The 121,896-nt window shown below is 39.9% G+C and overlaps 1 protein-coding gene across 1 annotated transcript; it reads left to right on the top strand.

Moving 5' to 3' along the window:
• Positions 1-429: 429 nt before the first annotated feature.
• On the top strand, positions 430-75,205 carry tusc3 (tumor suppressor candidate 3). Its single transcript, XM_006630117.3, has 10 exons — positions 430-558; positions 27,510-27,679; positions 31,156-31,273; positions 32,666-32,806; positions 35,661-35,801; positions 36,564-36,653; positions 64,312-64,375; positions 71,034-71,108; positions 74,623-74,713; positions 74,928-75,205. The coding sequence occupies exons 1-10, from the start codon at positions 457-459 to the stop codon at positions 74,941-74,943; spliced, it is 1,008 nt and encodes a 335-aa protein (XP_006630180.2). The 5' UTR covers positions 430-456; the 3' UTR covers positions 74,944-75,205.
• The last annotated feature ends 46,691 nt before the right edge of the window (positions 75,206-121,896 follow it).

The following is a 121,896-nucleotide window of genomic DNA, read 5'->3' as shown; positions in this document are numbered from 1 at the left end:
TTTATTCCCTGCTGAATAGAGAATAGAGAAAATACAACATTTAGTCTGGGAAGGTTTCATAGGCAAAACGTTGAATTTTCTCTCTTCTTATATACTGTAGTATATGTATGTTCTACATACAGTATATGAATTCATACAGTTATACAGTATATAAAAATCATTTTCTCAGGAGCTGCTGTATTTGCCGGTACTTTGTTAAATTTGTTCCCGTCAAAAGGAGTGCATGCCCCCAGTACATACAGTAGTTCTGATAATTATACAGTATATGCCTTGACATCCACCCATTTTCTAACCGCTTCATCCAATACAGATGTCCTGACATGCAACCAAAGCATGGCTCATTTTAGCTGACCTTTATAAACTACAATACCCACAATTCTCCAACAGACGCAACTTATTGGACGATACTGTAACCAGTCAGGAGCAAGGGATGTGTGTACATGAGCATCTTTAAACATGGCGTCTGCAAAGCAAGGATATTGTGTTCACCTGCTAATAACATGCCTCTTTTTCTTGATACTATGTGTTCATTTAGGAGGAGGACAGAAGAAGAAAGAGGTACAGACAGATGTTTTGTTTTTCCGTATGTTTTAAAAATAATAAAAGGGAATAGCAAATAGCACCACCCTTATTCATTGTGATACTGATGCTGAGTGATATGCAATGACGGTGTTTTATTTTATTTCACTCCTTTATCGCCATTAATATGTCCACTGTTCTTCCACAGAATTGTTCGCTTCTGTTTCATTTTTAAATCTCCGTGACACAAGTACTGCATTTTGTAGGCCTGTGCTCTATCTTTACACAGCAGTTGTGTTCGGAAAAACTAAAGATAGATCCACGAGCTTTGTTACAAAACAAAGCCCTGTTTAAAGCATTGCATTAAATCTTTGGGTGGCAAAAAAAATATTAATCTCTAAGCATAACCAAAGCCTGAGCCCATGCTGATAAAATATTCATTTGCTGACTGCTAGACCTTGTGGGTTAACTTACTGTAAATATGGACGCTTTCCTAGTTTGCATTGAAATAAAAATCATAATTCCTGTGTATGCTAAGAAAAGAGAAATGAAGAATCTCACAGTGATGCTGCAATCTAAGGTGTTGACAGCTTTTGTCAACATTTTGCTGGTGTACTGAAGTTTGAAGTTGGTTGTTTTTCAAGGATATTCGTGGTTGTGCTGTATGTAAAATGCTCCCTATTAACCATTTAATTAGAGAATGCTTTGCATGAAGCACTGTGCTTTTTTATGCTCTTATCCTTAGCAAAGGTCCTGATATTTCCAAATTTGTGTCCTCTTGCATTGTGGTCAAACCTGAAAGCTGGTGTATTCTACAGCCTTTAGTGTCAGCTGAACGTGGGGGAAACGAATTACAATTGCAAGGACAAAACAAAAGACAATGATACGTTTACTGCATGTATGTTGAACATTCATTTTTTTAAGAAGGCAAATAAGATAAATAAATCCATCCTTTTTTAAAAAAAAAAGTATACAAACATAAACATAAATTATGGCTGTTATACTCATCTTAACATCCACAGGTAATGTGTGCAGTTACCGTTTTATGTGATAAAGAAAACTGAATAGGGTGCATATCTTGTGTATTTTGTATTGTTGTCATTCTGTAAAGTGCTTTGAGAAGCCACCTTTAAAGGCACTATATAAAGTAAAGTTTATTATTATTATAATTGCATAGTTTTATCCATAAAAGCCTAATATACCGTAGCCCATATCACCAGTTAGGGATTTTAAAATGCACAGATGTTACTGTATTTCAGATCATCAGAAGGTGCTTTTTCTAGTTATCTGTGACTGATTCTGAAAACAAGGGGACTGGGAAGATAAGGGAGAAGGAAGAGATTTTTATCTTGAAATGTTGTGCATTTTAACAGGTTCATCCGCATGCTTCGAGCGATGCTTGACAGTCCCAGTTCAGAATAGTTATTTCCATATGGAACATAACATCCTATTGCACTGCTTTCACCTGCTCCATCTTCTCATCTCTGCTACAGATGCTCCATGCTGAGAGCAGGCTTAGTGTTTAGACACCTGATATATTCTGTCTGGCAGTTAAATACTGTCTTGAAAACACCTCCATGATTGATGTTTTAATTTAGAGCTTTTCCATGTGTAGTATGGTAAGCAGCAATTGAGGGAATGCAATAAATTTATTATTATGCTTTCCACTGAAGCAGTGGGGGTCTTGCAGAGGGAGTGATGAACCTTAATGAAAATTATTTGCGGCAGGTCTGTTTCCTTACGCTTTCAACAGCTTTTTACTCAGTTCTCAAGACTCAAGTTGCAGTATTCTTTCTGAAATAAGTAGAAATAACATGTGAAAGGCGTAAGACTAATAAAAAATAATTTGAAGGGCAAATAGCATTCATCTGATATCATTTGATACAGTATTTTCTTTCCATTTGGCATTCTTAGTAGCACAGTTTCTCCTTGTCAAGAGATGTTTTTGGTTTGTCTGCTCACTGAAGCCACGTATGCCTAAGCATATAAACTTTGTTTTGTCTTTTAGAATGCACTTTGTCATAGGCAGAGGGCTGCCTGAGTTCACTTTAATCATTTTTCCAATGGGAAAAAAAAATCCAACAACCCACTCTTTCCACACCATGTTCTCTGTGTCTTGAGATATGTAAATTAGGACACAAGGTAAAAAAAGACTACTGAACATCAGGGACTGAAAGGACAGTTCAATATCTGCTTCCAAGAAAATATAATCTTTTAGTGACCTCTGTAGATGCCCCAAGTCTCTGCGGGGAAGTGGAGGGGCAGGATATTGAATTGAAATGTGATAAAGCAGTGAAGCAGCACTTTAAATTTTGCTTCCCCTTGGTTGCCATCACCTTTGTGAGTTCCCAATACTCATAACTGGAGAGTCCTGGGACCTGCAGGATGAGAGACAGTCTCTTTGCATTCGAATGTTTTTGCTGTTTTCCATAAAAGGCGGTGTCAGCGATGGAGTAAAGTGCTTTTCATGGTGGGAAAAAATCATTTAGGCACCTTTAATTCTAGGCTTTTTAAAAAGTCAAGACAGTTGTGTGCCTGATTTGTATTAAAAAAAAAAAGTTCCAGTAATTTACCAGGAAACTTTTATAATTATGTAATATAATAATAATGTTTCCTTATTAGCCTTATACAATTTCTTGCATTAGGAATTTGTCTTTTCACATACTCCAGCTTTTCTCCATGAAGACACAGACACACAGACAGGGAGAGAAGCTTAGGGTCAGAGTGCAGGGTCAGCCATTGTACGGCACCCCTGGAGCAGTTGGGGTTAAGGGCCTTGCTCAGGGGCCCAATGGAGTAGGATCCCTCTGCCAGCTGCGGGATTTGAACCGGCAACCTTCCAGTCACAGGCGCAGATCCTGAGCCACAGAGCCACCTCTCCACCCAAGATGCAGCTTGTCGTTTACTCAAAAGAAGAATTTCTAATTATAGATAATATAATTATAGATAATAAGTTATCTTGTCCCTGTTATGAAGTTTTACTTTTTTAATCCACAACACTCGCCCCTTCTGTTAGTTTCAGAGACGGGTGATTGTGGTTTGAGTGAGTGGCAAGTGGTTTTATTTTGGTGCAGCAGACCCAAATTTAAGAACATAATACGTGAAGATATTGTCGCTGGTATACTTCAATTGATTATTCTGACTTTCATACTATTGCTATATAAATGTACAATAATTAATATTTCCTACTTTGATATCCCTAATTAATGTTGTGCTGCTACACCTTTGAGAACATTTAAAGGTGTTAATTAATGTGTTGATCCCAAAGGAACTTACTTCATGTTGTGTTGTTTCAGAAAGGCACCAAACGTCAGGATTAACATGCCTGCTTGTCTTGGACGTTGTTCATTGTAATGTACACCTTTGGTCTGTAGGGGAACTTTATTATTTCCAGTTCAGTAGTTTTCCCTCAGTAATAGCAGGTAAGTGTAGCTTTGGTAAGGCATACTGATATCTTAGATTTCAGGTTTAAAATGCATGTTTAAGTGGGGCTGACTGTATGATGAAGTCATCTGACCTTGAGGCTTGTTCGGTTTTCACCAGTGGACCGCCCGTGACAGCAAAAAGACTAAAAGCTTAGTTGGTGTCTGCAAAATGGAATTAAAGACAGATTGTTCTGATCTGAGTTTCTTTGTTTCCTGTAAATGGGATTTGTATTACTTGCAGTGCAGTTCCTTGTATAAAAGCAATTAATTTAGTTCGGAAAATTGATGAATGCAATCTTTTCATCTGTATGGTCAAAAAAAGAACTCAAGAGTGTTTAAAAGAATTATAAGGTTGAAGATTCTAGTGAGCTGTCAAGCTTTATTTTACATGTACTGTAGAGTTTTGTTAGGCTATGAGCAACATTCTTACAAAAACAGTGATGCAGTGATGGTCTAAAATGCTGCTGATGAAATATAACCAGATTATGAGACATTACGATTTTCAGTGTCTGTGGGTTGCCAAAGCTGATAGACTTTACTGCTTTATTAAAGGTGCTTCTCTTTCCTGTGTGAACAGTAAAAAGAGAGAATGTTAAAGCATTTGCAAGCTGTTTTAATGTTTAATAGTTTCAGGTCTGGTTCTGGCTAAATCTATAAAGTTTTTATACAGCAAACAGAAAGCAGTAATTAGGAGGTAAACGAGAAGAGTTTTTTTATGCTTTCCTTTTCTCTCGATTAATGGTTTTTATAATGGTAAAGTTAAAAAAAAGGTCAAAGGTCAACAGTTTTCTGAATTACTGCTTTTTTGCCGTTTTAATGTGTCAGATGATAGACTCATGGAATTCTTATTTAGAGAGCTTAAGTCTTGTCTTTATTCTCATCCAACCTGCAGAAGCTTGCAAACCAATTTTTGTTACCCAGTAAAGTAAATGAAAACTTTATATGGAGTGATAAGTCTTGGCATTTAATTTGTTGGGAATTTGCTCACTCATTTACAGCAGCATACTAAACACCCACCAAATGTCTGTTTGGTCTTGTTAGACAAGCAAACAGATTGAAATAGTTTTGTAATCTGGGGTTCTGGATCTGTTTTTGTGCATAGTAGCCTTTGACCAGTGGCATTCACCTTAAAGAATTTGCTGTACTTCTCTGTGCTCATCACTATTTCAGGTGACTTGTAATCAAAACGTAAAACCATGAATAGGTTGAAGTGTGCCATTAATTCATGGGATGTGAGCTGATGTGCATTTTCCTTGCTCTGACACATTAGCTGTAATCATTAATGATTTTTTTTAGTTCAGGTAAGCTGTTATGATTGTAGTTTTTAAAGGATTTGGTCTGTGCATTCTGTGCTTTAAATTCAAGGTTTTTAATTATAGAATTATCACCCCTTATTTTTTTACATCCAATTCATCTACACATTATATCAACATTATAGTTCTGTTTCTGATGAAGAAAAACAAGAGTTGTGAACACATTGCTCACATTCACTAGGTCTTTAAATATACATCCTTTCTTTATCATGTTTTTATTTAGTATAAGACTTATCCTTATGAATGATATGAGTTCTTAAAATGAAGTAGCTGTTTGTTTCATTTAGAAACTGGCATTGTTATGTTCTTCCTGCTAATTAACATGAAGGTGACTTGTCGCCATCGAGTTCTTCTCTGAGATTGTATTTGATTGCTTTGTGATGGTACATTGTGTTGGGGGCGTTTCAGACAAAATGTAACGGATGAAATCTCTGCTTAAAAGTATTTGTTCAAAGGAGATAAAATTGCTTGCAGATAGTGAAATCTTTCTCTTTTGCCAAAAATGACTGTAACTTGCCTGTTTTTTACCACTTTGATCTTGACTTTAGCTTGCAAAATCAATGTGTTTTAGGAATCCATCTGCGTTATTGTGCAAATATTTCCATGAAAGTAAAGATGTGTACAGAGCAGAAAATAGAAAAGTGTGCTCTACCACCCAATGTGACTTATAAAACTACTTTTTCATCGAGATTGAAAATAACACAGGCACAGGGTTTTGATTAAGAAAATAATGTGGTATGTTGAAGTTTCCACCTTCTGGCCTGGTCAAGTCACGTCTCAGCAGCTAAGTAAAAAACTGGTGTTTGTAGACCTGCTTGTGATGCTCTTCCTTCTAGATCACTGTTTCTGTGATCTGTACGCTTCCACCCTGAGGTTCTTATAGATCCCCCTGGTACTGTTTGGAAGAGTCGCCGTGTGAACCCCGGTCATCTGCTCCGCTGTTTTGGCCCTGCAATCAACACTCTGGCCTTCATAACGATGAAAAGTTTCCATTTATCAATCTGGCCTTAATTAAGTGGCCCCAACATTGAATTTATTGGGGAGACCTGCACTCCTCTAACGTACCTCCTGGTGCAGAATGGCTGCTGTGTGTCTCCTAAGTGGGGCTGTACTTCAGTGTTGGATGACATTGGTCCCCTCCTGTGTGTGCAGCTCCTGAGATCTTTTTGGATGCAGGGTGTAATTAAAAAAAATCATACAGGTGGACAGATGTAATTAAAATAGGAAAGAAAAAATGCTCAGCTAAGTATAAATACTGCTCTAATAAACATCAATCATCTGAAGATGGCATCTGGAAAAATAGCTGATTTGACAATCTGGAGAAATTACTTTAATTAAAACTGTGATTGTGGATTAATTATTATTTAACACATCATCTCAAGGCACTCTACAGTAAAACAAATTGCAAGCAAAAAAAATAATTATATATATATATTTTAAGCAAAAGTTTGAAGGGAGGATGTGAACGCGCTCACTGACTTGAAGATCAGGTGTGAGCTGGGAGACTGCTCCACAGCCCTGAGGGGGCAGCGTCAGGGAAGGACAGCACTGACAGCCTTGTCAACACAAGGCCATGCTCTTAATGCAGCTGTGGTGTGAAGGCAGCGATTCCTCCAGTCTCCTCCATAGTGCATTCATGTTCACCAGTACGTGCTTTTATGAAGCAAGTATTTCTTTGCTCCTTTTCTGCCAGATATTTGCGTGTTAATGAGCTCTTTATGCCAGCTGTAGCTGGTTTGCCACTTTGGTTGAAAAGTCCCCCCCCCCCCCTTCATTAATCCTAATGAGACATAAGGTAGAACTAAGATTTAACGGTGTTTTCAATGTCTTTAAAGCTTTTTTCAGTTCCTGTACCACGAATGAGTACAATTTAAATTACCCTTCCTGTAAACAGATTATTCAAAATATCAAAACAGCTGCATTTGTTTGAAAGCATGAATTTGTTACTGCACGATAATTACGATTTTTTCCAGGCTCTCATTTATTGCTTATTATTTTTATATGCGGTGCTGTGGCCTGCAGTATACCACATAACTTTTACTGCTAAACTGATCTTGCTTTAGATAAACTTAGGGCCCCCTTGGGATTTTATTAAACTTGTAGGATATATACCATCTGTCACACATGCATTGCAGAGTCCTGAACTGTGTGGGTAATAGATTTCTCACTGTCCAATTTAATTAGATAGAGAGCAATTCCTTCCACGGCTCTCCTGTTTCTGAAATTCCTGAATTTAGATCAGTTCGAGTGCTGGTTTACTGCATACATTGTCTACACTGTTTGGAGATGTGGTCTAATGGAATAAAAAACAAGATCGAGATTTTCTCCTTATAACTTTGCAAGTTTATTTTTTGCAAGACAATAACCTAAGGAATGTTTGCTTCATAGAAATACAAAATAGTAATCCTATAATAGTATAGGATATGGGAGGAGTGGTGGCACTGTGGCTCAGGATCTGTGTCTGTGGCTGGAAGGTTGCCGGTTCAAATCCCGCACCCAGCAGAGGAATCCTACTCCGTTGGGCCCCTGAGCAAGGCCCTTAGCCTCAGATGCTCCAGGGGTGCTGTATAAATGGCTGACCCGGTGCTCTGACCCCAAGCTTCTCTCTCCTCATCTGTGTGCCTGTGTGTCTCATGGAGAGCAAGCTGGGGTATGCGAAAAGACAAATTCCTAATGCAAGAAATTGTATATGGCCAGTGAAGTGATCTTATAGCGCTTTTTTGGACACTCCATTTAAAGCGCTTTACAGGAAATGGGGATCCCCTCCACCCCCAGTGTGCAGCCCCACCTGGATGATGCACCAGTACACTCCCCACACACCAGCTCTCAGTGGGGAGGAGAGCAGAGTGATGAAGCCAGGTCAGAGATGGGGATTATAAAAAGGCCAGGACACCGGGATAACACCCTACTCTTTCCAAGAAATGCCCATAAATATTGGGACCTACAGTTCCGAACACAGAAAGACGATTCGTACCCTATGATTACCAGATGTGATGATGAACAAAGTACTATTTGAGAATATTCTTTGGTATGATATTGCTGTTTCTGAAACAAAGCATCTCTTGGTTAAACTGCCAAATTGAGGTGTTCAAAATATGTTAATATTAAATATGTTAAATATGTTTGGGGAATATCGGGCCTAATCCGTTTCCTAAACAGCGGCCAGAATGGCGATTGTAGCTAAATCGTCCATTATCATTTTTAAAAGAACATGTAACTGTAGAAGATGTTACTTCGATGCTCTCCAGGAACGGTAGGCTCCTACGCTGGGCTTTGAGTGCAGTACAGTTACAGCACCTCAGCTGGCAGTGCAACCCCGAGGCTGGGAGTGATTAGCTCGCAGATTGAAGGGCCAATTAGCTTCTCATTCTGTTACATCTAATCTTCAGTTCCAAGAAAGGAGATAAAGAATAGCGATTGTGTGTAGTAACTCTAATTACTCTTGTCACAGAACAGTATTGTTTGGGGGGAAATGTTAAGAAAGCCCAGCGCTTTGCATAACCGGACACACAGGGCTGTCAGCAGGGGAGAAAAGAAATCACGTGGGTGCACCACCGAAGGAAAGAGCAAAAGGGATTGGATCGGAAAGGGAAAAGAAGTATCTGGCGGAGAAGACAGACTGACTGTTTGGGAAGTTCGTGCTTAATCTGGCACCCAGGTCGACGCAGTTTCCACTCCACCTCACCTGGTCAGAGGAAGGAATTAAGAGCCGTCTTTGAGAAAGCAGCATGACTAGCTCATTGCTGTGAAAAGGAGAAGCCCTCAGACTCCTCACAGCCAATAACTGGACATGAGGTGCTGTGTCTCAGCGGCATCTAAACTTTCCAGTGGTCTTGTGAAAGGCTGGGGTTGTCATCTTTGAGTTAGTGATGTACTGTACTGTAGGCGCTAAAGAAAGTGGTGTGCTTGAAGAAAGGTGGGGTTTTATTATTTTCAACAAAGAAGAAATCCAGAATTATCCAGCTGCTGCCGAAATAATTTTGACCTCTCCAAGAGCAGCTGCTTGGAAGCGCTGCACGATTGAGAGCCGTGAAACGAAAAAGCGTCTGTTCTCACTGCGGCACGTCACGCGGCGATTGCTAGCAACAACACTTTCTAAAGCAAGAGGTGTTGTCTCTTCCACTCATTCTTTCGCTCTATTTTAGAGCCATACAAGGGTTGCAAATGCATCCAATTTATTGGTCGTGTAGTGAAGAAAACAAAACAAGAGTATCACCAGTGGCATGGTAAAACCAGAAGTGTTACCTCTGAACAGGAGTTCCCTCCTATCTGTATAATGAAGTGCTTTGGGATCCCCTGGGATGAGCACTACTACACAAATCCAAGGAAATACTAGTACCTTATTGACATCTAGGGCAAATCAGGCGTTAAACATGCAGTGCATTTCTACACAGTATTTATAAGGGTGCTCCGTGCTTTCATCACTTGGATGTCCTTAAACACGCTGTGCTGAGTCTTTGCAAACACATTCTGTGATCTCCCAGGTTTTGCCAGTGGGGAAGAGACACTTGTTCTTCATCCACCTGTTGTGCCCAGTGGATGACGGAGCACATGGCAGGGCTGGGAGCACACAGCTGTTCCCTCGCGGGACAGGCGCGTTCTGTCCCCTTCTGTCTAACAGCTGTCACATTTCCCCTTTTAAGATGTTTCTCCAAAAATAATACGTGTCTTCTGATTAATTAAGTAACTGCTCAGTTCCTTGAGAGGGCTATCTTGGAAGAGCTGCAGACTCATTGTTCACCTTGTGTTGACAGTATGGATTTAGCACAGTGTAAAAGAATGTGTAAAAGGTTCTGCAAGATGTTGTCTGATAAGTGCAATGGGTTCACTGACCAGAAATGGGATTCTATTATGTTGTAGGATATACAAAGACTCTCTTGGCACTTAAAAATGAGCATATGTCGATCTGATGGAAGAAAACCGGTACAGACTAAGTGATGCATCCAGTAATGCAGAAATATAATAAAGTATGTCTGGATTTTGTGGGTTCGTGAATAGCAGGTTTGTTGTTCTTTTTTAAATTAAGAATTTTCCATAATGCTCTTTAAAATATTCAGTGCGCATACAGTAAGTGATAATTGCACACTGATTTTTAGTTAGTCTTTAGATGGACAGCTTTTCATAATAGGCAAGAATAAGATTTTAAAAAAGGATGTTTGATGTGCAGTACTGCATATACTAAATACTATATGCTACATGCCATACTGTATTATGATATTCAGTATAACAATAATCTTAAATAATACAAGAGAGCATTGTTTGTACAGAAAGCAAACAGTACTTTTAGTTTTATTCATAAAACAAGTGTTTGCTTTTTTTCCTTTGAAGCCTGGTTGAATTTGTAATAAGTAATAACTGTAGTAATGATTTGTAATAACATTTTGATAGATTTTTGAGTATGAGACATTATTATATATTTAGCCATGTGGACACAGCTGGAGCAGAACGATCAGTTATGCAGTGAGTAATTCTGCCAATGGCACTCCATGAAGATTTCCCAATGAAGTGAACTGTCTTTGACAGAATGGTGTTATATAACCTGTTTCTTTTATCCTGTCACACTATTTTGTTATTCCGGAGATATTTATTTGACATTGCCTGAAAGTAATAACTTCACTTTCGATTACAGGGATTTGTGGGAAAAACACACTCTTCATTAGCGAGTTAATGGATTAATTTATTTTTGGCATAATTTCAGAGGCAACGAGAAAACCTTTGACTCAATGCAGCACAGAATATAAAAAGCAAATAGTTCATTTTCGCTTTAATTATCCCATCTAATGATGGGACGGTTTTGATTTTGGCGTCTCTACTTATAGTGGCTGTTTCATAAGCAAACACAGCTCAGTGTGGCTGGAAAAAGGTTAAACCCCTTGTTCACGTTTCTTTAGTAATATGTATTTGTTATGTTAATTTGTGAAGAGACTGGGATGGAATTCCCTACAGTAACAGCTTCTTTGTGACACAGGCAGAGATTCTGAAGAGATGTTCAGTGTGGGGGTGGGTGTACAGCACAACTGTGCACAGTAATAGTCACTTAGTCACTAGTTAAATGGTCTCCAAATGAAAAGGTGAGCCTTGCTTTCAACATGAATGATGTTTAATGTAGACAAGTGCAGGGTATTGCATGGAGGTAGTGAAAACACAAGTTATAAATACTAAATGGGAGCTGGGAGAGGCTGCTCATCGAAAAGGCTTTTATGTTGTTGTTGTATGTTGTTTGTGAGGTTGACACATCTACATCTTCTAGACAATGAACGGAAGTGATTAAAACGGTGAACAAAACACAGGGATACATCGGTAAAAGCACAGGATTGAATCCAGTTATGTTAAAATTGTATAATTGTCTAACAAACTGGTAAGGCATCATCTGCTGTATAATTATTGTGTACAGTTTTGGTCAGCGCATTGAAGAAGAGACATCGCTGCTCTGGAATCGTTTCAGAGAAGAGCAACCGGCTCTTGTTGCTCCTGAGCGCAAGGATCCATCCCGCACTCGCAGTGCTGAAGGAACCGAGTTTGTTTTTAGTTTTGAACAGAAAAGACTTAAAAGTATTCAGAAGCCTCACGGGCACTGACAGCGTGCCTCCCCGCCGGTGGGCTTCTTCCAAAAAAAAACAGTGAAACACGAACCACAAGGGGCACAGGTGGAAAATACGTTTTAAAGTTAAGAACAGGAGGCACTTCTTTACCCAAAGAGTAGTGGGAGTGTGGAACAAGGTACCCAGTCATCTTGTTGAAGCTGGTTTCTTATACGAAATGGTTGGATGAAGTCCTTGGGTCCATTGAATACTACTGTAACAACCAAATGGGCCAGATAGGCTGTGTGGGTCCTCTCGAGTGTAACCTTTCTCATGTTCTTTTGTTTTTATTTATGTGCCTTGCGATTGCATCTGAATTCCATTTCTCGCAAATGGAGACTTGTGATCACTCGGTGGCCACTTGCCACTTGATTTGTTTTAGCGGTATGAGAAGAAATTGTTTCATGCTGATAAAGTAAAAATTCTCCATCAATTCATCGACCATTCATATAACCACATGAGCTCATAGTGCTCCCTGGATCCGATGCCAGACGTGAATGCAGATATACATCCTGAAATGCCTTTATTAAATGGATCTTTTCCTTTTTTTCTTGTATGCTGTGTGCCGAAATATTTTCTTTAGTCTTGCAGTATGAAAACCTACAGTAAATGCTGTCCTTAAGAGTTTTTTACGAGATAATAATGTAATTCATGGATGTGAAGGTAAGTTCTGATTGCTTAATTAGATTTGCATTATTGATGCACAGGCTTCTTTGAAAAAGTAATTTGTATAAGGTATAAATCAGTACATTTGAAGGGTCTGCATTGCTTTAATCAGAGTTAATTATCTCATCATCAATGTCAAAGCAGACATTATTTCATTCCATATTCTCATGCTCAATTGTTAATTCCTCTGTTAACCCATCCAGTTAATGCAAAGGCTAACTATTACATAAGATATCTGAGTTTATTGTGACTAAATATAGATTAAATAGATGCCGTGATTTGCATAAGATTATGAGAGTAGATTCTTGGAAGACGAGCGCACTACATTCAGTTCTAGCCTTCATTGTGGAAGTAAACATTGGGTTTGATGTAAAGATCAATAAAAACAACACAAAATTGTCTCTATTCTTACAACACTGAGCTCCACACTGAGCTTTTCTGTGTGACCTAGTTGATAATATTGCTGTACAGTTTTCATGTAATGAGTTGTAGCCCTGCACTTCCTTGGGCTGAAAACCCACAGGAAAAGCAGAAATTGACAAGGGTGCAGCTGGATTGTGAGAGAACATGTTGAAAAGTGTTTTTGTCTGCAGAACAGATCAATTCCACTCTGGTTTTCACCCTGTTCTCTGTTGAACCTGAGCTGTTTGTTGAATTATTGAAAATGATCTGGGTGGTTACTCCCCCCCCCCAGAGAGATACAGTATTATTCCCTTGTGCTTCATTTTTCAGATGTGGTGGTGTTTACTAGCTGTGTTATTGATGGTTCTTTATAATACATGCAAATGCTGTTGTCCTTAGGTAGGGACCTTAGCAATGACTAAGAAAAAGCAAAACAAAAGGCACCTGATGAAATCCGTCACTGCTGGAGATATTCTGTGCGTTGGACGGAGATGGGCGATGGTGGAGACGTCCTGTGCCGTGCCGGGCTTTTATAGCAACCCTGTCCTGCAGGGGCAGAGTGAGGAGGCCGCCCCCGACAGGCGCGAGTAGGGGAGCTCCTGCTGTGGGCAGGGGTGTCCCTCAGAGGAGCTCCGGGCTCCCATGTTTTGCATCAGTGTCTTTACTGTAGTAGTGTGGACTGGAGTCTCTTGCTTAAGGGGGCAAAAGCACTGTCCCACCTGGGGTTTGAACCCTCAGCCCCCCTGTCCCAGGTCCAGAGCCCAGAGCCCCCCAAGTCTTTGCTCCACTGCAGGCAAGACCTAAGCAGCGCTGTGCGCTCGGAGGTGGATAAAGGAATCGCCCTTGTGCACGTAAAGCTTTTGGGATTCTCTGAGTTTTTTTTAAGAGGAATACAATGAATTAGAATTTATGGGCTGTTTCAGATGCAGCTTCCCAACAACAGTAACAATACCAGTTGTAACAGCAATATCAAACACAGTCGTAAACGTGCCTTTGTATGCACCCATCACAAAGCGCTGTCCAGAAGAGCCTGTAAAAACAATCATTTGAAAAATAAAAAAATAATAATGTGTATGCAAACTTGAGTCATGTCTGCTTTATGTGCTATGGAGAGCCATCAGTAGCCTAAAGCAAGCCGATATACTTTTTTGTATTCAAAATGCATGTGTGGAGTGAAAAAGACATTACATGGCAAATTGCTTTTTTATTGCTCATGTGTGCAGACTCCGTTTGGTTTTTAATTGCAGTGCAGCAGATTTGAGACATTTTTTAGAGCGTTCTTGTCAGAGCGCCTTACTTTCTAAAGATTTTCAGCTGCTGTGAATTAGAGTTCTTTTGACATGAGGAGCAAAAGACCTCAAATAAATTCACCATAGTTCTGTAGATTTCCCCGAGAAAGGCAATAATTCTGTGTTTGTGAAAGAAAGTGATATATTTAGCAACAGGCAACTGTTGTTTGTAATAAAAAGAACACGGTGATCGAGTTATCATATTGTACTGTCTCTGAATATCAAAACGTTTAACCATCCATAAGTAAGTACAGTTACCACAGGTAGTATGACCTTACAAATAAAAAAAACATATTGCAAGTGCTCATTCAGGCCACAGGTTACTGCATCACTATCGGATCTGAATTGTCTTCCCATAATACACAGTTCAAAATAGTTTTGTTTTTCAGATTTCAGACTGATGCCTTCCTTTTTCTTATCAGAGTTGTTCAAAAACATAATGTAAAATATTAGTTACATCTGAGAGATGATTCAAACACTAATTACCGTAGAAAATAGAACAAACACATTAAATATTGCGTCTGATGTCTGAGAGATTGGCTCACAGAATATTCTCAGGTCTCAACTCAGATTATTACAGAGGTTTCAACTAGCATGAAAGGAATTAAAGATTGTGGCTAACATGGTTTCATATTGAACTTGAGAGCTTCATTTTTCTTCTGTGTGTCTCAGTATTTGTCTTTCTGTATTAATCATCTTTAAAATGTTAGTTACAGTGACTAAACTGTCTGCTTGCTTCTATCTGGAGCCCCGATCTTTCTGGGCTGTTGTAATGAACTGAAGAATGCTCAGTGAGCGTGATGTGTCAGAGTTCATCAGTACAAGTGCTTGTCCTTCTCGCTGATTGGCAGCGTGGCAGGACAGAGAGATCTTGAAGTGTAGGGTTATTATGCAGCGACCTCGTATGTTCAGCAATGCTGTGTGGTGCAAATTATTTCATACAGAGGAGCAAGTTATGGAGTTATGCTTAACTTTATGCTGAAAAACAGAATGAAGAGACACAACATTTCATCTGTTGAGCAAGTTGTAGCTTCCCACTTGAAAGTCATTCAGTGATTGGTTTTTTTATTGTTTTCGACTAACTTTCCCTTCTTATATTTTTTGATTGCTGAGTATTAGCCTGAGAGATTAAGATTAAGATGCGTGTCTTTCTTATTCGTTCTTGGTCATCCTGTCTGAAAATGATCTCAGAAAGATGGATTTGTTGTTGTGAGATCAAGTTAACTCCAGTCAGTTTTAAATGTCCAACCATTAGGAACTCTAAAGCCAATCATTTTTAATATTCTTGCAGGCCAGTTTGGATCACTCCTGTTACATTAGCAACACAAAAACAGCAGGGTGCACTGTTGTGTGATGTGACTAATGTCACATAAAGGACCATTTAAAGTGCCTTCCAAACCAGCACACTAAAAATGATAATATTTTTTAAGGTAATTCTTACCAGTGACAGCTTGATGCATTTTAGTAATGAATTTAGGATTTGTTTAAAATTTAAAAAAGGAAGTCTCTTATGATTTTTAAGTCCCACAGTTCTGGACTAGGAAGATATCCTATTGGATAAGTTTCACAGTCAAGTATTTGGACATGACATAGCCAGGTGATTCCCCTGCTGTTGTTTCTGGCACTGAAAAAATATGGAACCAGGTAATGGCATTCCAGACACAACGTAGCAATCCTGCAGACATTCATTCAATCGAAAGAGGTTTATTAACAGTGTGAGCTTTCCCAGTATATCGCCGGGTCTGCGTTTTACATTTTACATGAAATCAGACGTACTTAATTGGACTTTGATCTTTCATTTTCAGAGAGTGATGGTGTCATGGTTGAAACACTTCTACGTCTACTTGAGTTTGTCATATAAATTTGTGCGTGCATCTTAATCAGGGTTAGAAGCTTTATACAATAGGCTTGCCTGACTAGTGATAAACTGAAAGCTCCATCATAACACCTGGCAGCTTACATTTAATTGCATTCTCAGAACGCAATCAACTGAGCAAATGTAAATCCCACATAATCTGGTGTGTATCCCATTGTGCTTTTTTCTCAACAATAATAATTTCGCCTGAGGGAGTTTTTGAAACGCTTCTAAAACGAAACGTAGTGTTTGATTTATTTCTGGAGAGAAGTTCTGGAGCCTAAGTTTGAAGACTGCCCGCTGTGTTTTTAACAGAACTAGTAGTTTTCATTTTCTTTTTCTGGTTTTGTGTTCGTGCCGTCTCAAAATTTGCCCTTTCCACTTTTGCAACAGCTTTTCTCCTTTCTTGGTAAAACTGTGCTTTATTATAGAGTTATTTCAGATAGCCAACCTTGTAGTGTAAGATGTGATGGAATATTCTGCTGAGTACAATTACTGTACTTTTGAGCCCAAAGCAGGAGAGGTGTAATAATTAATTTAATTCCTTACACTTATGTAGTGCTTTTTTGGACTTCCCACTCAAAGCGCTTTACAGGTAATGGGGATCCCCTCCACTACCACCAATGTGCAGCCCCAACTGGATGATGTGACAGCAGCCACAGTGCACCAGTATGCTCCCCACACACCAGCTCTCAGTGGGGAGGAGAGCAGAGTGATGAAGCCAGTTCAGACATGGGGATTATTAGGAGGCCATGATTGGTAAAGGTCAGGAGGAAATTTAGCCAGGATGCCGGGGTAACAACCCTACTCTTTTCGATAAACACCCTTGGATTTTTAGTGACCACAGCGAGTCAGGACCTCGATTTTACATCTCATCCGCAGCACGGTGACTTTTTTAAAGCATAGTGTCCCCGTCACTATACTGGGCCATTACATTTGTGAGTTGCATGATGTGATATGGCTGCTGGTTTTCATAAATGCACATTGTAGCATTATTAAACGCAAAACAGGCAGAAGGGCTACAACACATTTAACTGCTAACTACAGATTTAAGAGGAGCAGTCTGGTCGTTTTAAAGATAAGTCTTCAATTATTTAAATTCCAGAGAGCTGCCGTGATGTTCATCACAGAACCATGATTCATCATGGCCGTGGACTAGGCTCCACTGCCAGTGAGGCCTCCGACCAGGTCTCTCAGTGCACTGACACCACAAAAGTGTTGCTCCCCTTGCCAAGCGGAGCCTATTGTTTTCTTCATGTGTTTTTCTTTGTTGATTTTCACCAGGTTTGACACTCAGGTTAAATCGGATCATCCCCTGCGTCCCGTTAACTCTGTCGCCAGTGAGGTTGATTGAGCGCTTATGACAAAGTCACTTCACTGTTTCACTGTCTTGAATGATCAGGTAATCAGAATAATGCCAAAAAACTCAGTGCCATATGCGGTATTATTCTAAAAACATAGATGTATAATTACAGTGATAAGACTGGCAAGCAGACATTTATCAGCACAGGTTGTTCAGAGTAATGAGGCGATAATGGCGTTATGTCGATTTATTAATGGTGCTTGTGCAGTGTTTTCACAGGTGTCTGTTAGACTGTCTTGATGGCTTTGTTGGGAGTAATTGGAGCTCTTATCACATTCGTCTGCCATTTGTTTCTCACCTCCTCTTATGCATGCTGCTTGGATTGGATTGGCTTTTTTATATGGATTGACACAGGCTGCATCATTACCGTGGTGATTCAGAATAGGGACAAATGGTTCTGTTGACCTTGGTCCTGGCCACACCTGGATCACAGATTCAGCAAAACACTCGTGAGATTCACTGTGCCTTTCATGTCTCTGAAACTGTAACAAGAAAGTATTTCTGTGGATTTATTTCCCACTGTGTTTTAATATTAAAGCAAAACCATACAGTACATTTCATGTAAGATCTATTAAAATGATATTAGATAATGCAGAGATAATAGCCTTAAGTTAGTGGTGGAGTACAGTAAGCGTAATCCATTTTTGATGGGAAAATCTGTTATTCATTGTGACAGATTTGAAATGAAGTGAGATGTTTGTTTTTTTTTCTACATTTGTAGCTATAGTGAAAATGTGGAGCCTGTGTACATCGCTTCTGAGACAACATCTTCGGCCCTGGTGTTTGTTTCCGGGGAACTGAACTCACACCCTGATTGCGAGTTGTAATTTTTTCTTCTTCAGTGTAGGGCTTTAAAAGGAAATCAGTTTATACAAGCACACTTCAGTCGGCTCATGAATACTATTGGTAGCCTCAGGTGAGATTGAGACAGCACAGTGGCGGACAAAAATGATTTAGGCTGTTCTGAGTCATTTCCAGAGTTCTTCAAGAGGCTTGATGTAATCTTGGTAGTAGAGTATTTGCTGATTCTTGCTTTTTCATCCTGGAAAGGGACATAGTTTAAAATTTCCATTTGCGAGGTACTGTACCTTCAGTAGTCAGCTTATTTAAACCTGAGTGAGAACTGTACTCTGACTGTGTTCACCATCTTAGAAATTAATCCATGCATTTGCAAAGACACTTTTGTAAGTTTTGTTTGGAATGCACAGGTGTCCTTTTGTCTTGTGCATAAATATACATATCTTAACATCCGAGATGTCTGATCGCTCCAGATTAATTCTTCAATGTTTGCTTTCAATGAATCTTTCAGGTCTGCGGACTCGGGTGTTTCTCCCGTTATATTAATAAAACACAAAGACTAGAGCCTTTGCTCTCAAGCATGTGACACATTCGTGATGCATTTATGAAGCACAGTTTGGACTGACCATGTGGTGATCATAATGTAATTCTGTCAGCATGTGTGTCATATGTCAGCTCATTGCTGTGGGCATTGTCGTGTTACCATTCTCTGGGTTAGTGATCCGTGAGAGCTAAAGATCTATTTTTTTGGTTGAACTAATGTAAAGAATTATAAGATACAAACTGATGTACATCCTTTTATAAATCAAACAACATCTTTGTGATCTAGAAAACCCCTTTTAGTGTCTGGATTGCCTCTAATATATACTTCTTAGACGTGTAACATGATAACCTTAAAGGACAGGATTGGACGCCTCAGACCTGCTCAAAATCTTAGTTCTGAACTTTGGTTCCTAGTGAATATTTTGTGCAGTAGGAAACAATAGGTCACTCTTACACTCTTGAGTATGAGACATTGGTGCTTATTTCAGATACTGCTGTTTAATTCTGATTTAAAAAAAAATAATAGAGATTTTCTGGGCACTCCGCGCTTACGCGCTTTACAGGTGATGGGGATCCCCTCCACCACCACCAGTGTGTCCCCCCTTCTGGATGATATGCCAGCAGCCAGAGTGCACCACTGCGCTCCCCACACACCAGCTCTCAGTGAGGAGGAGAGCAGAGGTGGTGGTGATGGGTAATGTATCTATTGGGTTTTTACCACAACCCAAATGTATTAGAATTCTGTTGCGTTAAGTTCAATTAGCTGGCACGAAGAATGTTTAAGGACACATAGATAATGCAAATGCTCTTCAGTGTAAAAAAACAGATCCATCTTTGTTTTCAGTCCTCTGTCAAGAGAGGGGCTCACAGTTTTTCCCATGTTTCAGTAGGTCACCAGTCCCACTAGGCCTCAAGGTTAGAAAGTCTGCAGGATTTCTGCTGGAGCTCTCTCTACAAATGCCAGAAATGTAAAAAGAATCTGTAAAAAAGACCTGAGGAAAGGGGTTAAACTGGTTGGGTGAACATTTATTCAACCATTCTCCTCTTAAGTTTATGGTGATTTGAAGAGACCAGGAAAACCTGGTAGATGGTGGTGCTGGAAGACTGGGGCTGCAGCCTTCTGTCTTTTACCATTAACAGTGCAATGTGTTTCGTCTTGTGGCTATGTGCATTGACTTTTGTACAGGGAGTTAATTAATAGTGCCTCTGTTGAACTTTGTTTTCCTCTGCAGGGTCAAGGAGGAATTACACCATGTAACTTCCAGTTAGTACAATACAATTGAAGTTGCTCGCAAATCTTTTCAGATCATTTTCCCTTTAAATTACTAATCGGAGCAAAAAAATGACCACATGAATTAACCGGTATATAAAAAAAATAATTAGTGTTTTCAGAGTAGGGTGAGTTTGATACTTAAAGCTATTGCTGTGTATGATTAGGATTCAATTTACTAAATGATCAATAGAAAATTTACATTTTAATGAAAGCTTCCTAGTGTTCTTTTTAATAAAAAGCTTAGTGTGCTAAATTGCAAATGGAGGCCCTAGTTTATTGCATATAATTAGTGTGTTTCACATTGCTTCATTAGGTAGAAATGAACAGTGTTTAATCTGTTAGTGGGCAGTAATAAAGTCAAAATTCGTACAATAAGTAGAAAGATTGTACATTGATTTATCCTTATTGCAGAAGATTTAGAGATATAAGCTTAACTTATTATTGCACAGAAAAAAATATTGTACTGAGTTAATATTTTCTGTTGGTCCTTTTTGTTTTATTGTATCTGCAAGGAGGTATAACTGATCCAACAGAGTGTTGTGTTGAGAGTAATTGTGTTTGGGTGTTTGTGAAGGATCTGCATTTCATTTCTCACATCATTTACCTGCTCTGTTCTGTTATAAGAAGGACTGTCATGGTACTGTATATAGAAGCAGAAAACTAAAGTAACCCTGACAAGAACGTTTCACTGGGAATTGAGGCATAAATGATCACCTGAGGCTTAACGTATCTTAGGCATGCATGCTCATCCAAAATGTATACAGAGTCCAAAGCAAATGTGAGTTTTCAGCTGTGAAGTATACTGCTGCTCTCGTAGCTGAAATATCTACATATAATTAAGAATAAAACAATTAGAGAGAACTACAAACAAATCTTGCAATTTGTTGCAGTCCATATGTGAGTTTGGATCATGAAAGTCACATGATGGTTTGAAAGTAACTGAAATTGCCTTTTGTTTTGCAAGTGAAAATGACAGTATCTTGAACTTAAAGAGGACCTGCTGTTAGTCACCTTGGCTTATTCTTGGTTTTAAAAACAAAGTCAAAAGTCTGGCTTGGACTCTTTAAAGCAGGCATTGTAAAACGTCTGTCCTAGTGTACTTACATAAAGAACAGTTATAATATTGTAAAACCATGTGAATGTCTTAAAATAAATCTGGTCCTTTCTGTCAGCCCAGCTCCTTAGACCCAGAGTGTTTGTGTCCACTTCTGTACTCTAGTGTGGTTTATTGCAGATGTGCCGACATGCACAGCTGGGGGACAGATTGTGTGTCCATTTGCGTTTTGTTTTGTTTATATATGTGTTTCTTTCTCTATGTGGAAATTTCTTGTGTCACCTTAATATGTTCACCCACATTTCATTGTTTGCTGTGGAGAGTACTGTTACAAATATTGGGGGTTAAGAAAATAGAGGATTACAGAAAATAGAAAATACCAAAACACCAAGCGTGATAATCAGTACTTACAAAAATTGTAACCCCACAATTGTCAAGATATGTGAGGAAAATCTTTGGTATAGCAGTTGGTATAGTTAGAGGCACTTGATTTCTTTGTTCTCTGGCACAGCTTTGGTGAAAGAGTAATAAATTACAGCTAAATTGGGATAAACACATTTATTAACAACGAAGGTACTGTAATACTCACTAAGTAACAGATAATTACAAAGTAATTCAAAGTATTAACAAATACAAACACAGAGACATTAGTCCTGAGCAACCACAAAAACCCAGACTGCTAAGACATTTTACAGTATATAATGCCTACAAGCAATGAACCTGACTTCTAAATAAACAGAATGGGACCTAAATCTCTCATCTTGTAGATACAGATCATCTAAAGTTACTGGGACCCTATCTCCCTACTCTAAAAATGTATCCACTAACCAGGGGATAATGTGTTGAACGCAGGGATTCTTTATAAAGGAAATCTGAGTGTCCTTGAACACCAGAATGACAAGCTCTCTTAACAAGGTTCACATAGTGAACTCGAATCGGGTCTTTAAGGTTGATCTGAACAAGGTGCTCTCGCCTGGCTCACGCTTTCTCCTCTCTCCTTGTTGTTCCTCTCTCTTTTTTGTCCCTTTCTGTCTCCTCCTGTGGCTCTGCCTGCCTGTCCTTTTATCCGGTGTTTCTGACTGTGTTGTTGACTCTTAGTGGTTTATCGAGAACATAATTAGAGTCACAGTAAAGCGGAAGATTCTTTTTGATCATCGTGTCCCACACCCCCTACAGATCACCAAACACCTTGTCTTCCACACACTGTTTTTACCCCCTTTGAAGCCCCGACAAGTGCAAATGTGGACACAAGGTAGATGTTTACCATTGTCTCTAGATCCTGAGACGCCTCAATAGCTGTAGCAGTGCGCTCGCTGTTCGCATGTGCGTTATGTTAACAGTGATGTGGGGAGTTTCTATACCACTTGCTTTCCCAGCGGAAGCATTCTGGCTCGTCGGCTTGAGAGTCATTTCTTAGAGGAGGAGTTCAAGTGGGCAGCCGTGCCAGTGTGCGTTGGCTGAACACGTATTAATAAGTAAGTTTAAGTCCACTTGAAGAAGCTCAACAGCTGAAATGTTGCTTTTCCTCTCTCTACTTTTCAGTGTGGAATTAACCTTTGCCTGTTTCTTACAGTAGACTGCTTCTCACAGCTGTTTTAGTGCCTCACTAAAATAATAAGCTTGGCTGCAGCAAAATAAACTGAAAGATTTATGTTTTGTTATGGATTCCGGCTGTTTTGTATTCCTTATGTAAGGCATGCTTCTCGCAGAAAGATGCAGAGAATGTGAAGAAAGGAGAGGTTTGATCCAGCTTGCAACATCCAGTTAATATTGATGCCCCGGGGGCGCATCAGGATCTTTTCTTTAAGACCTCCACCATCCTTCCATCTTCAAAACTGGAGCCTCACCCTATAGGTAATGGGCAGAAGGCAGGAAACGCCCAGTGAGGGACAGCGGGCTATTGAGAAGCTTGCTCTTATACGCACACTGAGGCCCGTATTTCCTGTAGAGATGCCATTTAACCGAGACAACATGTCTTAGAAGTGTTGCCAGAAACCACAGCAGCAGATGGCCCCCTATGTGGGAGTCGAACCCGGGATTCGAGAGCTATGAAGCAGCAGTACTAACTGCCATGCCGGTGTACTGCAAAGCTCTCACCGTCCCCTCCTCTATTAAAAGTTCAGAATGGTTTCCATCAGCTCCTCGGGAGAAATTCATTAATTTCATTTTTGCATAATTCATCAAATATTCATAAGATTAAAATCATCAGACATTAATAGTTTCATTTCAGGATCTGTTCATGCATTTTTCATGAAAACCCATGAAATCTTCATAAGCATTTGAGTTTCATGACATATATATAATTCACAACAAATAGTTCATGTCATTGATATGTTCATAATGATTTTGTTTACATAATGTCCTTATACATGATGTCTTACTGAAGGGGCATTGCACAGTACAAATAAAGACGTTTTCATTATATGCAAAATGTATATGCTTTATAATTATGAATTTATTTTAAATTTAGAATAAGAAAGTGCTCTAACCATTTCCGAAAGAACAAAATCACAGACTTTAAAAGATAAAATGAAACGACTATATTACAAAAATTACCATATTCAAATGAGTTCACTATTGTGTTAATCTGTCTGTGTTAATCTGGCTTTTATATATAATATTTTATATATAATATTTCAGAGTTATATTTAGACTGATGCGTTTTCCCAATTGTAATTGTACAACACTGAAGGATGCGTTATTTGGTCTGATCTAGAAGAAGGATATCAGAGTCCAATTTTAGGAAAACACTGGCTGCTCAATCACAACTGTGTGTAATCTGTGAATCAAATATCCCACTCGTTGTGTTTCTTTTCTTCTCATTTCAGCAGGAATAAACCTTTACTTGTTCCTCTATCAAAGTTTTTGCTGATGTGAATACAATAGAATATGGAAAACAACAACTGACTGTGTATGATTTTAAATAAATATCGTATACATCTTTCATAAATGACAGTGAAAAAGTCCATTAAGTTCAGCTTGTGGTAGATTCAGTTTATTGTATAGGCTGTAACGTGTTCAGTTTTCTTCCTTTTAGTTTGGATCTTGTTTGGTAATTTGTGGCCTAGCATACAGTATATGGTGTCAACCGACATGAAATTATTTTGCAATTGTAGCAATTTGGTGTTGTCAGTATTCATAAATGCTGTGGATATTGAAATTTGAAAAATATTGTAGAAAACATTCTCATCTGAATAATAAGAAATGACAGTAACATAGTAGTTGTGTCCACCTCAAATCACACTGTCAGTTTGTTTGGTCTCACTCTCATGCTAAGACATCCTACCCCATGAGACCCCGTGAGACAAACTGCTGACAGAATGGCACAGTGGATCTCAATCTGCTTGTGTACATATTGTATGCTGTCAGTCAACTGCACGTTTTATTGTAGCTGTTGTAACACTGTTTCCCAACCCACCTTTGAACAAACCATGGTACCATCCTTTCTTCCCAGCAAAGGATACAGTGCAGGTACATTCCCATTGAGATGGTTCTATGAAGGCTTAAAAATAAAACAAGAAAATGGATTGGCACCAGTTTTAAAACTGTGAATTCCCTGTTTTCATTGGAAGATAAAGGCAATCTGCATGCATGACTATATTCTGTATGGATAACCTTTACTGTATGTACGTATCATGTTTTTAATATTTGCACACACACACTTACTTTGATGCACTAAAGTCTGGAAAAAGATCGGTAACAGCACCATGTGTCTTTGATGGAAAACTAGCTGATACTGTCAATAGAATATGAAAGCAGAAAAGAGGGACAGATTCAGTCAGGATCCATACTTAAAAAATTAAATTAATCCAACAATGTAATGATCCTAATACTGCATGCAGCACTGCAAGATTAGAAGTGACTACTGCATGTAGTTTTAAATACATGAGTCTACAAACTGCTCGGAAAGGTTTTGCTGCACAATGAGATTTACCTTGCTCTGTGTGAGCCTATTAATACTGCTTTCTGCATGTTCCTGCATTTGTTTTGCAATAACGTAAAGTGACAGGAGGCCTTCTGAAATACAGATTCTAGATGTATTCTAGAAATTGAAAAATAGGTGTAAACACCTCAGACAATTAGGCATATGCTAGATGGAGCTGCTGAAGTAAATGGGAAAGTTCATAGGTGTTTGTGTTTCATTATAAAGGGTGTTATTTTTGTGTCCAACATTCTGTGCTATTAATGAACAAAATGACGGCACTTCATCATATTTTGCAGATCTGACCGCTTCATTTGTTTGTGGCTTGTTCCCTTAGAGCTGTTTTCTGGCACTATTTAAACCCTGTATACAGGTAGTCGGGTATCCTGCTAGATCTATTGCCAGTGAATTGCTGCAAAAATATATTCTGCCTGTACTTTATTAGGATGAATAGGAAAGAGCACAGCATAGAAGTAAAGCATAACATTAAATTGCTTTTCATTCACAGACATACAGAAAAAAGGATTTATGCAGTATTTGTAAAGGTTTACTGTCTTTTTTTGGTTCAGAAAATGGCTTGTTTTCTCAGCACGAGAGGTTGGCAGAAGACCTGCCCAGTCTGGTTTGCAGCTCAGCGCCGTGAGAGCACTGAATAATGAAAGAGACTCTTTTGGCAAACGTTTTAAGCCACATTATTGAATTAACAAAATGTGCTGCGGTGATTCACTACAGAGCAGACCTTTTTAACTGTGATTTCTGGAAAGCCACTGATAATGCCTTCAGTAGGTGCCCTTGAACACATGAGCAGCCACTGTGAATGAAACTGGCCAGCTGGTTTCATTTGGCAGTATTAGAGCTGTAGTGTGGCATTGCTGAATGTTGATCTTACTTTCCATATGATATGGTGTGTACATAACTCAAAATAAAGACAAAAATTAGTACAGTGTTACTGTGCAGTGTCAGTCATTTATTTAATTGGGCCAACTGTATAACTGTCATTCGCTCTCTCTTCTTACACCAGATTACAAGAGGAGATGCATCCAGTTCTGAGTATATGTATTTATCCTGTTATTATGTTTTTAACTGCTTTTCTTCCAAAAACCTATCCAGTTAAGTCAACATAAGCTGTCGAGGAAAGAAATCAGGTCTCTTCACACAGCTACACAGTGGGAGAGTGTGCATGCAGTTTAAAAGTATCTAAATATACTGTGTACCAGTACATGTTTTACTTATTTGAAAACGTTAAAATTTCAGGTACTGATGTCCCATGTGTTAATTTAAATGCACACTGAGTATTTCAAGTATACCTTAATTGCAATTAATTGTTTTTTAATGTATGTGAGATGCTGACGACCAGTGAGAAGTGAGAAGTACCGAGGCCTGTGGAAGCAGGTGAAAAGGCAGCTGAGATTGTGGACAGAAAGTCAGAGCAAGAACTGTGCTGACAAAGCTGTTGTATAGTTATTAGTTTGCTTAACAGTGGTTTCACGGCTGTTCTCTGTTCCATTCTTTTAATATCTCGTCATTGTTTTTTGACTTTCTATTAAAGACAAACAGAAGGATAGTTTTATTATCACAGCGCTAGCCCCAGACATTTTCTAGTGCAAAATGCAAAATGAGGTAGCAATAATGATGCACATTACTAAAGATTGTACTTAGAATATTGTTTAAAAGCTGTATAATGACATTTGATATGAACATTAAAAAAATATAGCCGTGTATGTAAATTTGTATGGGTAAAGTTGTATATAGATGATTACATGAACTCGAGTCGAGTCTGAAAAGAAATTGGAAGAAAATTAGCATGAAGTACAAAATGATACCATATTGAGAGGCTGCTCTAAGTAGAGATATTTTGCATCATTTTCCAGTTGGAATTTAGTGTTCAGCTTTCTCTAGATTGCTCATGGCTTTTTTTGCCCATTTCAAGCATTACATACTACAATACCTGACTGTTATGATCTATTTATAAAGTGCTATCAGCAAATAACTTGAGACCCCTCCCTTCCATGTGACTCTTACTCAGGCATGAAAGTGCCTTTTGTTTCTAAACAATTCTGTATTCTTGGTAACTGGTTTATCACTTTGAGGAACGTTATCCAAAACCAGTTAAAAGGTGTTTAATATCGGTAATATTGAGTCATTTATTTCCACGACCTGAGAATGCAGATACATACTTCCTGTTACGCAAAAACAATTAAACCAAAAAAAAATAATCCAATGCATGCTTTGGCATTTATGGGGCAAAGTGGGTCTGTCTCCATTTGTTTTTGCACTCGATCATTAAATGTAACAGCCCAGATGAGTTAAAACTGTGCTAAAATGGACTCGAGGCTCTGCTAAGCAGGTGTTTCTGTCTTGCTTTGGAAACCCATCGAGGCGGTTGATAAGCATGCAAGTGCAGTGTGTGCTCATGGACCCATCGCAAGGCAAAGTCAGCGTTTATCGTTTCTAGATTTTCGCCGGAGGCCTTACAGTTGCTCTTTTTTTCCCATCTCGCGGACAGAACATGCTGGCTGAGAAGGTGGAGCAGCTGATGGAGTGGAGCTCCAGGCGCTCCGTGGTTCGCATGAATGGAGACAAGTTCAGGAGATTCGTGAAGGCGCCGCCCCGCAACTACTCCGTGGTCGTGATGTTCACCGCCCTCCAGCCTCAGAGGCAGTGCTCAGTGTGCAGGTACAGAGCTTCCGCATTCGCACTGTGCTTTATAATACTGTGTTCAAGGCTAGAAGTTTGTTTGTTATTCTACATATAATAATGCTTCTTATGTCATGAGATTAATGGCAACAGCAGTAGTCCAGTGCAATGGAAGAGAGCTAACACAGATGCAGGTTTTTTTTTTCCCCACATAGAATGTTCTACTGCATTGCTTCTTACAAATCACTGTCTTCCTACTGTGCTGTTGCACGCTGTTCAGTTGCTCTGAAAGTTTTACTTGGTTTAATGAAGTTGGCTTTTTTAATTCCATTTAAAGTAGCCTTGCTAACACATATTCACACGCTGATGTGAAGTCTGAAGTCACTAGGTTCTTGACTGTGAGGGTGGCATTCCAGATAATGTGCTGTCTTGGTTAACCTACAGCAGGTCTGTTCAATGGAAGGATTCAAGCTTGATCATTTAAAGAGGAAAAAAAAAGTCCCGTGGCTCTTACACATTGTCTGGCAATAGAAAAGAAGATGGACATTTTTTCAAATACAAAATATTTGGTTTGGTAGCTGTTTATCAAATCCGGAAACTTGAAGTCTCTCTTTTTGAAAATGTTGTTCATTTCATCTGTTTAATGTTATTCACGCAGACCACCAAGTCTTAGATTTCATATTTGACCTTCATCCGTAAACCGTAGAAGCACTGTATTGAAACTAAGGATGTTATAGGCAAAATTTATCGTGTGTTTAAATGTGCATGTTTTATTGGATAATTAACTGTAAATTCTGGAGAAATGACACTTCGTCATTTATAAAAAAGCTTTTTAAATGGGTCATCATTTGTGAAGAGGAATGTATTTGCTTTTACGGTATTATGAATATTTAATTATTAGTAACAAAGATTTAATTTGCCTTTGATGTTCTACAGTACCTCACATGACAGTAAAGACGTAAAGATCTTTACAGCTTGAGCACATTAAAAGCTCACTCTGAAATACTGCACATTAGTTAATGCCAAGGAATTCTGCGGTGAAATTCATTTATTTGCCTAAGTTATACGATTATGTTGTTAGCAATCAGGTGAGATGGATGTTGTGCCATGACCCAGGGTGGCAGGCACACTGGTGTTGTAAATCATGTTGTCTGTTTGGAGGTCTTTGGCTGTTATTAAAATGTGAAGTGTTCCGCTGACAGTTAAGAATTGTCTTTTAAAGGATAAGAGTGGTCCTGAATGTGTTTCTTGTGAGTCCTCATTCAAACACTATCTTCTGCACAAAAGCAGCAAATCATGAAACAAAGCAACTTGTCTAATCTTTATAATGGTCGACACACTCTGTCAGCAATCTTTATTACTCTCTAATAAGGCCTGAAAAGAGATCGTTAGAATATCCATTCCATCATAAAAAAAATATGCTCATAACAGGATGATCAAACAATGCTTTTGCATTTTCATTTATAGATGAATACATAAAGATGATGTTCTGCAGAGATTCAGGAACTCCCGGCACAATGTCATCTAGTTGTAATTTACCTGTACACAGCTGCAGTTCCTAAAGGATGTCATCCAAATTTTGTAGGACCTACCCTAGGTGTTGGTAGGTGGTATACAGTATGTTACAGTTGTGAGGCGAGGAAATATATTTAAAATAATGGCCAATGCAGTATTGATGGTTTCCAGAATCTGAGAAAATCATAAGGTTTTATGTCAAAGCTAATTGGATAAATGGATAACATGATTATTTTAATTGTCCTTGACTGACTGTAGAGGCCTGTTGGTTTTGTTTTTTGTTTTCTGAAAATACATTCATTTCTTATCATTTGATTCAAACTTTAGATTAAGATGTAAAAACAAGGGTGTATAAAAACCTTGGAGGCTTTATTAACTTTCTAAACAAATCATCTAGAAAATTGATCATTAATTAATATGTATTAAGCAGTCATTTATGTAAAACGTTACCATTAATCATATACGTTTCTACTGCAATTGTGTTTTTGTGTGCTTCTTGTAGGTACTGCACTTGTACAGTGCTCTGTTTCTAATGCATGTCCTGTCATCTTAAGTAATTTCTGAATGAATTTTCCTGTGCTCATAATAAACAATACCTTATTAATGCAGAACCACCTGACAAAGAACTTGTTACCATCTGGAAAGGGAGATAAATTTAGAGCCGTAAAACTTCACGAGCAGCTTGTTAACTGTGTTTACAAGTGATTTGAGTGGTATTATTCCTGTGCTATTATTAGCTCTTCCTCTTTCATTGTTCTGCCTAAAGCAAACTCTGCCTTTCATCTTCTCTGTCCTAATAACAAGTCATGCTTTAAAATCATCGTCATCTTAATATTTTTTATGCCTTTCGTATTAACACTTACGATTTGGGGACCAGAATTGGGTTCAGAAGCAAATACTGTGTAGTGTCAGCTTACAGCTACTGTAACTTTATTAAATACTTAATGATTTTGAAGGAATTTCAGAAATTGTGCACATAGGAATTATTTTGATTTTTTTTCATGATAACTCTTCTGATTAACAAAAACGGGGGCAAATGCGATAGGATATTTCATCTTATACACTCCAGTGTTGTGCATTATTTTGTGTTTGTGTTAACTTCAGTGCGGAGGTTTGTGTGAAGTGCACTGACACTTTCCATTAAGAGAAAGCTCTGAAAATGTGTGGTCCTCTGTCTTCTGTGTTGATGCTTTCCTTTTGCAGGGAGTGTTGCCCTTGGGACACAGTTCAGTATCTCCCCACTTCATTTGGTGGGTGAATTTGTTGATTCGTTTTTTTTTAAGTTCTTCATACATAAAAAAAACTCACACACGATGATATGGAAGATGTGCTGCATGGACTGATCAACACTCTACCAGAGATTGAGGCTATTGGCTTTATCTCTCCTGCCTGTTATATTATCTCATTGTCATTGGCATTGCACCTACCTCTCCTAGTGTGGTTAACTGGGCATCATGCAAGCATACAGTGACCTTGACAGGACATGTGCCGTACTCAAGTCAGTAAATATGGGGATACTAGCTTTGTATGGAATTCCTTTTCAGGCACACACTATACTGATATGAAAGCCTGGTCTTTGTTCCTACATGTTAATAGCTGTAATATTATTCTTTACGAGTGCTTTAGGCATAACTAAGTGACCCTAGAGTGCACTTTGGGCAATGTAGAATACTGCTACTACTACTTCATGAACAAAAATGAAAATGCAAGCAGTTCTGAAGGATACAGTGACTGTAGACTGTGTGACTGTAGGCAGACAAATGTGATATTAACATATTATGTGTCGCAAATAGTTCAGGATATCATCTGCTTAATTGGTTGTTTTTCAGTCTGCCATTGGTTTCTGTGAGAAGAGTCTCTAAAAGCTGGCTGCCTTCTTATTATTTCTGAAAGTTGAGTGGTATACAAGCCACCCTTCTTCCCCTGCACTGCTCTGTTACCAACTCTGAATACTGATGATCTTTTCTATCTCTTTCGTTTTGCTGCTTTCTTTAAAACAGACAGGCTAATGAAGAATACCAGGTGCTCGCTAACTCCTGGCGCTATTCGTCCGCCTTTTCTAACAAACTCTTCTTCACTGTGGTGGACTACGATGAGGGGGCGGATGTGTTCCAGCAGGTAATTCAGTCTGTCACTCCACACACGGGCTTTCCTCTGGGCTAATTAACATGTCCAGGGGCTCTGTCAAATGACGGCTTCCCTGAAAGAACAGATGCTAAAAGCACAGGCGTTGTTTGTGATCTGTTTTTGTCGCTTGTTACGAAACACCCATTTCACTTGTCTGCGTTTAGTTTTCAGCTCCCGCACAGACAGTTTCCTGGTGAATTAGCACAGTGAGGGTTTTATTCTGAGGACACCTATTAGCAGATTGCATAGAGTTTCAAGGATCCATGCATGGTCGTTCTGTTACACTGTGCTTCTTAAGTACTTAGAGCAGAATCATACAGAATATAACACCCTTAAATAGCGTAATTCAGGTTTTAATAAGCTGCACAGATCTCTGTACAAAAGCACTAGGAGAAAGGGAATTCAGTTCCAGTACAGACTGCTTGCCAGAGGCAAGTTTGTTCAATTTCTCAGCCTTAGACTATGCAGATGTTAAAGATAGTGTAAGTCATTGTCTCTGTAAATCAGAGAAATTGTAGGCTGAACTATCCTTCATAAACAATGGATTTAGAATAGTTGGGAAGCTTGTGCTAACATTATTGTAAGATCACTGACATTATTGACTATTTTGCTTTAAAATATTTTTTATTACTGAAGGAGACAGGTTAAGACACCATAAACAAATGTTTCATAGTGACATTAAAGGTTTACTGACTTACGATCAAGTGTTCTAGTTGTGTGTGTGTTGATTTTGAAACCAAAGACCAGTTGTCATCTTGTTTTTTTTTTCTGCTAAAACAAATTAAATTTTCTGGACCTGCTTGAAAGGTTTGAAAAGCTTGAAAGTCTGTGCCAAGTATTTGAAAATAAACAGATGGGCCTCTGAACTTTTTCATTTTTAACAGGTTTTCTAAATGCCAGTCAGCTAAACATTAGTTTTACTTAACAGGTAATTTCTAATACATGGAAAATTATATTGTCAGGTCAGCTTTGTGGTTTTTGTTTTCTTATGATATGATATAGTTTATTGAAATGTAATCTCTTTTTTAAATAGATAAGTTCTCTGACAACATAAGAGATATGTTTTCTTGTGTTGAAGTAAAGATTACGCTGTTGCAAGAAAAAGAGATGTAGTTAACTGACAAGTGACAGTGCTTGTACAGTAAGTAACGTGCAGTGAAGATGTATTTTAGTCTTATTAGTTACAGCAAATAATTGTTGTAATTATTACTTGGAAAACTGTCGCAATTAAATCTGTGGCATGCCGTTAGCGAGTCCTTTTGACAAAATCCCCGTCACCACATGCAAGAAACTGCCGAAACAAAGAAACCAGCAGCTGTTTGGTATGCACGCTGTTGACTTGACTTAATTAACATTTAACGGCACCATTTCTCTCCTTTGCAGCTTAACATGAACTCAGCCCCCACCTTCATGCATTTCCCTCCGAAAGGGAAGCCCAAGAGAGCTGACACGTTCGACCTCCAGCGAATCGGCTTCGCAGCAGAGCAGCTTGCTAAGTGGATAGCTGACAGGACCGATGTGCAAGTAAGTGACTCAAACATTTCTCCTGCTTTTTTTATTAAGGGGGTGGGGGGGGTGTTTTTAAAACTCTTGGCTCATTTAGTGTTCTGAGTGGAGCTGCATCACGCTCTTCCAATTGCTAGAACTTTAAACTTCTCTGTTTTGGTTTCATTCAAACTCCAAATGAAGAGTGGTCCTGTACTGCCTCACAAAGAGAGTTCTTGAGCACATTTGTCCCCGCTATAACACTTATGATTTGACATTTTGCTTTCATTTAACTTTCATTGAAAACTAAACTGCAATGAATACATCATATTTCAAAACAGACATGGCCTTGATACTGTACATTGCACGTGCTTTAGTTGACCTTTTCGCACAGCTGTGTCTGGGAAAACTCGGACAGCATTAGAATTACCTATCTAGAATGTTTTGGAGGCAATGATGATGCTGTGGAACCCTGTTATAAACACAACAGCATAACAAAAAAGTTCATTCAAGATGAGTAGAGCAACACCAAGCTGATACAGTGAGGCAGTAGCACAAGTGAGTGTCTGTTGACACCGAAAACCAATAGTAGGAAACTCATGGCTTCTGGAGACAATCTTTATAGATGGGACCTTGAAGAAAGACAAGAAAAGAAGTAACTCTCAAGGTGATTGACTCTGCCTGGATAACAAAAGTTTTTTTTTTGTCTACAGATGGTTTTCCTAGCACATGTGCTACTGCTCCTACTGCGTTTACTGCCAGATTAATGACGGCAATAAATGCTCTTTCAATAAAGTGAAATCAAAATATTTATTAAATGTCTTTTCATTGCAGTAAATCCTTTGTGCAAACTGTATGTGCGCGTGTGCTAAAAATGGTTTGCATTATTCTTTAAGGAATGTTTTTAGAAACCCTCATTAGTCCAATACAGGGATTGCAGTGAGACAGAGCCTAACCGGGCAGACAATGGGCACAGAGCAGGATACCAATCCAACACAGGGCAAACACATGCAGGCACTTATTACATCACACACGTCTATACAGAAGGCAACGTAGGCATGCCAGGTCACCTAGGCAGCATTTCTCTGGACTAGAAAGCAAACTGGAGAACCTGGAGGAAACCCACTCGAAACCCACTCACAGACACACAGACACACAGACACACAGACACACAGACACACAGACACACAGACACACAGACACACAGACACACAGACACACAGACACACAGACACACAGACACACAGACACACACAGGGACCAGGCAGAGTGGATAGCACACACACACACACACAGGGACCAGGCAGTGTGGGTAGCACACACACACACACACAGGGACCAGGCAGTGTGGGTAGCACACACACACACAGGGACCAGGCAGTGTGGGTAGCACACACACACACACAGGGACCAGGCAGAGTGGGTAGCACACACACACAGGCAGAGTGGGTAGCACACACACAGGTATCAGGCAGAGTGGGTAGCACACACAAACAGGTATCAGGCAGAGTGGGTAGCACACACACACAGGGACCAGGCAGAGTGGGTAGCACACACACACCAACACACACACACACAGGGACCAGGCAGAGTGGGTAGCACACACACACAGGTATCAGGCAGAGTGGGTAGCACACACACAAACAGGTATCAGGCAGAGTGGGTAGCACACACACACACAGGGACCAGGCAGAGTGGGTAACACACACACACACCAACACACACACACACAGGGACCAGGCAGAGTGGGTAGCACACACACACAGGTATCAGGCAGAGTGGGTAGCACACACAAACAGGTATCAGGCAGAGTGGGTAGCAACACACACACACACACACACACACACAGGGACCAGGCAGTGTGGGTAGCACACACACACACAGGTATCAGGCAGAGTGGGTAGCACACACACACACACAGGGACCAGGCAGTGTGGGTAGCACACACACACACACAGGGACCAGGCAGTGTGGGTAGCACACACACACACACAGGGACCAGGCAGTGTGGGTAGCACACACACACACAGGGACCAGGCAGTGTGGGTAGCACACACACACACACAGGGACCAGGCAGTGTGGGTAGCACACACACACAGGGACCAGGCAGTGTGGGTAGCACACACACACACACACACAGGGACCAGGCAGTGTGGGTAGCACACACACACACAGGGACCAGGCAGTGTGGGTAGCACACACACACACAGGGACCAGGCAGTGTGGGTAGCACACACACACACACAGGTATCAGGCAGAGTGGGTAGCACACACAAACAGGTATCAGGCAGAGTGGGTAGCAAACACACACACAGGGACCAGGCAGAGTGGGTAGCACACACACACATACAGCACAACGCAGCAGGGTTCTCAGCCAGGCACCAGGTAGACGAGCAGAAGTACAGGGAAACACAGCCTGGAGGAGTAAACCAAAGCCCTCGAAGGTGCATAGCTGGGGAACAGCCATACTAGGCACCGAGGGCGCTCCAAGAAACAAAGTCAAGACGAAGCAGGGTGGAGGATCAAAAGCAAGCACCATGCAGGGAACTAGGGAACGAGAGGACTTGAGACTTTCACAGAGCCTGACGCTATACCAGAGCCCTGATACAAATATGGTAAAATGTTCACACATGCTCTTTTTTTCCCCTGTGCAATTTTAAGGTAGGCAGCACATGGACAGATAATCATGCATGTATACTGTATGCACTCTGGGAGACGATCTGACTAAATTAATAATTTGGGACATGGTGCCTGGTGTGTTTGCTGTTAGAAAGGATGGTTGGAACATTTGAAGTAGCCTGTTTGCTCTGTATTTCCACAGTCGTCCTCGGATTGGGTGTTCTGCCCTGAGAAGAGTAGTGCCATGATTACTTCTGTTTTCCCTCTTTTCAGATCCGGGTTTTTAGGCCCCCAAATTATTCGGGGACTATTGCACTGGCTCTTCTGGTGTCTCTGGTGGGAGGTTTGCTTTACTTGAGGAGAAATAACTTGGAGTTTATCTATAACAAGACGGGATGGGCCATGGCTGCTCTGGTAAGTAGGTGCTGTCCGTCACACTCCAAACAAAGCCAGGACTGAGCACAGGCAGAAAACCACTGTGAAAGCCATCCAGACATAACATCACACAACATCACTTTATTGGCCCTATACAATTTCTTGCATTAGGAATTTGTCTTTTCGCAGACCCCAACTTGCTCTCTATGAGACACACAGACAGGGAGAGAAGCCTGGGGTCAGAGCACAGGGTCAGCCGTTTATACGGCGCACCTGGAGAAGTTGGGGTTAAGGGCCTTGCTCAGGGGCCCAACGGTGTAGGATTCCTCTGCTGGCTGCGGGATTTGCACCAGCAGCCTTCCAGCCACAGGCGCAGATCCTGGGCCACAGAGCCACCGGTCCTGTCACCGCTTCAGTGTCTCCAGAAATTAGGAATGTGGATCGGGTTAACTTCCAATATCGAGTTTTCATCTGGAAGCTGACCACACTCCTTCTGAGCTGAACCTCTTGAATGACTTCCTGGTTCAATTCAATGAAGGGGAAACAGGGTTCAGCTCAGTGTTGAGAGCTGAGGACCTCAGCCATTCCTCAGTTCTGTGCACTCACAAGTTTCTGAATAGGTGGAAAAATAAGCGAGAAACTTAAACGCTACTCTGAATTTTTATTGTGAAATTGACAACAAGAAGTTTTCTTGCAGCATTTAGAACATAAGAAATAAGCAAATGAAAGAACAAACACCTGCTGTAGGAACCAGGTGGAATGTGTTGGTGAGTCACTGTTTCTTCGGTCTTTTTTTCCCAGTGTGTGGTTTTTGCTATGACATCTGGGCAGATGTGGAATCATATTCGTGGCCCGCCCTATGCACACAAGAACCCACAGAATGGACAAGTGGTGAGCGCGTTTGTCTTCCTTTCTCCGTTGTGTTTCTCTCTGTGGGAGCAACAGCTTTCAGTGTTGGCTTAAGGAAATATTTGGCTGTTTGCATACTGTTGTCATTTGTAAAACACATTTATTCATGGATAAATCTTTTTTAATCAGCTCTGGGATGATTTTTTTAAAAACGAATGAAATTATGTGCTGTCTAAAAAGCTGTATCCATTTTAAATCAGTTAATCTGTATAATTACTAAGGAATATGTTCACAGCAATACTTCAACCGTTAAATGATTTTTTTCACAAAGCAGTGCAACCCCTGCCTTCCTTAAATGAGGTCTAGGTATAATAATTAATAAAAATAATGCAATTCCCCTTCTCCTGTTAAACCTATTCTAGGTACTTCGAGGTTAGGTCTTCTTAAAGTAGAATCATGTTAAATTTATAACACAATGCCAACTGGAGTTTGAGAAATACCACTGCCCAGAAGCACAGAAGATAGACATTCTGTTACTATTATGATCCGGCTGTTTTAGGAAGGTTTTGGATGGATCAAGACATTCACCGACCAAAGAAACAGCTGTATCTATTAAAAGTTACCCTATGCTGGAGAAGAACAAGGATGAATGAAAACAATTTATCAAAAGATTAATGCCAGCGTTTTCTGACATGTTTAAGAAACAATAATGCAGATTTCAAATTTAGATACTGAAACAGGATGAGGCTTTTGCAGTTTTCGGAGGAGGGACACAAGAAGATAGAGTTGCATATGCAGAGGAAATTTGGCCCGTTTGACTAATTTGGTTGCTTGTAACTTGTTCTCTAAGGATCTTGTTCTAGCTGTTTTTGCGGGATCAGAGAGAATCATCTTCAGCAAGATGGGTAGTTTGTTCCAGACACCCACAACCCTTTGTGTAAAGAATACACAAACTGTGTCCCCCCAGGTGCTTGTTATACTGTCGCCCCTGAAGTGGCCGTCTGAGTTGACTTTATCCCTTATCTGTCAGGATTTCTCTCTCTAGTGTCAAGTCTCCTTGCGATGTTCTCTGCTCAGAAGATTCATTTCCTTTCGTCTGTCTGTCTACGACATTCATTTAAGGCCAGGGATTAACCCAGCTGATCCTCTTTGAGCTGGATCCAGAGCAGCACTGTGGAAGCATAATAGATTTCCTCAGTGTGTGAAGAACTTGTATTCATTGGCATTTACTCTGTTGCAAGTTGGTTTAAATATAGATCATTAACCACTTTATGATTTTTATTAAAGCACTTAGGGTGATTTGCAAGGTGAATGTAATTTCAGAGGAGAGGAATTTGGCTTACAGTGTTTACCTTAAAGTCCCTATCTGCTGGCCTGATTAATTTTAAACTTGCAGTTGTAAATTAAACTAAGGTTCTTTCTTCTGAATGATCTCTGGTTTTAAACCTCTCCATGCAAGGTGGGAAAGCAATCGAGCGCCTGTTCTTCCTAATCAGTATAAAACGGTGAGTTGTAATTATACAATCCCAGGCAAGGAATAAAGAAAAGGCGCTCCATCCCAGCAACCCTCCTCTGCCTTTATTCAAAGAGACATGGTCACACAGACAGGCACTGGAGATGTATCTGTTTTTGTTTGTAGCTGCCATATGGTGCATAGTGTCTTGACTGATGTCCAAGTTAAAATTATTTAGCTTACTCAGGGCAATTATCTTGTATTAGTTAATGGGATTCTGCAATGTGCCCCTTCCCCACAGTGCATATCCGTGGATTGCTCTGTTCTGCACTGAAAATGGCTGATGAGATTTTAAATTTCTTATCTCTACATTTTATGTCTTACAAAAGTCACAGTCGCATTTTGCAGCTGCAGTGAAATTAATTAATTATCTCTGTGCGTTTTGGAGATTACATATAATTCTTCTGCTAATGGACAGACCTTTAGTTCTGTACTGTGCACACTAATAAGCTAACAGTCTGTAGCTGTCACCAGGCAGTGGCGTCCAGAAATAATTATACAAAAAGAAGAAACGGCTGCAAAATATTGTCACAGTTTAGATTAAAACCACAGGAATATGACCCTATCAGGCATCGGTATGACAGTAAATAACCATCACATCTTTGTTAAAATAAAACACTCGATCAGCTGTAAAAGACTAAATTGTCTTTATTGTGTCTTTGAATAGACATTGTGCTTGTCGTATCTGTCATATTACATATATTGTACTTCTCAATATTGTGTAATATTGCTATATAATATTAATACATTCATAGATCTGACATTTTGGATGTCTTTCATTACAAAATTTGATTGTATTACCACCTCGCTTTACCTAACTGTATCTAACTACATCTTTTTGTTTTCTGTACTTCATATAGTGAGGCTCTGAACTGTCAAAGACGTGTGATTTGTAGAAGGTTTTCGTTGGGCTACAGCTATTTGTGGCTTTTGACATGACTCTTTCGACTCGGCCTCATTCATTTCATAACCTCAGTACAGTGTGTGGTGGTTTCGTTTCTGTTCTGTCTTTTATTTCCTTTCTGTTCTCTTCCTTTCAAGTTTCTTGAAAGCCTCGTTTCAGTCTTGTAGCACAGAGTGTCAAAGCTGTTAACTTTCTTTCATGAGAACTGTTGAAAACGAGAGGAGGCCATTTGACCTGTCTTACCCTTTTGGTAGTTAGTAGTTAATTGATCACAAGATCTTATACAGCGGTTTCTTGAAAGACACCAGGATATCTGCTTCAACATCATGGCGTGATAGCTTGTTCCACACTCCTACAACCCTTTGGGTAAACAAGAGCCTTTGCTCTCAGCTTTAAATGCACTTCCACATGTTTCACATTGCCTGTCGGGGGGGGTCGTGTGTCTAGGCCAACATCCTCTTCTGAATGCCACTTGCTAGGCAGTCTTGTGAGAAGCCAACCAATCAGCTCCCATGCCTGGCACAAGAAAAGCCCCGAGGATAGAGTACTCCTGCAGGAACATCTGTGCCATTCAGGGCCAGCTTCCCAGCCTGCTGGTGGCTGCTCTGTGGCTGAGCTCTAGGATTCTGCTGCTCGTATGCTCTTCCCAGCCTTGTGCATCATAGAGCAGCCGGCCTTCCCCAAGACTTGTTCAGCAGGCGATAGCGTTATCGTCCAAAATCCCCTCTGTCTGGAACGGAGACTGAGCGGTCATCTAAAAGGATGGGAAGGAGAAGGACGCCCAGAATCTATTTTAAACAGAATTTATGAAACCAAGTAGTAGTAGTTAAACACCCCCGCTCAACGCCAACCACACTGTCCCTCGGTCCGCGCCCTGCAGGGAATGAAAGTGCTCCTGAATTAGTCAAGCTCAGAAGTCAGTCTTCAAGCTGAACAGTTTCTTGAATCCAAGATCGATGGCAATGTCTGTCTTGCGTGAAGTGGCGTAGGCTGTGCTAAAATTGTTATGTGCCCTAAATCGTTTGCATTGCGTAAGGCAAGCGAGTGGGGCAAAGATGTCAAGTTATTATATAATGTGGCAGCTGTCTGGAAATGGTCCTCTTCTATAGCATTTTGTTAAAGTCCTTGTGTGCCTTAGAAAAGAGTTAAGGATACAGTGGTCTAGGTCAATAATTAATTAACACAGAATTGTTATACAAGACTGTATTGTTTTGGTTAAATATGTAAATTAAGTTGCACTTTCAGTGTGAGTGTAACACTAAAAGTATGAAGGCCCAAAGTAGCTTCTTAAATGCATACCCCTGTCTACCACTGGGCATTGTTTCTAAAGCAGTTTAAGCTAAGTGCCTTTGCTGGAACCCACAGCCTTCTAGTTATAACTGCAGGGACCTTAATCACTACATCACACAGCTACCCAGCAATGGCTTATTTCTTCATTTACTCCCAGAGTTGTTACATGAGCTCTAAAACATGTCAGACTTTTAATACATCCTGCATTCAGCATTTCCCTATCTCTCTATGGCTGTCGAGTTGGTTACATTGTACTTCAGACTGATGTACTCCTTCACTTGTTTTTCATTATTTATCTCGTTTCCTGAGATGCTGCAGATGCTGAGAGGTACGTCTTAAGGCTTTAACTCAGCAGGACAAATGTTTCTGTGAGCCAGTGTCTCAAAATGTGGTGAAATGCACACATTCACCTTACTTGCCTTGAATCTTTCAAAGCATCGCTGAAAAGTGCCTTAACAGAGTTATACAAAACAGTAGGGGTGCAGGGAAGTGGGACCTTCCTAAAAGCCTATTTTGTCTAAACTATCATGCATTATGGTTTTATGATAATTTATGTCGGGAAATAATTCCATAAACAAAGACCCAGGCATCTTCTTTACATCTTCATTGTGCCTTAAGATACAGTATCTTGCCAAACTCTACCAGCAGCAGTGCTGGCTGTGTTGTGTGCTCAAGTAATAAGTGGTGGAGAAAAAGTCACTTATGTTAACAAGGTCTTCAAATAATCTGGATTTCATCTTTGGCAAGCTGTGCATTTGAACTAGAGTGTGCCTAATATAATATTAGTCCTCTCTGCTGTTCTCTCACACTAATTATATAGTGCCCTAGCATTGTGTGCTGGAAGAAAAGCTATTTTCAATTATGAGTATAAGATAAAAATCAGAGGGACATCCAAGACGTGAGCCGTTACGCTCTAAAGATTCCCTCCCCCCCTAAAAAAAATACTAGCAAACCTGCTAATTGTAACTGTGACAGCGTCTCCTTGATGAAATATTTTACTGCAGTAAATTTTCAGGTAAACTGTAATGAAAACAAAATGATATTATGAGCTATGAATACCTGTCATTTTAACACACCTTTGGAAATCTTTTTTTGGTAACTTGTACGGGAGTTTACTTTGTCATGATCACTGTTCACTGTTGCTGATGCACAGTAAGAATTCTACAGAGACATACAGTAGTAACACCCGTCACCGGTCTATTGCCGAATGGGCGCAGGTCTCGAATCCGGACCTGTTCTTTCTTCATCTCTCTGTTGGTTTCCCCTGTTTTCCCTTTGCCTCCTCTGCAGCTGAACACCTCGTGGTGCCTTTGGCTTCCTTTCCCTCTTCCTGCACCTCACTTTCCGAACCTCTTAAAGATCCTCATTTCCTCTCAGCTCCTGGCCCAGCCCCTTGTCCTTGCTAGGCTCGAATGTCCACCTCTGTCCTCACAGTCCTTCCTGTGTCTGCCCCCTGTCCTCTGCAGCTCACCTAGAACTGACCCATGGTTTTTAGTACACAAAATGACGTAACACAATTCCTGTAGCTACACAGTGAGTTTAATTGGTTCTATGTGCAATAGTAGAGGTTCTCATGATTTCAGACTAAAAACACCCGTCTCTGCAAGTGTTTTTCATCGGGTAGTGAATTCCAAGCACTTAGCAATGAAGACTAAGGAACATTCAAAACAAGTCAGAGATAAAAGTAATTGAAAAGCACTGATTAGCATTTGAAGTCTCTGAATGTCCCTGTGAGCATAGTCTACTCCATTATCAAGACATGGATAATTGTACACCTAGACATTGGAGATCCAGAGGTCCATGGCCGAGACGGGATAAAATGTGCATCAGCCAACAATATTCACAGCACAGAGCTAGCTTGTGGAAGGAAGACATTGCTACAAATACTATATAAAGACATCTTAAAACCTGAGTAGAGTTTGCAGAGAAGCACCTGAGTGATCCTGTGAAAATGTGGCATGCCAAAGTCACCTGGGTCCCAACTGGAACTATAGGAACTAAATGTCAAGCTTTAAATTTGTCACAGACCCAACACAGTTAAAACCATCCCTACAAGCAAGCATAGTGGTGGCAGCATCAACTATCCCTAAAAGCAAGCATAGTGGTGGCAGCATCAACCATCCCTACAAGCAAGCATAGTGGTGGCAGCATCATGCCATGGAGACAGTTCTTCTGAGCAGGGACTGGAACTGAAGGGGAAATGGGCAGAGCAAAGTACAGGTCCAAACTCGAAGGTTTCAGTCTGTCAACGAGAAAACGGGGGACTTTTCAGCAGGACACCGACCCAAAGCTACACTGGCGTGGTTTGAGAATAAAAATGGGAAAGTCCTTGATTGGCCCTTTTGTGAATCTTTTTCAAAGACAACTGTACAGAGTTTGAGCAAATCTGCAAATCAAGAAGAACGGACAAAAACTGTACCACCTCACAGTGTGCCAAGGTAGTGGAGGCTTCCCCAGCCAGTCTTGCAGCTGTTGTTGTTGACATGAAACAGATGCTTCCACCAAGTATTGAGTTAACCAGACTGAATACTCTCGCATTTAACATATTTCAGTTTTTCATCTTTAGTTTTTGTTGACATTTCCTGTGACTACAGTACGTTATGCTTAGTAAATGTCTGTAGTAAGGCACATTTGGCAAGTTTTAATATTTATTTTTATAATTTCACTACATTTGACACCATAGGAAGGATCTGTCTGTTTGCAAGGCACAGCATTTAGTTTTCACACTATATGTTTTACAGTAGATGTTTTTTTTTACATTTATTTTATTTATGGATTCTTACTGATGGCAACAAAATCAAAATCGCCCTAAAAGCACAGCATGTTACATGGGAAGGATTCCTCTTCATTATTTATCTTTGTGCATTCATCCATGAAATTGAAAAACATAACCTTGATTTCTAAACTAAAAAATACATTTGCTTGGGCTGATATTTCTCTTGTCAGTGTAAAAAAATGCTCTTTCAGCATTTTTCTCCCTTGTTCATTTGAATAACTTAGCAATGTTTTTATAATTAAAGCAGCTGGAGGTAGAACACCTTGCGTGATAATTTGATAAGATGGAACGCGAGGAGTCAGGACAACAATTGCATTCTGCAGAAATACAACGATAAACTTGCTTTCATTTTCCCCAATGACATAATAGGCGTACTCTTTTGTCCCTCAGTTTTTCTTTCTGTGCATTTTGATTATTTAGAAGAATTTCCACATTAGGCTGTGTTTTAGAAACTGCAGAAAGGGAACTTGGAAAAGACAGTGACGGTGAACAGGATTATCATGCTTGGCCTTCAGTGGGGATTGCTGGTGGCAGGTTTTAATCTGAGACCTGCGTGAAGGTGCATTGTAAAGCCCTCCTATACCATTTTTGACAATTGCAAACATTGACCTTCAAAACTCTTTCTCTTCAACTTTCTACCCCTTATCAACCATGCAAATGCGACAGCTGAAACTTAAATCTTTAATGAAGAACAGTACCTTAGCGAGGTCTTATTTTCCATATCAGAGCAGATAACACGGCTCAATCAAGACTTTGGTATTTCAGCACATTTCTAATTAAGGAACGCTGGCCTTTTTGCCTCTTATAAAATTATATTATAGAGATAGATTGGTATTGCATTTGAACTTATTCTGTTTTATTTCAGTCCCCCGAGAAGAAAAATGAAACTTATTTTTTTCAGTGGGAAAACAAAGAAAAAAAACATTTCAACATTTCTTTCTCAATAAAACAGGAACAGTTTTTTTAGTGATTGGTTTTTGGTGATGGTTTTTAAACGCTTTGTTTTCATCTGTGTGACACTGCTTTGTTTTTTTGGCATTCACTGATTCACAATGTGACAAACTATATTTTTCTCAATACTTTCGTTTCTTTAGCCAAAGGGATGTGAGAGTGTGTAACATGCTACTCAGCTATGTTTTTGGAGTCGATGCCCTGGCTTCTTACAGAAAATGGATTAATGAGATCCTGGGATCAATTAGCCACTAATTACTTAATGGGCCAGAGGAGCTGAATGCTGCCTCATGTTTGTAACCATTCGTATGTCTTTATACTGCATGTATCGTACATACTTTCATGTTTCCAGTATGGCCTTTTTTCCTGGTGCAAGTCTACAGATGTACTCTGGTCCATTAAGACCTGGGGCCCTCAGCTGGTTTAAAATTCACACAGCTCATGTTAAATGTCAGCTTTTGATCCACGTTGTTGGATAAGTATGTAACAATGCGCTTTGAAACATGACTTCGAGACATTTGCACCACAGTTGATAGCAGTAAGCCTGTTCTCTTGTGTAACGCAATCTGCTGTCCCATTGTCTTTTGTCTTGTCACCAGATATCTGATTCTGAGACAGCTGACATCGGTGAAGGTGTTCCGCGATATCCTGTGACATTTGTGCTTCAGTGCCCAGTACAACATCACACTTTGTTGTATTGTTAAGTGTTGACATTAAAAATCACACACTGAAGCTGTCTGAAGTGACACTCCTAGTGGTGCCTTCACCTTTGACTGTAATATATTAATACACAATCTACTACTGGAGTGTGTAGTAATACAACATACTGTGCTTTGGCCTAGTTTAAGTATTTAAAAATGGGGATTTGTTTAACCAAGTTAGGTATGGAAATATAGCATGTCATTAATTCTAGGTCAAGGTACTGTGCTTTCTAATAATATAAAAAGTGAAATATACATTCATCAGCAAACACTGAACTAGAACTAGAATGGAACTAATTCAGGAGTGTTATTATATGGCTATAGAGTTTGACAATACATTAGGGTCTAAGAAAGTATTTCTGACATGAGAAATTGGGATTGCAAAACATTTGTTTACTGGAAGCTCCATACATATCCTGTATTACAAGTAAACTTATCACCAGCATCATCTTTCTCAGGCATGATTTAAACAAAAACAAACAAGAACAAAAACACAGCTATTAACAAACCAATTTATTCTGCTGGGTTCAGAAATTCTGTTACATTGCGTTATGTGCTACACTATGTTTGGAATAAGTCCTTGCAGAACATTGCCTTTTTAAATTTATACATTTTTTTCATTTTTTTTTTGCATGTGCTCAAAACTTGTGGAATGATTCTTTGAAGGAAAAGCCTGCTGTGAAGTGTTACATCATAACGTTTCCGTGCAGAGAAGAGCCGTGATTTATTATGCGCTGCTTGCTTAGCTCGACGTTCGCAGTAAGACACTGCAGCTGATCTGTACGTTGCAAGAGGCAGCTCCCCATGTGGCCCAGCCAGTAAACCCTTGGAGAACTTTGAAGAATGGCACATCGATAGGGGTGGGATCAGCCTACCGGACTTTCTGAATAAAAATGCATGTTTTGCACACCTGAACTAGCAGGAGAGATTGCCTTTCTGTTTTTGAAGCAAATCGGTTCAGGGTATACAGTGTGCAGCAGAGCAGACCTCTAAAGGAAGATGTGGTTGCAAGCTTTAAATGGTTTTGGCAGACCAGGGTTTTGGCTCTGCCTTCTAATGGTGAGGTGACCAGGACCACTGTGCTGCAGGATGTGCTGTTCTCCAGGAGAGATGCTGAGCCAAGGTCCTGACAACTTGGTCGTTAAATAACACAGCTCACGTGCTGAAAGAGCAGGGAAGTCCACCCTGGTGTCCTGGCTGAGCTCCACTCTGGGCTTGAGGTCAGTCCCCTCCTGCGAGTGAAGGCCTTTAAGATCTTTAGGGGTGAAAAGTACTTTGTATGTGCAGTCAACAATTATTATCAATAAAAGAACATTCAACTTCAGTGTGAACTGCATTGATTTCCATGCAAATGCTGTGTGTCCCGGCATTTTGTCATCAACAAGCTTATTCTTTATGTCAGACAAGGATAATCTCTAGAGCTCCTGCAGATGCAGAAGGAATTTTATTGTCTGCCTACAGTATATTGTAAGTCAGAGAGAAGATTTAAATTGCAAGCACTCATATAACTAATATAATAGTCTTTTGTTGCTCTTTAGTTTGACAGTGTCATCACACAGCCCAACCCAGTGCTTTGTTTCTGCTGTAATGCATCGTACCCTTCCTTGATTTTTCTCAGTTTCCTTTGATGCCGGTTCAACATGATTCTTTGTATTTTAAAACGAATGCATATTTTTTCATGTACCGTGCATGTTTCTGTATGTGACAAAACAAATACGTATGTTCTAACTGCTTCAAACACAATCTGGGAAAATGTAATATCCACAGGGGTGGCATAGCTAGGAACATAGGAAAGTTTTCGAATATGAGGAGGTCCTTCAGTCCATCCAGCTCATTTGGTTACATTTAGCTTCCGTTTTCTGTCCATAGTTGCTTTTTCTGACGATTCAGCACGGGGAGACTCCCAGAGGACAGTGAAAGATCCACCCCAGAATGGGGCCAGTTGCAGCAGTAGCCCCAGAGGAGGATTCTGCAGTACAGCCTGTTTTAGGGGAAAGACAGATCGGTGTCTGAGCAAGAGGCAGTCTCGTTGGGAGACTTCTGTTGATTGTCTGCTCAGACCTGGGAGACATTTGTTTGGTGTTTCAGAGTAGAGCTCGGTCTCACACGGGACTATCGGTGGAAGGCTCAAGGTTCATCAGGGTTTCAGGGCGGGTGGTCTAGGAGTCGCCGGACTCCTTAATGGACATGGATCGAGACAAGGGAAAATTCTCATGGAATAGCAACCTTGGTCGTTTCCTGCTACAGAGAAGATAGGAAGAGTGAAGACCGGCCAAATAGAAATGGCCAAGCAGAAGATATGAAGACTTGCACTTGTCAAAATAAATTCAGGTCAGAAAGGTAATCAAGTAACAGCATTGCTCCTGTCACAGCCTGAACCGTTAAACAAAGGGGGATAACGTGCGCAGGTACCATGCTCAGGTACTTCCAACTGGGAACTGTCACATCATCTTAACAAGTGTCAGAATTTCAGGGCTTGGAAAAGTATGCCTAAATTACCCTTGTTTGGCAAACAGGCATATTTACCCAATAATACTAACAGGCAGATGGCATTGGGCTTGGACGGGTACGATATTTAATGTATCACTCAATGCAGCTGGGCTACTGGGTGTTGCTGTGCCCTCGCCATTCCTGACAGGCGTCTGGGGCACAGATGAGCATGCACTTCCACTGTGCGAATGATATCGGATGTCACGAGCCTCTGATCAAGCCGTCCTCGAGTTAGATGTGCCCAGTGCAGCTGGTGCCACCCTCTCCCTGCAAGGCGGCGGACTCCTCCATGGTGCCGCTGCGCGGGCACATGGTCACCTCGCTCCCCGGCATCGCTCCTTCTCCGCGCCACGCTTGGCTCATGGTCCCTTCCGCCTCCTTCTTCAGGAGGATCGCGCTCCACCCCAGAGTCCCTCCCTCCGCCCTGGGCTCTGACCCGTTTCCCCAGATCTGCTGCAGTTGCTGAGGCCATGTGGAGTGGAGCTGGAATGACATTACTAGACCCCGCTGCCCCCCCCCTAGGAGGCAGACAGCTGGGGTGTGTGCAGTAAAACACAGCTACTAAGCACAACAGAGCATTCTCTCCTGAACTAGCTCACCCTCTGATGAGCTGCCTCCCATCCTCCTCAAGGGCAGCCTTGTATTGTCAGTCCACTAAATCCACTTCTTCGCCGTCTGCAGTAGCTTCTTACATTAAACAGTGCATGTAGGGGCTATTGTCGCAGGAGCCTCTTGCCTTTTGGGTGTCTTTTAGTCACCTTGTAGAAAAATACACATATATTTTGGGTTTTAATGTGGGTTATACCACATTACTGAAATGCAAAACCGTGTAAGCAATAGGTTATTTTTGATCATGCAAACACGATCTGTGCAAACTGCAAACGGTTGTGCACGCTATGCATTAAGCTACATTTTCACGCAGTAAAGTCAGTTTGGTTTAACTTGAATATACAGTATTCCCTTAAAGGAATGTAAGCCCTTCACAGGAGATTTAATTAAATTAAGTTTCCGGATGCCGAACATATTTTTGGAGTTTGTCATATTCTTCATTCTGATCCGGGGCCGACGGATTTTGTAACTCAAAGTTATTGACACATTCAGTTACCCTTAGGGAGGGAATGTTCCATTTAGAAAATTAGTTTTTTGTGTCTGTTCTGCTAAATATTCATGATCACATATTTCAGCCTAAAAATATTTGTACTCAGACTGCTGAGTGGAGAACAGCCTTCAGCATTGTCTTTCAAGCTGGATGATCTTGCCACATCGGCTTAGAAAGGGTGAGCACTTAATTGTGGGGAAACCCGTTATCTTTTCATTATTGAAAATAGATTTGTCAGCGGTGGAGGGCTCTAATTGTTGTAGCAAGGGTTGGTGTTATTTTGGTTTAGTCAGAATTTAGTCAGTGATATAAGACTTTCAGCTGGAAAAGTTTAGATGCACACAAAAAACAACTTGGTACATGGCTTGTGTTAGATGAGCAAATCGGCTGCTGGTCGGAGATTCGATTTCGGGGCGCTTCGTGGCGGAAGAGGTCAGGAAGTCTTGTGTGACTCATTCACCATGGCCGACAGCAAGGCTTCCTTCAGCTGTCGGCAGACGACTAATAATAAACCACCTATTGGTTCTCTTCTAGCAGAATCGAACAGCAATAACCACACGTGACCTTTTCCCATGACTGGGGACAGGCACCTGACATGTTTGATCATTGTGAGAACAAAGTTACTGGGGCTTTGCGTGATTTTCAGCTTCATCTTTTAATCTCATAAATATCAAGTTGTGAGGGTCCGCAGTCTGGGGCTGTGGGAGTTTCAGTGACATTGTTGGAGGAGATGGTGCACACGAATGCTGCCGACAACACCTAAATGTTTAAGTTCTGCTCATGGGTGTTACCCCAGGAGTAACCAGCAGCCATATCACTCTGCAACTCACCACTGAAAGCCTACTGAAGCTCAGCAGGTGTGAGGCTGGTCAGTACCTGGAGGGGAGGCCTCCTGGGAAGAACTAAGACTGCTACTGGAAGAGGCATTAGTGGGGCCAGCAGGGGGCGCTCACCCTGCGGTCTGTGTGGGTCCTAATGCCCAAGTATAGTGACAGGGAGACTATACTGTAAACAGGCGCCGTCCTTCGGATGAGACATAAACCGAGGTCCTGACTCTCTGTGGTCATTAAAATCCCAGGGTGTTTCTCGAAAAGAGTAGGGGTGTAACCCCGGCATCCTGGCCAAATTTCCCTTTGGGCCTTACCCATCACGGCCTCCTAACAATCCCCCTCTGTGAATTGGCTACATTACTCTGCTCTCCTCCCCACTGATAGCTGATGTGTGGTGAGCATTCTGGTGCACTATGGCTGCCGCCACATCATCCAGGTGGATGCTGCACATTAGTGGTGGTGGAGGGGAGTCTCCATGACCTGTAAAGCGCTTTGTGTGGAGTGTCCAGAAAGACGCTATATACGTGTAAGCTATTATTATTATTATTATTATTATTATTATAACCAATTCACTTCAGGCTTCTTTCTGCTGCTTTGTTGTCATCGAAATGGTCAAAATACAGGGTCGTAGAGGAGGGTCAGTGCTTCAGGCTTCCCCAGCCTGAGTCCCCCAGCTTCTTTCCTCACTGTCTGCACTCGAGTCAGCAGCTTTTCTGGCTCGTCTGGGAGAAGAGGTGAACCATTTCAGTAAAGGTTAACAGGACCCATTTTCTCTTTTTCACAGAACTTTTAACTGAAGAGCTGTTGACAAATTAAAGTCTGAAGGATTTCAGACCCTGGTGCCAGGAGTTGGGGGACCCTGGTTCTAAACCTCTTTTTATGTGGGAATGAATAACATTTCAGTTTAATGAGAATGCTGTTAAAATCGAACATGCTGCTCTTGACGTGCTTGTGAAGAAACCACTTAAATAATGACAAATGAATATGGTTTTTCTAGCGATAAATATGGAAATGTCCTTGTGTAGACAACTTCAGAGCCCTCCTGTCATAATCAAAGGGCCTCCTACAGTACTTCAGCATAATATAGGAATTAATGTTAATATTAATTCTCAGCCATTAATCTTAATAACTCTGCAAAAGTGTCTTCAGTGACGGAATCTATATGTCATCACAAACCCAAATTTGACATGCTGTGTACGATCTTTTTACAGCAAGTTGTAAGGTACAAAAAACGTTTGCAGAAGGTCTCTAACATGAAACCACTTTAACAGTTAACCTTTTACTGTGCAAATGCCACATATAAAATAAAAATGCAAACAAAATGTTGGGGGAATGAATGAGTGTTGGATTGTAGCTTGGCTGCAATGAAGGGCTGGAAAGGCTATCATTCCAGGCCATCAGTGCCAATGTCAGTGTGTGATTTTGAGGTGTAGATAAAGTGGACTTTAACAGTGAATCCGATTAGACGTTTCATACCAGAGTGGTGGGTAAGGTGGAACAGTACATGCTCCAAATTCAGAAAAAGAACAAGTCTCATAGCTGCCTGCAGGCCTTGTAAGTTACTGTTTTGCCCGTGGGAAAGGCTACAACAGGATGACTGTAGATGGAGAGGTGCCTGAGAGTGCACAATGACAAAAAGCACCTCTCTACGGAAGGGGCTGTAATTAGACAGCAATGAACATGGAAAACTTCATGAAAATCTCCGGGTAATAAAGCAGAAAACAAGGAAGGCCAAACAGCACTTACAAACTAAAGTTTCCCACTACTCTGTGTAATTAAATGCCCCCCGGTCTCCTGTTTAACTGTGTTTCACATTGCTTCCTCTTGTTCTCTGATTCATGTTCCACTATCGATTCTGAAGAATCCCATTGGGTTCCTGATGTCGGGTTCGTCAACACAAGTGTTTGCTGAAAATTGCCAATGTTTTTGTTTTAGCCGAGAAAGACATTGAATACTAAAATCAGGTCCCCCCCCCCTATAGTTACAGTTTCTCTGCTAAAGACTATCATGATTCAGGTCTTTTAATTTAATCAGTAGAAGAGTAGGACATTCTTTTAATATCCTGGTGCTCTTCTTTGGAGAGATTCCAGAGCAGCAAGACGTTTTTTTTTGCAATGCAGTGACCAACAATGTGCGCAGTATTCTAAATGAGGTCTTGCTAATGCATTGTGCATTTTTAACCCATGTCCCTTGATTTATGTTTTTGACTTCCAACTATATAGCCTAACATTCTTTTGGCCCTTGTTAGGTTGTATAGTTAAATACTTTGGATTTGTATAGCTGGTGCGTAACCCGTGATATACAGAGTTAGTGATACATGAAAGGACGTTTTTAAGTGGCACACAAGGCTTAAGTAAGTAATGAAAAAAAACCATTTGATTCGGGGTGAAAGAAAGAAATGTCACTGCAGTCATGATACGGTTCCCTTCAGTTCTCTGTTGTCTTTGGAAGGCAGTCTGTGGGTGAGGGCTTTGGTTTTCAGAGCGATGAACACACTGCCGGATTAAACCTAATTACTGAAATGAAAAAGAAAAGCAACGGCCCCAGAAACTGATGTGATGGTCATGCCAGGCTTGCAGTATGCCCTCGACCCCCTGAAATTTTGTAGGGTGCCTTTGACAGGAGAGAGAAAGTAAAGGCTCTAACCACCATAAATGTGTTCTTGGAGATTATTACAACTGAATAGGCAGCAATAAATGACACTGGGTATTCAGAGTCCCTCTTTGTGGGACAGGATGCCAGAGTGTATACAGACGCTTGATATTAAAAAGACTGTGCCCTTTCAGGAGAAAGGACTGAGCTGAAAGGGTATATAAAATATGTCCGTCTTGGCATTTCCTGTGGCTGTTTCTAAAATAAACTCAATAACTTATTTCACGTGGTCTTAGTTGTATTGCGATAAGTTGTATTGCAATGTTTTTTGGTTTTGTTCTGTTTGGCTCCGACTAGGAATACCAGGGTCGCTTCAGTCCTTGGAATCACCAAGTCAGCCACAATATTTTTCTTTTTGAGTCTGAGGCTTTGACGTTCCAAATAAAACATTTCCTCTTGGTGTTACCGAATTTATGATTGAAATGCAGGGGTAGTCTCCAGAGTTCTTTGTGTCAGGTTTTTAAAGTTTTATGCTCTGACGTTTTCAGCACCTGACGCAGGAGCATAGCTTAACACTTTCATTTCCCGTTAAAGTGCAATCATTCTTGCATCTCTCCGGTTCAGAAATAAATGACTCTTATTATCAGCTGTAGCTGCAGTGACACAAGAAAATGAAGTAATAGCAATAAAAAGAGAGTTTAATGGGAGTGCTGTTATTTCATTCAGCTCTTCCTGCACTATAACATCCACCTCCGGTGCCTGTTATTGACATAGGTAGTTTATTCCAAAAGTAGAGTCAAAATCTGTGCAAATGAGTCTTATATTAAACACCAAGTGTGATTGTGTTTATTCTGCACACACACCTGCCTGTAAGCGTACTAAGCAGTATGATATTGCTTATTCCAGATTCAGGCATCCTCACAAGCCCTCCAGCTAATGAACAGGACCGGATCCAGAATGCTAAGTGACAAACATAACAATTTCAATATAGCCTCAGGCCCCTAGGTTATGAAATTTAATATCAACTGTGATATTTATATTTTGTTAGAATATTCCAATTACCCTGGTTTATTTCACTTTATTAGTTTTTTTTTTCTTTGACTTTGACCAAGTAAGATTCATTATCCATTTGAAGGTTGTGGCAATAGACCGGTATCTCCACTATGAACTGTTCTGTATGTGACATATGTAAAACATATCAAAACATTTAAAGAATATGTAATTACATTTTAATTGCTGATTGTGAAAGAACAGTCAATAGTAGAAGCATGTTTTCTAATGTTGCAATTCTTTAGTAGTTCTAACTCTCAAAACCTACTTTACGTGTCCTTTGAATAACTTTGAACAATGGTAACAACTGCATTAAGAAAAGCTTCTCTGAGGTGGTTGCTGGGGACTTTATTGCTGAAAGGAAACAAACCTGGTGTTAAAGAACCTGGAAAAAGTGAGTCCCATTTCCCTGACAGAGGCAGTGGCTCTTTTCAGGCCTGTACAGTGTTAATTAGGGTTAACATGAATTTGCTTCTCCTGTGTGAAGTTTCTTGCCTTCAGCATGGAAATGTTGGTCACAGAAGAGCCATTGAGTTGCTGTCTCCAAACAGGCATCACACCCAAAACTAGAACATGCTGCACAATAGCTTTTTGTCAACCAAGAGAAGGTAAACTGTCCACCCTGAAGAAGCTTGGCATTCTGACATTTCAATAGTGTTTTAGAAACCCCAGGGCTATATGCCAATATGGCAGTATAGCAAAGTAGCACATACAGTACACTACAATTACTGGGTTTGATCTCTGGAAAACATCTGAAGGACTGTATTACTGATTCACACATGCTACCAACCAAATGTAGTGCTTGTAAGGGACCACCCAGTGTCTTGAGATTCATTTGGCTTTCCAGACATTATTTAAAGGGGATTCCTTCCTCTCTTTTTACTGTATTAGCCCTTTTGCACTGTGCTGCAAAATCCCAACGCACACTTTTAAATGAAATGATGTTTGACACTACATTTATTCTCTTTTGTCGTGAACCATGTTGTATTCTACACAGCATACCTGTATTCCCAACATGTACGAGAGACACACATTCCCCATGCAGTCCTTTCTTTCTATTCATGTTGTAACAGAACTCCAGTGGGAGTGTACTGATCGGTGTGCTGATAAAACTTTAAACACAAAAGGAAAATGCTGTGCTGGAAGAGGCTACTTATGAAAAACACTTAGGTGTTTATGTTGACACATCATTTACATCTTCCAGACAATGAGAAGAAGCAATAAAAAAAGACAAACAAAATCTAGCAGGTACAGTTAATAGTGTAGAATTTAAATCAAGGGATGTTGTGTTAAAGTTGTTCAATGCACTAGTAAGGCCTCGTTTAGAAAATTATGTATAATTTTGGTCACCAGTTTTGGAAACCCGGTAGATTTCTTCCAAACGAGCAGTGTAACATAAACCAATGGGCAGGAAGGCATGTCTTTACCCAGAGGGTGGTTTGTGTAGGCAACAAGCTGCCCAACCCTGTTTCTTCTCTGGAGCGAATAGGCGGATGGAGATTCTCTGTTCCCAGTATCCCTACTGTATATATAGTAACAGCTCGCTGTTCATGAAATCGCAACCTGGTCCTCCTCTGTTCCCCAAATCACGATCTGTTTCACAGACCACAATATACCTCACTGGTATCATGACATTTCTTCCCTGTAGGGTCATTCTGAAGCATCGACCTCTAGCCACCTGAACCTTGGGTGTATTTCTGCACTGACAGGCGGGATCATTAAGGATGCTGCCCATTAGTCCAGTGTAGCCCTGAGTAAAGAAATCTCACTTAGCCTTTTCGCCCATGTGACAAGACGGATAATCGTCTGGGATGCCTTATGCATGCTGGCTGAATTCCGGTTCCAGCAGCACTTGGTTTGCTGTTGTTCATGCGGTTCAATGGCTATCCATCACACATCCTTCCTGGCGCGTCTGCAGCCCAAGGCGGGCTCTAATGGCCCATTCCTGCTCTAGAAGAGGCGTTTGTGCTATAAAATAAATGAAAACCTTAATAAAAACATGGTCTATTATTTGTGGCAATTGGAGATGGTATTGTGGAGAAGCTGAAGTACAGTCCGCATTTCTCTTAAAACATATTAGGGCCTGTTCTTAATGGTGTACTTACAAGATGTTATGTTAATGACAAACGAACGGGCTTACAAGCAGAAATGGAGAAATAAAATGTAAGTTAATCTCACACTAGAGCTAAATATTTATGTTCCTTTTACATTTGTAGAAGTCCACTGAAACCTTGGGGATGTATAGTACTGTATTAAAAGAGGCCTGTGTTCTGCACTGTGCTTTGGAGAATTCTGGTATTTTAATGCATCAGGTACTATCACATGGTGTTTAAGCACTCAGTAAAATAAACAGTAAAATAAAGTGACGTTGTCTTGGACATAACTGCTTTCCATTACTGGTCAAATACATAGTCCTTTTCAGACCATGTGCTTTGAGGTATAAGAAAGCACAGTGCAATTTAAAAAATGAACAAACTGGAAAATAGGCAAACTGAAAAGTAACATGTGGTCACTCAAAGCATCAAGGGTATTCCTTTTAGTGTATATATATAGTTTATTTGTCTACAAGACAAGATGTTAACTAGCTAACCACTCATTTTTATTTTCTCTGTTTTATCTTTATATATTTTCCTTCTTTATCAGAATATGATTTAAGAGTTATGTGAGAATCCTAGCATAGAGATGGTTGAGTTTTGTGTTTGATTTAGTTTTTATTTGCATTTGCAGACTTGCTAAGGGGATTCTGCAGTTCTCTAGCCAGAATAGCAGGCCATGCGTAGCTAAGAATTGCGATGTTACTATTAAAAAAAGTCTGATGGACACCCCCCAGATTCAATTCTTAGTCCCATTATTCCCATTATTAGAGAGCTGTTTGTTTCTGTGAAGGGCTACAGCAACCTGGATCCTATTCTGGAAGCAATGGCACAGGGCGGGACTGCACCCTGGATGGGACACCGTAGCAGAGAGCACACACACACGAATACACAAGCTCATAGTGACAGTTTGGACACCTGGAGTGAACCTGCACGTCCCACACCTTTCTGGAAGAGAACTCAGAACCCAAGGGCTGTGAGGCTGTCGCTCTACCTGTCCTGTTGGCATGTTGTCCTGTTTGTAGCCGTTTTGCTGCCTTAAAGGTGAAAAGCAGGTGTTGCAGCTCTTAAAGAAATGTTGTGCTTGGTACGATAACACTGAAATCGGCTGTTCCTTTGCAGCGTTTGCATGGAGTGTCAAGTGGCTGTCAGGAACTTATTTTAAGATAAGATCACTTTATTGGCCATATACAATTTCTTGCATTAGGAATTAGTTTTTTTTGCATACCCTAACTTGCTCTCCATGAGACACAGACAGAGAGAGAAGCTTGAGGTCAGAGCGCAGGGTCAGCCATTTATACAGCGCCCCTGGAGCAGCTGGGGTTAAGAGCCTTGCTCAAGATCCCAACGGAGTAGGATTCCTCTGCTGGCCACTGGATTTGAACCGGGAACCTTCCTACCACAGGCGCAGATCCTGAGCCACAGAGCCACCACTCGTCCTTATGTATCTAGCTTACGTAAGGACAAAAGAATCGTTCCAAATGGGAGAGGGCCATTTAGCATCATGTATCCCCTTTGGTGGTGAGTTGTTAATTTTTGTGAGTACATCATCCAGCTGTTCTTGAAAGGTGACGGCTTCTTCAGCATGGCTGGGTAGCTCGTTCCAGACTCCCGCAACTCTCTGGGTAAAGAAATGCCTTGGGTTCTCCGTTCTAAATGCACTTCCAGGTAGTTTTTTCACCTGTGTCCCCACCTGTTTCGTGTTTCAGAATTTCAACAACATTACATTATGGTTAAAACGGAGTCCACAGGTTAAAAATAAAAACAATTACAGTGCCATTCTTCAGTCCCTGTTGAGTTTTTTCATGTGTGGCAAATGTCACTGTAAACAAAATAGCGTTTCTGCAACAGCTACAATGTCACCAACGTGACAGGAAGTTGACTTTTTGCTCATGATGTGGGAAGCACTCTCATTTGAATATGCCTTTCCTGTACTACAGGTTGGTGTAAATGCCAGCTCCTGATAGGCTTTGGGTCTTGTGGTCAGGATCAGTAAGGATTCTGAGCACTACATGCGTTGCGGTACTGTAATAGAATATGCATATGAGTGCATTATGCAGATGAGAGAAAAAGTGCAGAAAAATTATGTTCATTGTATCCTCAAGGTATTTGTTAATTAAATATACTCTAGACGAATAATATGTTCTTTTTTGGCAAATATGTAAAATAGCTGTAATACAAAATGTTTCACACATGCCATTATTCCTTATGTGAGAGACCTGCTAATAGTACAGCCTTAAAAATGTCATTGCAATGCACTGTTGTTATGGGCCAGTTATGTACATCATTTGTAAAATAATGAGCTATAATTTGCAATAAATATTCAGGACACTCATTTATTGAACAAAATGCTCAATGGACATGTTCTGTCCTTTCTTTCTTCAAATGACAATAATGAGAACTACATTTTGGGCAGCAGTGCTCAGTAAGATCTTTAACAAATGGAGTTTTAATGAAGGGAGTGTTTGCCATTCAAGTATGACAAGGCCTATAAAGATCACTTAATTCCCAAACCCATTTGAGGGGGAAAATGCATTCTTCTGCTAGATACATTTGCAATTTGTTTTTCTAATTGTAATTTTCTAATAAAAGGAAAACTACATTTTCTTTCAGTAACATACTGTACAGTATATTACCAGAACCTCGGGGATGCAGACAGCACTGTTTTCCACTCACATCAGATGAGGTTTGTTTTGAAACGGACGTTTCAGCATAATGAGTTAGTATGAGGGTGTAATGACATTAATAATCCTATTAATATTCTTAATCCCTTTGAGCACCCAAAAGGAACCTGCAGGCACCCGCAGCTACTGTCTGCACCTGGTGGTTCGTGAGCAGATTGCGTCAAATGCTTTAATTTGGGCTTCGTAAAATCTTGGAACGTCTGTGGAATGAAAGTCTGGATTATTGGGCTTGAGAGGTCAGGGCTGCAGCTCTCTTGTGCTATTTAAATTCTCTTTCTATTAACTTCAAATTTTATATAAGCTGCAGGGGGGTTTTTGTTTGGATTTTTTTTCCTCAAGAAATAGATTAGGCTCAACAACTGTCGGTAATAAGAAATAAAAAAATATATATCCCAGCCTTTACCATTTAATTTGGCCTTATAAACTTTGCCGGAGTGACAGTAAGAAGAATTATGCCAAGTTTCATAACACATAGCATAACTTTCTTCATAATTTTTTACAGACTTGGAACATCTTTGAGGAGAAGCAACTAAGTTCATAATCAATGTAGAAAGTTATAGAACACCTGTTTCTTTTTTATGGGCGGAATGCACCACCATGCAGTTCAGAAGCAGAGATTTTGGAGGTTTTTAAAATAACATTTAAAAGGTGTTGTTTTAATTATCAAGTTTTTAAATTACATTATGGGTTTGATGAACGCAATTTCACATTTTTGTAGTTGCTATATAAATGTAAATATGTGTTATTCTGTGCAGTTAGAATCCAGAACTGAATGTCCTGTAATATATTTAAGTAAAGAACACTTGATTTATATATTCACTATTAGATCCTTTTTGGGATGTACTTGTGGCTGTTTGCAGGAACAGATATACCACGTTTAAAATTTAATGTGGGCTGTTCTTGAAGTTAATTGAATTGCCTCTAGTGCTGGAAAATAACTCACAGAGACATTGTTCCCAATTACTGCAGTCCCAAATCACTTATATGGAATTTAACAGGAAAAGGAATGACTACAAGCTTCATTTAATGTAGGTGTCACAATCTTCTAGAACAACAATCAGTTCAGAGATCGCAGATACAGACAGCATGGGGCAATACAATAATAACGTTCTCATAAATTCATGGAGCTGGAGCTGAATGCACATACTGTAGCTATTTTATTTTTATATTTTAGCATAGAGTTGAGCTATTTAAAGTAGCTGGCGAGGAGCAGTTATCAGTAGCCATAGTTTCTCATACAAAGGAACATTAAACAACCTGTGCGCTCTAAAAACGGAGTATTTTAATTTTGCTTACAAGACACAATTACCTGACCCCTGCTACGGTTAAGTATTCTTCCTGATAAGTCTAATTTATTATGATTGCAAACAAGGAAAACGAAAAACTCTTTCACTATTTTTGTCAGTGTGCCTGTGTGCCAGTTATGACCCACCAAAACACCTTATGTTGTAGTGCAATGTACTCAGTGCGTTAGAAATGTACGTAGTGTTTTTGGTATAGCGGTATTGGACAGTTGAATTTGGTGTTGTTTCTACTCTTTGGAGACCAGTTTCTTTAAAATCAAAATACATTGCTTGTCCCTAAATGATCAAGGCAAAACTTAATATAGTACCAGTGTTTCATTTGTGTCGTGACAATTTCAACTATAGTGTGCAGTTCATTATTCCAACTGTACCATCACATTGCAAAACATGCTTTTGGTGATTTATTAACTAATAACTGCTGTTTGACAACATTGTTTGTTGTGCTTGCTTCAGCTGTGTTAAATTAACACAGACTAAAAAAATATCAACTACAGGTATTGAATGTGCTGAGAATCCTCTGAGACTCTGCAGGTACCATTGTTCATCTGGTTGTGTCTTATTGCTTAATTATAACCTCACTGTCTGCCAGAAGTGTGTATCAGTTAACTGTCGTGGGTGTCCCTTCTCGTTTTAGATACGCCTGTTCAAAGTCACCAATTTTCGTTTATTTTTCTGATGGGATAATGTTAAACAATGATGTTTTTAATTTCATTTTAATCGTCTGTTTTTCCAGGCTGAGTGTTGAGTATTTGTGATAAAAAAACAAATGGCCACACGTTACTAACTGATACACCTGCTCCTGATGTGCTATGTTTTAAATGTACTTAAATCATCCATATACTGTATAGAAAATCCATAGACTTGTGATCCATTGTTATTTATTAAATAACTTTATTGTATTACATTGCAGACAAAAATAGATATATTTCTGCCTCTCCTTATGGGCATATATGGTATCTGCCTCTCCTTATGGGCCTATACATATACAGTATGTCTGAGAATGTAGCTGAGGTATTTTTCCTTTCTGCTTAAGGTGACTAAAAAATGGAATAGGAATCAGATTATACTGATATTTCAAGGTAAGTGTGTGTACTAGTCAGTATGTGTCTGGATCACGAAATATGATCTTTGACACTGAAATTGAATGATCTGATTGAGACACCTGCCAATAGTTGTAGGTCCTTTCATGACATCTCTGGAACAAACCCCTTTTACCTCACCGTGATCACGCGCCACACTGCCAGTGGTGCTGCCTGCTGTTTCCAGGCAGGGCTGCTTGCTGTCTGTTGAAAAAGCTTTAAAATGAACATGTAAGGAATATGCAGTATACTGTAACACTGTAGGTATTATATGCAATTTTACGTTCTATTTAAAGCCCTTTAATTGTATTCCATTTAATCATTTTTTTTAAATATGGTATATTTTAAAGGCAGTGTTTCAGGTTTTTTTCCTGCTTCAATTTCCCTATCATGGTAGTTTAAAATAAGAAGAGGGATTTCTACCCTCATACCCCTGACCTGCTAAATGTCTAGGGGCCCCTCCAAAGAGAAATGTCCCTCATTGTGTCTAAAAAGCATTCCAGCGGAAGCCCTTCTAGAGCCTTATAATTTTGCTGTGCATTTTTATTCATAAATTCATTGAGTGTGAAGGAGATTTGCACGCAACATTGCATAAATTACTTCAGAAGCCTGAAAAATGGAAGACAGTGCACTTACAAGCTTTTGAAAAACAGTTATGATATAATGAGCAGTATAATATTTATAGCAAGTTGAATATTCAATAATGAGAATTGTTTGATTGGACATATCAGAATAGAACTTGTTGGCAGAAGATACTGTTGCATGCCTCTACTTTTCTGCCATTTTGAGAAGCACATTCTCCACAGTATACTTTTATTTTTCTGAAGAGGTAAAATATTTGAACAAACTTTCCTCTTCCTTTGCTCAAGGCCATCACGAATCCGCCTGCCTACTCGTGGAAACAGATACACACCCCCACAGGTACCAAAACACAGCATCCACCCATACATATTCGGTACCTGGCAGCAAGAAACAGTTTGACAAGACAATCCCTCATAATTAAATGCTGTAATTGGTATTTTAATCAGCATTGTAGCCAGGAAGATGGTGTGCTTAACAAATACATGTATAATATACACAGACATTGTCACAATTCTTAGCCAAAGTGATGAAAGGCTATCTTTAAATTGGAACCCGGCTGTACTGTTAAAAAATGACTTTATGAAGTTCTCTCCACAGTGATACAAGTGAAAGTAATATGCAATAAAGTCGGTAACAAAACATCTGTTTTGGTTTGAAATGCTTTGCACATGGAAAACTTCGGAACAGAAGGTGTTTCATGCTGAAGATAATTCTTAAAGACAATATTAACAAAAACGGGATATATAACACAGGTGGGTGAGATGACAAAATTATGACATCAGCATAGTTGCAAGAGGAATACTTTTGTCACACTAAAATATATTTGATCAGCGCTTTTCAACTGAAATCACTTAACATAATATTAACAAAAACATTTCCATGCATTTATATAGAGATTTTCATCCCAGAAGACTCCAAAGCTGGTTGCATTTAGGAGAGGTCCTGCTTCATATGACTCTGAAGTGCTGCCGATGATATCTGGGCTGAGGTTAAGAACTGGATGCCTCAAGTCCTTGAGATAGCCGATAGTCCACTGAGATAACTGTTCAGTGCCTCACGTGCCGGGCGAATATTAACGTCCACTTCAGCAGCCAGGGAGACAGCCGTGCAGTTAACATGCTGTAGGATTACTGTAGGTTATATATCGATGCCGGATAGTTTTAATTTACACACAAGATGCAGAGCCCGTGACACACTGAAGCCAGGGCGCTGTAGACACTTCAGTAAGGCCGCGCAGCAGCCTGGTCTTCATTACATAAAGCCATGTGTCCGTTTCTGTATCAGCAGAGCAAGGAGTGTGACCTGGAAATGGCATGTTGATGAGAAAACATACCCTTGGGGTGCTTCTGCAGGGGGCTTTGAATGACCCCTGAGGGCTGAAAGCAACCGCAAGGTTTCGAACTCCGGTACTGCCAGCCTCAAGAAGCTGTTTTTAGGAGTGTGTGAGCCGTTATCCTCAGTCTTGTCCCGAGTTTAACTCGAGAAAAACCTGTCAAATCTACATTGTAACAGTGCTTGGAGGAGCACGGTGAATAATGCGTGTGAAAATAATGCCCATTTCTAAAATGTTATCAACAAGCCGCTGTTAGGCGTGGAACACAATGTGTTTTTGTTGGGGACATCAGCATTTTCCCTTGATTTTAAAGGTGTCTTACATTTGCTTTTGTGTCTGAGGCTCATTTCCAAACATGAAGTTTCCATGGGTAGAGTCTGTGGCAGCTATTCTGCAGGTGTGTTCCACTTTACTTTTAGGAAATGTTAGAATTAAATACTGTCAGAATGTTTCAGTATGTTTCCAAATATGTCTGTGCTCTGGGTGAAATATTGAAATACTGTATCTCTCTTGAAGCAAGGCCGTGTTAAAAATGTGCAGTGCAATTAAGCAGTCATTAGCAGGGAGAATTTTTAGGCTCCTCTGCCTCAGCTGTTGGTTTAAGGTTTGTTAATGTGGTGTGTTTTCTAAAGGAAGTGGTAAAGTCATTGCAAGAACAAATTAAAAATAATTAATAATGTGCACATGCCTTTTAGATACTGAAATATGCAATGTATGAAAAATAATTGGAAGTAATGTCAGTAATCTACTTAGAGTAACAATCAAGCTGTCTGGTATGCGTCGTTACCTTAGCAACGCAAATAATCTGAATACTCTGCTACAATTATTGTGGAACTGTACAGCATTTTCCTTTAATGTGTTTGGAATTACAATTAACTTGTTTTTTTAATATACTTTGATAATAACCTCAGTTTTACGTGAACCCAGTATTCTGCGGCTTGGTTATGAGAGATGGGGAAATGGCGAAGAGAGAGAAGCATCCTGATGAGGCCCACGATCCACAGTTATCCAGTTATCTCCAGGCAATGCTGGCTTGAGAAGGGAGGCCCCTACTGCTTTAAAGGGATTTGGGAATATTTGACCCTTTAAATACATTTTAAACCACCAGAAATCAATTAACAAGGGAGAAACCTGTAAAAAAAATAATTGCAAGAAAAGATCCCTGATTTAATTCCTTCATTACAGCCCCATGGGGTTTTTATGCGTTATTGCTGATTGGAAAAGTGCATTTTAGTTATGCAAGAAATTGAGTGATCATCCATTTTACAACCTTTTCATTAGGAAAAGCCTTTTTCCTTGGTTTGAAAAGTGTCTTACATTTGTGTTCGTGTCTGAGGCTGGACTCCAAACGTGCAGCTTCTGTAGGTGCATCCGAGTTTCACGACTGTGAGATTGTCTGAAACAGGGACTTCGCAAATCAGTTTGTAATCTGTCTTCTTTTAGTTAGCATTATCCCTCAGCATTTAAGCTGCGATTGTCTTCTGTCAGCTCACAGTCTCCGTTTTCTGCAGCTGGCTCAAAGTCACTTTCCCCCTGGAGTCTGGGGCCTTGTTTCTCCTGCTTTTTATGTTGGGATTGTGTTGGCACCTCCTGTCCCGAGGCCTACATAGCATGCTTTGGTACAGTTGACACTCAGTCCATCTCTCCAGCCATCCATTCTCTAACCCCTTTATCCGGTACAGGGGCACGGGGGAGCTGGAGCCTATCCGGGCAAGCAACAGGCGCAAGGCAGGATACACCCTGGATGGGACACCAGGCCAACACAGGGCAGACATAGACACAGATGTGCACACACTCACACCACTGCCACTTTTCAAAGAAGCCAATTACTCTACCAGCAAGTCTTTGGACAGTGGGAGGAAACCAGAGCACCTGGAGGAAACATACACACTCCAGGCAGACGCCACCCCAGGTCCAGACTTGAACCCAGAGCCCCAGCGCTGCGAGGCAGCAGTCCTGAATGTTGGACGATCGTGCTGCCCACATGCAGCCCAGTTGATGGCAATTCAGTATCCTTGTTTCCAGGATGAGACGTTATGCTGTTACTGTAAGCGATGGCTTTCAAACAGTGCTATAGTCATTTACATTTATCCAAAGTGACAGGTAATTAATTTGAAAAAAAATCACAGTACTGAAATAGGATTAATACATTACCATGTGGATAATTAAAATTGACCACGGTGTAGCTCTGTACACAGATGCAAGCTTTTGCAGAACCGATTGAAAAATGGGCAATTTAGCCGTAGAGCAGTTGAGGTACAGTATCGGATCACCTGCAAAGAATATGCATGCTTGCACACTCTCAGACACAGGCATGGTCATTTCCTCTGCTCAACTAAAATCACTTTACATTAAATTACACTTAAGGAGATGTGGAATTGGTTGTTGTGTTTAATTTCTATAATTTCATTTCTCTCTCTCTCTGACAGAGCTACATTCATGGAAGCAGCCAAGCACAGTTTGTCGCTGAATCTCACATCATTCTTCTGCTGAGTATCCTTTTCATAAACACATCTCAAGGCCATAGACCTATACAGTGAAATAACTGTAGCTAATTAAAGAAGGTAAGTCTCTGTACTTTCACAGCAATAAAATAGGACTTTATTGCTTAAACAAGTAGCATACTGTAATAATAACTCGACAACATTGACAAACCACTTAGACACTTTTACCTAAACTATAATATATAATATATAGTTTAGGCAAATTAAACATTATTCATTGGTGACTTGAGATAATCTGTTCCTTATATTTAAGAACAAACACTTATTTTAGCAGATAATTGTAGATCTCAGGTTAGTTTTGCATCTACCTGTTGATGTTGATGTGTATGTATTAAAGTTTATTAAGTAGAAAAGTGCTCTGAGAAAAATCTGAGATTTAAAGTTTTGGAGAGCAATGATGCATCTCTCAACTCAGTTTTATTAAAGTGTTTGTGGAATAATACATAGCATATTTAGAAGTGAAGTTCTATTCATTTTGTGACTGATTTCAGGAGTGTTCTGTTCCGGAGATACCTAGAAGTAATAAAAACAGCATTAAACTGCAAACACAAACACGCGGAATAAACAGTTTTGTCATGGATGAGATCCTAAAGGATGTAAAATGCCTAAGGGTTTAAAAGGTAATTTATGTTAATAATGATTTTCTGTTTGCATTGAATGAGTTCAGTTTTAGGAAATTCCACATTAATGAAAAGAAGGTATCTTAGCTCAGGTTTTGTGTCAAGCTTTGGAATGAAATCATATTTAAGAGCCTACTTCAGATCTGCAGTATGAATTGGCTGGGTTTACAACAATAATAATAATAATAATAATATCAGCAATAATAACTATCAGTTACACTGTTTTCACCTGTTTACATTTGATGTGTGACCTGTTGCCCCATAGAAAACTTTTTACTTGAGTGGAAAATATACTGTTGATAAGAAAGCATATAAAGTCAAATTACTAAAATTCTCCAGGTCTGCTGCATGTGGCTTTTTTTGTTCAGTGTTCAGTATGAAGGTGTGTAAAAATCCATCCAAACACATGGAAATATCTCTGACCCACACCGGTACACCACAAACTTGTCATGACCTCCTCAATCAATTTTAATTCTGTGTGAAATACAGTACACTTTAATGAAAAGCGTAATGCTGTTTCTTGAGGACCAACAATACCCAACAGGAAAATGCATTAAGGACGCTTATGGAGACGTCAGGTTTAAGAATCTTTGGGTTGACCCACTGGCTGAGATTCAGCCTCCTGGCCAGAGGACGAGGAAGTCAGGACCCCAGCTGAGGCATATTAACCGTGGGCAGCTGCACAGGTGGAGAAGGGGTGTGGGAGAAGAGAGGAAGGCTTGCTATGGTATTTACATCTTTCTGGCAAGCACCATCAGAGAGTATTATAAGTCCGAGCACCGGAGGGGAAGGCGAGCTCGGCTGCTTGCGTTGCTCACGTCAAACATTTCGTTGAAAAAGCTCCCTTCAGTATCCTTGCTGTCATTAACTTTATTGGCGCCTGTTTCTGCTGGAGCTCGTCCGCTCAGACAGCGAGGACTGTGGGGAGACCAACGCAGAGGGGCTCCACGGGGCAGCAGGTCCGCCGGGCAGGAATGAGGCACCTGCTGCCTTTGTGCACGGAGCTTTACGCTCTGCTGACTGCTGGTCGCTGGGCACTTCGCTCAAGCACGGAGGAGGAGTATGAGAGCAGCATCGTGCCGTCCGTCTTGTTTCAGTGATGCTATCCCGATTAACGCTGTATCTGAATTCTTGGGGTCCCGCGGTCAATGTGTAGACGCGGTCAATCAATGTAGACACGTCTACCCACAGCAGGTGGTTTCCGGCCTCTACTCACTTTCATTTTCCAGCTGCGTCTCAAATCCAGCCCATCTGCAAAGTCAGGTTTCTCCAAAGCGACTTACTGTGCTTATTCGCACCCAATTATACATTTGTCTGGGTTTTTTTGCCTGAATGGATTCAGGTGAAGTAACAACAGTGCCGTGTCTCGCCTGGGATCTGAACCCAAAACATTCTAGTTACAAGTCCAGAGCCCTGATGCTCCAACAAGATTTATCGTAAGTGTGCCCGGTGCCGTACCGTCAGTCACGGGCACAGTTCATAATGCCTTCACACTATGTGAGGGTAGACAGGCTTTGTGCAGAATATTCCTTGCCTTTTATGTCCTTTAGTGCTAGAAAATGCCTCAATGCTTAAGACGTTTGTGCCAGGTGTACCTATGCTCAGCACAAAACCCATGATTTTCCATCAATTCGTGCAACTTTGAACCATGAAAATATTATTATCTGGTAGACCAGCCCTTATACAGTATGTGTCATTTGCAAGTGGTGCTTTGTAGTCCCTTTACAGTGGTGAGAGAGGCAGGAGTTTATCTCGTGTATGTAGACAAAAACACATGCTCAGTGTATGCGATGGGTTGCTAGACTGAAGTGTAGTTTATCTAGCAAGAATAATGCTTATGGGTGTGCTCCTTTTAAATAGTATTTAAATTATATTTTGTGTCATGGGGATTATAAGATTTAGCAATAGAATATATGTGTTGTTACATTGAACATTCAGCTTCACAGAGTTAAGATACATTAATTATTCTTAATGTCCCAAGGAATTATTTTGTCAGGAGATTAAGTTATAATATATGCAAAATATAGATTACTAACAACTTAATTAGCTGCATCTTATCTATTACAACTGTGATTACTCTACAACAATACATGTAATTAAAGAGACAGGCACTCAGAGAGAGAGAAGGGTAACAAAAATAAAGGGAATTTGTGAGGCAATGGATTCTGAAAGAGAAAAAACTTGGAAACATTGTGAATTTTAGCATTTCTCATCTTCAGAACAGCAGTAGTAATTTATCAGTGTACACACCTTACCTTAAAAGCAGTTCCTGAGCTCCAACAAAAACATTGCAAAAAGTGCATTTGTTAGAGAAATGTGTTGGATGCAATCTTATCTTACCTCTTAAACATTTTTATTTTAAATACGTTTTTAAATTCATAATCTAAGCCGTGCTAGTTTCAACATTTTTTTGTGTTATTTTGAATAGAAAAGGGTATTCGCTACGTAATAATACCCCCCATACACTTCTTGCTTCTTGCTACAGTTTTACTCAAAAAGTCAATTAACACTTTGGCTATCAATGAACTCCGATCAATAAAGCGGGTTAAGTGAATATGAGTTAATTAGCAAAGTAGTTATCCTCACTGCCAAAGCTGCCTGAAGGCATATGTCACTTGTTAAGTTGCACAGAGATATGCTAGAGAGGAAAAAATAGTCTTACAGTGACAGCAAGTATTTTAGACACAAGCCGCTGACATACATGCAGCCACCTATGGCGGCAGTATCGGGTATTGCTTTATTAAATAATAATAAAGCCCAATATTCAGTACAATTAAGTCTTGCACTTTATTAAAAGTGATCAAATAAACCAAATATTCAAAGAAGGCAGAGGCAGTTAACAGAAAAATGGAAACACCGATGTAAAGTCACTAAAGGAGTTGAGCCACCACGTGGAGCCTGTATGCGCCGTGGCCAGGCTCTGGAATGTGACACAGTTCTTCCACAGGAAGAGTAAGACGTTGAGAAACCGGTCAGTTCGCCCCCGGATGATGGAGGTGGAAAATCGGTGACCGAGATGGCCGTGACATACAGATAACATCAACGTCACGCTCATCCCCCACAACACATGCCCCGTGGAAGGGGGGGGGGGCACAGTCCTTCTAGAACACACCCCTCCCAGCGGGGGAGAAACGACTGATTCCGGAATTGGAGAACTGTGGATCGAAGATGATCGCTCGGAAACCGCAGATTGCGGGCAGCATTGACCCTGGTCTCCGAAGGGAAGCGAGCGCGCCCAGTCCGCGCCAGGGAAGTGCCACGACTCTACAGAACCACCACAGCCGCTCGCTGCAGGACCCGGGCGCTCGGGGCCACGGAGGTCTTCAGGCTGGTGCCACCCTTGCACCCATCCGTCTGTGGAGAACACGGTGCAGGACGATTCATCTGGCCAGATGGCATCTCTCCGCTGCTCGCTAGTCCACAGTCTGTGCTCTGTGTACCACCGAACTCACAGGCGTGCGCTGCCAGGTGTGACGATGGCCTGTTGTGGCCCACGCAGCCTTGGTATCCTGCTCTGTGGAGTCCTCAGCATGAAACTGGCAGCACACAGCCGGGGTAGAAATTGGCAGCCTGTTTATCTGAAGTTGCTTGCCTGTCTTGCTCTTCAGATCAGTGTGTAAATATCCCAATCCTCAATTCTAAACTTCTGTCCACTGTTGCCCTTTGCGGAACGTCTCTGTCATCCGGATCCTCACCGTGCAGGATGTATTAATTAAGGAAATAACATGAGCCACACCCACGAGAAGCTCCTTTCTTTCAATGTTCCTGCCGTCCCTGATTTGTCTTCAGTAAAGTGGGTCTTCATTTCTTCGTGATCGTGATGTGTTTTCTTTAATCTTTACAAGAAGATGCAGTGTGACTGTTTGATTTAATGTTACAAGACACTAACCAGTTGAAAAACACAGGGGATAATTAATATGTGGTGTGCTGTCTACCTGAATTAGGAACAGAAGAATTCATACAAAAAAAAACCCTTGGGACATTAAGATTGTAAAAACCCTCAGCTCCTCAACACGTCACTCACTGAGCTGCTCACCGTGTGTCCCAGAGGAACTCTGCGAAATGGCATCCCTTATTTTGGAGCTCTGGGACAATTACGGGATCAGATTACGAAACAAGACAGAAAAGTAACACTACTATCTCTGCTTCATAGCACTGCAGACTTGATCCCTTGGTGACTTCACTGTGCTTAGACGTCTTTCAGTAGAAACTCTTTCAATCACTCACGTTTCTATATAGACATATAGAGATAACTGGTTGGTCCTGGTTGGAGTCTGCAGATTTTCATTTCAACCCGGCCATCTACCAAGCCTCATCAGCCTGTTGAAAGCCTGCAGACACACTGGCTCTCCAGGATCCAGCAGGGTGGCCCTGGTGCTTTTAGTGAAGCAGGCAAGAGTTGATCATCAGGCAATAATCATTTTAGGTGGTTGGTGTGCCCTCCCCTTAGCTCAAATGTTCTGGAAACTGGCAACAAACCTCAGATCCCACTAATAAAGGATTTATGATAAAGCAGATTCATATTGGTTAACTGGATAACTTTTTATGGTTTATTTTTTTATCCCAATAGTCAGTTTAGATCAGGTGCCATTAATTTAATTTTTAAATATTTAATGGTCACTTTCATGACTGATTTTTTATCTTGACATATAACCAACAATGAGGTGATTTGTAATCTGTCATTAGCAGAATAACTAGACAGATTATTTATCATGAAATATTAGAACACTTTTAGCTACTGAGCTGATTATAGTTGTATATTTTACCTGTGAATCGGTAGTCTTTAAAAAAAAGCTGCACCTCAGGTTTTTAATATAATTAAAGTTGTGTGGGACTGAAATTAGGACAGATATGAATTAAATAAAAATTTAAGAGGTTGATATTTGGCTATAGCTGAACAAGAATGTGAAAAACTCCTCATCATCATCATCTGACAGCTTACTCCTGGTGAGGGTCGCGGTGGAAACAGGCTGAGCAGTAGATCAGGCTTCTGTTACCCCAGCAACAGTCTCCAGCTCCTCCTGGGAGCTCCCAGGCCAGCCGAGAGATACAGTATCGTCCCTGCAGTATGTCCTGGGTCTGCCCTGGGGTCTCTTCCCAGTGGGAGGTGCCTGGCGGCAACCGCCTCCCCATCCGCACCTCAGCTGGCTTCTGCTCGATCCGGCCCAGCAGCAACTCGACTACGAGTTCCTCGCAGTCCGGCGATCTCATCCTGTCAGTCACTGCCCGGACCCTGCGTGCCCACAGGTGAGGATGGGGACGCAGATCAACCCGACAACCCAGGGCTTTGCCTGAAAACGCGGCTCCCCGCTCCAGCAGCGCGGTTCGGTTCAGAGTCCACCTTACTGCAGTCGCTACAGCGATCCGCAGGTCAATCCCACAGTCCCCTCCTGTCCCATCACGCGTGAACAAGACCCCGAGTCATTACTCAGTTGTTAATAACTGTGAATAAAATGTTATTGAAAGTATTTCCCTGGGAGCTGAATATACAGTAAATCACTTTCACAGTTTTTGGCCAGGACAACATGAAAAGGACTGTGAAAATGTGCTCTGTGAACATTTTAACTGCTAAATATCTTCATTTGTATGAGCTTATTTGTGGGCTTATTTTTCAGTTTTTAGAGGAACTATTTTTGCCATTGGTGTTCTTGAACATGCTGAAAGTACTTGAGTCAGTTCACCATATTGTTGAATTATTTTGCTTTCTTGGGACCGTCTTTCCTTGGCATTGATTTCTGAGTGGGTGTCAACAAAAATGTGGTTTCCTAGCAACGTGAAACATTGAAACGCAAAAACACCTGAAAGTTTGAAACACTTGAAATCCAGTATTAAACCTGTTTCATTGTCTTTTAATACAGAGTACCACACTGAAACTGATCACAGACTCGGGTGTCTTAAGACGTTTGTGTACATGTACAGTACATTTGAAAAGCACAGCACATGTGAAGCACAAGTTCACTGAAACAGGAAATCTGTTTTTGAAGATCCCGTTAGACGGCACCGTTGTTTCCTTGACAACAGCTACAGATGCTGCAATCACCATGGGGATGGTTCTTCTGAATGAGGCTGCCACTTCGAAAGGGGATGTTGGCAAACGCAGAAGTATGTCACTTTTTTTTCCAAGTCATTTGCAATTAAAATGTTTGTTGTGAGCAATAACGGTTATGTCGGTTAGCACCCAAGCGGGTGTTTGAAGGAGAAGCCAGCAGCAAACAAATGGTTATTAAACTCGGCGAAGTACAGTTTTCTCAATGGCCCTCCAAACTGTAATTATGGTGTTGAATCTTGCCTGCAAGGAGAATGGGATTGGTAAATTTGTTTATCTTTCGATGGCGTAGTTATTTGGCCAGGCCTGCATGGGCAATGAGGAACACTGCGGCGTTTTCCACAGGCCTCCTGCCACTGCCTTGAATGCCCTGGCAATGGTTCACACACTTAAAAGTGATTTGAGTGGTAGGATACAGTTAAAAATGCATCTATTACAAGATAGAACTTCTGCGTTTATTGAACACTCATTCATCCTGGCAAGTACTAGTTCTGATTTTGAGTGAATTAACTATTTTAAGACGCACTGTTGTGAATACTTAATTCTGTGTTTCTATAGACGACTGTGAAGCAGCGGAAATTAGGTATTCACACCCGTAATTGCCTCTTGCTAGGATGAATGAATGTTTAATCAACTTAGAAGAGATATATTTATCAAATAATTATAGTTTAACAATATTTTTGGCAGTCAATGCATTACACAATTGCTTAGTACAAGATGGAGTGTACTAGTAGTTACGTCTGTACATGTGGTTTCAATGCACAGCAATAAAAAGAACATTGCATTGCAAGGTACTACTGTGCATGGAATACTTCATTCTTGTAAGAATTTTAAATGCTAAAATATGAAATAAAATATATAAAAAATATAAATATAAAAAATATAAAAACTTTTTATATTAAATAAAAAGTAATGAGCTCTGCTTGTTCTGTGAATGAGAGCTTGTTTTTGCCATTACCCATCTGAAGAGCTTTGAAACACCGACATCGGTAGAGAGGGAAATTGTTAGCAGACCACGGCACAGCAGACATACATAAATGAAAGGTTTGTATATGAAGTGCCTGTGTGGTGAAAACACACCCGTCTCACTTTTGAACCCTGATTCTTAATATCGGGTTTTTTAATATTTACACCTCCTACAAGTGTACTACTTAATGGAGTCGCAGAAGTATCATTTTGAAGACCACCTGTACCAGGACTAAGAAACACCCGAAGAAGAAACCTCAATGACCGAAACGTTGTGTTTCTTCCTTCTGCTTTTAAGTGTCGCATGAACCTTAACTTGTTATTTTGCAGGCAAAGCTTGTTGTTGAACTTAAACCAAGTTGTGTGCTTCCTGGTGTATGATGGTTGATGCGCAGATCTAATATATTTTGATTGTTAAGCCATGAAGACGGTACTGTTGTGGGCAAAACCATCACAGAACATGGTGTATAAGCTTTTGTCCTTTTCACCTACTGCATGCAGTATATAATTCTAAAAAAACGTCACGTATAAAGGTTAATTTCTTCACTTTAATTTTATAGCTGACTGAATATTTGGGACATTTTAGTACACATGATTGTGAGGACGTTTTTCCTCAAGAGCAATATCCTTTTCTTTCTTCACATACTGTTCTGTGGTTTTCTTCTATCAATATTGAATGTTTGTGTTGCATCCACCCACCCACGCACAATCACAAATGAAAGAAAATGAATATTGCCGTTTGCCTCTGTAAGCAGTGTGGCATAGCAAAAAACGGCTCAAACTTGTTAGGAGTCTGCCTGTAGGCTTCCACGTGACAATCATGTACAGTATGAAATAATTTATAGCCAATTTATAAGGCACAATAATGTCATGATCAGTATAGAAGAAAGCTGTGTGAAATGGTTCAGGCTTTGAATGCCAGTTTATCCCATTGTCTCACAGTGAAACGTACAAAACTTAATCTCTTAAAAAAGTGTGGGAGAAAGAGTGGACCACAAATTCCAAAGCTGGGCAAATTGCTTTCAAGGAAAAGAGAAGAGACAAAAAAGGGGTATTTATTTTAAGAAGGAATTTCGTGGAAAACATTTGAAAAGTTATATACTGTATACTGTACAGACATACACAAGTAACACAAAGAAAGGTTTGTGAATGGAAAATCTGCATTCATTATGAAAACTCAAAATTGAATGTCCCTGCAAATTATGGTATAGTGTTGCCTGAACATTACTAATGAGGGTTTTGCTTTTTTTGTACTTTATTCATTTGCCAGGTGCATGCCACTAGAGGTTTTCAGTGAATAAATATACCTTTCTATAATCTGATATTTGTATCAGCATACAGTATATAAACATTGTGATGTCCCATTTTGTTTAATTTCAAACCATTACAGTGCCAAGAAAATATTTGTAAATTTCTTAGATTGGTCCTTGTTCTGGTACCTTTAAAGTATATCTTAACAAAAGTCTTAATCAAAGAGGAACAAATAACACCTTAAACACACAACACGTAAGATATTGTTGAATTATTTTTCAAAACGGTCCAACAAAAATTATGTTAATGTAAATAAGTATGTAAACACTTAGATTCAGTAATCAGTGGTGCTCCCTGAGCTTGCATTAGCTTTCAGAAATGTTTGCCCATTTTTCCTTGCAGAGCTTCAGATCAGTGATGTTTGAGGTTTTCCTTGTTTGAAGAGCTCTCTTTAGGGTCCTTCAATGATAAGTCAGTCCTGACTTTGATTTGGCCAATTGAAAATGTAAAATTTATCCTTCAGCTGTTCTGTTGTAGATCTGCTGGTATGTTTGGGATCATTGTCTTCCTGCATGACCCACTTATAGCTGAGCTTCAGCCTAATTGATTGTTCTGTCAATGATGACAAGCCATTCGGGTCTTCAGGCAGCAAAGCAGCCCCAATCCGATGTTCCAGGCTTTCCAATCCACCTCCAAGCTTGATGGATAAGATGAGGTTCTTCTGGAAGTCAGTGTTTGGTTTTTGTCACACAAAACATTTCTCAGCGTCACCAAGAAGTTCAACTTTTGATTCGTCTGTAAAGAGTACATTCTTCCAGTAGTCTAGTGGATCATCCACGTGCTACTTGGTGAACTTGAGAAAGACAGAAAAGGTTTTTGAAAGCTCACTGGTCTCTTCTTGACTATCCTCCATGAAAACCAGTGTTTGTGTCTTTTCCTCATGATTGAGGCATGAGAACTGTCATTAGATGCAGTGAGAGAGGCATGCAGGTCCTGTTGCACTGTTGCATCGGGTTTCCTTGTGATTCCTGGGTGAGGTTCTCGGTTGCTCTTGGGGAGATCTTGGCAGACCAACCAGTCATGGGTAGAGTCACCATGGTCTTCCCATCTGCAAACAGTTTATATCTGTCTGACACTGGGATGATGGAGATCAAAATGTTTCTTTTGTCCACAGCATTATCCCTTTTGGGTTATGTGGCTGATACTTGAAAATGAACATTGCAAACTTTTAACATCACAGTATCTAACAGTTTTCGCTGTGGTCTGAGATCAGTAATTCTAGTGTACTTTATAATGAGTGTGTAGTGCTGTGAATAATCAATAGTATCAACTCTTTTGTCTTTGGTTTTTCAGTTATTTGCCTTGTGGGTCTCGGCTTGGTTGTGTTTTTCTTCAGTTTCCTGCTGTCAATTTTTCGATCGAAGTATCATGGTTATCCTTACAGGTGAGACAACATTTCTGTATCTTCACATTTTATCAGTGTCATGAAGAACAACTGAAATGCTTTGAGCAAACGCTCGATTAATTTTAGTTCTTTAAAAACGTATTTTTATTCATTCACTGTCTCCTTGGAAACATTAAGGCTGTGTCTGTACCTAACGTTTATCCACATATATTTATACACAATTATAAATTACTTTTTTCATTCTTCTTTTCAGCTTTCTAATTAAATGACCAGCTTGAGGGGTTCTCCAGATAATTAAGAAGACAAGAAGTTAATGCCCATGCTTACTAGTTAAAAAAATGTTTGCATGTGTTTTGACAAGATGCAATATCTTTATGATCCTTAAAACAAATCTTTCCACAAAAGCAAAATAAGGAATTATAAATAGGTTTATTTCTGTTTCGAAGCACTGCAATTTAAAGAAAGTCAATTAATCCATCATGTAATAGGAACGCTATTTAATACTGTAATAAACATTGTTTCTGGATTCCACATGATTTTTGTTTTGCTTTATATGTGGAGCCTTTGTCTTTCTTTCGTTCATTTGCTAGGTTATTAAGCATTGGTACATGGAAAAGAAAAACAGATGTATTTGTGGACACAGAAGGGGAAGAAGTGGGTCAAACCCCAGAATAATACAAAGCCCAAGCCTGTCCTGGCCCGCTCACTCTTGTCCAGCCTCGGTGGCCTCCTGGGTAGCTCAGGCCCAGGTTTGACGCAGCAGTTTCTAATCTAATATCAGCTTCAAGATGAAGTCTGTTTCTACAGTAGTTGTGCCACATGGAGAAACCCAGGCACAGGCTACTGTACTTGCATCTCCCTCTTAAACAGCTTTAAGCTGAGAGTTATTAATGTTCCAGAATCCATTAAAATGTTAAATGCATGAAAAGATTCTCTGCTTTTTCCTTCATTTTCATTCAGTGTGCTGTTTGCAAGTCCACTCTCTGATAATGGGGAACAGCACATTCTGACAGTCTGAAAAATAGAACTTCATGCATTTTAAGTAGGCTAATTGGTGATTAGGGCTCCAGCTCATTTGCTGTAGAGGCTGATATGGCACTACCATTGTGCTTGTAATAAGAAATATTTCAATCCTTTTAATTTTCTGATCCCATTAAATGCTGCCTTTTGTATATATAATTAAGGTGAATTGTACCTTGCAAACATCTGTAGACACTAAGGTACTCATGTCTGAAGTGAATATCCCTTATTATGTGATAATATAATCAGGGCTTCTGCTTCTTGGTTTATACCAAAAAACCATGGAAAATACACCCACAGTGCCAGGGGTGTCAGAAATGAAATGGATGTTTGTCCAACATAGGAAACTCTATGAAGGCTTTATTCAGTTTACTTGCACTTGCACTGTTGCAATCTCCAAGGGAACTGTTCATAACCTAACCTCAAAAGACATAGAAATGTTCAAATCCATGTAGGGATAATGTTAACTTCATATCCACTGGGGATGCTATCGCTTGGAGCGTGCTGTGTGTGTATCTAAGCAAAGAAAAGGCAATGCAGGAGAGAGACAGATGTGGTGTGTGCATGAGTGTGAGTATTCTCATCAGTAGCGTCACAAACACTCTTCTCCAGCACACCTCTACTTTTGGTAGAGTTCACTTTAGCTGTGCCCGGGGTTATAGAGTTAATATTTTTTATTCGGGGCCTTTTCTGAAATTGTGTCCCCACCATGAGCAAGACAGCGAGCTATTTGCATAAAGTCAGTTTCTGTATCCAATCCAAATTATTTGATAGGTAAGCAAATGTTGTTACTGTATTATTAAAAGTATCATTTAAAGCTGAAACATGTATACAATACAAATTGTAAAGGAACAAGTAATAGGTTTATTTCATGCTGAAAAGAGAAGAGAGAAAACAACATTTCGGCTGTGAAGCCTTCTTCAGGTGTGCATGCTGACGCAGATACCCACCTGAACTACAAATTGTATATATATTTTTGTTTAGCTGTAGCAGTGTATATCTATATCAATTTCTATGGCTCTTTCTTACAGTGAACACTTTTCATCAACATTAGAAATATGTTTAAATTACTGTTTATTATATTACTTCCTGTCAATCATGGTGCATATTGCATATTGAAAAGTAACTGAATCAGCTTTCTCCAACGAAGAGTACCATGTCAAAATGAAAAGTTCCGTGCCGTGCTCTGTGGCTCAGGATCTGCGCCTGTGGCTGGAAGGTTGCCGGTTCAAATCCCGTGGCCGGCAGAGGAATCCTACTCCGTTGGGCCCCTGAGCAAGGCCCTTAACCCCAGCTGCTCCAGGGGTGCCTTATGAATGGCTGACCCTGCGCTCTGACCCCCAGCTTCTCTCCCTGTCTGTGTGTCTCATGGAGAGCAAGCTGGGAAAAGACAAATTCCTAATCCAAGAAATTGTATATGGCCAATAAAGTGATCTTATCACATGACCGTGTTTGTAGGTGAGCGATGGTATATATCTGTCCCTTCACTTTTTACTTCCTAGCAGCTGCGCTTTAAACAGTTGTATCCATATTCGCCCGAAAGTGAAAAGAAGCACTTTAACGTACAATCCACAGTGTGTGCTTGCATATATCTGAGGTGCTGTATTTACTGTAGTTTCCTTCCCTAGTGTTAGGATAGTGTTCTGGGAGTGTTATTGGTGTTCAGTGGTCTCTGTGGGCTCGGCAGACTGCAGTTTTACCCCTCTCAAGCCCAGCAGGCAGCCGTGGTGACCAGACTTGGGGTATGAATATGTCAGGAGATGCTGACTTGCTGCATGTAACAAGGAAAGTGCCAGATTCGAAGGTGATAGACTGTAAGTACCCTGCCAAGGATAAAATTCTAGCTGGTTCCAGCTGCTTTAGACAACAGGAGTCTAAAGGTCATTAAATTTTAAGGAGATTACCAGGGGCTTTGTAAAAGGCAATATAAATTATCTGGGGCAAATGATATGGCACCCTTCATGTGGAGGACTCCTGGAGGGCTGTAGCAAATTAAAAACAAGACAATAGAGTCCGTGTGTATGATGCAGGCCTGCCGTACAAAAGTAAATCTAGATAGGTTTTCAGTCTGGATGTTAGATGTAATAGAATTCTACTGGCGGGGACAACAACTGAATATTTATACATCACTGTGCAATAGCGGCTTTAAAAAAACAAAACAATTCATAGGCTCTCAGGTAGGCAATGTAGGAACTTAATCACTGGAGTGATGTGTTCAAGAAAGACCCTTCAGCTATCTAGTGACCAAGATGCAAACAAGCAGGAGCTTTAATAGTTGATATTTGATGTCTGAATGAATGAAGAAATGCAATAAACTAGGCAAGAAGCTATAAATGCAGAATGTCTGGGGTCTCTACATTCATCTAAGGTGAAATACTGTATTTCAGAAGATAAAAAGCTTTTCTGTTAGAGGGGTTAAAGGGTTACTTAGAACTGTATTATAAAACCTTCAGCATTAACATCACCCACTCATCTTTATTATTAGTGTTGAAATCCTGTAGCGTTTGTTTGCTTAAAGTTGATCTCTTATAGCTTGTTTATCTCTCTACAAAACTGCTTCTGTCTGGCATGATCTTCATCTTAGACTTAGTCCTTTTCACAAATTAAAAATGAACAATTCTAATCTCCATCCAGTGCTGTAACCTCCACATGAGCAAAATGGACTGTCGATGAATAAAATTAATCAGTAAATATTTTCTTTTTAATTAATTTCATCAGGCGAATGGATCTCAACCTTGCTGGCCTGCCTGCATCCGAAACCTGTTCAGCATATCAATGTACTGTAAGATCATTTCCCCCCCTAAAACATCAAGACACAGTGTTTTATTTCCAGTAAATCAGCAAGGACAATCATTTTGATTGTAAAAAAAATGTATTTCTCATGTTTAGTAACCTAGTTAATTCACTTAGATGTCTTAGACTGTATATTAACTACCAAATGAGTTTATAATAAAGGTATTGAAGTCCAGAAAGCTATGCAACCCATGCCGCTACCTTAGAATCACAAGGAAGGGTAAGTGGCAAAGTTTTACCCCCTGACTGAAGAGCATATCCTACAATATCCATTGACAAATGGCATTGTCACTTTTGGTGTCCCTCCTGACCTAATGCTGAGGACCCTTACCTTCCCCAAATATTAGCAGTATTGCAGTTACAGAAAGTCATTCCTTTGCTGAACCAATAGGAGGAGCATTTGGGGGTAAAAGTCCTGGCTGTCCACAGGTGCAACACTTGCACTGCTAAAGGTAGGAAAAAGCATGGTTAGAGAAATGGCTTTTCTTACAGAGGGATATAGGGAGGAGAGGGAGATGATGGGTTTAGAGACCAGGGATCTTTCGGGAACATCGGCTGCAGGAATTGAATGCGATCTTGCCTGGTTTGGAGCCAGAGCATGCTGGTGCTTCCATAGCAGGGGACTGGTCGCTGGGCCTGGGGCGCTTTGTGCTGGTGCAAAGGGACATGGAGCAGACAAACCTGCACCACTAGGAAAGCAGCCAGAGGTACTGTACGTACAGGCTTCATGGCGCGTGTGCTGGACTTATGCCATCAGCTCAGAGATCTGTTCGACCAAGGCTGCTGGACTTGGATTTCTTGACTGCCTTCAGCTCCCTGGTGCCGAGGCCAGGGGCAGCCATACCCTTTCAGCCTCTGCCCACCCACGTTAGCAAGAAGTGCCGAGCTGGGATGAGCAGAGAGGCCCCTGATTTGCCCCCGGGCCCTTGCTTTGTGATTTTTCATGCCTTTGCTCACACAGGCTCTCCGGCAGCCCCAGGTCCAGCTGAAGTACTCCTGGGATGAGTCTCTGGCGTGCGTACGGGCCAACCAAAATATCTCCTCCTCTCTTCCATCATCTGTTCCACGGTCCTCAGCTGCAGTGCCTGTGGCTCCTCTGTAGCAGCCAGCAGCTGTGTTGCTGGAGAAGCTTTCAACATATCCTGTTAAAAAAAAGAAGTGAAAAAAGCTACCCTGCCCCATTGAATTAGTCCTTCCTGGTCGCGGTCTAGCAGGACTAGAGACAAAATTAGTCCGCAAAGAGGTGGAGAAGAAATAATACTTAGACTTTCTTTATTAAACAAAATATCCCCGTTCACTGGCCAAAGGGAGAGAGAGGAAAAGAAAGCTTAATCTCTCAGGAATGTCTCGAGTTAGACTTGCACTACAAATAAATAAGAAAACTAAAATAATGTTAAACTAAAAAATACAAATACTCTGGCGAACTTCCAGTCTACTTTGCAGGAGTTGGGTGACTACTGATATCAGAAGAGAAAGGGGTTTGAACAGAGGACAACAGAGAGAGCAAGTGGTATTACTGGTTATTAGGAGTCCTGCTGACAGCTGTGTGCAGTTAGGCTCTGTCCTGTCACAGAGAGATTTGTTATCCAAAGCATAAGTCCAGTTACTGCCTTCGGGTTTGTGATTCTATTTCAGTTCTCTTTATCCTGTAAAGAGAACAGAGGGAGAAAAAATAAAATAAATTAAAAAAAGCATTGGCATTCATCACTGAAATACCTTTGTGATTGAATGGATTTTGTAGTGTGGAGTTTAAATTCCAAATCAATACTGAACTTAACATAATATTTAACTATCTGCAGAAAAAACAACCCCAGGGAGTACAAAATGTTTCAGACTTGCATCCCCTTTTCCTGTTTTAGATTAGGCTAATCCTTTAGTTTGTTTCCAACACTGCCTGTCTGCCAGGATTGTTGTATTTAATTCGCTCTTTTAAATGCTAGAGAGGCATTCAGAAATAGTTGCTGAATATGAAAAACAGACAGGTAGGGAAAAAATTAACTAATTTAATTGAAATGTATTCAGTTATTCAACTCATGTCTAAAATGTCTATGTGAATCAAACCAATGCATGTATTCTGATATGCAGCATATATTGATTATGTGTTCATAAATTATGGCAGAACCGATATCCTCAAGAATGACATAGCTTGCTATAAATAAGAACTTACAAGCCTCAGAAAAGTTAAGGAGGTGAAGCTGGTCACACCTCGTGCAGGGTGGTGCTGTTTCACCGAGTCAATCTCGCGAGGATGTCAAGACCTGAAGCCATTGTCTGGATGACATGAGGATAAATCACAGCAGCTCTGGAGGTGGACATTCAGCAGCACCTCAGTTTTTTCTTCTCATCAGGGTTAGAATTAAAAACAGATTGCAAAATATGGTACTGTATAAGCTACAAGATGCTGACTTCACAAGAGAACACGAAGAAAAAAGTTAGCTTAACTCCAGGAGGACCGTGGCCTGACTTGAGCCTTCTCCTTGTACACGTCCATCTCCACTGATGTAACTTTTTTCTGAGGGTGATGAAGCTGTACTAATGCATTGAACATGGCTGTGACTGAGACCATCCATTGTGTGCATTTGCCCCTGTTTCTGTATAGTCCCTTCGCCATTACCAGTTGTAATGTCCCTCAAGCCCTCTGTCCTGGAAGGGGGAAATTTAGAGTCTCCAATCACACCTAAATTACATATCCTTGGGATGTGGGACGAAACCAGAGCACCTGGCGAAACACAAACAAACACAGACAGGTGCCACAATCTGTAGCATCAGTGAAAATGCAAGAAAAATGAGTACTGCCTCATTATATGAATCTTCCCATTCTCCCCATGGGAAGGAAGGACTTCTGTTACTGAAGAATCTCAGGCAGGGGAAGACACAGTGGTCAGACGTTCAGGTTCTTGCTAAGGATGACAACAACAGCGTCATTTCAAGGGACAAGGCTGGCTCGGGTAAAGATGAGATGTGAAGGTGTTGTAGGTATTGTAAAAGCATTGTGACGCAATGTCATCATGTCCTTTGGCTGTGTTTGCTACAGCCTAAGTACTGATCTGCTGTACCTAATACAAGCATTACCTTACCTGAGATGAGTAAGAAGGCATCAATATTCATGTGTTCTTGTGTGAAACTGATCACTTGGACAACTGCTCCAATATTGGAAAAATACTAAAATCCTTGTACATAAGATACATCAACAGGATCATCTATTTGTGTCAAATATCTACAGTAGGTGTGAAATGCATGTCAGGGAGGTGAGAGTAAAATATGCTGTTTAAAAATCCCCTCATTCATTTATATACATCTATATGGCATATTTGGAATAATTTATGTTCTTTTCCAGCTAAATGACACTCCTTTGTGTTTGAGCATCTCTTGCCGAGACAAAGTCATTTTTGAAAGTGTTTTGTACGCCTCTTGTAGCATCAGTAGCACTGTGTTACTGTGAGCATTGATCTCAGCCCAGTTCTCTTCTGAAAAGAGCTCAAACTCTCAAGCTTTGTAAAAGCTTGGGTTGACCATCAACGTGCATGAAGCTGTGTTGATCATAATGTTTGGATCATTGGCAGAACAGGGTTCCCAGACAGAGATGTTTTCAGAGTCTCCGACGTTTGTAGTTTGAAGAACATTCTGGAAAAAAATTATCTGCGTAGTTTTCGTAACTGTTCATTCAAGACAAGGTCCCAGTTGCTTACCACCATATTCTGAGGTTGTAAATATTTTTGTTCAACACATACAGTGAAGTCTTGCAACATTGAAACTGTTAAATCTACCTATAGATCTACTAACAGATCCTAGAATTTTGACTCTCACCAGTTTCTGCCCATCTCTCAATCAAAGCTAAGCTTGAGACTTACACAGCTTTTTCTGTTATCATGCATATCTAATCCAAAATTTGGCTTCAAAGTCGAAGCCTTAGCTGACTGAAGAGCACATAGTTACAGTCAATTCTTAGTTAATTCAGAGCTGTGACAGAATGGAATTTAAAGGGCCGGTGCTTTGGTACTTAATATTTGTAGGTAACCTGCCTGGCTGAGGATATGACAGCCATGGCTATAAGGGATTGACGTCACTGCCCTCCCTGTGCATAACAGGGAACTCAGCATCCCAGGCTAAGGGAGGTCTCCTTTAGCTCAGCCGGCCGGTTCTCTGCTGCATGATGCCAGAGACCCAGGTTCGTGCCCAGGTAGTGAGGGACTAACCCGCTGTGCGGAGCAGCGAGGGCATGGGCGCGAGCCCTCGCTAAACTACAACCGCCACATAAGGTTGAGGCTGTACACCCAACTCAATTGCAAGGAATGAACCAGGGAGGCAGCTGCAAGGGTAAAGTTGGGGTGTAAGAATATATCTGCTCATAGGGTGAGATATTCATGTTTAAGAGAGAAAATTTGACCTCCTCCCAAACAACTGTTTATAAATTAATGATAATTTCTTGCCCTTAACTTGGCTAGGTTTATCCATATCTCTAAAAAATGCTCTCTCCCAGTTATTCATTAGTTGTTTTACCCCATTTACCTGCACATCATGTGTGGAAAGTTCCAAGAGCCTCAGGGGCTCCCAGAGATTTTAAACACTTTCATCATAGAACTATGTCCAAAAAACAAGAAAATGAAGTAGGATGTCTGAAAATGAACATACTGATGTTTAATTGAAAATCCAGCAAGAAAGTCCAGCAAGACTATTTTAGTCTGTTGTTTTCAGGGGTCCAAGCAGGCTAACATTAATTAAAATCAGCTGATAATTATAATTTAATTATAATTTATATTGATTATAAATTGTAATTGAGAAGCATCATTTGTGTTTTAAGCTATTGAAACATACGGTAAATATCAAGAATGAGTTACACAGTTAATGAAAGAAAGTAAAGAGCTGAGGCCTTAGTCCCAGGGTCTGTTTTCTGTGCTGTAAGTGAGCATCCTAAGACTCAGGTGCAAGACCAGATGTTACATTTTATTTCCCTTTTAGTTCAGCTCTGTCACTTCTCCAAAATGTTTTTTTTAGTGACTGCCAAAAATGAAAAAAAAAATGGCAGTTGTGTTATTGTTTTATGTAAAAACTAATAGATGCAATAATTTGCAGAAAAGTATGAAAAGTTTGACAGAAAGAAAAGGCTGATTCCCATGCAATTCATGTTTGGCAACATGTACTGTAGCAGGTTTTTATTCGCTATATTATTCTGACAGTAGAAATCAACCACTATCCAAAGCAACAGTGCAATATAGCCTCTCAGTACCTGGGCTCTGGCTTCAATCCCAGACCTGGCACGTGTGGAGTATCTTAGTATGTATTTTCCATATTTGCATAGCTTTCCTCCCACAGTCTAAAAACATACTCTTGGGTTAATTGGCTTCTGGGAAAAATCTTAAAATTTAGCTCTTCTCCTGCAAAACATCTGTCCCTCTTTTTCTTGTTCATTTTATTTGTCAACAATATGTAGATTTTTTATTTCAAAGACACATGCTGCTTTAATAAATATTTACAGAGTTTAGTGCCGCAAAGTAAACACGTGCTGAAAATACTAAAAACACGATGAATAATATTATTGTCACAGAAGAACTATGCATTCAGCTGGCCTTAATCTTCCAATTAAAATATGGAACTCAAAGTCTTAATTCTGGAGCCAATTAATCTGGTCACAACTGTTATTTTTTAAGTATTTTAACTCTGAAAATCAAATGTGCCGATATGAAAACTCTACAGGATGTGCTACTGCTAATTATTTGTGTGTAGACATCTGACAGGCCACTCTGAGCACCCTGATTATTCCAGTCCTGAATCCTCATGAAGGCACAGCTTCAGAACTCTTGGTGATGTTCATGTCAGGACTTTGCAAGGACCACAGTGTCTGTGTGGGTTCCATCAGCCTCTTATGTTTTCGTCACACTATCTCAGCTCGCTCACATACTGATGAATCTCTACCGGTGAGACGTGTTCTTGAGGGAATGACATAGTGAATTAGAAAGATTTTTATATTCGTTTTAAAGGAAGTGATCAAAACCATGCACTGTCAATCTCAGTAAGCAAGGTGTACAGCTAGCAGGAACATTGATTTGGTTTATGTAATTCTGAAACACAAACAATATTGCTGTTTTCGGTTCTCATAGGCATTCATGACAATTATAAAACCACCTAGCTGTCAGGAAGAATCACACAAAGTCACATTAATTGTTTCTCTTTTTACCTGGTGAATAGCAAATAATATTGAAGTATTTAATAGATTTAAATAAACACCCTTAAAACAATTGCTGTTTGCAACACCAGAGTCCAAAAATACAAAAAGCATCCCCCAGTATAATCCCCAAATCAACACTACAAGTCTCAATATTTATTTATACTGTAGGTATGCAATATCGTTAATGAAAACAGCCTAACCAGAGCACAATGCCTACAGTACCAATATCTACAAAACAAATCCAAGTTACATAATGGTAAGTCTCAGGAAAACAGGATATAAAATGTGCTGAAATAAGATGCAATGCTCTGTAAAAAAAAATCTTCCTCCTTTTCATTACTGTTTTCAAACTCACATTACTGTTGAGTTTTCCCTACATGCTTCATGTCCAGGGAGTGTAATGAGGCTATTTAGAGGTTGCGCAGAACTGTCTAAGACGTTTTTTAAACAATGTCCACACATATTATATATGTATTACAAACTACCAGAAAAGACATTACCAAGCTTTACATAAAACATGTCTTTTTTATTTGCTGGCTCAGCTCTGATGACAGAGTAGTAACACAGGCCCACACTTAAAATACTTATTAATTCATAAAGCCATCATACAGTAGTTAAATTATGACATACAGGTACAATCTTTGCGTTTTAGAGTCCTAATTCCTATGGACCTAGAATATCTTATGGATCCAAATACACAGCAAAATACCTCAAACAGGCCAAAAAGAGAACACCTGCAGCATTCCAAAAATGGATATTACCCAATAGTATATCACCCTCTCTAAAACACAGATGCCCACAAGTAAGTGGGAACCAGTTTATCTGTAGTATTCTAACTAAAATAACAGAGAAGGTTTTTAGCCCGAGGATACTACAGTATACAGAAGGGAATTGCCTAAAATAAGACAGCTAGGTCTCTCGTAGCAATGCTCAGGCTACCCAGCCAGAATCTGCTTCCACGACGGATTTGAGCCACGATCTATCCACAGTTCAAGCTCTGGAGGAAGAGGAGGGGAATTAAACTCAAATGACCTCCCTTTGGCCTCCCCTCAGTCAAAACAATATTCTTGTCTGCACAGCATCTGCATAAAACTCAATGACTGCTATAGGATTGCCAGGTTTTACCCCCAGTTAATTTCACTTTTGTTGGATTTTTGTACCAAGCAAGAATATCTCGGAAAGTTTTGTACTGAGCATGTACATCTGGCCAAGTTTCTCTCCCCCCAAAGACATCAGCACACGCTTTGTCAAAGATTGTGAAATAATAAAAGCTTAAGTTTTTGATTGGACCTACAAATGCATTTTCTGAATCCCTCAAGGAGCCTGCCAAGATGTTTTAATTCTTTCCCTGAGCTAGAGTAGGCCAGAGTAAAAGCAATTAAATGGAAACAATAAAAGAGTTTTCTTTACGGACCCCTCAAATCTCATTTCCGCTTATCTTGTTTTTTAAAGGGTTTGGAACATTTTTCATGTGCCGCATTGAACTTTTAAAAAATATATTATCAGTTTTCTAAATTATTTTCAGAGGTTTAACATGGTTCTGTGTAGGTTCCCCAGTCCTTTCCCAAATAGATTACATGTATACGTTTAACTTCTTTGTGTATAAACTAACCGCTTTTGCAAATATTTCTTGTCTTACACACCTCAAAAAAATGCAATTAAAATAATTCTGCTGTAAATGTGTACCCGTTAAACAGAATTTTCCCAGAACATTAACATGCAATACTTTCACAGATGTTCAAGAACATATCAATTTTTTACTTATATGATCGTACAGTAATAATTCTAAACTCCTGATAGTTTGTGAGGATAAACAACAGCTACAATATTATATTCCTACCATGAAATCAAGGAAATCAATGTGTTTCTGTTTACTTGTCAGTAAACCTTCACCTTTGCAGAGGCATGTATTTCCAATCACTATGCCTTTCTGCCTGAGGGTTTGAATTTTTAACAGGGCTTTATGGAACAGGTGGGCATCTGGGCCAAAATAACAATGAAGGAATAGGATTCTGAAAACGTACAGCCCTAGAACATAAAATGTTGTAAGCTAATACAGTATCTCGTTTAACAATTAAAGGACTCATGTAAATAAGGTTGTTGAGCAAAGACCTTAAAAAAAGTTTGTTTTAAATTGTGATGAAATATATATACATTTTTTAACTTTTTACCTGCAGACGTCTAACAGTTTGTAAAGTAGTATCCTGAACAGTTACATATCATCCATTGCTTGGAAACCTGAAGATACAGTAGCACGAGACATACTGTATGTATGCTTCCTGGTGTTGTTTTAGCAGAAATATACTTCATAAGAGTAGAAAAAGAGAAATATGTCTATCCATGGAAAAAATGGAGAACATGATTTGTGGAGAGATATTTTTTGGTTTTTTATTTTCTCTCTTTATTCCCCCCAGTATGCCATTTTTGCTTAAATATAAAAAAATGTTTTAATTTGAACATTTCTCAAAAGTTTCTGCCTGGGCTTGGTACAGTATGATGTTGTATGGCTGCTCTTCTATGTGGAAGTTTGCACAATCCAGGAGTGCATTGTACAATCCAATAGATGCCAGGGCATTGTTTCTTGGGAATGTTGTTTCTGAGCAATAGTAAATACATGCATCTCTTCAGCAATATTCATAAAACAATGTCCTGTTCAAATTAAGACTCTAAACATTCTGTCCCATTATGACAGTGCTGCATCCATCAGAAAATGAGTTTATTTTAATATGCAGTATAAACCTATTTTCTTCTCAGATTCCTCAGTATAATTTCTTTTTGCACCGCTTCTGCAAATTTTTTAGTAGACCTCCAATATGGCAGCTCCCACCTCCATGAAGCAGAGCAGGAGCCTATCCTGGCGAGCAATAGGAGCAGGGCAGGCTACACCCTGGCAGGGACACCAGCCGATCACAGAGCAGACACACACAGACACAGACACACAGAAGCCAGTTAACTTATCGGCGTGTCTGTGGGCTGTGGGAGGAAACCACTGTTGACACTCCAGGTCTGTCTGGAATTGAACCCGGGAACCCCGTGCCACCCACAACTTTACCACTCGTACCCAGGCACTATTTCAGCAGCAATACACAGGGCTTGGATTTTCAGCCCCTCCTGTATTTTTGGAAATCTCCTCCCCATCAGAAACCAGTAACGAATCTGAGATTTTACAAGTGCTTTACTGTATGTGCTCAGTCATAAATGGATTTGTTTTTGCATATACAGTACCCCTTGTTCTATTTTTGTAAAGGCATTCTAGAGCTTGCAGAGCCGTGCTGATCACGATTTAAGAAAACGATTTTTTAAATTAAATTTGACAAACATACTAGGCGGATGTGTTGAACAGAAGTCTCAGTACCTGATACATTCCTTAAACTCCATTATTTATCTTTAATTGTACTGTTGCCAACACAGCTGTGTAACATCCATAAAACAACAAAATTCACATTGCTTGGCCTGTCGTTTCACTTCAAGAACAAAAGAAATGTGAAAAAAGTTAATTTGTAAAGGTTGTGCCAGACTATCCATAAATTTGGATATTGTAATTATATGGTTTGAATCCCGCAGGTGGTGCTATGACTTTTAAACCCCCGAATGACCTGGAAAAACTGTGTTAATGGTGTAAAGTTGCTTAAAATGCATTTTTTAATAAATTTGGAAACTCAAGCACAGGACATATACAGTAGGGACGTGATCCTCTGCCAGCACGCCCCACCGGGAAGAATGGAGATGGATGAAAAGATACATTGCTGGAGATTTTGTTTTTCCTTTTGTTTAAAGTTTTGTTTGACAAAGTGGTCACAGTAGGTTCAAAAAGACAGAGTCCGGATTTATTGCTTGAACTGCCACCTTCTTCTGTGGGGAGAAAGATTATGTGCTTCTGCCTGATATGTCACTGCCATAAACAGAGACTAGCAGAAAAGTGCAAAGTCCAGGAGCCCAAGGGATAAAGATAACTGAAAATAAATTATATGAAACAATAAGTAAAATAGAAGGGAAGCAAGGACAGCAATGCCCTAAGCACATCTAAGGCTTAACACAATATCCTGGAAAGTGCTGTGACAGTAGTGTAGCAATTTATGGCTGATCCAGGCAGAAGAGAATGGCCTTTTCCAGCCCCCCAAGTGAAAGCACAGGGTAATCTAATCTGCTGAGGTATCACAGAAAACCTCTTAAGCATTTTAAATTTCGCTAACTGCTCCTGTTGTTCTGAGATCCCAGTGACAAACATTACATAAAATTGAGCAACATTACTTAAAACCACAACAAACAATTAAATCACCCTGCAGAACGCTTTGCACGTACTGTAGCGTACTGTAATCCGATCAATCTCACACTCTTGAATGAGAGGTTTGTGAGGAAGGTGAAAAGATAAAGAAAGAACAATTCCAAATTTTAAATTCAAATTTAAAAACTCCAGTGTTATTAACTGGGCCACTGTAATTTGAGGTGGGTCATAACGTCAAGCTTTTTTTAAGAACAGAGGATGGTTTACCAGGTCCAGACAGGCTTGATTCCATCCAGGCAAGTCAAGGTCGGAGATTTAGAACTCATAACCCCCAATCTTCCATACAGTCCTTTCTAATCAAATAGTAGTCTTGCAATGCTGAGGTAAACAGAAGTCCAAGCTACAGTATACTAAATGTGAGAGAGCAAAATCCCTGACTGAATCTTCATTAGAGTGTCTCAGTTAGTGCTGCTGTACACGAAGGTAGAAACACAACAGGCCAGTTAGCTTGTCATGATGCTCAGACACACACTTCCTCAACCATCCAGAACCAACGCAGAGAATATTTAATGCTGGATCTCTGTCATTATCAGCATTATAATGTGTGCTTTACATTCTTTATATACTCATGAATACATGTCTATGACAATTGGTTTGTGTGCAAATAAAGCTACTGGAAGATCTTGGTCTTATGAATGTTTAGTCTAAGCCTCATCTTCTCATTGGCCTTGCTAAATGTGTTGATATTTAATATACTAATATACCATCATCAGCATGCTGCAAGGACTAAAGCCAGGGTGGTTTAGTTTTGGAACGGAGACTTTTGAAAATTAAATAATTTTATGCCTACTCTGTTAGTCAGCTGCACTCCTGAAGGGAGTTTGTCTGTTCTCAAATGGAGCATGACACTCGGAAATATTGAAGATGGAGCTGGGATGATGACACTAGCTTGTCTGACTCCTGTCCAGATTTCAAAGGCCTCTGTAATGATCCAAGTTAAAAATGATTGAAGCCCTTCCTATCACGGGTCTCGATCACACAAGAATTCTGAGAGAAGTTCTTCAGCAAGAGGAACGAAGCAGCTCAGAAGAAATATATTAATGATCTTGCACACAGCAGAGAGATTCCTCTGTAATTTTCCCTTACTGGCTCCCCTTTTTCGAAGATTGTCACAGACTTGTCATCCTTGAGATCATGAGGGGTTGCCTGTACTCCAGGCCTGTAGGATGAAGAGTGTTGAGGTGTGGCAGCAGCTCCACTCCCACTGCGCTTAAAAGTTTCAGCAAGATATTCATTACCTGCTATGGGATGGCTGTCATCTCTTCCTTAAGTGTTAATAAATTAGTCACAATGCCTTCATGTTTAAAAGACAAACCAGCTTGCTGCAGCTTTGGATCTGTATATAGACCTCCGTGAAATGTGCGACATTGCTGGGCAGTTGGACATTGAATTTGCCTCCTGTGTGACATTTAAACGTAATCAGGCCAAGTGAAGGCTGAAGGCTGCTTATACCTGTGTCCAGCTTTTAAAATTCACTTACAAATTATTGCATTTTAGAACTGAGGTTATGAAAGAATATTGGTATCTCTTGCTGGAACACTTTCTCATTAATTTTTCTTTCTTTTGTGAAATAGGTCCCTTCCAATAGTGAGTGTTTCATCGCAGCACACAGAGAGAACTTAATGTGCAGAAGACAAGAGAAAAGGCAAACACTTTAGATCAGTCAGGGTTCTGGGCTGTCAGAGAGCTGGTCCTGCTTCGTAGTTAAGTTAGAAAAGCTTCTCTAACTTCAGAATGAAGCCAGGATAAAATAGCCTGAAACCTGGCCGCAGCTAGAGTCTTTGCAGAAATTCTGTACGAATTGGAGGGACTGTTTTGTTCCAAATGAAAGCGGTCTATTTTGGTAAAGAGTAAATGTTTGGAGAGATAAAAAGGACAGCACGCTGGAACAGCTATAAAAATGTAAGCAGTGTATTCAACGTTGCTAAATTTTGTGACTGATCAGTGAAATTTGGATAAGGCCCCCATGCGAAACCCGGCTTCATGCATTCTAGCAGGGGATTAAAATTTGATTGAAGGGGATCTTTGGGGGAAGGAGTAACTGGGATTCACAAATGTCTAAAACCATTTAACGAAGCCTTGCGGGGAAGTGCAGAAAGTTGATAGCTTGCTGAACTGATGGGGAAGAGTTACCTGCTTTGTATGTTAAGCTCGAAGGATCTGAAACTCAGGGAGGATCTTTTCTAGGCCCTGATGACTAATGCAGTCTCTAAAAGAGGCAGTTTAACACAGAGTTTAAAAAAGAGACAAAGCCTCTTCCCACAGAGCATATAAACTAGGCCAGCTGAAGATAAGACAGCTGAGCTGTTCAGGCTTTATCCACACTTTTTATATCTATGTTAGAATAACTTAATTTTCCACACGGGTTATTTAATTTGTGTTGCTGGATACATTACAAACACATCCGTCAAACATCAACATACATTACTAACACACCTCTCACACATGTAGCATAAAACAAATCACATAATATCAAAAAGACCAAGATCAACAAAAGATATCCAGTGTGATATGTCAAATTGGAGTAATGATGTCATGACTGAATTTTTAGGAGTCACGCTTCCCATGACATATCTTTAACAAGAATCAAATAATATAATGCTTTATCGGGGGCTTCTAATCAGTGGCCGGTTACTTGTGATAACCCGGAAACATTCTGATGCTTGGAATCGGAGTGATTCCTCTTTTTGTGACTAAATTCTAATTATCAGTGGTTGATTCTGGAAACAGTTTGTTCATTAAAGATGAAGGTGTGCACAGGAACTTCTGTTTTGCTGCAGTTGTTGTAATAATTCCTCCTTCTCTATTCATTTTAATATATACAGCATACTGTATACCAGCTGCCTTCCCCTGAAACCACCACTGATTAAAATGCACACCCATGTTGTTTTCTTCGAAAATACTATACAGTCATGGTACTGAGTGGAAAAATATAATAAGATTTAATGTGGTCATTTTAAAAGTTATTGATTTGTTAATAAAAATTGGATCATTCTAAGACAAAATACGCTGCACAATTTAATTTTTGTTTTTTGCTGTTGGGCCCTGGGTCTTTCCATTGTGCTGACTGATATATCTGAAAGCATACAGTGTTTGCTAAGTAAGGCACTTCAGACTCAAGGGTTTATTTTTCAGAACACAGAGGCAAGTAATGAGCAGCAGAACAAATGTTTAAAATCAAGTGCCTAAGGCAGGTTACAGTAATTCAGGAATTCAGTCCATTCTCTTGCTTTACAAACTGCTATTTCAAGAGCAGAACATACTCCTTTGGGGTCTTGTAAATTTTTGTTTACCTTCGTTTTTCTTAACCCACATACTAACAATAGGCTGATCTATAAACACAATGACTTCAGACATAACAGGCTTCATGGCTCTGGGGCACATTGGCTTGAATTTCATTTAAGAACGCCTCATTAGAACAATAATAATACCACACCATGCTCTGTAGATGTAACACACTTTATGGAAAAGGAAGCAAAAGGCATAAGCTATGTGAATTTTCACAGGTGCTTCTCTTTAAGAAGATAACTTTTAATTTACAACAAATACAGTACATTTCCAACATTTAAATATGCAAATTTAACTTTCAGTCCAACTTTCTTTCTACAGATTGTAGCTACTGTATAAATACATGTATGATTTAGCCATGTATCAGTTGAACAACTCAGAGATTTACTCTTTACTATATTTGTCAAACTTAATGGTTCAGCGTAGACCTTAGTTCTGTATGAAATCTGTCCGACATTCTTTGTCGAGGGTGTGTCTCCTGGACTGGACTGGCAGTTGGGAAAAGTTACTTTCGAATGCATGATCATCCTCACACAAGTAAAACGTGGGCTGTTCTTAACACATACAATACAGTTTCTTTGCATGCTAAAATTCAGCTCATTACCTTTCTTTATCACACATTTAATTATCAATTAATATGAATGAGCGAATATGAGATTTGTTAAGGTACCATGCTGTGCAGGGAACATTTTTCAAAGCAAAACCTCGCCTCCAGGTGCTGATAATTCCAAATTTTTGTTTTATAATTTGCATGATGTTACAGGTTGTTAAACATAGAACAATTACAATCCACACTTGAGTGAAACAGTTTGCCTTTACATCCTATTATTTTCACTATACTGTATATATGCTATATACTGTACAGTGATTAAAATGTCCTTGTATTTAATTATAGTTTATAGAGAAAGGAAAGTGAGCTAAAACACTTGGATGAAGAGAGTTGTAGCTACAGAAACGGCCTCCCTGATGCTGTGTAAATGTAAAAGTAGTGCACAATTGTTTTTTGTGTGTTTAAAAACATTGCCTAGTTGCGTCTTCACAGAGTCCACTGGCGTTTTGGGTTTCTCTCCCGAATGAGGAGCAGCAGCCCCCCAGGTGTGGCTGGGCTGGGTCACTGGGGGGCTGCGACATCATTGACAACCTTTGCTTCGTTGGGGATGGAGGACGACTCCGTGTGAAAGAGTTACGTTCCCCCGCAAGGATCCACACCCTGACCGCGGGGTCATTGCCAGATGCTTCTGTGATTTGCGATTTAATTCTGTGACTCCCTGGGAATGAGTAATGCATGTGGCGTGAGTGAACTGGACAATCTTTGTGCCTGTGTCATGAGTGATCTTTCCAGGACTCCAGGACTATACGAGCCAGCCTTTCCAGCAGGGGGTGAACTAGCCTGGTCTAGCTTGTGCCACATGGCCGCTCGGTTAATGATTGGCGTTTCTTTTTACTATACAAAACTATAGTACTGCTACTCGGTTTTGAGTAACTGCTACTGATGGTGATTTGGTGATTGCTCATTATGCAATTCTGTGAGTTTGCAGACTTTTTTTTTGAAAAGGTCATTTTTAAAAGCCTATATCTGCCAGCTTTCTAGTTTTTTGATTTTGTAAATAAGTGTTATTATTAAAGAAAAGCCCTAAAACATTACCCTCAGTATTGTTATCATCATCATCACATACGCTATATGTTCTACAGGTACATACAGTACACCTATTGGTACAGCATATGCATGCTTTATATTCCATACAAGATTACTGTATGAAAAATACTTTCTCATGGTTTCAAAAATCCCTGCTATATCGAACAACCACAATCATCTCCAAACATTTAAATGTTATCGATACACATTTTCTCCTTAAAAAGCATCACAACAGATAATTTCTTGTGGTCTAGTTAAACATTTAAAGAGACGTATTTTATATTTCCATACCAGGATATTTTGTTATATTTTTATCTTTTATATTCCCATACTTGAACAAACACATGCACCTAACATTAAAAAAATGTAAAGAGACACTTCTGCACTCTGTGTGTACTTTACAAATCTCGCTGTATCAATGACAAAATGACTTTCACCAGATCAGTCGATGCGCTTTCATAGAGTATGAACGGTATCTTACAGGGCTCAAAGTGTCTTAATTACAGGGTACCAGAAGCTGCACCTTCATCAGTTCACACAGGCTGTGGGCCTGCAGGTTTTAAAGTCACCTGGGCAGCCGTGGGTCGGGGCTGCAGCTTTAAGGAGACGGGGAAGCATGTGATCTGGAAACGGTAATCTCAGAAAAAGGAGGAGGACAACGTCTAATAACATGCAACAGTTTGAGCAAATTGCTTTGTTTATTTCTAATGATTATTTATTAGAGTTAATGGCAGCTTCATAAACAATACATCTCTAGATACAACTAAAATTAATTCCTGGCCAGATTAAATCATCTTGCGAAGGCAAAGAGTTAGAAAGATGTTTACGCTTTACAATGAAAAATCACCCAAACACACTGGTATTTAGGCACAATGATCTGCAGGTGTGATAAGAACTATTCCCACAATGATATTTAGATTAATGAGTGTACCAGTTTCTGAGGATGGCTTCATTAAGATTTCCAAAGACTGAACAACTAAACATCTAGCAAAGATACAGGCCTTCACTTATAAATGTAGCAGAAACAATTCTTCCGGTCAATGTATAATATTTTAGCTGCTTTCTGAATAATACATTTTATCCAGCTACTGCAGCAGAAGCCTAAAATCTGAATTGATGTATTACAGAGAATATGCTGAGCAGGAACATCATCAGTGTATTGACGGACCTATGTCTACATAAGGGCAGAGCTGTGACACAGTGATGAGTATTGGTTCCGGACCTGGGGTGCTGTCTGTGTGGAGTTTGCATGGTTTGCAACAGAGCAATTGATGGGGAGGCTCAAGATGATGGTCGGGGGAGGAATGTCTGGTCTCCACAGAACTCCACTTGCAGTAAATGAAGGCCACCTGAATGTGTGGTGCTACATTGTTGCATGCACGTTCCAGAGCCTCACTGGCTGTCCTTCCTCCAGACTCTACTTGATTTGCAACATTCCAACTGGACACTACATCATTTTGGCTACAGGGAAGGTTATACCTCCTTCATTTCCCTAATACCTAAAACATTTTTTATAGAGAAACTCGTTAAATATTGCATGATGATCAAAAATAGAAAGCCAAATTTTTAGCCTAAAGTGCCAGCTGTTATGAAACACCACAATCTGTTTCTGCTGTGGTGCAACATCCCTCATGCTGTAATAAGATACAGCGTGATTGCAGGTTTAGTTTTTATGTAACAACTTGATTTAGGAACAAAACACTGCCTAAACAGTAAAGGGTTAAAAGGTATCTCAATAAATTTCTCAATGTTAAAAGAAGGTAAAAGTGGGTGTTTTTTCATTGTCTTGGTTGGAAAGAATGTAATGCTTATGCAAAAAAACGAGACAGGGGTATTTAAGGAAAAAGAAATGCTTGCTATAATTGCCTAATGTTCACACTTTATACTGTCTTGTAATGAGCACCCATTATTTTTTGTCTGAGTCATCTGAGCTGCCATCCGTCAGACACTCTGCATTATAAAGGTCCGTTTCCCATTAACTCTACTCCTGTTGTGTGATTATAGGACTGGCTGCCATTTCTGTAATCCTATTTCAAAGGTTCCTTTCGGGAAAATCAAATGACATGTTTTGAAAATGTTAGCAGTTTTAGCCTATCATATTAATATGTTTAAAAGCTCTGCTACCTCCTCTCTCCTATACCCGCCTCCCCCACCAGAAACAACACCGTATTTTATTCAGATTTTTTTTTAATGGAATTTGCCACTATTTTCATTTTTTAATTCCTCCCTCCCTCTCAAGCAGACACAGCGGAGTTATTCCTCATTGTTTACACTGCACTTCCTACAGTGCCTACAGGACCCCGAGCATACAGCACTCTCTGACAGCACTCGGCCCAGCCCCGAGGCCACATCAATCACCTGCCCTGGTGGAAGTGTGAACGACTGTTGCCCCGTGTTGGGCAAATACCATACTAGAGGTACAGACAACAGGGCTTAGGCCTCTACTCTGGACGGGCATGTGCAGAATAACAGAACTGACAGGTCAGTTCTATCTATAGTACATGTCACAGTCATCCTGTTATGCATTTTTAAAGATGCTAAAAAAATGAGTCATTATGAAGCATCACTACTTGACAAAAACTGGACAGTGTTTTACTATAATGAAATAATATTTTTCAATGCATGCAGATTAGAACTTGGAATTCAGAGAAAACCACTGCTGGTGATCGCACTTTAATACCTCTATGTAGACAGAATTAAGCTCTATGGTCAAACTGAAACTGAAGCTCAAAAGCAGAGCTAAGCTCAGTTACCACTCACACAGGGTCAAGAACAAGACTGTGATCCACCCAGGCTGGTCTGTATTCTTGTATATTTTAGACATAAAATGTAATTAGATTTTCCTGAAGGTCTTCATAAAAGATTAATACTATCTGCTTAAATACATGACACAAAGATACAAAATATAATTGAATACCTAAATTAAATGATCCAACAGCAAATATCCTCAGGAGAATAAATATGTGAAGGCTTAGATTCAGTAACTGATCTTCATTCTGAGAATTACAACACTTCCAGATTCAATTCTATGGGTTATTCAGGCTTTCAAGAAAAAAATAGCAAAAAAGCTTGTTGTCGTGATTTTGAAGTACTGCACCATTAGAATCTTGTAAGAGCTTCATTAGAGAACTGTGTTTTTATCTTGCGAGGAAATTGCAAGTGAAAATGAACATACATACTGCAACAAGACTGTTGTGAATAGCCACTGAAAAAAACTGCCTTTGATGTGGTTGTTACTCCATATTAGAAGCACAGGCGGTTGTAGAGTTGAATTTTCACTGCTTTTTAAATTAGGTGTGCAGGTATTGGAAGTTTGTAGTCATTGAGATTATATTGCAGCGCCACAATATGTAATAATTGGATCTTCTTCTCCACATTCCTGAAAATGTGCATATGAACTGAAACTGGGCAGCCCAGAAATGTCACAGTAGACGGGCACTCTACAACATTTAAGCAACTAAAACACATTAAGTGACACTGTATACAGCAGATCCATATGAGGTCTTCACATGTCCCATAACATCTAGCTCCTCTTCTACAAAAGCTGTTTGGCTAATTAGCTCCAAACACGATAGGTACCTCTCTAGTAACAAAGCAATTACAATACAGTGAAATTGTGTACCTGCATTTGCCAGAATAGCTCCCTGGTTGTGTTGGTAATGCAAATAGCTTCTCTAATTCAGCCAATTAATCCCAAACATGGCACCACCCTACAGACAAGATGGTTAACATGTTAAAACAGGGCCTCTGCTTACGTTAACCAACAATTTGCTCCCTCAAGTTCAAGCTGCCATTGTTGTAGGAACTGCTACACTGAATTGGTTTTGGACTTGGACCTCACATGTTACAATGGCCATCCACAACTGGTCATCGCCTGCCTGGAGATGTGCCAGCTGCTACTCTTCCAACAGGGTTTGGCCAATACGGACAGTACAGTACGTTCCAGACGGACATAAGAAAGCTAACAACAGGAGGAGGCCATTAGACCTGTCTGGAGTGTTTGGTTGCTAGGAGTTCATTCTTATGAGGATCTCATCCTGCCCCTTAGATTCCTCCTGCTTGACACTGTTAGAATAAATGTGCAATATCTTGTCTTAGAGGCTGAGTTTTGATTATTGTAATTCCACACTGATATTTTGCATCACACTGTACTTTAATTGTGATATTTTGGAGGTTATGTGCTGTTTTCTCAATCCGGTATATTGCTGTGGCCCAACATAAACGAGATGACTTTGCTGGTCCTCAAATTCGTTTTGTGTAATTTGTCACCTTTGACCAAACTCCATTCAGGTTTGTTTTTCCTGTGTGCAGTGTAAGAGATAATACTTCAGAACATTCCTTTGTCTTCTTCTGATCAGTGGTATGATTTTTGCAATTTCCATTATCCAGAATTGAATAGGTTGTGAACATTTACAGTATTTTACCCTGTTGGAAAATATAATAAATTCACTGTTAAGGGAACATACTCATTAGAAAGAATTGAGTGGCTAATTATACTTTTTATTTTCCATATACTGTATATTTTTATATTTTAAACAAGGATTTCAATTTGAAATCCCTGGGGACGAGCACCACTGATGAATTATTTTGAAAACAACAGATGGGAGAGAAATAATGACGGACTCGCCTTCACATTGAAGTGCTAGATTCTGGTCACATTACTGACTTCCTGTAACCTTAGTTATGTTCCCATGAATCTGCTGCTACAACAGAAACTGATTCCCAGGTCGGCTTCTGCGTGAGCCTCCTGACTGCCTTATTTCCTATAGCCTTTATTGTTCTTGTTGTTCTGTGATGCAGCATCATTTCACAACAAAATGTAAATATATTTTTCTCAAAGTAATTCAATACAGGAATGCCCCATCAAGGACTATGGCCATTGGAAAAATATATAACACAAAAAAACACTATTACTACACTTCATCACGTGATTTTGTCTTCTTTGTGTACACGAACTTTTAAATATGATATAATGTGTTACTTTTATACTATATGTAATAATCACTGAATATACTGTACTACATGACAAAACACAATGCAGAATTTTTAAGGTAATGTTAGAATGTATTTTTTTTTGCTGTAAATTGTTTTCATTGTTTCATTTATATATTATGATAATATATTATTAGATATTTAATTTTCTTTTATTGTGGTAATTTCAAAGGTTTGGGTGTGCAACTTATTTAAAAAACATGCTTTTGCAATTGCAAGGAAACAGGATTTCATGTTACCGTGACACAGAAAAATAAAGGTTATTTTTGTTACCGAAAACACATTTAACAATTCTTCACTGTCTATACGAGACTAATTTATTAGGATTGATAAAATATCAGCTCTTCTAAGAATGAGAAGAAACTACTTCAGATGTTAGATGTGTTTTTGATTGAATCAATGCAGTGCAATTCATTTTGTTAGCTGAGTCTGTTTTAATTTTGACAGTAATTTAAACAAGGTGTCTGGGCTCTCCAAATAAAAGTGTAGTGGACACAAAACATTCAATTTACATCTGAATACTCTACATGATGAAGCTCGAAAAACATAAAATGAATATAACCATTGCCAGAAAAAAACAAATGAATTGGAATTAAGATATAATTTGAAAAAAGAAAAGAATTTCAATCTGCAATTTTGCTACTGTAACATTTCTTTCCTCTCTCATTTTGAGTTCGGGCTTTTAAAGATGGAACTCGTTATGTTTTGTTCAATAATAAAATGACTAACTCTTTCCTCCACTGCTTTTATTTCTTCAGATTTCTACTGTATGAGATATTTCTTTTGCATTTATGTTTGCAAAATTTGTAACTCAACACCATCTCAAACAATTTAAATTGAAACAATCAGTAGAGAAACAGAAAAATGGCCTAAGATTAACAAAAGAGGAAGAGAAAGCTACTGCATTCAATAAAAGTTGTAGGTTGAAAGCTGGATTCCATTCTGTTCTGAAGTCCAGAAAAGGCATTTATTTTGACATTTGTTTTGCCTTTGGTTCTCCTGACATGTTTATTTTATTTCTTTTAAAGCTGATTCCCCAATGATAAGTTGATTTGCCTCTTCAATCAGACTCAGTGCCCTTAGCCAATGATGTTATTATGCCATTACTTAGGTTACTGTTATTAGGCTATTATTTATGTAACTGTATACTGCAGTGCTGACAGAGACGTTTTAACCCTTTTCGGCATTTAATTGTGTTAAAAATAACAAAAGCTCTTAACAAGAAACGAAGATTTTCTAAGATAAATATATCCTAGAATAATCAAATAAAATACAATATCAGTGGCGCTAAAAATGTAGAAAAAAATGTTTTTCTAACTTTGTGCATGTGATAAAAGTAACTAATTTGCAGTAACCTATAATTCAGGCAATGCACTGAGAACAACCACAAAGAAATACAGATAGGAAGTAAATATATTTCTTGCTGCATGCCTTGCCCAGTTAAAAAAAGAAAAAAGGTACAATTTCCTTTAATATACAGTGCCTTCAGAAAGTATTCAGACCCCTCCACTTTTTCCACACTTTGTTGTGTTGTAGACTTATTTCAAAGGGATTGAACTGATTCTTTTTTGCCATCAACTGACACACAATACCCCATAATGACAAAGTGAAAACATTCTTAGAAATGTTTTATAAATGTATTAAAAATAAAAAACTGAAATCAGACATATGTCCTTATGACCTGTATCGCCTCCCTACACATAACATGGGTCCTCTGGGTTTCTGTGTCCTCCAGCTTGCTCCTACCCCAAAACACAGGCTTAGCTAAGTCTGACTAGAAACTGTTTCTTTCTCTATTTTTCTATACCCTAAACTCCAGCCCTTACAGAACCCCCACTGGATAAGTGACCTTCTGATAATGGAAGGAAAAAATGGTTTTAATTTACTTTGGCAGTACATTGCCTTCTCAATGAAAGCAAATCATATTTTCTGATGTTTTCTCTTCTTAGAGGGCACTTTTCATCAGAAATAAATTTGCACAGGAACAGCTCAGCAAAAAGCTCCAATTCTGTGAAATCAAAACACTTAGCAAACACAGAAAGATTGTGTCAATTCTGTCATTTTCAAAGCAAGGCTCTGGTGGACTAAACTTCATAGAATAAGACATGATTTTCATACAGACTAAAATATTTCCTGGTCATTATAATTCAAGTTATTCTTTTCCAGAAGTACAAAAGTTCCAGACCTAGTCTGGTGACCAAACCCATAGGGCCTGCTTCGCTGAACTGCAGTTCTGTATCATCCTTGAAGATTTACTGAGGGAAGCCCATTACATCTGCTGTCCCATTTGCATTTCATCCTTGATGTGTTAGTATAAACTGAACAGAGTACTGATGAGAAGTCAGATAAACAGAATGTATTCTCAACAGAAAGAAATAGTGGCTATTGAGTGTAGGATGTGAGAGGAGAGGAGCATCCTCAACCGTTGCAGGGCTACAGTATATTACAAATCTATGTAAAGTCATTATGACATGCTGCTATACGGTAAATTATAGCCGTTAACAGTGTATTACCAGGAGAGCGAGCCAGCAGGGTTCAGCAATGGTATTTAGCAGTTATGAGGAACTGCTCCTTAACTCTTGACATATATGTGAACAAATGTAGTGGATTCATCTGCAGTCAGCCTGGCTGCTAGAATTGGACTCCTGTGAATAATGACTTCATCCTTGCTTGTTTTCTCATATAAATAATATTATTGCTAGTATTATCTCTCCGATTGTCTTGCTACAGGATTTCACAGCTTTTGCTCAAGACTCTGTGACCTTGAAATCATTGCAGAACCTGATGATGTTGGAAAAAAATGTCCATTATGTTTACTCTTATGTAGACTTTGATTGTGCTGTCCTTCGGAAATTCCTAATACCTTGTTCAGCACAAACGTTAAGCTTCAAGCCTCTAATCTTTTAAGATCTGTGATTCTCCACCACCATTCTCAGACAAATGTATTAAATCTGAGACACATCAGTGTCTTCATTTTGATTTAAGCAAGTAAAACGTTTTTTTCTTGTTGCTTATAATGAAAGATTTTTTTTTTAAAAGATGTGAAAGGTGATGATGGCAATGCTGTTGTTGACCCTTTTCAATAACAGCCGCATTCAAGTGTACTGCAAGCTAATCATTTGTGATCTGCTGCAGAAGTGCAAACTGGTTTTGGCTCTTCGAAGCTGGTTGCTCTTACAGTGCTCTTTCCTAGCTTTCTTCAGGGAAGGGCACTGGCATGGCAGTTAGTGCTGCTGTCTCTCCATCTGGAGGCCTGGGTCCAGTTCCAGAGCAGGATTTGTACAGTAAGAGACACCAACTCACCTTGCCAGTGAGTCCATGGAAGGAGAGAAGTCAAGAACTAAACTAAAGAACTTCAACCAAAGAACACCCCCATAACCATGTGGGGAATAATAATAAAAATAATAAACTTTATTTTATATAGCGCCTTTAAAGGTGGGTTCTCAAAGCGCTTTACAGGATGACAACAACAATAGATAAGAAGAATTCTCAAGATAAAACACAATTACAATATACAGAGGAGACCGTGGACGGTGGTATAAGAAAAGCAGAGGGGTGAAGAATGGAACCAGCTTTTCTGAAGAAGATGCAACACAGATTCTCCAGTCCGGATTGGAACCCGAACTCAAAGGTCAAAGAGCTATGAGTCAGCAGCACTGAACTCCAAGCACCTGTGCCAGGTTATTAGTTACAGCTGTTTATTTGCCACTTGGTAAAAATAAAAATCAATCAGGCACAGAAGAGGTATCATCAGTCAAGAATATTGAACAATAGTCCATTAAACAAATGTACAAATTAGTGAACAAAGTTGTTCTAGATACAGTGTCAATGTCTACATCCAAAACATTTTTTGTGGTTTTGAAACAGTTGCCACTTTCTACGTTTTTTTTCCAATGGTTTCGATAAATGTCAACTTTGTTGAATTTCAGTAAATGTAGTTTTCAATTCAGTTCAATTCAGGGCCATTTAATTACAGTTCGTGAAAAAAATGTTTTGGTTATAGCTTTTAAGTTTGAATAGAATTTTCATTTCTTTACAGAGCACTATTTCTATCAGCTTACTGTATGTAGACATCCAAAACAATTAGAAATAAAATGTAATTGCTGCTAACTCTATATTTTCTTATATTATTCCCAGTTGGGATAGATTTTAATGAAAACAGATATGGTATAACACGTTGTTTTGTCTTGGAAAGATCGTGTCCCGGTCTGAAAACAGATTGTGTTCTGCAGCAGTATTTGCAGTATTTTGTTTCTTTCTGAAACTTCTTAAATTGCTTCAAACCTCTGAAAACTCGTCCGTGAAACCAGGAAAAGAAATCTAATATTGGAGGAATAGAGATCATCTAAAAAAACAAAAGCAGGGCCCAAATGTTATCCGAAATCTTTTGCAATCTTCATTAACCGGTGCTGACTGCACCTTATAAATCGTTCCAATTACCCTAATGGGCAATTGAATGGGAAATTGAATGCACTCATGCGAGTGCAAGAGTTTTTTGTAGGTACATTTGTTCATGGTCTTAGGAATTTTCCTTTAATGTAGCGCAGCCACTTTTTTCTCACTTGTGTGAGACAGCACTGACTGTGGTTATAATGAAGCTTTAGTTTTCTAATTATTTGATTTGCCCACAAGGGTAATTTGAACAATTTATCAGAAGACTTTTTCTGCCAGTCGATAAAGATTTACAAACATTTTATACAGTATAATGTTATGGCTGGTCTGCTCACGTTTTGTCGTATGTCAAGGGTTTTTTAAATGTAGCTTGACCTTTACGTGAACTAACAGGAATGATAATAGGGTATTTCCAACGGGTGGACAAACAGGACAAAAGGGACACCATGCAAATACTCTCAAAGCCTTGCTTTACCTAGCACAATAGGGGGCTTTTGATACTTACGATATCCCTAACACACAACAACATTTTAAAATATTTTGAAGGCAATAGGAGCAGGAACATGAGGGCAGCAATGTTAAAGGAGGCATAAACTCTTTACTGTACATTCAGCTTTCACATGTCCCACAGCAGCTTTGGATGACAGCTCGTTGATTGAGGCTGCCCTCCATTTCCAGCCCAGAACACCATCTCTGGTAATTGGCTTTTCATTCCTACGTTGGTGTTTCTTTGACTTTCTTGTCGACGAACAGTATTAGTTTTGTTATATGTGTATTTCAGATTTCCCAGCCTTGGTGACCTTCTCCAATTTTATCCAGAATGCAAGGCAACTAGTAAAGCCTCTGTATCATGTATTGTGTTGGTTGGGCTTAGTTCTCCACTGCTATGAATTTACACACAGCGGTGTGGATTTGATATTCGCTACACAACTTCCTTTCTGGGCTTTGTAAGGAACTGGTGCCCTTATGTTATAGGGTTGTATTTTCTGTATGCCTCTCTGCTTGAAAAGGGAGCTGCAAGCTTTGAAGAAGAAATGAAGGAAACAGAAAGGGCACCACAGCTTTGGAATCAGTTCAAAGAAGAGAGGCAAGGATCATCTCTGAACCCAGTCACTCCTCACATGCAGACAGATTAATGGAACTGAAGTTTTTTTGCCCTTGAGCACAGTAGATTATGAGGACACTTGATAGCATTAAAATTCCCAAACAGTACCAATATCACGACTTCTGGACAAATTCTATAACAAGAACCAGGAGACACAAAAAAGGAAACTAAGGGATTTGTACAGTACATTATTTAAGGCCGAAAAGAAGTGGGTGTTCGCTAGTCTAAATGACCGAAGTTCAACTAAATGAACGTAACCAAATCCCGTTCCTCAAGAAAAAGCTTGTGTGAGATTCTCAGAATCATAGGTTGGTAGCAACTTAATGAGCAACTTGACCCCTGCCGTTGTAACCTGTTTTATGATTTTATGCTTGGAATGACACTCAGTCTGTTGTTGTTGATGCATTTTTCCTAAAGTGTCTCTGAATATGGTAGTTCAGTTTTTTGTCTTGAAAAGGCTGTTTACAGGACCTTGTTTCCAAAGGTCAAATGAAAATGACATCATACCTTGTGTTAAACTGAAAAAAAAACATATTCCTGCAGAGGGACACAGTCTTTCTTATTATTGTGCTTTTTCATTTAGCATCAGCTCAGAATGGTGTTGTCCCCTGGTTCACCAGCATGCTGAGGTTTAAATTAAACTTGGTCCTTGCTTTGAAAACATACATCAAGTTGGTATTATCCTGCTTAAAGCATTCTGCAGCTCTTTTATAATAAATCCTCATATACTCACACTACAGACAGTTTTATGATAGGTGAATATGTGGACTTGGTTTCAGGTTGGACCTCATCAATTTTGACCTTAAGGCACCTTAATCCGTAACCTTTATGAAATGTTATTTTCTGCAGGAATATTATTCACCCAAAGTTCATAAAGCATTGTTCCCTAGCCAACAAAAGGTTGTTGAAACTTCTTTTTAGTCTACAGAAGGTTGGTAAAAACTGCTAAAAACTTGCTGATGTTAGACTAAAACCCCTGACAATAATACAACTAACGAGTATTCAGAGAATAATAATTTATTGCATTTAAATTATCCCACACTGAAAATGAGACAATAAGAGCTAGGGCAAACAATACTGAAATCCTGTTAAAGTTGAAGAGGTTATCAGTGCAGAGTAGGAAGATACTCTCACGCAGACATTGGGGTTCTCTGGAAGACGATGCAACATACTGTACAAGCATTCTGTTGTGTGTTCAGTGTGAAGAAACCAGTAGAAACAGCACAAGTGACAATTTGTCTTACATTCTGTGATGTGAAAACATCAACACAATCAATAATCTGAAAATGTGTGCAATGTATTTCAATTGAATTCCAACCTGGGTCAACCGAAAACCATCTGGTCATGCACCATTAATCCAATATGTAATTTCATCACAAATTTAATTATATTTAATAACCATATGGGAACAACTAAATAGCCAAAGTATGGGTGTAAAGAATATTATTAAGTAACACAGAAGGTAAAGCAATCAATTATTCCTTGACAGACTGAAGTTGAAGAACAAGGCCTCACCACAAGAGTGCACTTCTCCAGGAATCCACTGACACAAAATGGATTTATATTCCCATTCTCTTCAATGTGCAGCTCAGGATGTGCTTATTTCATCTTATTTGCCCATTTCTCCTTTATTGTAATAACATTTTGAAAACAAAAAATCTTTAATTTATTTTGATCTGTTGAACAGTCTTCTGTTTTATCAGCTGTAAATTCACACCTATAGTATGTCATAAAACTATAGATTATTACACATCCTGAGAAAAACATTAGACAATACACCAACAACCACTACAGTTAGTAGTGTTAGTACAGTTATGGCAGGAGGAAACTCCTATAAACTGAGCAAAACACCCATTGGTGGTCATAGTGGGATAAGCAAAGATTCACTAAAACAAGGAGCTCGAGGAAGACCTGGTTGGTTCTCAACTGCGGTAAAAATCATAAGGTTTAACATTAGTTACACAAGGCACTGATATCTCAGGCCTGTCAGATACATGGCCAAACTCCTCGGACTCCAATTCGTATTGACAATACCATTGACAATGATCCTTATTCAAAAAGACAGCTCCTCTAATGAATAAGTTTGAGTAATACCCCTCTATATGCCAAAGAATTTAATTCATATACAGTAATTTGCCAAAATACATCCAAGCAAACTCCTGGACCTCCGATTCACTTTACAGATAATCATTACAGTCTTTGACTGCGTTAATGAAATGCCAACTTCTCCATGAATTGTCTTCAGAATGTGAGATATTGGGCAAATCATGAATGGGTGCAATATGGCTTGCTCAAAACAGGTGCATACACTGCCGAACAAACCTAACTTTTGTTTAAGAGTAAGAAAATAAGCATTTTCTTGCTTATTTGAAAATAAGTCTTCAAATTATCAATCTGGTGTCTGTGATATGCTGTCAGATGTTAGATGTCATGCTACATTGATTCTGTTGTGTGGTGGTCATACTATCTTTTTTTAACCTTGCAAATCCTCTGCTGGCTGCCTGAGAATTTCTGTAGCCCTTCTGTTGCAAACAAAAAAAACTTGACTGCCTTGCCTTGTGCTGCAAGTGTATACAGTACCTGCAAGTCCAAAAATAATGTCTGAATATAATCCCCATACACCAGCTTCACCTGGTCTGGTCTCAGAAACAGCGCAAGGCTGGGCCTAATCTGCACTGGGGTGTGAGAGTTTTCAGGAAGGCCACGTTGCTTGTGTAAGAGGTGTTGGAAGACAAGTACTGTATGTGGCTCTTTTGCCTATGGGGCAGGATTTCCACACCAGTGTAGCAGTATGGTGACAGGAAACACCATACTGTAGGAGAGGCTGTCCTTAGAGTGATAAACCGGCTTCGTCTGGACAACTCAGTCATTAAAGATCCTAGGGCACTGTCTGTAAGAGTGGGGTTATCAACCTGATCAGTCCACCTGATGGCACAGAATGGCTGGGCATTGTACTTCCCTTGGATGAAAAGCACTCTATAAACACGCAGTCCTGAAACAGAGCTGTTCATCAAGGTGATAGGGAATGTCATGATGGAACACATCTGCGTTATGCAGTTGTGCCTGGTGAGGGAGGGAACCTGACAGCCAAAAGGGACTGTGATTAGCCCTCCACTTAAACAGGTTTTAGACTGCGAGCCATCACTACAAATGGAGAAGCAGCGGTTAACATCAGAGCAGGTCCTCTAGTTTATGTGCTGGTTTCAGTACAGTGCATGGAAGCTGCAGTGAAACCTGACAAGCTGAAATTAATGGGATAAAAAAAAAATATTTCCTCTATGCTAATGTCTGTTGTGATTGTTTACTTTTAGTTTAATTAAGAGTTTAATATTATATTCATCTTTACATCCACAAATAATGTGTGCAGTTACCGTTTAATGTGATAAAGAAAACTGAATAGGATTGTAAATGCATAACTTGATCCATAAAAACCTGATACACCATAGCCCATATCACAAGTTAGGGATTTTAAAATGCACATATGTTACTGTATTTCAGATTGTCATGAGGTGCTTTTCTATTTATCTGATAAAGATGACTGATTCTGAAAACAAGGGGACTGGAAAAAAGAAGGTAGGAATTTCCATCTTGAAATGTTGTGCCTTTTAACAGGTTCATCCACATGTTTCAAGTGATGCTGGACAGTCTGGGTTCGGAATAGTTCTTTCCATATGGAACATAACATCCCATTGAAACAGACAACTTATACAATCAGGTGGGTAGCTGCGTCAGCATGCGTAGGCTGCAAAGGAACAAGTAATAGGTTTATTCCATGCTGAAAAAAAGAAGAAAGAGAACACAACGTTTCGGCCGTGGAGCCTTCTTCAGGTGTGACTGTGTCAGGTGTGACGTAACTGTGTGTTCCTCACACCTGAAGAAGGCTCCACGGCCGAAACGTTGTGTTCTCTTTCTTCTTTTTTTCAGCATGGAATAAACCTATTACTTGTTCCTTTGCAACTGATACAATCTGCAATGAAATAGATCTAACCTTTAAATGCTGATTTTTTGTGTCTCTCGTTTTTTTGTGGTCTATTTAAATGCATGCCATTTTCCCTTGGCTACTGGGCATCTTAGCAATAAATTAATCATGTCAGCATCACCATATGTAAAAGATAAATGTAGCACAAAATGTCTCTTGCTTAAGGCTTCCATCAATAATTAAGCATTTTATTGAATCTGGAAAATAAACATGTAAGGCTGAGCCTGAGAGCCTTGCGGAGGATGTCTGCTGCAGTCCTACGAGGAATGTAAGACAGATACTTTGTTCAGCACAGTTTTGGAGACCTGGGGTGAAACGCCCATATGGTAGACCATATGGGATAAGCAAAGTTCTGTTGAAGTAACATCTTCAAGGGTGATTGTTTTAAGTTATTTTTAGAAAAGTAAAACAATATAATTGCACTGTACACTGAACTGTTAATGACTAGGTCATCCCATCATTATTATGTTAATGATCCGTTCAGAAAGCTCCTTTGCTTCATGTCAGATGTGTTTGAAAGAGCACAGATATTTTCTCATGTTACTCTTTATTATGGTATGGAGATTCTCACAACAAATCACTGAAGGCGCACTGTACTTGCGCCTGTAGCTATAATTTCACATTCATTTGTTTCAGACATACCTGTATGAAACAAAACATGCCTTAGTTTCATTGTGGTCCCCACTAGAAATGTCCTCGGTTTCTAAATGTTGGGATACTTCAGGCTCATTTTTTGGTATTCTGCTTCAGAAATTGAGACACCATGAAGAAGGCCCCACAGCCGAAATGTTGTGCCTCTTTTCAGCGCGGAACAAACCTTTACCTTCACCGTTGAGCCACCACGTCAGACTCAAGCCCTTCAGTTTTAGAATATCAGGGATCAAGGGGAAAAGGGGTCAACGTCTCTCTTGCTCGGGGTGGGGAATCTTTCAGAAGGAGCATTCCACAGTTAAGTCTTTCACTTTTCGCATTCTGTCTATGGATCTGTGACCCGTTGATACTTTTTAACATCAGATATAAATCTGACACAAAATTCTGCTGTGATTACTTGCATGTACACTCCAGTCTCAATGACAATGCAATGTTCTGATAGTTCTTTAAGATGTTCCAAATAGCAGAAAGACAAGGCGTTGAAGTCCTGAGAAAAAACTGAAACATTTTACAAGAAATGCAAAATGTTTCAAAAACCTTTAACAGCTTGGACACACAAAGATTAAGATTAACAAATAATAAGAGTGAGCAGCAAATAAAATAATTGAATATTAAAAGATTACAAATTAAAATACATACACTGCAATCTCAAACCTCATATCTTTGAATATCTCATTTTAGTGTCATCAGCTCTAATACATGTGTCAGTTGAAATCAATTAAAAATGCAATCAAACTAGATGGGATTGTTTCTGTAATAACATGCACAAAGACAAGAAAGTCCAACCCAATATATGTTTACCCTGATCTATATCTAAACTACACTTCTTTGACGGAGAAGAAATGCTTTTCCAAAAGGAATTCTTAAAATGTTTCTTTCGGATTATCATTCATTAAACACTGTGCTTTTTTCCTTCACTGTCTTAACTGTCCAAACAGTGTTGGATAAAACAGAAAACCCCTCGGGAGTTCAGCATCTCTGACTACCCTCAAGGACCACTTTAAACATCCAGCTTGTCAGGGTGCACTTGAATACCACATACTCCCCGGCCTCACAGCCTGTAAACTGTACGTGTTCCCTGCTTTCTCCAGCTGAATCACATATTCTCTGCTGTGGCCATCTGTACTGTATCTGGCTTCTTCATGTAACCTGCACCATTAAGAGTGTAAAACATATTGTGATACGTTAAAACATTAGAGTACTCTACATAACTGCTTTTGCCATCTGCATTTACAACTTCCCATCATAAATAATGAGTGCATTTTTAACAGTAAACTACACAAGATACACAAATGTCACACCAATGAATCAAACAAATAAGAAATAAATGAATAAAACACAAGTCTATGCCTGCAATGAAGTCTTTCATATTTGACTATTTAAATACCAGGCAAATGTCCCTGCTGTGAGGATTTCCTAGGTGGACTCCGACAAGCTCCTGCACAATTCTTGCTTTTTTTTATATTACTTTCTTTGCAGTTCTAATAGACTCTGCTCTATGGGGAGCACAAAGAGACGCCCTGTTATTGGGTGATGAAAGGTTCATTGAGACCCTCAGCATGCAGAATGATTAAGCAGAGCCAGTAATTGTTTCAACTAATTAACTTGCTTTATTCGACTTTAAATAAAATATATTTTGCGTGCGGCCACACTATTTAACGTCCTCAGCGGAATTTGCGGAAGATCAAAAACTCTAATAAACGTGCCTAGCAGTTAAGAGACACTATTTCACTATTGCATCGACAGAAATCACTTCACGTCACGTTACGAATTGCATCATATTTTTACTCATACAAGTTCGTTTTTAAGTCATTTTCTTTTTTTCCCGCGTTGGCATGAAACCGTGAAGTTTCATGGAGTTTTAACTAAACTAAAGTTAGGACGAATGCCAGCAATCGGCGACCCCTCACCTCTGCTATTCCGGTATTGTCCAAGACGTCACTTCCCGACAAACGATAGGTACCATATTCCGCCTCTCCTTCTCCATACGTGGAGCGCATGAAAACACGTGCTGTTGCAATGGATTACTTTATACCTGCTCTTCCCCGCCTTGTTTTTTCAACACCCTTTCGCTATAGCAAAATATCAAAAACAGCAATGAGACTTTTTTTTTTAATTTTTGCATTGCTGTCCAGCTGGTCAGAGTGTGAGAAAAAGATTTATAGCATGGAAAACAGGATGCAGATTGAGGGGAGGTGAAGGCTGTGACAATGTGTCTTTAAAATTTTGCAATACGTGAAATATGATGCCTTTTAATTTATTTTAAGAGGCAATATTTAAGAATCGCCGCCTGCCTTTAATAATAAGCTGCCCCTTTCTCCACTGCTCTTATAAATGAGAAGGAATGGTAGATCTGTCATTATTTTTTACAAATATCTGGTATTTTTTTTTGCATTATTCCAAAAGGCTCCTAGTGAAATTCTATGCATTTAATACATCTGCATTTTATAACATTCCAGTGCTACAGCTGCCTTTTCGAAAATCTAAAAAAACATTTCATTTGGTTTCACCCATCTCATTTGATATCAGATGGAATTTTTTGTGAATTACAGTTTGGGCTTATTTAGGCCCCTCTACACCAGAATTCCTACACAAGAAAAATGTTCTTGTTTTCACTTAGACAAGTGTATTCCCCAAAACGCAGGTAGTGTAATATCACTGTGAACGGTATATCTTTTTTCTTTCTGAGATGATTTGTCTAAATAAATGTATACTTTATATAGATTTTGATTTTATTGTGCTCTCATTCATGCAAGGAACGTTTTATAATTGTTACAGTCTGTGCTCTAACAACTTAATCATTCACCAAATCAATTTACTGTGGCAACTTGGCCTACTTAACTGTACGGATTAGCTGCTGACATAAGCCCCTGTGGGCAGTAAATGGCAGCCAAGTCAGTTCTAGCAAAGTCCCAGCTGAAATTCTGCAAGTTAAAGAGCCCCATTATTGTCCTGCTTTTTCAAATTATGGCCACATCTCAGGGTGACGTATCTAAACATAGTCTTAAACCGAATTATCCAGCAAATTTTGCCCAAATTATCGGACAAACAAAAAACGGTTAGAAAGAGTGAAAATGTGTTATCAGCTGTGACCAACGGTCTCTGTATACAGTACATTTTTACACCAGGAATCACCATCATCAACATGCAGAACCTTTGAATCTAAGCAGGAACACTACAGGGGTTAATGGGTTGAAAGTTTCCTGGCAGAAAGCTTTCATGCACAGAGCCCTTGTAGATACAGAGTAAAATAAAATGGAAAAAATGGGTAAATATTCCTTAGAAAGCATTTAATAGGGTTAGTGTGTCAAAATGCAGAGGGTAGAACAAGCCAAATACATTATCTCCTACTAATGCTTTCACTATGTTATCTTTGGATTGTTGTTATATGTTCAATGTCAATCTGCATTATGAAGTTGTAGGTCTAACATACTATATAAAACCTGTTGTGTCATGTGGCCATTTAATTTTCACTAGAAAGAAAGCAATTATTTTCATGTTACACCTTCAATAACACCTGAATTAAAGGTCTCTGGTATTCTAAAGTTGAATTATTTCAATGTTTTCTTTTTTTAAAAAAACTATTTTTTTACTTTGCACAGGTTGACATATTTCCATGCCCTTTTTCATATCTGTTTCAATATTTAGATAGAAAAGCTACAGAAATTGAAAACATTGTAATTTTGGAAACTTTTTTTGTCTCTTTTATCTGGGTTCTTAAACTGAATAGTATGTTTAAGCAATGCAGGAGGTTTGTTTTTAACAGGTTTGCTCTAGAAGTGGTAATGGCAGATGTAGAAAACAGTCTCCGGCTGAGTCAGTACAGGACCTCTCGCCACAGGTGAGCTCCGCACTGCTGAAGAGATGCCGTTCGGGTGCTGAAACATTGTTTGCAGATACACTGCTTGTCTGAGCACGAAAGCCTCTTGCTGGCATGAATTTGAATGTCTGAGCCTATAAAAATGTGATCGTTGAAAACAAAAGTCTACTTTGAACTGTAAAACAAGTGTACAAGGTATTAATTTGGCTTTCCACTCACTGCCAAAACATTGTTTTTTTTATTTTTAATGAGAACATTACCTCTGCAATACTGAAAACAGTTAATGCTAATAATAATTGTGTTTATCTAGCGCTTCTTAGCACAAAGTATCCCAAAGAGTTTGATGTTCTGGAATGATCACCCACCACCTGGGTGGCACACAGTAGCCATCCTGTGTCAGCAGACCTACTATACAGCAGGGCAGGCCCAGAGCTTTCAACAACTGAATTAAGTAGAAATGTGAGCGTGGCCAAATTATACATGTCCACAGAGGAATTCAACTGACAGGGATTTAGGACTTCAGGGGTAACACAGGGCCACAGGATGTTTAATCTCTAAGTGGTTAGCACAATACCTCAGACTAATGTCTATATCCTCAGATCAGAGTGTTCCTAGTCACCATACTAGGGCATTAGTTTGAAATTCAAGTCCAGAGGAAAGAGTGCTCTTGTTTATATGTTTATAAGTGAGTAAGTAAATAAGAACATGAATAATACTGGTTTGATTAATGATGAAGTGCTACAGTACCTAATCCTACCTGTGACATACAGCCATACTGAAGTGCATTTTTTCAGTTTTTGATTAGAACCATGACACTATAAGAAAACTGTCTAATTATACTAAATAATTTGGTTAATTGTTTAAATGACTGTTCAGGAAGGGTCAGACACCAGGAGTGCAATTGTCCAATTTTACATCTCTGATATACAGTAGAGTGTTAAAATTTGGAATACCTCATATTTGTTGATTCTTGACACATGTTAACACAAATGCTACAAACTCAGAGTAACTGTGGCATTGCACAGGAGCCTAAGCATGTGTGTTTCCATCTTGTTCATCGCTAGGCTCCAATTGGGATTAGCTCATGGCTCCCAGTATTGATGACCAGCCTGATTTTAGCTGTTGTGATTCTGGAGTGTCACATTAGAAAACAATAGATGCAAATGATGCTTCTGTTGCTCAGTGTGGCGTGATGTCTTCTGCTTGACATCTGTCAGCAGGTAATAATGCAGAACGCTGACACTCCAGGGTGAGGGAAGAAGGCTTGGTTGCCTACCTTTTCACAATAAAACCGAGCTACACAAATGTTTTCACAGATTAAACTCCTAATGTTAAAATAAGCCAGATTTGACAATCTTTCAGAGGTTTTCTTAGTGCAACAGAAATATGCATATATTAAATATATAGCTAGACATAATATAGAAATTTACAGCCGTGTAGAGATATACATTACAGATCAGATAGCTGGAAACACTAAGAACAGAGAGGCTGGGGGAGACAGCAGTAGTGTTGATTTCCGTAAAACTCTCTCCTCTTTTACAGTGCTGTATACTGAAATGGTAAGCCGGGTGGAGAGACAAGGACAGAGAAGACAGCTGAAGAAACGATGCAGAACTGAGCACTGTTTCACTCTTTTTAGAAATCCAGACATTTGTCCCATCAGGCTTGCCCTGTAATGTCATCTGTTTAAAAGTGCCTTTTGATTTAATGTGTGTTTTTCCAAAAGTAAGCACTCCTCCTGTTTAGAAGCTGAGAACAAGTCAAGGTTCTTTTTCCTCACTGTCTAAATCCCAAACTACCTGTGGCTGTTGCAGAAAACGAGGCACAGCACTACCTCCACAGGCAACTCAGCTGAGGGTGCAGGGAGCAAAAGCCGAGACCAGAAAGATGTGATCTGAACCTTACTAAACCCATACTCTATCTCTGTCCATGTCTAACTACTTTATCCAATAGCGGGTCGTGGAGCCTATTCCAGCAAGCATTGGGCGCAGGGCTGGAGACACCCTGAACAGCATACCTGGGCACACACAGCCACACACGCCCACACCAGGGCCAAATTTCCCAGAAGGCACTTAACCTACCAGGACTGTAGGAGGAAACCTGAGGAAATCCATATAAACAAGGGGGAAAGATACAAACTCCAGGCAGATATCACCCCAGGAATTGAACCCAGGGCCCCAGCTCTGAGAGGCAGCGTGACACAGGGCTCTCTGTCACTAGCCACAAGCAGCGCTTTACAGAACAGGCAGCAATGTGAACAACTGCACCACAATGCTTCCCTCCTTACTCAACCAGAGAGTCTAAATAATGCTGCCTTTCTGCCTGGCATGCACACAGCACACAGAATGTGATCATACACACATGACGGAGTCTACAAAGCTGAAATTATGTGATTTCCTAGAGTCGAACTAGCCTCTGATTTTTCCCCTCGTCTATAGTATAAATGTTACTGATGACTCAGTTTTAATAAACTAAAACTAAACAGAACTCAGGGTCACACAAAACCGGACTACATTCGCTGCAGACATGGGGAGAAAAGCAATTAGAATTGAGCGGTAGAGACACGTCTTGACACGAGGGGAGGTAGGAGTGAGGAACAAGCTTCCCAGCCGTGACGTTAAAGCAGATAGCCTGACCTCTTTCAGGAAACGGCTGGATGAGCTTGTTGGATCGGTTTGGTTGAAAGCAACCAAACAGCCTGATATTCTGAATGGCCCCCTCTTATTTGCAATCGTACCAGCGCCCTTACAGTATGTTTTTAGAAGTTATCGTTCTTTCTGTCTCTCCACACTGCTTCCACACATTAGCATTTAACTGGCTCTCCCTGTGCTCGTGTGGATTTTTGCCAGGTTTCCTCTCGCCTTCCCGAAGACTCCCATGAGGATGACTGGCTGCTCCAAATCGACCCCCTGAGGGGACGGAGCCGGTCTACCTCTCTCCCGCCCTGTTCAAGGAAGTGCAACTACGCAGGAAGGCACTTAATATACTTTGCCCTCTAATTAATGATCATTTAGCCTTGAGAAGTCTAATCAGTGCAGATCAGAAAGCCATTGGAGATATTTCTCCTCGTCATTATCGAAGCCGCAACACACGAGCACCTGTTGTCGGCCCATTTGTTTTCGAAGGGAGAGGGTGCAGCGAAGACAAATTAGCTTCGTCTTGGCTCCGTCACCTCTCGCAGAAAGTATGGATGTGTCCTGGAATAAACTTTGATTTGCGTTTGACAGTTGTGCAATTTTTAACAATTATAGAAAATTAACAGCATACCCTGCTGCCTAGCCAAGGAGTGCCAAGTGCATGAATAAACATTTTTACACTTCTCCTTCTCTCCTGTTGCTCAATCCCAATGGCTGTGTTTACTACCTCTCTCAAGGATTTACTGTGTCCTTTCAGTAGTAAGTTATACTGCAGATTGTTGAGTCTCTGCTGGTCTACATATCTGCTCCTGGTAGCTGGGATGCCTCATAATCAAACCCAGAGGTTAGTAATAGCCCAGGGAAGCCTGCTGTAGTCCTCTATTGACACAGCTACAAGCATATTAATTCAGAGCGTCTAAATGAATGATCAAGACTGAATCTGAAAAGGGCTTGAAATCACAGCAATAAACATAAACATGAACTATTTTTTCAGATGCCTGGTGCCTTCTCACACCTAGAAACAAAAAAGAAAGGCGCTGTTTTATTTTAATAGTCGTGACTGCTATTTGCACACCTTGGCCATGGATATTGCTTAAACCAAACCCCTGCATTCTTCTGATATTGACAGTTTTCTCTGTAACAGCACCAGATGGATGAAATGTCACATGTAAACAAACAGTAAAGAAATTAGCCGGTTAAGAAAACTCCCAAACTATAGTCCACTTAAACCAGTAATTAACTGATCTAGTTAGTGAGGAGCTGAACTAAACAAAACTCACCAGCACTTTAAGGCCAGATGTCACAGAAATGTTGGCAATTTTTAAATGTTTTTATTTCACAGGTTTAAGAACTGAAAATAAACTTATGAAGGGTAGGTACATTTCCATCCAACTACTAATATCATAGATGATGTGTTTCACTGTTCTTATAGTTCAACTAAGACCACCATAGTTTTTCTTTCTCAACACACGTTTAAGACAGTAAGTAATGATGCTTTCATTTACACATTCTGTACAATTATACTTCATACTCTGTTATGCAGTTCAAAGCTTTATTTTTGTTTTGCTCATGATAAAAAATAACTTTAGCAACAATAACAATCTGAAATGTCAATTTCAGAAGCCACGGTCGACAGTATCCGGGTTTAAATGCAGGACAGAGTCACGGGACTGAAGCAGGACAGAGTCACGGCTCTCGTGGATTTAGCTGTGTGTCCGAGGAAGGTTGCTCCTGGGTATCTGCTTTTCCCTCCCCACCTGGAATGTGTTTGCGTGTGCATAGTCTTTCATTTGTTAGCGCTGTTTTTCACGTCTTTCTATGTGTCTGGTCCTCTGCAGTAGACAGTGATCCCCCTGCCCATTCATTAAGCCTGTCGGTCCCTGCATGGCCGTGCTCCGGGTCTGATTGAAGGCGGAGGTTACATTTTAAACCAGGCTGAGCCCGAGAAAACTCCATTTACAGGATGTGTGGCTCCCAGAAAAACTGTGTGTCCATTGTTCCAACGGTTTAATTGTTTTAGCGTTAGATGATGGACTAAGATCTGGACATACTGTATAGAGAAATCTAAATCTTAAATCCTCTGCTGTTCACTGGAGATGCATTGTAAAAGCAATACACAGCAGAACAACCTTGATCTAAACTAATTCTGTCTGAGGGATAATATTAAGAATGAAATTCATAAAAACACACTAGAGGTCTATTAAAATTGTTAAGTCATAAGATTATTTTGTATGTTAGTATTAAACTGATTTTAAAGCATTAGAATTGTGGTGATTTTTTTATTAAAACTGTACAACATTTTGAACTTTAAAGTGTTTTAAAATTGATCATCCAACTAGCTACAGCTTTGCAGAACACTCACGGGCATCATTCAGGTGATCTTTTTATGAGTCCAACAGGGTTAGAAGGAAACACAGCAGGTAACTGTGAAATCACCACACTGCAACAGGTCTGCCTGGAATGTCCTGCACATTGTCTCTGTGTTAATGCCTGTTAATGGCCTGCTACCCTCAAATTTATGTCATAGAACCGAATTCAGAATTAAATCCTATTATAACTTATTTAATCTACTGTGCTTGGATTTTAATGTCTGCTTACGACTGACACCACCCCCTTGCAAAGTGTAAAGTGAGGCAAATTTACCAGAGCACTCTTTCTATGAATCATTAATTTTCAAGGCAATGACCTGAAAGTAATACAGATGACACAAGAAGCAAAGATTACATTGCAATGAAATCTGTGAATTTCAATGCACTGAAACACCTTGAGAAATGTGTTTCGGCTACATAAATAATTTTTCCCTGCAATGAATACACATCATGACTTAAATGATGACCATAAATTACAGGCCTTATACCTGTGTCGTGCGCATGAGGAGGGATACTTTGAATGTCAAAGTGAAATTGTTCTGGAAGGGAGGAACAGTAATGGACAATATAGGTTTCAAGGTGTAATATTGTTTAGGGGATTTTCTTCATATTATCTGTAGTGAAACTGCAACATGGAGTATTTGAGTTATCCTGCTCTCTGACTCTACATGCAGTATGGAGCACAGACCTTAGGCAATCTCGAATCAGTTAATCTTTTTTGTGTTGGAGACTGTTCATCTTGACCTTGTCAAGAACTGAAGTTAAAAAGTGAATTGCATTTTGGTGGGATTTGACTCCTGCTCATAATAATAATAATAATTGCTTGCACTTATATAGCGCTTTTCTGGACTCTCCACTCAAAGCGCTTTACAGGTAATGGGGATCCCCTCCACCACCACCAGTGTGCAGCCCCACCTGAATGATGCACCAGTACACCCCTCACTCCTCAGTGGGGAGGAGAACAGAGTGATGAAGCCAGTTCAGAGATGGGGGTTATTAGGAGGCCATGATTGGTAAAGACCAGGGTTGGGGGATTTGGCCAGGACATCGGGGTTACACCCCTACTCTTTTCAAGAAAGACCCTGAGATTTTTAATGACCACAGAGAGTCAGGACCTCAGTTTTACATCTCATCCGAAGGATGGCACCTTTTTACAGTATAGTGTTCCTATACTCACAGTCTCACAGAGTGCCCCTTGCTGGCCCCACTAACACCTCTTCCAACAGCAACCTAATTTTGTCCCAGGAGGTCTCCCTTCCAGGTACTGACCAGGCTCACACCTGCTTAGCTTCATTGGGCTGCCAGTGGTGAGTTGCAGGGTGCCATATCAATATACAAAATTATTGTGACATAGAACTGCAGCAAAGTTTATTTTTTCCTCGGTAGTCCAATCTGATTTCTACCCATTAAAACTCACCTTTCTCCCTGGTTTCATTTTATATTCTTCAGTATGTTAACCTCCCCCTCACCACATACAGTATATCGTCACCGCAGGGGTTAGTACCAGATGCCCATTTGTTCTCTCCTCCCCGGCCTGTGCCTGCTTTCCTGGATTTGTCTGGCAAAGGGGACAGCGAAAGGGCATCTCGCCTCTGCCCAGAGATTGCCACTGGCCTCACGCTCAGCCAGGGCCTGTCCCCAAAGCACAGCTCTTACATATTGATTACTCTTTTCTTTTGCTTACAGACACCCTCATCCGTGACTTTTGGTGACTTTTCAAAAAAATAAAACGGGTAACATAAAGGAAAATTAACAGCAAGTGATGTACAAATTAGTAAAAGGGTGGCTGGCACGAGCTGGACAAGCAACTCAAGTGTCACACAAAGAAAGATAAAAGGACAGGAGCTGAAGCTGGCCAGGGATGGAGGGTACAGAGCAGTGATGTACTGTAAATACCAGCCCACAGTGACTAAGTGAGATCAGCAGCTTCTCATGTGCGGCTGGGAAAGGAGATTTCTCTTCACACCACCCTACAGTACCAGACCTTTGAATGTGCAGCCAGAGTAATGAAGGTGAAAGCAGGGGTCCAGACAGCTTTGGATAAAGAGGTTGTGGCTCTTAGGACTTCTGTGCTTTTGAAATATACACTGTTCTCCGTTCTTCTGTCTAGGCTGCTCTCAGTGGCTGACATCGTGCCGTATGAACTGCTGACTCTTATCTTTCTCTCCTGCCATCACTGTGAGAATTAATTTGAATCCAGGTCAGGACTGGCCTAATCCAAATGCAGTATGTGAGAATGGTTTGCAATTTCACAGAATAACAATGCAAGCACATTACAACCTGAGGCCAGGCATGTGGAACTTCAACTCTGCTCATCAGTTGTTTAATACAGGTGACATTTTCCATTGTTTCAGTTTTCAAGCACAAAACTGAATTTTGCAATCTAAATACTGATTGGAAAAACATTTTTTTTCAGCTCCTGACTGTGTGCTATGCAGTAATAGCTTTAGGATTTATTAAAAGAGTTGAATGATTCAAGAAAGCTTGTCTCAGGTGTTCAAGGTTTTAACAACTTGCATTTTGCTCCAGCGTGTGTGACAGCAGGCTCTGACACAGAGCCCAGCCTTAACCCTAACCCTGTTCCTGTTGTCTAGCTCTTTTCTTGCTTCATTAAAATGCAGTTTTGAATGATCTAATTTGACCTTCACTCAACAATGCTTTACCTGATAGTATATCCACCTGTTAAAAGGCAGGTATACCAAAGAGCTTACCTGCACAGGCTACAGCTAAATATAATATTGGTCCTTAAACACATGTCACTTCTGTACACTGATCTGTCAGCTGAGAATCCAGCCTGCTAGCACTGTGACTGAGTCAGAGTGGTGGGGGGAAGTATCCAGAAATATACCGTGTTCACACAGACAGAACTGCGTGTAATTCTAGGGATGGTTTTGCTTCTTCTGATTGATTTTGTGTGTTATGGAAGTCATGGGATTATAAAGCCCAACACTAGTTCCCACTATTCAGTCTTCTATCCACATCTTGCTGGCATCAGAGCACAACAGCCACAGCGCCAGCTGGAAGACAGCTGGCTGAGGTACTGTATGTGCCGCTGAAGATATCATCGAAAAGAGAACTGAGACTGAACCGGCCAGATGAGTCATTCACATACTGGTGAAATTCTTCCAGGAGGAAGAATAGAGGCAAGGGTTGTGATTTATAAATAACCCTGTGTGGTTATTGTGCATATTCGCCCTCGAATACAATTCTGAAATGCTGCATAGAAACTATTACCACATACAAAATATAAAAATAGTTTAAAAATGCATATAAAAAGACTCAACAGAATAACATAATAGTTTTAATGATATGATTTGTGGTGGTATGAAAATAGAACCCTTACTTATTCTGTGTTGTCATTTATTGAGCTACATTAGGGCGGAGCGGTGGCTCTGTGGCTAAGGATCTGCGCCTGTGACTGGAAGGTTGCCGGTTCAAATCCCGCGGCTGGGAGAGGAATCCTACTCTGTTGGGCCCCTGAGCAAGGCCCTTAACCCTAAATGCTCCAGGGGCGCCGTACAATGGCAGACCCTGTGCTCTGACCCCAGGCTTCTCTCCCTGTCTGTGTCTCCTTGGAGAAAAGCTGGGGTATGCGAAAAGACACATTCCTAATGCAAGAAATTGTATAGGGCTAATAAAGAAACATTAACTATGCTTTTCTGAGCTTTAGGTCTAATGACGACTATAGGAGGACAGCCTCAAGGACAATAACATTCTGAACACAGTTAAGAAAGTATTTCATTCCACAGATAGAGAACTTCTTTCACAATTTAGATTATGCCAAGAGTCCAGTAAGGGCTGCAAGATGACCCTGAAGGATACATTGGTCAATGTTGGTCAAGTGGTTGGGTCGGTACTGTGTTAACCTGTGAAGTCACAGCCATCAAACTGCTTTCACCTCACACTTGCCTCGCGTTTTACCTGATGAAATGTCTTGTCGTGGGAAAACTTCAATTCAAATTTAGCGGGGATGGTGCTCTTTTATATGTTCAGGAAGTGTGCATCACAGAGCAGCACTGCAGTTCATATGTCCTTAATTTAGCAATTAAGGACAACTTCTAACTTTAGAAATGTAAACAAGGTTTACATT

The sequence above is a fragment of the Lepisosteus oculatus genome, chromosome 1 (genome assembly GCF_040954835.1).
Source record: "Lepisosteus oculatus isolate fLepOcu1 chromosome 1, fLepOcu1.hap2, whole genome shotgun sequence".
Lineage (NCBI taxonomy): Eukaryota > Metazoa > Chordata > Actinopteri > Semionotiformes > Lepisosteidae > Lepisosteus > Lepisosteus oculatus.
This window is presented reverse-complemented; position numbering and strand designations above follow the sequence as displayed.

Bases quoted from the DNA above. Each gene is read 5' to 3' on its own strand.
- tusc3 (XM_006630117.3), top strand. From the start codon at position 457: ATGGCGTCTGCAAAGCAAGGATATTGTGTTCACCTGCTAATAACATGC. The intron at 559-27,509 runs GTACAGACAGAT...TCTCGCGGACAG, and splicing joins GAGGACAGAAGAAGAAAGAG to AACATGCTGGCTGAGAAGGT. The intron at 31,274-32,665 runs GTAATTCAGTCT...TCTCCTTTGCAG, and splicing joins GGGCGGATGTGTTCCAGCAG to CTTAACATGAACTCAGCCCC.